Below are 103,910 nucleotides of genomic sequence, written 5' to 3'. Positions count from 1 at the left end.
TCTCTCTCTCTCTCTCTCTCTCTCTCTCTCTCTCTCTCTCTCTCTCTTTACAGCTGGTATGTCACCCATGGGTCCTGTACAAAGACTCTTGTACTCAGCTTCATTTACCCATCCTCTATGGAAATCCCTTTTGTCCAAGAACGCAGATGACTCATTGTCGGCTTCTTAAAGCCAGCGAGAGAGGTTCCAGTCCCACCAGGTCTCTTGGAATGTGTCTTGGAATATGGTGAGGCGGAGCAACATGGCAGGGGCCTGTGGTGGAACCAAGCTGTTCAGCTCATAGCTAGAAGTGAAAACAAGTAGCTAGAGCTGGATATGTCAGCGGCCCAAAGAAACATGCCCAGCCGGGAGTCTTGTTGAAGCAGGAACTCAACTTTAATGTATCAGCCTCCGCTTATATAAACTCAGAGCATAGGGAAGAGGAGTTTTGGTAGGGTGAGATGATGTAAGAGGCAGGGAAGGGAGACAGAGGGTATGAGGTGACTGACAGGGCCAATGGCAAAGCTCTACATCAGCAGCAGCTGAGCAGAGGCTGGGCCAAACAGGTTCTGTTGAGTCACACCAGTACGGAAGTGACTGAAATAGGTCTCAAACTTGGTTTGTCCACAAGGCCCAAACCAGGGTTGAAATGGGGCCCAACAACTCATAAGCCAGCCGAGCAGAGAGGAAGCTTAGGACCCTGGGGAGAGATGATGGTGTTGTGAAAGGAAAGCCTTCTATCACTCACCAGAGTGGGAAGAGAGGGATAGGGTGTAGATCTCCCCAGGACCGTATATTCTTCTTTGGTGGTGCCTCCTATCACCTCTGGGAGTCATTCTTCTACACACTCAGCTCCACAGGGCATGCCAGCAACCTCATGAAAAGCTGGCTTTGGTGCATCAACAGGTCTGGCATAGCATCTGGCATGGGCTGCTTTGTTCAAACAGCATGGGTCCCAGTCCCAATGTCACATGGTGAGCCAGTTGGAAATAAGCTATTCTTGAGAACATGCCTGGGCCTTCCTACATTACCTGCTCAGGGGCAATGTATAAGGTTTTGTTTTGCTTCTGTGTCAAATCCCTGACATCATCACTTACAAGAGGAAAAATTTCTTTTTGGCTTTGTGTTCCAGGAGCTTCAGCCCACAGTCAGCTGGTTCTACTGTAGAGTGAAAAATTATAGATACTGGGTATATAGAATCCTTTTTAGACATATAAAATATTCTTTAGGCTTTCTTTATAAAGATATAGAGAAACTGAGCCATGAATCAAGTTAGGAATGTGGAAAGACCAGTCACCATTACTGGAACTGGCCTATCTGCAAAAATAAAGAAAAGAATGCAAGTGAACTAGGTAGAACCAAGCTGGGAACCAAGCTGAGAACCGCAGTGACAGGACAAGGCCACAGTGACAGGGCAGGACCACATTCTTGAGAAAGATAAGCGTACAGAGAGTTTTCACCTGATCCTGACTCATGTAGGTTGGGTTCCTTTGGAATGTTCCGCTATTTTTATGTTATGCCACCTTAACAACCATGAGCCCCCTCCCCATTCCTTGGTTTGTGGTTTTTCCCCTTAAAAACCCCTCTCAAACTGGCTGTCGGGGTCAATTCAGCTCCTGCGTGGACATACGAATTGACCGGCAGCTAGCTGTCACGCCCTAATAAACCTCGCTATTGCTCTGGTACACGGTGTCTCAAGCAGATTACTGGGTGGTCGCGACTTTCTGAGACTTGAGTGAGGGTCTCCCCTCTGCGGAAGTCTTCACTACCACCATGAACCTCAGGAAAGGTTGAACAGCTTGATTCATGGTAGATAAAAAGAAAGAGACAGAAAAAGTCAGAGTAAAATATCCCTCAAAGGCACCACCCCTAATCCCTCCCTCTTCCAACCGGTCCTCGCCTTACACAGATCTACCCCTTCCTAAATAGTCTGTTCAGAATTCAAGTCTACTGATGGTTAACTCACTGACAAAGACAGGGACCTCATGACTCTGTCACTTCCCCCAAACTTACTTTTAAGCATTACTGGTATTGAGAACCCAAGATGGCAGTGAACGAACAGTGTGAGAGGATGCGTCATATCCAAACCATAATACTCCATGTGTCCTGGAATTGAGAGAATTCCTGCCCATCCTTGCTTTGGAATCCAGATCTGGTGGTGTGTTACTTATTCATGAACATATTCTCCATCTTTGTTGGTAGATGTGGGATGAAGAGAACAAGGAGAATGTGATAGCTTGAAACAGCTTATCAATAAATTAGCTGAGGGTTTAAGGTGCCAGGCTTTGGGGTGGCTTGGGTCCATCACAGATGTATGCTTCTTGGTGTGTGTATAACCAAGAGTTTGAACACATCTTACTGGTAGGTAGGGATGGTAAATATGAATGAGATGACTCTTTTCAAGTGTTTGGGGTTTAGAGGAACAGAGTCTCACTATATAGCCCTAGCTGACCTGGAACTCTCTGTGTGTACCACACTGACCTTAAAATGATAGCAATCCTGTGCCTCCGCCTTTCCAGTGTGCTAGGATTACTGGTATGTGCTAACATACCTGGCTTCTTTTTCCTTTTTGCAATAGACTCTTATTAAGTTGTCCAGGCTGGGCTTGAACTAACTCCATAGCCAAGACTGACCTGGAAAACGTGATCCTCCTGCTGCTTCTCCCTCTGCTGGAATTCTAGGTGTACACCACCAGGTCTGACTCTGTGATATTCTGTAGCAGCAGCCTGGGCAGAACCATACAGGTAATACCAGGCAATGAATTTGGTCTAGTTACTTTTATTCTTTGCTAATTGGAGATTCACCTTGAAACCAAATCTAAAAAGAGCATATTTTCTAGGGGCAAGTAGAACACGTCACTCAGCAGTCAGCCACCTCAGGGAGGGGCCAGGTGCTACACCTGTGTTCATTTTTACACTGCATGCTTCAACTGCTGTCTCTGTGTCCCCCAAAGGTTTCTTCTGGATCTTCTTCTAGATAATAATGAACAGGCAGGTAAAAGTCAGCCCTGTGCCTGTGATAGGACTTGTGGTGGTGGTGGTGGCGATGTATGTGTGTGGTATGCATGTGGAGTGTGTGTGTGTGTGTGTGTGTGTGTGTGTGTGTGTGTTGAGCAAGGTCACACTTGTGAATCTATGCTGCCATCTAGTGGCTCCCACCATGAGAAACATGTGAAGAGTTAAAACGCCAAAACCTTGATGCAAATCACCCAGGAAACTGGGATAACAACGTGGCCTCAGGCAGCAGTTGAAGTTTGCAGGCACTACTTCCTCAGCTCACCAGCGACAGCCTGTTATTGTACATGTTTTCCACATGAGAAAAGAACAGAAAAAACAACACATGAATGAACATGTTGGGGAGGATGCAGGCTTCCTTTATGTGTGCTTCTTTCAGAGTGGCGGGAAGTCTACACTGGGTTCAGACTCTGAGATAACAGTCACTGCCCTGGGTGAGTCTGGGAGTGGAGACATGGGCAAGCTCTTGTTTTGAGCTAGATGATAGTCTGAGCTCTTCCTACATTAACTTTCCTTGTAACAACCTGTGATGTCCACTGTCCCTTCAGATGGAGAGACTGGTAACGTAGAGCTGTTTCCCATGTGTCACACAGCTGGTGTGTGCTGGGGTTGTGACCCAGTTGAGAACAGAGGTGGCAGTCTTAGTCACTGTTGCAAACCACCCCTCCAAGAAAGAATGTCTAAGGCTCATCCCGAAGCCTCAGTCAAGACCTCAAACCTTGTATACTTGTGAACCACTTGTCCCAGATAACCTTTTGAAATAGAAACACAATGTTGTCTTTCACATTTGTAATCAAGAAACACACAATCGAGTTACCCAAAAATGCCCAAAAAAAGTCTCATAATGTTTCAAATGCACTTATGATTTTGTACTGGGTCAAATACATAGTTATTATTCTCAGCCACTGGTGGCACCTCTGATAAACCAACTTTTCTTCTGGTTTTTATACAAGTCAATATTTTAATAGGCTGGACCAACAGTCAGACCACAAGACCAGAAGTGGCAACTTTCCCTCTCAAGCTAGTAGCCATCAGTGTGCTCAAAACATATTTGAGGTATATGTGGTGTGAGCAGAACCTCAGGCTCAGGGTGTGCTGATGGCAGCACAGCCCTCATCCCTAAGATCACCCAGAGCTGGAAGGACAGGCTGACGATCCTGCCATCCACACCAGGATCGGCACAGTGCCAAGAGAGGGGATACTCAGGGTGCTAAGGGAGCTCAGAGCAGGAACGCTTAAGCTAGACTAGAGAGAAGCATCAGTGATGAGTCTAGCTAACCACTTTGTGCTCCTGGCAAGTCACCCTCACAGCCATCTGCCAGAGCCGGCTGGATTCGAGAATGAAAGCCACACACACACACACACACACACACACACACACACACACACACCAGGAGACACTTCCTGAAGGAAATGGCATCCAGCTCCTGAGAGAGAGCGAGTAGGGGTTACATTGGCACAGCTATCATGGCTTCTCTGCCTCTTTCCTTGCTCAGTGCCCTGGAATGAAGAGGGGCTTGTGTGATTCATAATTTGAGAACTGATAAATGGGGCTTACATAACCTCATGCTGACCTTCATCCGCTTTAAAGAGCCAAGTACTCACAATCAATGCACTTGGATCCCAGGTTACTCTTATAGCTCTCTAGCAGGAAAGCTGTAGAGAAGCTGGCTGCAAAGGGCAAGAGAGTTCAGCAGCAAGATGAGAGGTGAGTTCCCTGCATTCTTGCTAGGTTCTGGGCAGAGACAATTCTGAGTGAGATCATCGCTCAGAAGGGAGCATGGGACATTTTGTCTCCAAGGTCTCCTTATTTTAGGAACCAGAGACTCCTCTGCTTCAAGCAGCTACAGCCATAGATCCCTGACCATCCTCTTCCCAGCATGGATGGAGCCAGGGAAGGAGATGTTGACCCAGCCCAGGAACCTTGCAAGAAATGGCTGTAGAGCTGGGCTCTTCATCCTTTCCCTGTGTTCTAAGGACTCCTCTGTAAGTTTTCTCTAGACTACTTTCTATGGCTTGTTACCCAACACCTGCACTGTCACCCACAACGTTACTGAAGGAATACTGTGCCCAGAATAGATGAGCACGCAGCTGCATGCCATGAATTTTCCAGATTCCTATCTAATCACGTCCTCTCCAGGTAGAGTGTCCACATCGCCTTGGATGTGCTGACACCTGGTATGGATGGATGAAGGACTGGTCAACATCAGTGACTCTTTCTTTGAGGTGCCACCTATAGAGAGACAGAGCCCTGTCTGTGGGGAAAGAATTCCCCCAGCTGCCTCCCAATCACACCCATCGCCTTGTCTCTCTCGTTTGTGAGGCTGGGCTGTAGGGTTACAATGTTTCTACTTCCCTGTGTCTCAGCATCCCACCAGCTCCGAGCTCTTAGCTACCACCACTCCCTGCATCAGCAACTCAAACACTGAGGCCCATGTCCTACAAGGACTAGAAACCCCCAAGGTAGATGACTCCCACCGTGGAGCAGATTCACAGCTGTCCTATGCTATGTCACCTCTGCCCTGCCAGCAACCATCCTGTGACAGATAAGGAAGCTGACTCAAAAAGATCAACATGGCCACAGTTGCATATCTACTCTGTGATAGCACTGAAGGAAAAAGGCCAAAGTACCCTAAGACACAACAGCATCTTTGCCTGCAGCAGAACTGAAAACTTAGAGCAGTTTTTAAAGGCTCTCTCACCCCGCTGTTCCCAGAAGCCAAGTCCTACAGGTGCCAAATCCTGCCTGGTTCCATTGTTACTATGGGAGCACACAAATGATTAAAATAATGAGGCAATGAGAGATGCCCCTTACACCAGAGGACTTTGTTGCCATCAAAGGGTCACCCTATAACAGCTGGTTGCAATTCCTAGTGGGTTTCATGTTCTGTCTTGCTCAAAACAGTCAGCAGTGGTAGACAAAACCCTTGACCTCTGTGTCCAGCCTCCCGTCTCTGCCTTGCCCTTTACTTTGCTTTACTTAAAGCAGAATTTGTTAATTGGTCAGGTTGCAGGACATTCCTCCACCTGTCTTACAAGGTCTGCCACATCAGGAGTCAGTAGCAGGGTGCATTCCTTTATCTCCTGTCTATAGCTAGGAAATCCTGGGTCGGCCTGCCTTCCCTGTAGACAGGACCAGCTGCTTCTTTCAGACCTTATCCTCCTCCATAGCTGAGGGGACACATCAAGCCAGAGGAAGCAACTAGCTATATATATTCTGCTTTGAGTAAAGCAAGGTAAAGGGCAAGGCAGAGACGGGAGCCTGTACACAGAGGTCAAAGGCCTTTGTCTACCACTGCTGACTGTTTTGAGTGAGACAGAACATGAAACCCACTAGGAATATATACATGAATATATATATTTTTTTTCACTTGACCTTGATTGCACCCAAGCAGCTGCCCCTGTAGCTCAGCTACAAATAAGGCTGTGTTTTTGCTCCCCACTTAGCTGGGGGTGTACTAGTAAGTGTTTAACAACATTCTCTTGAGGGACAGGGAAGACAACCCTGCATTGGTACATGTGTCAGCTTCCACAGTGTAAATATTCGCCCTGTGCATCATTAGAATTGTGCGCTATTTCCACCCTAGAGACACAACATGGGTAAATTACCTGGTTCATAGATAATAACAAAATAATTGGGAAGTTCAGAATTGTCAACATGTGTTGTCATTTTTTTTTAAGTTTTATTTATGTGTTTTTGTGTCTGCATCTAGGCATGTGCACTATATACATGCAGTCCCTGAGGAGGCCAGAAGAGGGCATCCGACCTGCTGCCTGACCCTCCTGGGGCTGGGATTACAGAGCTGTACCACCCCTCTGTTGTAAATTGATAAAATTTAATTTTCTGGAGACTCAATCTTGCTGTGTGATTCAGATTGGCCTTTGATTTATTTATTTTTACTGATTTTGTTTATTTATGAGCGCTCTGCTGTATGTACACCTACATGCCAGAAGAGGGCATCAGATCCCTTTATGGTGAACCATCATGTGGTTGCTGGGAATTGAACTCAGGATCTCTAGAAGAGCAGCCAGTACTCTTAACTGCTGAGCCATCTCTCCAGCCCCTGACTTGGGATTTATTATGAAATTCAAACAGGGCTCAGACTCCCAACGCCCTGTCTCAGATTCCCAGAAAGTTTGTTAATGGCGACTACATTTGATAAACCACTCACAGAACTCCTGAAAAATGGACAGTTGGCTCTCCTACACCTGAAGCTGACTCTTCTACTCCTTTTCAAGCGTAAGCAGTTGCTTCCATCACAGTCTCTTTCATCTGCCAGCAGTGTTTTTCTTTGGAGAAACAGCCTCTTCCATTCTGTCTTGTCGCTGGAGAAGCAATCACGTGATCAGCAATCACGTGATCCCACAACGCTGAGGTAAGTGGGTAATACCAGAATACTGTCAGCCCTGTCCTCACTTGGGTACAAGGAAGAGTAATGAGAAGGAATCCAGCCAACCCCAGATGCATCGGTATTTACACTAAAACTCCCCAACGCATATCTCCTCCCACTGGAGTTTCCCTCCCTGCAGGGTTTCTGTGGCCCTAAATAAGGGACACATCTTTCGCCATGGGCCCTGTCTACACAGTCCTCTCTGTTCCCATTTCTTCCCTTCATACCCGAGGCCTTGAGCTGCTGGGATTTTCCCATGTGCAGCCCACAACTTCCGGAGTCTGTCCTTGTTCTCTTGGGTTACACTAAAACACTGCGTTTGGCGTAGCTCCTAAACAGCAAGTGTCGCACTTTTGGAGACAGGAAAATCCAAGATCAAGGTGGTGGATACTACATGTTGGATGAGGGCCTGGCCGATTCTTTTAACTGTGTCCTCACATTGAGGAAGAGGAGGGTGCTCTCTGGGGTTTCTTTTTTGTTGTTTGTTTATGAGATGGGGACTATGAACACGGGCATGCATATTCCACAGTGAGTGTGTAGAGGTCAAAAGAAACTTTTGGAAATCAGTTCTTTTCCTTAACCATGTGTTCCAAGGATCAAACTTGGGTCCTCAGACAGTGTGGCAAAGGCTGTTACCCAGACTCATTTTGCCAGCCCTGGGATCTCATATATAGTCACTCATATTCAAAAAGCCACCTTCAACAAATGTTTAGATCTCAACAAATGAATCTGGAAAGAAACAAAAAAATCAGTTATAGCTCAGCCCCTTAATGAGATTCAGAACCTTTGCATTAAAAGGCAGTTCCCATTGCCTGCCTTTGTAATCCCTAAAGCTTGCCGAAGCCTTCCTAGCCTAACCCAGAGCCCAGACCAATAAGACACCCTGTCTCAAAAACAAAACAAATGTGGGGTGGAGGGGGTAAAGGGGCTGGTACTTAAGAGCGCTGGCTGCTCTTCCAGGGGGCCTAGGTTCAATTCCCAGTACTTATTTGGTGGCTCACCACTGCCTGGAGCTTCAGTTCCAGAAGATCTAATACCTTCTTTCTGAAAGCACTAAGGCAGGAAAGTGTGAGTGTGTGAGTGTGTGTGTGTGTGTGTGTGTGTGTGTGTGTGTGTGCTGATACATACGTACTGAGTCTGGAGAAAGATATCAGTTTTCCTATACTATCACTGTCTTATTCCTTTGAGACAGGGTCTCTTGCTGAGCCTGGAGCTAGACTTGCTGGCCAACAATCTTCTCTGGCCTTACCCCCACTACTGGGGTTACAGGCACCGTAGCTATTCCCAGTTTTTTGTTTGGATGCTCAGAATCCAAACTCAGGTTCTCATGTGTACACAGCAAGCACTCTTACCTACCGAGCTGTCTCCCCAGCCCCTGTTCTGGTTGGTGTGTGTTGTTTTTGAAACAGTATCTTGCTGTATAGTCCTGGGTGGCCTGGTAATGTGTAGCGCAAGATGGCCTTAAACATGCTCTGATGCTTGTACCTTACCCTTCCACGCTGGGTGACAGTGTCCACTATCTCCTGCTCTTGTGGGGCTTCTGCAGCCATGCTCACTGAGGAAGAAGCATATAGGGCAGCCTTAGCCGACCTGAGTTCCGAGCTAGCTCTGCAGCCCCTTGTCTTATGCCTGTAGGGACGTGACCCAGCCTGGGAGCATAAACCTCTTGCTTAGAAAACTTGCTGAGAGACCCCCCCCCCACAATGTGGTGGAGGGGATTAAATGGGATGTTTGTCAACTGCAACCCCTGAGCATTTAGCAGGAGCCACTTGTCTGAGTACAGCCCATGAGGGGATCTGTGGACTCTGGACTCTCTGGAGGTAATGGGTCACAGCCCCTGGCCCTCCCCACCCTCACATGGAGATACTTTGTCTCCATTTGAGCTCTGAACCCAGTTTTCCCAGCTGATTCTCCCTTGCTTTCATTAAGGTAATCTAGCCCCCAGCAGTCACTGCTCTGGAAGTCCAAAGTTTTCAAGGAAAACAATGTTCTCTAGTAGCACCCAGCATGCCCAGACTCAAGTCTGTCCTCTTCCGGGCATTGGGGGAAAGGATCCAGAGTCACTGTCAGGGTGCAAGGGTCCTACTAGGTAGGACAAAGATTGTAAACTCAAGGAAATTCGTCTCTCACCCTTTTGGCCTGCATAGTGTTTTGAAACCACTGGAATGAGTTGCTAAGATTGAGAAACCAGACTTCCACCTGACCTTGTGCTCACACTCCAGCTTTGGCAATGAAGGAATGACTTGGTTACACTGGGGAGCTTTCCCCTTTAACACTGGGCTCAAGCCCTGCAGCTTGCCAGTCCCACCTAGCCCCGCAGCTCCAGGATTTCCAGCCTGGCATGCTGGAAATATTCCAGAATATGAGGCATGCTTGTAGGCATGTGAATCTGTATGCCCAGGCTGGGATTGCTGCACAAATCTTTGCACACGTGTCTACGTGTACAGCTTCCAGGATTCCCACCACCCCATTTATTCATGTCCCGACATCTATACCCACATGCCACCCAGGTAACCCCTACTACTTGAGGTGAGTCTTCTATGCCTCCCTTCAAGCCAGACTCTCTCGACTGGGTGCTACATAACCTGTGCTGTTGTGTGAATATTCCTGTCCCCTCCAAGATTCATCGTGGAAGCTTAACTTTCAGTGTAAGTGTGTATGGTTGAGAGCAGGACCTTACAGGGGTATTTAGGTCATGGGCCCACCCCTCTTTCATCAAATTAATGCCACTATAAAACCAGTTTGCAGGAATAAGTTCCCTCTCCTGTTAGGCCTCTTTACCACATAAGGGAGGACACTGTGTTCTTCGCCTCCAGATGATTCAACAGTAAATGTGCCATCTTGAAGGCAGCGACCAGGCTCCCGACCTGCCAGTGCCTTGATCTTTGGGTTTCCTGTGAGAAACAACTGCCTTTGGTTCTAGCTATTTTTCTTGTCAACCACATCCAAGGAGTGACCAGCGCCCCTGAACTCCAACTGACCTGCTCCCAGACCCTCTTAGAATTACTCTGTTCAGGCCTTGGTCCTACTGCTCAACCAAGATTGCTCTTAAAGATATCCCTAGTTCAAACTGTATGTACTAAGTCTACACGTGGACCCTTTGCTTTACCTTATTGCTGTGTCAGCACTATAATTTTTTAATTCAAAAAATGTTTTAATTTTTAAAAATTATATAATATTCATTGATAGGTTGTTTCTCCGTTGGTGAAATGAGCCAATTCAAACCAGATTAAAATTAAATGGACATATGGAATTCAGACCGATTTGAATAAAATTTTGTGGCACCCATCTTCCCAGTATTCGACAGAGATTCCAACACTATGGAATTGGCGTCCCAATTGATAGTCTGAGATCTAACAATTTATATGGAAGCGGTAACCTCAGATAAGACATCTCTGTATCAAAAGCTCCACCAAAACAAAGACTTGGTCTTTGTTCAAATGGGGCTAATGCGGGCACGGCCATGACTCTAGCAGAGACAGCCCAGAAGGTCCTGGACCCTAATAGGCTAGCTGAGGATGGGTACTCACAGAGTCCAAAAAATTTATGTATCTAGTGGAGAAGAATAAACGGACAGAAATGGACCCCATGTGGCTAGAAAGGACCAGGGCCATTGGGCTGGGGACTCAAGTTCTCCTGGGTTTGGCACCATCTGATAGGTTATTGCTCTGCCAGTGAAATGAACCAATTCAAGACAGATTAGATTATATTAAAGGAAGGTTTATTGGGAAGCTGCCCTTGGATGAGTTCACTGGTCCCAAGGATTGAGGCCAGAGGAGTCCCCATAGGAAAGAGGAGACACACACATGGGGGGTGGGGGGGGGAGAGGAAGGGAGAAAGACAAGAAGAGGAGGAAGAGAGGAAGAGGAGGAGGAGGAGTGCAAAATGTCTAGATTATATGGGGGAAGGGCAGCCCAGCTTTAGGGCTGGAAAGTTCCGGGTTGGGGGATAGGGTACGCCAGGTAGGACTGAGGTATGCTGGGAGAACCTGGAGATTGGTTCTCCTTTGATATGTAAAATATGCACCTCAGTCCCTTGCACCAGGGATCCGAAACCAATCATGTGTGCATCTGTGTGACTGGACATGTGTCATATCACATGTGTGGTAGTCAGATGACAATTTTCAGGGATAGGTCCTCTCCTTCCATCATGTGGGTCATAGGGATCCAATTCAGGCTGTCAGGCTTGTTACCTTTACCCACTGAGCCATTTTGCCAGGGCCATGACAACACTGTCAATGCGGGTCACTCAGCTCCTGCATGCTTCCCTCAGGTGATGTCACGCACAACTGATTCAGGGCTAATTGCTTTTTATTCTTCTGGGGTTTTTAGTCTTTTCCTCAACTCAAGTGCCTCCAACCTCAGAGCTAACCTATAGCAAAGATGCTGGGGACCGGAAGTATCACGGATTTGAGGTTACTCTTCTCCTCCTCGTCCCCCAGATTTTGAAAATGTGCAATGTATATTTAGATATCTCAGGGATGAGACCCAAGTTTGAGTATGAGATTCATTCATGTTTTGTTTATATCTTATACACATAACCTGGGAGTCATTTTAGGTAATATTTAAATACTTTGGTTCATAGCACAGAAGTTTCATGATGAGAACTTAGTTGATTTGATCGTGGAAGTTTTAGATTTTGGAGCATTTTGAGATTGTTGGGTCGGAAATGCTCTGAAATGTGTTCCATTTTTTTTTCCTGCATGCACTCCTGTGGAGGTTTCATGCAGTCTCCTCTCCACATCAGTAACTCCACTTCAGCACAGGCCTAGTCTGGATCTTCAGGCTCCTGTATCCCTTAGCTAGACAACTCTCCATTCTGCACACATCAGATTAAATTACTCATCTCCCCCAGAACCTGTCCCCTTGCGGCTGTGGCTCAGCCCACAGCAACTCCTGAGAGTCTCTCCACACACACACTGCCGGCAGCACTCTCTCTTCAGCTGGGTTACTGGTTGCTAACTGCTCTCTCTGCTTCCATGACTGTACAACTGCTTCCTATTGACAGCTAGAACAGTTCACGTGGGACCTGTAACACCACAAGTCAGATCCTGTTACACCTTGGTTTAAAACCTCTAAGGACTCTCCTCATGTCACAGAGACCTTGTGACCTGGTCATAGCTCTAAGACCCTACATAAACGAGTGCCTCTGCATTCACCCTGACACCCCTTCCCTCACCCCTCTACTTTGCCATTTTACCTGTCTGATAGGATTCACCAATGCTGGAATGCTCCACTGTAAGCCTTTGCGTTGGCCCTTCTGCCTGGAACATTCCCACACAGGGTGATGATCTTAAATCACTTCCCAACATTGTTTAAATGCTACCTCTTGAACATGCATGGTAGCATGCAACTGTAATCCCAGTACTTGGGAGGCAAGTACAGGAAAATCTGGAGTTCAAGGTCAGCCTGGAGTATATAGTTTTGTTCTCAAAACAGTAACGAAATATGCCATATCTTCAAAGAGACCCTATTTGAAAGCCCACTCTGTCTTCCTTAGGATATAGTCTGGCTGTCCTTACTGCACTCCCCTTTTCCTCGTTTGACATGTCATCCTCTGTGATTGGCATGTCATTCTTCAAGATGCCATCTTGTAATTCACTCGTGTTTTTCCCTATCCCCAATTCCAAGTGCTTAAGTGGGGGGTTAAGTATGTAATAAGCACTTGATAAACACCTCTTGAGTTTTGTATGTGAATTTCTTAGAAAGACTGTGTCTTTAAGACTATTACCAGAATTTTGTGGTTCAAAAGAATATTTTTTGAAGAACAAATACTTCTGAAAATGGAAATTACTGAGATGAAGAGCAACTCAAATTCTAATTTTAGTTCTAGCCTTCCAAGGCTGAGAACCAACATCAGGACCAGGATTTTTTGCCCGTGCTTTGGGTCTCTTATACATACTGGCCAGCCTGGTATCTCTGGCAGTAGTAGTGTTGGGTCCACTCCTTGAGTCACAGGAGACTGAATGGCAGGCCAGACAGCAATTCTGCATCCCACAAGGGAAATCCCCCAGCGTCAGCACAGAGGAAAGAGGCCATGAGATTTACCATGCAAGTGAGCACTGTATGTGAAGTATGTGCTGAGAGCAACAATAACAGTAGTAAGTACAGAACAGAAAATAACCATCTTTGAAATGACAACAACTAGGACACATTATCTAAGCACTAACACCTAAGGAGGTGGCTGCCCAGCTCCAGGGGGCAGCTTCTCAGGAGAAGGAGGCCGACTTTCCAGGTTGCCTGGTCGTCTTCAGTCCTTGTAATTTTTCATCTTTCAGCGCTTTCAGGAATTTATCTGTAGGAGAGGAAAACAGACTCAGCTGTAGCTGGGAAGGGTTTTAGTTCTGTTTTTTAGGATCTTCCTATGTAGCTCCAAGCTGCTCTGGAATTCTTAATGCCTCTGCCTCAGCCTCCTAAGTACTGGTATTGCAGGTGTGTTCACCTCCACTATGAGAAGGAATCTTCTAACTTCCAGAGCAAGCTTCTGAGAAGTAATTGTGCATGACCCTAAAATCTCCTAACTTGTCTAGCTCATACAACTGAAAAAGGCCAATTCTAGGGACTTTTTCTTCCTGTGGCTATGTATGTATCCTACAGGGTATAGATTAATTAGAAACCATTCCTATTGCCATGCATATCTAAGTGTATATATATACTTTACCCCACTGTGTGGCAAAGGGGACCAACTTAACTTATTGTGCAGAACAGGTGAAATTATCTTTCCAGAGCCATCTGCCTTCCTCTAATAGTCAAATCCAAGCCTTAGAACAGAGGGTGCAAAAGGATAGCCTAAGGCTACTAATTCCTGAGCAATTAGTCCTTCTGGAAATCCAGCTGGATTTAACTGCCTCACTGTCCAATAGAGAGGCATCAATTCATATATCAAAGGATTCCTGCTTACATCAGCACACTTGGTCTGTTCTGGTGTAGATCCCCAAAACCTCAGACTTAGATGTCAAAGTCCAAGATCTTGTCCGAGGGCTTGGGGCCCAGGGAAGGGCAGAGGCCAAGACTTCTCTGTAAATGACTGTGGGCCTTCCAGGTTTGGGCAATTCCTACAATCTCCTTCCACCCACAGACCCCAGCATAAGATTTGAATATTGAAGATTAATGTCTCTAGAAATAGAGAGCCTGTGGTGAGTGGATCTCCAGATTACAGAAATGTGGTATTATTGTGTAGGAAGGCTAAATTCAGGAAGAGTGTGCTTCAGGTGTCAAGAGACAGTGTCAACATTACTTCAAGGGCTAGCCCCCTAAGGGGTGGGGTTTAAAACTAAAGGGCTTGATTAGCTCAGGTGGGTGGTGAGGCAGGGGTCGGTTGAAATTCAGCACGTGGGGGTCTGAACCCCTGGAGGGCAGATTTTTGGGAATGGGACTCCTGGTGCCTGGCTCTAGGGGGCAATTAGGGCAGCAGGATTGGGCTCGTTTGGCAGTCACGCACAGCGCTGGGAGTCGAAGCCGTCCCCAGTGATTGTGAGCAGCTCCAGCTCCTTAATCCGGATCTCTAGCTCGCACAGCTCCTCGGGTTGGGAGATGGAGGCGAGCCAGGGGGTCGTGGAGCCGGGGACCAGGGCCGAAGTTGCCATCTCCGGGCCTGGAGGCGGCGAGTAGAAGAAGCGCAGAGGCTCGTAGGGAATAGAGGCCAGGCCGGATGGCCAGGGCGGAGGACACGGGCGCTCGCTGGGGGGACCCAGGCCAGGCGGCGGCGGAGGCACGGTGGCTGGGGGTGCCAGAGGCAGGGGTCGGACCCCGGCTACCCCTGCCACCCCGGCTGCCGGCGTCCCGCCCGCCTTCAGCGGCACAAAGAGCTTCTTCCAGATGTTAAAGTCGCTCAGCGGAGACGACGAGATGCCCCGGTCGTAGAGCGACGGAAAGTAGAGGGGCGGGGCCGGCCGCTGGCTCATCTTGGGGTTCTGGCTGCCGCGCCGCCCCTTCGGCATCTTTTGAATGGGAGGCTGCGTGAGAGGAACCCCGCGCCGGGAGACGCGCGCCAAGACCCCGTGTCTAGGAGTTCGGAGATTCCACAGGCCCCGCCCCGACGGAGTGCTGCCCCACCCTTCGCTCTGGCCCCGCCCCTAGAAGGCGGAGCTCTGGAGAGCAGAGGCCCCGCCCCACGAGTCAGCTATGGGCAAAGCTACGGTCCTTGACTTCTTAGGGTCCAGCTGCTGCCCTGCACTGCCGACCCTTAAATAGCCCAGGCACGCTTTCGCCTCGGCCCTAGACTCCTCCCAGCAGCCTTCAATTCTTTTCTGCTGCTCTCACACACTAATACTGCACACAGAGTTGGCCAAGGCTGAGAGAGAAATTCAGCCTTCTCCTTTTATCAGGGAGTGGAAAATATTTCCTAACAACCAGGTCCTTTTTCCTAGAGAACTTGACTCATTATTTAGGAACTGAAAAAAATGGGTGGTTGACTTTATCCTCTACAGAGGGAGAAGAGGAAATCTTTCTGGTAAATCTAGTGATGCTATGGAATATTCTAGAAATGGGAAAGCAGTCTGGATTTGTAATGACCCTGAAGCAAACAACTTTTTTTCTTTTAATGAAATGAAGTTTAATTATCTTCTGAGCTCATAAGTTATCAGGAGCTGACAGGCAGCAAAACACCAAAAGGAAATCATCGTGGGGTCCACCTCAATCACCACACCCATTCCTGAGAACTGAATGTTCTGTCCAATAGATATGTACAACTCATTTTTGTGAAATATTAGCCAATAACTAAGGAGAAGTCAATTTCCTTCAGGTGACTTACTCTTATAATAATCACCTGCAGGGATGAACAGGGAGGGTGGGGGTCATGAAAACTCAGGCTCCGGCCCCATGAGTGAATGCTATGTGTATACATATATGTGCTAAATCATGCAGTGGGGCAGCAAAGGGTGGAGTCTGATATCCAAACTGCTAGTCTTGGGCAAGTAGTTTGACTTGGGGAGAGGTTGGTTGTTTGCTTTTGGTTTTTGAGATAAGATAGCCCAAGCTGGACTAGAACTTCCTATGTGGAGCAGGTTGGCCACAAAATTACAGCAATCCTCTTTTCTGTCTTACCTGGTGGCCTTAGAGACACCACACCCACCTAGCATGTTGCTGGACTTGTAAACCAGTTTTTGTTCTTTCCTTTTTACATTTTATTTTATTTGTATGCATGAATGCATGTATGTGCTTCATGTGCACTCAGAAGCCCACAGAGGTCAGAGGAGGAGACGGGTGCTGGAAACTTTATCAGGGTCTTCTGCAAGGGCAGTAAATGCTCTTAACAAATGAACCATTTCAACAGCACTGTTAAGTCAGCAGGTTGTAAAATAGATAAGAGTTCCTCCTCTACCTCCTGCATCAAAGAGCAAAGGCTATTTTATTACTCAAACAAGAGGAACCTGAGCTAAATGATGAAAAGAAATATAAAGTATTTTTGCCCAAGAGCAGCTCCCCCATTAATGAAATATTTATATTCTCCAGCTACCCCACATCTAGGTGCTTGCAGATGGTCACTGGTGAACATGGGCACAGTCTGGCTTGTGAATCAAAGAGGGTAACTGTCCCTCTCCCCACTCTTCCTCTTCCTCCCTCAACAGCTGCATGACCTATTGTTTTCTCTTTCTAACTCTGATAAATTGCCCTCAAGTTCCACTTTGTGTCTTTTTTTTTTTTTGAAGATTCTTTCATCTGTGACATCAAGAACTTGTTTTTAAAAGAGACTCTGTATCCTACCATGGCAAGGCCACAGCTGCCTTCCTGGCCTCTGATCTTCAAGTCCCTCTTCCCGGCAGCAGACTGGCTCTTTTTGGAGGTTGTTTGTGCCATAATCTAAGGGCCATGCTATTCTAAGAAACACAAAACAGCCCTTTATTAGTAATCTGAATTAACCTTTGTGCTGGTGTGGACGTGAGGGCTTGGATATTCCCACCTCCTTCTCAGTTCCCACTATTTCAGAAAATGTTCTCAAAAATGCAGTCCAGCCTTTATGGTTTTTTTTTTTTTTCTAGGTAGATGTATTCCCATGTATTTGTGGAAGTAGCAAAAACATAATAAAATAAAACTTAACAAGTTATTGAACTTGAAGTCTGAGAGCTAGGCCAATGGAGTAGGGTGTAAAGAAGCCTGGAAGAGCAGACACCCGAGTAAACTTCACCAACAGGGACCAAGAAGTAGTGCTGACTTTGGGCGACTTCCTCCAGCTAGGCTCCACACCCCACAGTTCTCAGAAACTCCAAAAACAGCACCACCAGCTGAAGACCAAGCAGCCTAAAGCAAAGCCCGTGTGGAAACCTTAACGGAACAGAAAGCTTGAGAATTACATCTGGAAGGTTCGGAGCCCTGGAGTAGGGCAGGATCCCCTTCCAGTGCAGCCAGTGGAGAGTCTGTGCTGCTCCTTGTTCTCGTGACAATGCAATCACAGTCCTTTCCCTTTGCTTTCTTCACCCACAGAGGCTGGAGAAAGTAAATTCTGGCTTTCCCCGGTCCTCTTGCAGCTCACAGCCATTCTTGTAACACATTCTGGTTACAAGGTCCAGATCCAACCAGAATATACAAATAAGAAGACAGACAGTAGGGAGTTTTATAAGAATACTTTTAATTTCCTAGTAAGGGAAACTGAAACACGGTTTCCTCACCATCTCTTTCTGTCTTGACCTTGGATGCAGTGAAGGAAGGTCTATAGTGACTCTGTGTTTGTGAGGGAAAGTCCAAGAATGCCACCAATATAGCAGCCCAAACAGTGTTGAGCAACTGAACCAAAGCTAGCAGCTGCTTATTTCTGGATTATATGCAGCAACAAAACAATCAGATTTGATTACACTATCTGGGTTGTCTGTAGCTTGTAGCTGAATACTGGAGAGAGATGGTTTCAAGAACAATAGATTTATTTTGTTTCACTAGTCCTTGTATAACTTCACTTGGGTGACACTCCAAGAGGAAAACATGCCTGTTCTTTAGTTTGTTTGTTTGTTTGTTTGTTTGTTTTGGAGACATGGTTTCTCTATATAGCCCTAGCTGTCCTGAAACTCACTCTGTAGACCAGGCTGGCCTCGAACTCAGAAATCCTCCTGCCTCTGCCTCCTAAGTGCTGGGATTAAAGGCATATGCCACCACCGCCCGGCTATGCCTGTTCTTTATGTTTTCGTTGTGGGAGCTTTTATTAATAGTTTCCAAAGACTGAAAAGATGGATATAATTTTGCAGAAGGCAACTGAAATTTCTATTATTAGAAGGGAGGGACCAGAGACCAAGTGACAAGGAGCCAAACATCCCATAGCAGTAGCCAACGATACCCAGATGCTCTGTTCACAGCCTGCTACAAGCGCAGGGCTTTGTTCCTGTCAGCTATTCTTTCTCACCAGTAACTGTCTCAGCCAAGTCGCTTTGGTTGCAACAGATAGAAAGTTGGTCAAATAAGTTAAAAACTCAGAACATCGGAGAAGGGACGAGTAAAGGGAGGACTTACTTGAACCCCAAGGCAGAGCTGCTTAATGGCCTAGCCAGAGAAATGGGTACCATCTGTGATCTCTATTTGAAATCTGCAAATCCTTGAAGAATTTAGGTTTAGGCAATACTATCCATATTGAAAACTGAGAAGAATTACATGGGCTAGTATACTGATCATGCTTACAGTAATGCTGGGCACGAAAGAAGCCCTTGGGTTGTAGCTGAGACTTGTGACATAGGCCTGAAACTCAAGCTTACTCCAGAGGCCAAGACTGGAAGGTCAAAGTTTCAAGCCTTGCCTAGGCAGTATGACAAAAAACTATCTCAAAATACAAAAGTCTGGAGTTGTAGCTGATTCCGAGCCCTTGGTAGTGCACAAGGGCACAAAGCCCTAGGCTCAATCCCTCCCACTGTGGGAATAGAGGGGGTCTCACACAGAGCACTGCACTCCCTGTTGAAAGGTCATTCATTAATCACCAGTTAGTACTGGGTTCATAGAAGTAGAGTTTACAAATTATAATTCAAAACTCCAGGTGTGGCCCAATATGAGTCACTACCAGCCACCACACCCACACATAGGTTGCCTGACAGCCATGTTAGCTGGGATTTAAGGAGTCAAGAATACTAAGGCGGCTGGGCAGTGGTGGCACACACCTTTAATCCCAGCACTTGGGAGGCAGAGGCAGGAGGATTTCTGAGTTCGAGGCCAGCCTGGTCTACAGAATGAGTTTCAGGACAGCCGGGGCTACACAGAGAAACGTGTCTCGAAAAACAAAACAAACAAAACAAACAAAAAACAAAGAATACCAAGGCCGAGAAGAACAATGTCCCCACCCACCGTCAAGGATGCTAATCACAGAGAGTGAATGCCCACTCCATAGGAAGCTTGAGCTCCTGGCCATCCCCTGCAGGTCGTAAGCTGGCCTTCCCTTGGCCAGAGGTTCTGGACCTACCCAGTGGCTGGAGGGAAAGTAATATTCTTGTTTCTAATAGATTATTGTAGGCACTAATCTGAAAAGTAAGGCATTCAATATGGTCATTCTTAACTCCCATGTGAAATGAGTATATATGGACAGGGGCCTTAGATAGGATAAGATTATTCATCAAAGAAGTTTATTTCAGTCATGTAAGAAACCTAGGAAGGAGACCTTTGGCCTGTTCCTCTTTACATCACTCTCTATTATAAATATGGCATAATTGTCTGTAAGCCCGAGGCCTCTGTAGCCCTAACAACCCCACTCTCTGGTATGTTAGGCAGGTTTTTTTTGGCTGGGATGAAATGCCTGAGAGAAACAACTAAAAAAAGCAAGTTTATTGTGGCTTCCAGGTTCAGAGGCTCCGTGGATAGCCAACTCCATTGCTTTTTGATCAGTGACAAGGCAAAGCATCGGGGCACAGAGTTTATGGCAGAGCAAAGCTGTTTACCTCATGATATCCAGGAAACAGAGAGAGGAAGGAGCTGAGGGCTCAGCATCCTCTTCGGGAGCATGGACCTCTGTCAGGTACCACCTCCTAAAGATTCTATTACTGCCCAATCAATAACACCAAACCATACCACCCCGATAATTAAACCTTTTTATGGCTGGCATGATGCTTATTAGACCCTTACAAGTCCTTTCCCCTTCAAATCCTAAGTGCATGCAGAAATCCCAAGCTAGGTTGTTTGGGGTTTTGTTTTTCTGAACTTGACTAGTTGATAAGGTGCTTGCCTGCTGTGCTTGACCCTCTTGACTCCATCTCCAGCACTTCACAAACTGGGTTGGGTGCTACGCTTGTCATCCTAGCACTATAAGGGAGAAGCAGCAGGAAGATCGTGAGTTCGAGGTTGAGCTATATTAAAATACCTGAGGTGGACGTTTCAAAGCAGAATGTAATGGGATGGTGGTGTGATTTGCTGTAAGCCTGGGGCCTCAGTAGCCCTAACAACTCTGCTCACTGATGTGTTAGGCAGCTTTTGTGGCTGCAATCAAAATGCCTGAGAGAAACAACTAAAAAGAAGAAAGTTTATATTTCTATATATGGGCTTCTGCCTTCTGGAAAGCTGACACTGTTAGGGACCTTTTGAGTGATAAAACAGACACTTAGGTTCTCCATTGTAAACAAAGGTAGGAACTGATTTCTTCAAAGCATGGACATGTCAGTCCTATCCCATCCCAGGTTTCCTTCCAAAGCTACCCTGCAGCACATAGAAGACTGCACACAAGGAGAGTAGAGGGTGGGCGACCACAGACCTCAATGCAAATGTGTCACCGACTTTAATGGCCTTGAACAATTCAGCCAACTTTTCCAAATCATTACTTATTTTATTATTTTATGGATATAAGGGTTTGCCTGCATGTCCGTGTACCACATGTGTGTCTGGTACTTATGGAGAGTACATCTGATCCCCTACAACTGGAGTTACAAACAGTCGTGAGCTGCCAGGTGGGTTCTGGGAATTGAACCCGGGTCTTCTGGAAGAGGAGTCAATGCTCTTAACCACCGAGCCATCTCTTTTGCCCTGTAGTTCCAATTCTTATGCAAGGTGAGCTGGTGGTGCTGATGAAGACAGACCCAGAGCTGGCAAGTCCCCCACCTGCAGCTGCTCTCAGCACAATGTCAGATGAGCACCACCTTTAGACAATACTACCTTAGCACGAGCAGCTCTTAGTTAAGAGAGCCATCTAGCATTGGTTCCGATGTGTTTGCAAGCAACAGAAACCAGTATGTGCTAAAAGGCGTTGAAGACTTACCTTGAGCAAGATAAATCGCCTGGCCCTGCGAAGAAGAAAGATGTATACATCTAGACATTTGGTTCATTGGAAGTCTCAAATCCAAAACAGAGAACACACAGTCAGGCAGGCACCACATTAAATCATGGGAGTGCCTGCCAGTATACAAGAGGCATCTCCCCACACTGTAACACTTAGTGCTTCTAAGATTAAGTTGGATATTGGTCAGCATTCTCCAGGGCATATAATATGAATTCTGTTTACAAACCCACAGGATATACCTCTGAACCCATAGCCCATCTCCTAAAGACAGCCCAGCACTGAACAGTCTGACAGTTTCTATGAAACCAGATAACCTGATATCTTCTTATGTAGAAACAGCTGTCCTCTTTTTCTAGGAGGACCCAGGTTCTGTTTTCAAAATCTACCTTTTTGGTGCCAGTGAAAGGGCTTAACAGGTAAAGGAGCTTGGCTCCAAAGCTCCTGGATCTCACACAATAGCTGAGAACTGACTACCAAGTCTTCCTCTGAACTCTCCATATGTCACACACACACACATGCACACACACACACACACATGTGCAGGAAGAGAAGGGAGAAAAACACAAATCTAACTTTTTTTTTTTTTAAAAAAAAAAGAAGATTCTCTGTGTAGCCGAAGCTGTCCTAGAACTCACTCTGTAGACCATGCTGGCCTCAGATTCAGGGGTCTGCCTGTCTTTGCTTCCTGAGTGCTGGGATTGGCATGTGCCACCAGCAGCACAGTTCCTAGTTTTTTGGACTCTCAGATGCAACTTGCCCACTGTTTAAATGAGTTAAATCCAGTCACAGTTTCTCAGAACTTCTGTTGAACATCCTACTTTGCTCCACCAGTTGCTGAGGAGGTAAAAATGCTTCTGAGGAAACAGCTGTAGCTGATAATAAGACTTGGCAGCGAGAACCGAGATAAAGGTCATAGAGAGAAAATGACCCAGCAGAGGATGCTAACAACCAAGGCAACAGAAGGTGAAAGTGTCAGGGGCTGTTTTCTTTCTGTTGCTACACTGAGCACATTGTAGGAGCTGTCTGTTACATTTCTGTGCCACTCACCAAGCTCTTCCATTGGCTGAGATTTTACTTTCAGAAAAGCATCATGCCAGGCGGTGGTGGCTCACACCTTTAATCCCAGCACTTGGGAGGCAGAGGCAGGCGGATTTCTGAGTTCGAGGCCAGCCTGGTCTACAGAGTGAGTTCCAGGACAGCCAGGGCTACATGGAGAAACCCTGTCTGGAAAAACCATAAAAAAGCATCACTATTGCATAGCTGTATAAAATAATACATGATACATATGATTTGGCTAACGGATTATAGAATCAAGAGCGTTTTCATGGCCCAGAGAGATGGCTCAGTGGTTAAGGGCACTGACTGCTTACCACCATCCAAAACTGTAGGACTGCAGAATGTTCTCTCTGGTGTATAGACACACATGTGCAGACAAAATATCCATATACATAAAATTTAAAAAAGGCGGAAGGTGGGGGCTGGAGAGGTAGATCCATGATTAAGAGCACTAGTTGCTTTCCCAAAGGACCTAAGTTCAATTCCCAGCACCCAGATGGATGGCAGCTCACAACTGTCTGTGACTCCAGTTCCAGGGGATCCAAAACCCTCACACAAGCATACATGTAGGCAAAACACCAATGCACATAAAATAAAAAATAAATAAATCATTAAAGGAAAGGAAATATTTTTAACAAGTTTTCTTGTTTAATTTTTTAAAATTTAACATCTTTAAAAAAACAGTTTCTAAAATTAATAAAGAAATTCCTTCTTCTGCAAGCTTCAGGCTAGGACACTAAATACAGCCAGAGTTCTAAGATCACATGTGGTTAAGTCTATGTATCTTGTGAGATACTATCCAGCATGCACAGGAAAACAGTCTTCTCCTTAGGAGAAAGGCTTCCAAAGCCTGGGTGTTTCTCACTGTGCTGACAGCCCTGGCAAACGTATTGAATACGGACTGTGCTGAAGCATCAAGGAGCCAAAGAACTGGATACAGGCAGGTAGAACATGTTCGATGGCCTCTGCTATTCATGAAACCATTTGGGCATCTCAAATGGCAGCCTCATAGTCTGTTCCCACTACTTCTTCCTACATTCATGCACACCCGAAGGGTCTTTGTCTTATGTGGCATTTAGAATAAGCACACTTAAACATCTGTCATATAGCATAGTGTTTATTATTCCATCATGTGGCAGAGAGTCAGGATAGTCTGCTTTTTCGAGATTGAATAACTTTAGTTATTGTTGGCAATTACATTTTTCTAGTAAAAGCTTGCAAAGCCCAAGCAATATTCAGAGATGTGGGACAATTCAAGTTGTAGCTGCTGGTACTTCCATAAGAACAGACACTTTTTGCTGTGTTTCCTTTCTTTTTTTCTTTATTGTTATTATTTTGAGGGCTTTTTCTTATTTATTTATTTATAGACAGGGTTTTTCTGTATAGCCTTGGCTAGATATGCCTGTTTCTGCTTCCCAAGTGCTGGGATTAAAGGCATGCACCACCACCCGCCTTTTTTTTTTTTCTTCTCTTTTCTTTTTCTTTTTTTTTTTTTTTAATTTGAGGCAAGCTCTTACTAAATAGTTTTAGGTAGCCTGGAAACCACTATGTAGGTCAGGCTGGCCTTCAACTTCCGGCCATCCTCCTGCCTCTGCCCCCCAGTACTGAGATACTAAGCATACTAAGAAAGCATCATCACATTTGGGTCAGAGCTTGTTTCGTTTCCCAGCATTTTCTAGCTAAACACAGCTGTTCCATTCACTGCTTGAGCTGTGGCTGTGGCTTATGGGTAAAGCACCTGCCTACATGCTCAGTGATCAGGGCTTCATGGCCAGCACTGTTGTTTGTTTGTTTGTTTTTAAGCAAATGAACAATCACTGCCCCGACTGAGAGCTCACATCAGGATCATTCCCACACCAGCTCAGGACCTGTAAAGACTCTGAAAGCATTTTGAGTGTGTCAGAGTGGTGAAGAGAATCCTCCTGGCTCACTCACTCCTACAAGGTACTGTCTGATCTCACACCTCAGCTACATTCCAGGAACCAGAGAAATATCCCTGAGGGTTGCTGAAACACACTTAAGCTGAAACTGAAAGCCAGTCCTCCCAAGTGGCAAAGGAAGATTATATAACCTATTGGTGTTCTACCCATGTACTTCCCTCTGTAACTGCAAGTGGGCCTTCCCTGTGTGCATGGTGCCCTTCCACGCAGCTTACATTCCTCCCTTTTATCCAAGATGTTCAAGTTAACTTTATTGTTTCCTAAACGAATACAGCTGGAAAATAATAATGGCTTTAGAGTGCTGCAGCAGCAGAAGAAGAAAAAAAAAAAAAGGATACAAGGAGGCATCGGGAGCTTAGAGATGCCTTAGAAACAAAGGTTCAAGATGGCCGCCAGAACCGAGGTCCCCAGCAAGGCTGTCTTCCCCAATAAGGAGGTTGCTTCATTGTTTGGCTTTAATTCTTTGAGCTCATTGTTACACAAGTCCACCTGGCAGCATCTGTATTTTACGTTTGTCACTTCTAATCGGCTCATAATGAACTTGGGATCACAATCGGTAAATCTCCAACATTGTTGATACACTAGTTTTCCTGTGGAGAGACACACATAGATGCTAAGAAGCCACGAAGTGGTCAAGAAGAGACAAGCTCCTCCCCTACTTCATCCTTCTCATCTGTGGCAGGCAGGAGAGCTGGTCTGGGGTCATGAGAGTGGGAGAAGTAGCCATGTCCCTCACTTGTTGCAACACTTGGGAAAGTGGGTCCTGCACCTCGCCTGGACAACAGGGTAGATCTGGCCCTAGTTGTGGGGTTTGCTGGGGAGCCTGCCTGAGGGCATGTCAGCAGGAGAGCTGGCAGGCTGACCAGCTCAGATACCTCTCAGACACAGATCCAGGGCCTTGAACTGGCTCATCCCAACATCCAACCCATTGATAAACTGCTGGAGTGCATGAAGGGACCGATCCTACAGTTCCAAAACTAAAGGACCTCCATGACAGAGGGCAACAACAGGATATCTGAGAGGAGTTCCAGAGAGATGCCAGTATTATAGAGTAGCAGAAGCCAGAGGCTTAGTACCAGACCAAGTCATTTCAAGCAAAGAAGTGTAGACAAAAGGGTATACTGTGAGACACACTGTGGCACACTACAGTTTCCACAAGGAGATTCTTACTTTCTCTGTTAGAGGGGAAGGCTGCAAAGGTGGAAGGTGGGTTTGAGAGGAGGGGGAGATGAGTGGGACTGGGGTACACAGTGTGAAATTTACAAAGAACCATAAACAAAAAGAGGAGGAGGAGGAGAAGGATGAAGATAGAGGAGAAAGAAGAGGAGGAGGAAGAAGAGGAGAATGAGGAGGAGGAGGAAGAGGAGGAGGAGCAGCAGCAGCAGCTGCTGCCATGCAGATATAGTTCTGAACCTGCCATTCTGTGTCTTGGAGCTTAGCCTATGGGAATAGAGAGACTTGGGCAGAAGGAGGCAACCCAACTGGGGTATGAAGATAAACAAGCAAGTGACGGCACACCTTCAAATGGAGACTTTTCCATAAATCTAAAGTCTTGTTAGAGCCAGTAGAGTAGTGTGTGTGTGTGTGTGTGTGTGTGTGTGTGTGTGTGTGTGTGTAGGGAGAGTTATAGGCAGCTATACTTCTATTCAGAAGGGAAGTGTGGCAATGTCTACTAAGATTTTTAAAAGCAGGAACTTTTAATAACAAAATATCCATGAAATCTGCTTATTATACAGTGATGAAAAGATAAAGATTGTGTCTTACCTAATAAGGCGGGTTAATATCAAGAAAAAATTGAATGAATTAAAATATACTGCATGAAAAGAATTCAACAAAAAGAAAAAAGAAAAGAAAGGAAGGAAGAAAGAAAAGAAGATGGGAAAATGGCATGATCTTGGTACCCAGGGGCGGAATTACTACATTCTCTACCTAGCAGTGAATTAACATGGTCTTCAATGTGGAAGAACTGCTCTCCTCCTCTTCCCCATGGAATCCAACATTTTGAACATAAAGCCTAGATTTTCAGCTACACACCAGGAATTTACATAAAAATCAACAGATACTCCTATTTTTAAAACAAAGTACCTTTGATTGGTCCTTACTTAACTGAAAGGTTTTCTCATTTCTGAGAGAAAATACCTTGGAAGACAGTTTTTATTGTTATCTCTTAGAAAGGGTTTTATCTCATATTTCAGAGTATACTGAAATGGCCTTCACTTCTTGCTATCATTAATCCTTAACATTTATCTTAGAGCTATAACCACTAAAAACAAAGGGGATAGCTGCTGGCCTCCCAGTCAACCATTTCCTAAGTTCTTACGTAGATATTCCATAGTTCAGCCAACTTTTAAAGCAGATGATACGGACTTGTACATATTAGACCCCTTCCCTTGCTCAAAAATGCCTTGTTCTCTGGGGCCACTGTCCTAGGCATCTGCAGTGTGGCTTCTCAAATGAATAATTTTCCTTATTAGTCATGTGAGATTTAGTATCCTCTGAGCTCATTCCAGGTTGACTCAGGACTCCACGTGTACTGGATTCATAGGGTCAGACAGAAGTATAAACAGTCATTTGGGACAAGCAAACAGGCCATGGACAAAGTTTTGACAAATACCCTTTCTTCATTTTTTCATCTCTAGCTCAGACCCTGGTACACTGGAGACTCCCAGAAGTTTGGGAGGCAGGCTCATTATTACTACTAAGAAGCCTGAGTTTCAAGAGTCAGATGAATTTCCAAATTCCAAACCCTATGTTGGCTGCTTGACCTTTGCCTGTTGTGTTATCTGAGCCTCAATTTTCTCATCTGTCACACAGGAAGACTGCCCCGAGAGTTATGTGAGAGGAGTTATTTTTGTATAAAGTATATAGAAAATGCTTAGTGCCCAGTACTTTGTGACCAACTGGTGTTAACAAAGGGCAGCCATTACTTGGTGAGGACAAACTGGCTAAGGTTTGGAGAGGTCCAGGATCTCACCCCTGACCATACTCACGCAGGAAGCCCAGAGGTTCTTACCAGATTCAGCGATAAGACAGGAATCCAGGTTAGGAGAGCAAGTGCTGTTTGTTTTGCATGAATTAATCACCACCGGGTCTAAACAGTTGTAGCAGTTGAGGCTAACACCTAGAATCAGAAAGAGATTGTTGGGTTCTGTTGAAGCCAGCAGTGTCGTAGACCCTGGCAGACCTCACCACCACCAGTGAGCACAGGTCCTGGTCAGCTTTCTTATTTTTATCTTTTAATTTAAAACGTTGAAGATTTCATACAGGTACACAACATATTATAATAAGCACATTCACATTCTCTCTTTGCCCGCCCTTCTTCCCTTCCCTCCTGCTGAATCCTTTCTTTTCCCCAAACAGCCCCCTCCCTACTTTCAGACTGAGTTTCATTAGGGCAAGGGAAGCTCAGTTCTTTCCCTACAGGGCTGCCTGAGGTTCAGCCACCATTATGAGTCACACAGGAAGTTCATGACTGGTGGGGAAAAGAAGGCAGAGGAAATGGGGGTGGGGATTCATTTATCCTTCACCTTGGGAAGGAATATCTATTAAGTTTGAACTAGCAGCTAATCAGAACATGCTTCCCTGTCTTAACGGATACAGGGCTCCCTACCCCCTGTGATTCTGAGGCTCCTCAGGCATGCTCCCCACCCCCAGACTTTGGGGGAAGAAACACTAAATCCAGGAGAAACAGATGCTGCCCTTCTATCTCCAGCAGCCCTCAGTTCTAGGTTGATTCTAGGACCCCAGCTGCTCTGGGAGCGGTAGATAGCTTGTCTAAGAGTTCATGAGGCAAATGCCCTAGAGTGTGTGGATTCCAGGAGAATGACAGTTGTCAAGAACCTCGGAGGTCAAAGGGCACACTTCCCACCCATCTGGAGAATGTACCTAAGGTGCATTTCTTCCATACTTCCCGTTCACCTTCTAGATTTCTCCGCCAGTCCCTGACTCATTTCCTTCCTCAAATGGAAACAAATGTCCTTGTTTTTCCTTCTGAAGTCCCCTCTTTTCCCTTCAGATGCTGCTACACTCTCTGATGTTAAATAAATCACATTTAAGACCTTTCAACACTATGAACCAAAGCTCCTGGAAAAAAGCTAAAGCCTTAACTGAGCTTCTTTGAAGCTGATGAGCGAGCAGGGCTTCAAGGACTGTCGAGTTGGGAATGTGAAGTCCAGAACCAAATTCCTCTGAGCCATCTTTAGCCCTCTTAGCCTTTTATGGCCTGCCTCTGTACTTGACCAAATCGTTTGGAATGTACAGACTGAACACTGTTTCTAACCAACCAGAGGACACGAACACAGCCAGAGAGCGTCTGAGGTCCCTCCACTTCACTTTAACCTAACGTTTTCATTAATGTATTCCAATCGTGTCTTGATTTATGACTTTCTTGGTTCTATTACTATTTTCTATTTTTCTCATCAAACTGTTTCCATGTTGGAACATAGAATTTAGGGTAATCGAAATCTGTGTTGCTGGGCTCCAGAAGAAACTATCTCTTAACCCCTTTGAGATAAGAGTTCTGTCTTTGCTTGGATAGTAGTACAGTACCTAAAACAGAAATTCCAGGAAAAGCTAACTTAAGCAAACGCAAAGCAACAATGGGTTTACTATCTTTGCATTCAGATTGAGAATCCATTTTGGTGGCAGGAAGACAACTGACTTTGCCGTGATTTATTGAATTCATTGAATTAGCTGCAGAAAAATGAGCTCAAACACAGAATTATAAAACACAGCCTGTATGATTAATAAAACAAAACAAAACAACAACAACAACAAAAACCACTTCATTTAAAAAACAAAACAAGGAAGAGACTGAAGGAAGTCAGAGACCACAAAGGCCTGCATTGGTCCTTGGCAAGCATGTGTGTTTTGTTTTGCTTTGTTTTTGAGATAGGGTCTTTCGATATAGCTCAAGCTGTCTACTCACCATGTAGACCAGGCTGGGCTTGACCTCACAGAGTTCTCTGCCTACCTCTGCCTCTCCAGGGTTGGGAATTAAAGGTATGTGCAACCACACCTACCCAACAGGTAGATTTTTAATGAGAGGATTCATAAGCCGTAAAGCAGTTTTAAAAACAGGATGGACCCAAGTACAAAGAGAATCCCCTCACTTTTAAATCCTTCCAGATGAGCTGGACATGCTGATATGCACATGCAATCCACGCGTTTGGGAGACGGAGGAACAGAGTTGGAGGTTAAGGCCAGCATTGCTTACATAGTGATTTCAAGGGCTGCCTGGACTACATGGTATCCCCTCAAAAAAAAAAAAAAATCAAACGAAAGCTCCATTTATCTGTGCAAGTGGAAAGCTTCCTCCTAGCCTTCAGCTCAAAGGTGGTAACCTGCAATGGAACCGCCATCAAATCTACTGAGAGAATGCGCTAACAACTGCATAAGGTTTAACAAGCACAACTATACTCGGCTGTGCAGACATCAAGTAGCTCTTGATGTGAAAAGGCATGTTCAAAGGTAAAACAAAAATCTCTTCACAGGGGGCCCGAGCATAGAGCAGGTCACAGGCGGCAGCTCTGTACCCAACCCCAGAAAGCCAAGAGAAAGAGGGACTCCCTGGAGCTTGAACTCAGGCAGCACCCAGATAAAGTATCTAAAAAAAAAAAAAAAAAAAAAAAAGAGAGAGAGAGAGAGAGAGAGGGAGAGTTTACTTATTTTAAATTATTTTCAAAAGTTTCTAGGAGTTGCTAATTGGCTAAGATCCTATTTTATGCTCTCCACAAAAGAATTTAAGTCTCTGTTCAATATTCTCAAGAGAGAGGTAAATCCTAATTTTCCTCAACAATTAATTGACAAAAGAGAGGTAATCTCACAAAAAGTAGAAGAAGCTATTACTAATGATATATTATATAGTCTGATTAGTTGTCGGCGGTGCTATAACAGTCTTTTGACAAAAGATTATTAATATAGATTTATATATCCTTAAATAGGGTCTTCATGACTCTCTGAGTGTGGAAGGAGCGACTCTTGGCGCTTCTGCCCTGATTTTACAAGAACTCTGAAAAATTGGCTTTAAAAACAAAAGAGGGGGAACGGTACCCCCTCAGGAGTCCCCCTGAAATACTCTCCATCATGCCTTGTTCACTTTTATCTCTCTAAAGCTGAAAGCTCATGGAAAATCTGCTGCTGACTGCCTTTGGCACCACCGAGACCAACAAAACTTTGCCACAGATATGGGGAAGGACCCTCTTACCCTTAAAGGGAATGGCCCAGACCCAGTTCCCTTATGGGGCCGAGGATTGATATGCCTGTCTGATACCACAGAAGGCACAGCTAACTGGCTACCAAAAAGATTAATGAAAAAAAATAGATACCCCCACAAAGCCAGACCCAACCATAAATACGATGAATAACAATTTACATCCAGGGAAGAGAAATCTCCCTGAGAATCCCCTTCTTTTTCCTTTCCAGGTAAAAATGAATCACCCGTGATGCCTGCTGTTAGAAGTTCTAATCCAGATGCTGGCCTCTGAACTTATACTACTCAGACCTTTGAAGGGCCACTGACAAGAACATCAAACAGCTAGAGATTGACATCACTAATCTGAAGAAATCCCTCATTTCGCTGTCTGAAGAGACCTCCTAAAATCGCAAAGATCCTTATTGGACTTGATTTACTCTATTACAATAGAAAAGGTTGTGTACAGCTCTTGACTGTGTACAGCCCTTAAAGAACAAAGTTGCCTTTACATAGACAAGACAAGGAGGTTTAAAGAGAGCATGAAATAGTAGTGAAGGCCCTAAGAAAAATCAGAGAGAGAAGGAGACAGATGAATGCTGGTACAAGAATTGGTTTTCAGCCTCTCCAAGGTTGTTAACCCTATTTCCCCCCATCTTGGGACCATTATTTGGGTTCTTTTTGCTTTTTTGTCTGCTGGTCCCTGGCCCTCAAATAGGCAGACTAACTCTATGATACAACAGATAAATAATTTGGTAGCAAAACCTACTCAGATACATTATCATAAGTTAGCTATGGAGGACCACGAGACTCAAGATGAGGTTGTTACTTTATACAAGGTGTTTCCAAAACCCATCTCCATCCAACCTAAAAGGGGGGACTTCTGCCCCTAGACCAAGCAGAGAGGGGCCACCCAGACCCCCCTCTGATAGGTGATCTGAATTCTTGCTTAGGCTGAGAGGCTAAGCACTGCAAGGGAATATAAATAAAAGATAAAAATATCTCTCTGGGTTCCCTGAGGGACAAGCCTGACTGCATAGGGGTTGATGTCAAAAGTATCCCCTCTCCAGGAAAAAGACATCGGGACGGGTATGGCCCTCATGCCTCACTGGACAACGACAGGGGGACTGGAGCCATTACAAGGTCCCCTTCAAATACTGGAGGTCAGGCCTCTATCCCCGCCTTTGCAAGTTTAGAATTGCCACAGCCCTTCTATACTTAGAGAAGGGAGGAGATGTCAGGGGCAGCCCTGCTTATACACTGAAGGCCTAAAATCAGCCATAGGCCTAAAATTAGCAATAGGCCTGTCATACATGTATACTAACACCAAGTCTTGGGTCTCAGTGGAAAAACATTGAAACAGATGGCTATAAGCTAATGTAAACAGGCAGCTTTTGTGGAAATCTACAAGCCTGAGTAGTCATAGACCTTGTAAATAGGTAGCCTTGGCAGACAATACCAACTTAGATAAGGACAAGCGGGTCATAGGCAGAGTCATAGTGACTTGTCCCCTGAACCTTCACCCAGCCGATACCCAGTTCTGAAGATATCTGTATTCCCCCTGAACACCCACACTCCAGTGTCATTCCCTTCCCCACATCCTGCCTTTCTGTGTTTATAACCCCTGTGTGAATGAATTACGATTTGAGAAAAAATAAATAAAAAAAAAATCTCTTCACAGATTAGTACTACTAGATAAACATTTACAACTAACTAGTTCCATGCTGGGGAACACTAACCCTGAAACCCTAAGCAACACATTATCCACCTATCACATATTATTCCATCCATCAGCAGACAGACATTATACACTGATAGGCGGTTATTACAGTGTGGATTTTTGACAATCAAAATGTTGTAGAAATGTGTTTCCTCTATTTTTATTTATATGAGCCTGTTGAGTGTGCTTGTTTTTCCTGGCAGATAAAGCCGTAAGTATTGTCTATCTGGCTTATTAGAGAAAAAGTTTGAATGACCTCTGGACTAGGATATTATCATTGAACTGCTTCCTGCAAGGATAGACCAAGGGCCAGAAGTATAGACAGACAACACAAGACAACAGGTATACACTAAACTCTTGTGGATTGGGCAACCCAGTCATAAGCAGAAACATTAAGCCCTGGTTCCTAATTCAAAAACAACAACAACAAAACCCAACTAATTATGATTTACTGTTGAGAGCTAAAACTCAGGTTTTACTAACTAAAATCTTCTTCAATTTTATAACTGAAGATGAGGTGAAAATGAATTATAGTAAGTATATGTACAGAGAAGGTGAGGCCGAGTTGACTGGTGTGGGTGTGGAGGCATACCCTTCCCCATGCCAGAGATAATGATCTTCCTGCCACAGGCTTCCACTGGGACAGCAGTATCTGCTAGCACCCACCCACAGAAAAATATTTTCAAAGATAAAATATATACAGTCTCACAGAAGGATATTCTAGGTATGTCATGATTAAGCCCAGTGTGGGTTTTGAAACCCAAGCAATGACCTTTAGTTCCAAGGCCGATGACTCTGTTTATCATCAGGAGACAAAGGAGATGTTTCTAGAAGTTGAGATCATCCCTACTGAGTATGGCCAGGAAGCAAGCTTTCTGTAGTCTATCAACACTTAAGCCTTTACAGGTGCAGCATCTCATTTACTGGGGGCATTTTGATTTGGGAAGGTTCTAACTCAACATCAGTACTGAAGCATCAGTAACAACAAATCAAAACTCCCCCCAACCCCCACCCTCGTTTTGTTTGCAGATGACAAGACCAATACCTGGAGAGGTGCTTTGAACTACAGAAGGATACTCAACAATAAAGGGACAGAGTCCATCAGAACTCCCTCAGACATTTCTGCTTTATCTCCTCCAGCATCAACATGAGGATGCCATTTCTCTGCAGTCCTTTCCTTGTGCTAGGTATAGATACATACATAAGAGAAGCAAAGAATGGGGGATGAAGGGTGTTGTGTTAGCCTGGTTGTTATCACCCACAGAGTGAACTGGTCTACTAGCTACAGCCAGAATTCATGTGGCTTAGTGACAAGACTTAGCATAGAATGATCAAGGTCAATGCCAATGCTGGAGACTTCTGTAGGGCAGACATATCCCTAGCTGGCACATTCAATCAGTGTTCCAATGTGCACTTATATGCTAGGCCCTTCATACAATCGTTACAAAAAGCAGGCTCAACAAATGTCATCCTCATTTCGGAAAAGAAAACTAAGGCTAAGATACTAACAAACGTAACAAATGTTACATGACAAATGTCTCAGTGACAGAGTTGAAGCTGGAACCCAGACTATCAGTTCTAAGGCTCAAGACTGGTTTAGCCAAGATGTTTTATAACTTCATTGAGTTGGGAAAAGTAAACAATATAGATTGTAAGAGAAGTCAGGTTGGCTGGGCTGGTGGTGGTAACACAGGCCTTTAATCCCAGCACTCGGAAGGCAGAGGCAGGATGATCTCTGAGTTTGAGGCCAGCCTGGTCTACAAAGCAAGTTCCAGGGCAGCCAAGATTGCTCCATAGAAAAAACCTATCTCAAGAACCAAAGGGGGCAGGGCAGGCCTTACATCAATGGATGGTTGTTACTGGGCCAGGACAGAGGGGAAGGCTTATCTCTCTGGGCCACTTCTTACCCAAGGTCCTGGAGAGAGTTAGCTTTCTCTAACAACTGAAAAACCTGTACGACTTGATTTTTTTTTTTATTACAAAGGATCAATGTTATTTCTTTGATCAAAAGCCTTTGACACACTGGTTTGTGACCAGAAAAATTTTCATGAAGGTTTCCTAGGGTCTTAGACAATAGCAATTAAAAAGAGAGAGAGACAGTCTGCCCTCTCTTTCTCCCCTGCCTTTAGCCTCACACTCAAATTCTCTGAGGAAGAGGACTTGTCTCAGGGCAGCTGATGGTCTCCAAACCCATCAGTTCCCAAACAGGTGCAGATCACTGTGATGGGCTACAGGAAGAATTAAGGGTGAAATGTAATATGACAGAGGTGGACCCCTTACAGCCCACCATGAGGGTTACCAAAAAACAGACTGAGAAGTGAGCAAAGAATGAAGCCATGAGATAGAACACGCAGTGTGGCCCCTTGGGCAAGTGACTCTGCCTCCATCCTCTCCACTGTCAGTGGACAGTCTCCCTGACCTCCTACAGAATGGTTATCAAGGAACAAGAGATGTCAGGCATAGTCCCTGGTATATAATCAGACAGGGATGTCAGCTACTAACATCCCAACACTGCAGGAACCTTCCCTTCCTGCTTCATTGCATTGCTGTTTCTTTCTCACCCCCATCCTTCCCACCCACCTCCAAAAGCCAATAATGGCTAGGATATTGTAAGAATATGTGGTGTAAGAATAAGTGGGTGTTTCCGTTGTTACAAAAGAGTCAGAACCACTTTCTTCAGAAACCAGGGGAAGGGTGCCCCAGAAATGAATGGTCTTAGGAGAAGTAGCTAAGGGAAGAGTAGCCTGGGAATGACCTTCAGTGAGTGAAACCAGAAACTCCAGCGTCAGACTGAGGTCTGTTAAATGTTGTGACATGTTACTTCTGGGTATTACTACACGAATTCAAAATATCTTGTACTATTCATAAGTTCATAACCCCCTTGGGCTTCAATTTTTTTCATTTGTAAAATTGAGCTAGGTACAGAAGCTGCTAAGTGTGCATGAGTGTTAAATAAGCAAATGCATGTAAAATGCTTAGACTACAGATGGGCATGACAAGGGTAGCTTCAGCTTATTTAGATGCTGCTGCCACCATCACGAGCCTTATCTCAGTAGCACAGGAAAATGGGTGGGGTGGAAGGACAGACATCAGGAGGCTGACCTCACAGTGGGCCCAAAGGTGTTAAAATCCAACCCAGACTGCTGCTGCTGGTTTCTTCTGTAAATAACCATGTTCTTCACTGAGAGCCTGTATATGAATCCCTAATCCCAGGAACCTTAATTTTAACAGGATGGCAGGCTCTATTTCACTTCCTCAAGGAAGTTAAGAGATCTCAGGTTGTCAGACTCAAGAGTGGCACCATCCTCCATATCAGAGACAGCCTGGCTGCAGACACAGGCTGTGAAACCTTCCCCCTTTGAAACCTGGAAACAAGGTGCCTCTACTTTACCCTCCTCCTCATAGGCCTTGCTACTTGCTGTCTGTCTGTACACCCATGGCATTAATAACTTGAATAAACTCTTCCAAAAGGACAACCCACCCAGTGTCCCCCTTATATCCCACACCTGAGATCTTTCAGAAAGGACTTGAGTAGCATTCTAAGGATGGATGACATCTGCTGGAATCCCAAAGTAGTATATGGGGGGACAAGAGAGAAACTTGTTCTCTCCACTCCTGTTAAAACAAACAGTTCTTGTAAACCAGGATTTACAGAAGTTCAGGCAGGCACCCCAGAACTGACACACAAGCAGGACCTGGAACACGTGAAGATGAGAGATTGGAGGCCAATGGCACCAGCTCAGACTACCAGAGGCCTGAGAGAAAGTGGCATCATGGCCAGGGGCAGTTTAGGGGGTCTAGGTCACTCACCTGTGGAACAGAAGACAGCCAGAAGAAACAGGAGTAAGATGAGTCCCCCCTGAGCTCTCATTGTGCTGGTCCACCAAATCTGGAATGAACAAGAGTTGTCACTGACCAAAGACACCTTCCAGGGATTTCCAAAACCACCAGCTAGAATCCAGGGAGGTCTTGGAAAATGCACAGAAGGCTTACAGAACAGGCAAGAAACTTTCACTGGGTTAGGGTGCATAAACTAAGGGCAGTTCTTACTAGGGCTGTAATAGTCCTCTCCTCTTGCTTCAAGACCTCAGATAGTGAAGAAACATTCATCCTGAGGAGGAGAGCAGCTATGCAGAAACTCCTTCTAACTGACTTCTGGCCCTCAATATGCACGTGCCCCTTAAGAAACTTAGTCCATAGAAGCCAGTGTTCATAAACAGACGGGGAATACATCCATCCTTCCCTGGGCCAGGCATGCTTATCTTGCATGTGTGAGACCCTGGGTTTGATACACAGTACTGCAAAAAGAGAAACTACCATCTTTCCATAAGTGTCGTTTAGTCTATAAGTCTGAAATGTGAGACAATGGGTTTACATGGTATCCTCAGCTTCAGTTCTCATGGCCCTGCCCAAGCTACTGGTTGAGCAAGAGTGCCCTCTCCCTAAGCCAGGTCACTGAATAAAGGGTGTAAGCAGACCTCTGGAAGACACTGGAAGGCAGGCATGCGTGTACACAAAAGGACTGTGTGTAAACAGAAGGCTTGTGTATACACAGGCCTATGTGGGAAGAAAGTGGCTATTGGGTAAGGTGGATATAATTAGTCCTCACTGCACAAATGAAAAGGTGACTAGCAACAAGCAACAGGCAAGAAGGCAAGTATGGAAATGCCTAGAATTTTCCTATCACTAGGAAAAACAAAACAAAAAAACCCAAGGCATGGTTTCAAACCTTCCTCAATGCCAACTTTTGGGAGTAGATTTAAGAAGTGTATCCTTGGGACCCACTCTGAAACAGGGAGGTGACAAGTCATTTAAATCATCGAGCTCTACATGTTTTTCTCCTTAGACCACAGGCCGAGGCTTGGGCCTAGCAGACATAGGGAGTCGGTGGTAGGGAAAGCTACCTATGTCTTTAGTGTTAAAAAGTTTGAAGTTCGGGGTGTGCCATCAGCTTTGTGTCTTTGACAAAAGTCTGCTGGTCAGAGTCAGGAGAAGAGTGAGAAACTAAAAAAGGCAATGTCTACACTGTCCATTGAGTCATGCTGAGACACCAAGGGTACATGTTCTTCAAGGACAAACAGGGCCTGGCCATTTCCTTACAAGCAGCACCTATCCCCTCAGTATGTGTCAGCTTCCTGCTTGGTTACTCATGCTGGGAGGAATCTGACTACAAAGAATGATTTATAAACTCAAGTTAGGCAGGGCTTGGGGTTTAGAAAACTACTGCAGGGAGTGAAGAGAGGGAGAGTGTTGACTAGACATCCTCAAACAGACAGGAGGGCCTCAGACACCTTCAGAAAGTATGGACCAGATGGGTCAGGCATTGGCATTAGAGGAGGAGGGAAGATAGTTCTGCATCCCAAAAGACACTGGGAAGGTATCAGATCAGCAGGAGCTTCCAACACTAGGAAACTTCCCACGGAAAGGTACCCAGCATAAATACCACTGTGGGGATACACACAACCCCTTCCCCAGATGTTCACTGTGATGAGGCACAGTGGAAAGAACTGAAAAAGAGATCTGGTCAAAGATGGGGCTTCTGAGTCTAGTTTAGGATTCTGTGAACACAGTCTTGAATAGTCCTTGGGTTGTTTTGGCCACTTATCAGCTGTGTGCTATCTCTGACCTCTGCTCTTGATCCAGTAAATGTGGGGCCTGTTAGATGTACCGCAAGGGACATTGTGTGGCTAAAGAAGGCACCCAAAAGAGGAGGAGGAGGAGCTGTCATCACCACTGAAACTAAGAAGTCACACAGTACCCAAGAGTAGGAAAGCAGGCAGAGAGTGGGTGTTAGTGGGAAGTGTGAGGTTAGACACCTCAGCGTTGAGCTCTTTCCTTTCGCTGCTGCGTCCGCAGCCATGAGTATGCTCAGGCTACAGAAGAGGCTTGCCTCTAGTGTCCTCCGCTGTGGTAAAAAGAAGGTCTGGTTGGACCCCAATGAGACCAATGAAATCGCCAATGCCAACTCCCGTCAGCAGATCAGGAAGCTGATCAAAGATGGGCTGATCATCCGGAAGCCCGTGACTGTCCATTCCCGGGCTCGCTGCCGGAAGAACACTTTGGCCCGCCGAAAGGGCAGGCACATGGGCATAGGGAAGAGGAAGGGTACAGCCAACGCTTGGATGCCCGAGAAGGTCACTTGGATGAGAAGAATGAGGATTCTACGCCGGCTCCTCAGGAGATACCGGGAATCTAAGAAGATTGACCGCCATATGTATCACAGCCTGTACCTGAAGGTCAAAGGCAATGTATTCAAAAACAAGCGGATTCTCATGGAACATATCCACAAACTGAAGGCAGATAAGGCCTGCAAGAAGCTACTGGCTGACCAGGCTGAGGCTCGCAGGTCTAAGACCAAGGAAGCACGGAAGCGCAGGGAGGAGCGCCTGCAGGCCAAGAAGGAGGAGATCATCAAGACTCTGTCCAAGGAGGAAGAGACCAAGAAATAAGCTTCCCTCAGCCTGTACATAGTGGCCTGGCTGTGGCCTCCTGTGGATCAGTCATTAAAATAAAACAAGCCTTGAAAAAAAAAAAAAAAGACACCTCAGCGTTAGGGACCAGATGAGCAGAAGAGACCTGAGCCCTAACCTAAGGTAGTCCTCAGATTCTTAGTTTGCTTCCTATGCCTAGCTGGTTGCCTACCAGTAGTATCTTTTAATAATGATAGCAGTAGCAGCAGCAACAGCAGCAGCCAAGGCATGTTTAAAAAGAGGCGTCATTGAGCCTTCTGGACAAGTCTTGTAAATGATACTTGGTTTAGATGGATTGGCAGTACTTCCTTGATCTTCCCAACAGTTAAACTGCACAATGCTTTTTTTTATTCAGTGTTTTGGTTTGGGAGTTCTGAAATGGAGGTACTAAAATATAGATAATGACCTATGGCTATTAAAAAGGAAATGTGTAATGTGAGATTCTCCCCACGGTTTCTAATTATAAAACCAATGCTTGGTTCATTATTGAATGTACTTGGGGGTGGGAGTAGGCAAAAAGTAAAGGACTGGGAAGAAAGGATTGTTATCTTCCTTGGCTGTTACCCTCCACATTTTAAGGTATCTCCAATGTAGCTTCAAGCCCATGGGCATTCTGTCATTCCACCTCCAACTCACCACACACAAGTATTCTACTCTTCTTTTTTTTTTTTTTTTTGGTTTTTCAAGACAGGGTTTCTCTGTGTAGCCCTGGCTGTCCTAGAACTCACTCTGTAGACCAGGCTGACCTCGAACTCAGAAATCCGCCTGTCTCTGCCTCCCAAGTGCTGGGATTAAAGGTGTGCGCCACCACTGCTCGGCGCATTCTACTCTTGAAAACTTAGTCATGGCTTTGTTTTGACATCAATGCACAAGGCCATTTGATATATATGCATATGCACTTCATGTGCAGTTTCTTTTTATTTTTCTATTACCCTACCTGATTGGATGTCAAAAATATACTAGCTCTCTGAACTGGCTACTTGAGGTAAAGAATGTTTCATGTTTACATCTGTGTGTGTGTGTGTGTGTGTGTGTGTGTGTGTGTGTGTTTGATGTATATATGTCTCCTATGTCTGGTCTGAAAACAGTTATTTAATCATTCTCCCATATTTGGAACACTATATTTTAATATCAATTTGTTTCCAATTTATATAACCTCAGAACAGCCAAATCATTTATTTCAGTTTTTAATTTGTAAAGTGGTTAATAATAATTTTCTATGGGAATAAAATACAAAAGGAAGACTTCAACAGGGCCTGCCTGCTGCCACAGCCTATGATCTCAGATGCTTGGGAGGCTTAGACAAGAAGATCACAACTTTAAAGCCTGGACTATAGTTAGCTCAAGAACAATGTGTGTACCTTAGCAAGACCTTAGCTCAAAATTGTAAACAACAACCACAAAAACCAAAACAACAAACAAAACCAAAACAACAAACAAACAAAACACCACAAAAAACCCACAAACACCAAACCAAAAAAAAAATTTTTTTAAAGGCAGAGTATATATCTGTCAGTGGCGAGTGCTTGCCAGGCATATCATACATGAGACCTGAGACCGGAGACCCTGGGTTCAATCCAAAACTCACACACACACACACACACACACACACCACAGTTTAAAAATTTCAACACAGACTAGAATGTCAAGTGGCACTTTAAGAAACAAACATGAAGATTAATACACAATTCTGGAATTTACATTGTCCTGGGCTCAGACCTGACCTGGAAATTACACTTTCAATCAGGGCACTACATCTCTGAATTTCTTTCAATGTAAATAAAATAATAACAGCTGTTGAAACCAGGGGACATGCTGGAGGAACCAGGGCTGTTCTATAGACTGTTTTAAAAAATAGGAAGAGGACACAGAGAAAAGGAGAGGAGGCCACTCTCTGTACTTCCTAGGCAGGGTTCTAGGATCAATAAGGGGTGCACTTTGGATCTTCCAGGTAAGTACTGGACCAGCTGAACTACATCCCTGCATTCTAGACATTCTAAACATGACCCCTTACCTGCCTTGCCCCATGAAGGTACTCTGCAGAATGAGCTCAGCAGAAAGCAATTCCTCTAATTGTTCTCTCTGACAGTGGACGTCATAGAGTAAAGATGCTACAAGATTCCTTTAGAAGACAGTAAGAGATTAAAAACAAAACAAACAGGGCCTTCAAGAAGGCACAGCAGATTAAAGGTGCTTGCTGCCAAGCCTCATGATCTGAGTTCAATCAGGGTCCATGTGGTGGAAAAAGAGACCAACTTCACAAGTTGTCCTCTGAGCTCTACAAAGTTTCCATGGTACATTAATACCAATAAATAATGAAATAAATATAACTTTAAAAATTAAAGAGAGAAAGTCAAAAGGCTGCTATAGTAAAAAAAAAAATCATTCTATAATAAATTCAACCTGAAAATTTCTTATTTATTGCCAGCCAAGAGAAAGTCAAAAGTGACAAGCTTGACTGAGTTGCTGTAATGTTGTGGGTAGCAAATACTTTTGTCATACTGGTAGACAGAAAATGCAGTGTGACTGTAATATGGTAGTCCATTAAAAAAAGAAAGAAGAGAAGAGTCCAGCTTCCCAAATACAAGTTTTTTTTTTTTAAACACATTAACTTATTTACTTACATGGACATGTAAAAAAACCCAAAGAATCAGATGGAAAGCACCTGTCATATTACATAATGGCTTATGATGGAGCACTTAAGGCATTTTCTGAGGGCATACTTACTACTGTGACGTAGATTTGCCCTCAGCCACTAAGGCAGTCATCCCTAAGGCAGGACCTTAGCCGCCCACTGTGAGCAGATGTGTGGTGTCCTGGACTACATAAAAGAGGGCTTGAACACTAGTTCTCAATTTCTTTGACCATGATGAGTAGGACCACTGGACACCACCCTAGAGTCTGGGTAGGCTTAAACCACCAGCACAACAGTATGATGCATTGTTCACAGTTGCCAAGTGCTGCAGATGTTCCTAGAGGCCACACTAAGAACCAGTCATTTGTAGTGGCCTAGCTCAAGGAGTAAAAGTGACTCTCCCAGCTGGGCTGTAAAATGAGCTGTTGGTGTTAATTAAATAATTAGAAGTGTCTTTCTTCAGGGCCCAGGTGATTACACCACTTGATGCGGACTTGTTACCAAACAAAGCTTGATTGCTAGGTAACTTCTGTTTGGGGGTGGGGGGGCGAGTATTACAGCCCAATGCTAGTGTTAGCATTCCTGACACACCAATGTAGTTAATCCTACAACGATAACCTAAGGTAAATGTAATCTCTTGCACTTAAGCAGCTGAGAGCCAAGGAGAGCTAGTTACAAGGCAGCAGCCACAGGTAGGCAAAGTAACATCTCTTTTCCACAAACCCAGACCCGAAGTCTAAAACCTGTGACTGCAGGCAGGCTCTAGTGGTGGCTTTAAATGACTCTACGGTTATGTACATTATTTCGGATGACGTCATTGTCCCAGTGTAATCACAGGGTGCTCAGAAGGGAGAGGAAGGGAGAAGAACCTTCTTGTGTCGTGTTATCAGACACCAGGAAACAGAGCCAGAGGTGGGAGACAAGAACAATACAAACTCATCTTGATATTGCCAACTTTGAGAACAGGGAGAGCTCTATTGGCCACGGCATCTTCTGGAAGCTAGGAGTGCTCAGTAACAGACACTTCTCTGGGAAATCAGATCTGCAGTCTCCAGTCACAAAGGCTGCATCCTGCCAACACTCGAATGAGTAAGCATGAGGAACCCTCAGGGCCTCCAAGAAGAAACCAGCCTGCTTATCTCCATTTTACCTCAGTATGTGGTCTTAGTCAGACCCCAGTTAGATGTAAGAACTGTAAGATAACTTGTGTTGTAAGCTAATTTTTTATTCATTTGGCAGCAATAAAAAACTAATATAAAGCCAAGCATGTTGGCATGAGCCTATTGTCCTCAATACTTGGGTGACTGAGGAGGAAAGGTCCTCTGAACCCGGATCCATTTAGTCAATAAAGTTAGACCCTAATCCAAACAAAATCAGAACAAAACCCTCCCAAACTTGATATAACCAGAAACCTTGTTACTGGAAAATGGTGGGACAGCATTCCAGCATAGATTGATTGAGCTCAGAACCATGAATGTAAATGAAGATTATAATTCAGCTTCCAAAATAAAGGCAGCTAAGGAGAAAAACACAAACAAAAACAAACACAAAGAACCTGCATGATATTCTCCCTCCCTCCCCTCTTTTCTTCCTCTTACAATATGAAGAATGGAAGCCAGGCCACCATGCAGAACTACCATTGAGTCACATCCCCAGCCAGATTGAAGAGTTTTGTTTTGTTTTGTTTTGTTTTTTGTTTTTAGAGACAGGGTTTCTCTGTGTAGCCTTGGCTGTCCTGGAACTCTGTAGACCAGGCTGGCATCTAACTCAGAAATCTGCCTGCCTCTGCCTCCCAAGTGCTGGGATTAAAGGCATGCGCCACCACTGCCCGGCCAGACTGAAGATCTTAACACCAACAGTTTCCATAGGATTCATAGACACCTTTGACCCTGCGTTGCTACCACAGGGAGCTTGGGGCTGATGTACTTCAAGGCTGAGCATGTCATAAAAAAATAAAGCTGCAACATTATCATCCTATAAGAAGTTCTGAGAGGGCCAGAGGGATGGAATTACCTGCCCCAAGACAACAGGGCACAAAATCACAAAATCACAAAATCACTTTGGATGTATCTTGCTTTTACTTATCATGATCTGGGAACTAAGCGGCTTAATATAACCCAGTCAGCAGTCTAGCGGGCCTGCTTGTATGCCCTTATGAGCTTGGACATGCTGTAGCTAAGCATACAACAGACACCCAAAAATCATTTCTTCAGTTCAAAGCAGTAATTACATCAGCACCTAGGGACAAAGCAAAACACCATCACAATGGAAAGGACCCTCCCAGCCACCTGGTGGCTGCGATAAACACTTCAGAACTCTTGAAAGAGCACAGATCTGCCTCTTCACCTACAATGGTCTCCCTCTCTTTACAACTTATTCCAGGATCCCAAATCCCTGGCTCATCCCGGTATTCCCACATTTTTGTTTCCTTCTACTTCTTTCAACCCGCCCAGTGAAAAGGAAGGTTTTTCATTTATAGCAAAGCACATGCCAAACATTTTTCAGCATGTTTAGGGCATAATGAGGTAACTCCTTCTTAGTCTCCCCAGAATGTTAACAGCAAATGTTGTGAGCGCCCCGCGATTGTCATTCTGACGTGGTCATTCGGTGTGTCCGCTCGGGAGAACTGGAGAAAAGGTGCCCTGAGGAGAGCCTCCGGAACATCGGCTGTTTCCACATTCCGGGAGATCAACCGTGAGCTACCTTAGTGCTCACCACCGCCCTGTGAAATAAGTCCTTTCCCTTTACTGCTGAGAAAACAAGATTTAATAACTTGCTTTTGACTACCTACGAACGAAAACAAAAAGTTCTTTTCAAAGTCTGCCCTCAGACTGAAGAGTGGCCTGGCCCATGCACCAAAGATACCCGCTAGAGCAGTTACAGATTTGGACCTCGGCAAGAAGAACGGCAGTGAGTTAGTTCATCGAGGCTGAGTTACCCCTCGGCCCCCGTGAGACCGCATTCTCCTGAGAGGCCGGGGCTGCCCTGTAGTCAGGCGCCCAGGGAAGGCCGAGCTCCGGGACCGCTGAGTAGGAAGAGTCCTGGCTGCGGCACGATATCATAACAAAAAAGGCTGGCGGAGGAGGTACAAGCCTGAGAGAGGCCTCCGGAGGAGAGAAGGAGCAAGGAAACCTTACCGCACCCCCAGTCCCAGACGCATGCGCTGCCGAAGCACCCCTACCTCCCACCCTAGGCTCCGCTCCAGCGGACTCTGCGCCCTTGCTTACCTGCAACCTCGCAGTCCGCTAGAGCCTGCTCCGCTCCGACTGCGGACTGGCGTCAACACAACCAAACTCCACTGGCCACTCCCAAGAACTGACGACCACGCCCTCCCCCGTCTCCCCCCACCCCACCCCACCCCCCGCACCTATTCTGGGTTACGGCGTTTGCCTCTGTCAGTGAGCGCTTGGCGACCAGGACCAGACTCTAGAAACCTAGGATACAGGAAAGGCTTGCGTTTCCTTCTGATTTCTTACCCCTTACTAGGGCACCCTAAAAGGCTCCTGATTTTCCCTTTCTTTAAAAACAAAAAACACCAAAAAAAAAAAAAAAACTTTCCAAATTGCTTTTGTGCCCATGTTTGCTAGCACCAAGAGCTATCTCTTAACACATCGGAGATATCTTTCCAGGCCCGTACAGCGGTGACTTGCTCCTGCTCTCAGGTTCTGACAACCTCCAAATACTCTTCAGACACAGATGTCATGTATTTTGTTTGGAATCAAACAAAAGTCTGTTGTGCATTTGAAACCTTTTGTGGGCTGGTCAGGGATCAGAACTACCGCTTAGACTTTCATGTGAAGATGTGATACCAAGTTGCCTTCATCATTTGGAAAGACTCATATCCAGGAAGGAAAAAACAGGGGGGATAATAATTTTAAAAAGAATAAACATTACAAGAGGCTAGCCTCCTAAGGGAACAGGAAAAACTCTGAGCATTGGCCCTGAAAGCTGCAGGTCTCAGGCCTGCTTTGTGCCAGGTTGGAAAAGGAAGCATGAGGAAGAAAGGAAGCAATGATCCAGGTAGAGAGGAAGTGGTGATCCAGGTAGACAGGTTTATGTTGTTTTTTCCTTTCTTTCTTTTTAAAAAGTCTTTCTGTCCTCAGGAACATTTCACGGTGGGTTTGTTGTTGTTGTTATTTTGAATGTCTTTGTTTTCCCCTGTAGTATCTATCCTCCAAAACATAGCCCATATCCCCTGGCATACAGTGGTCTGTATGTGCCATATCCTACATGACAAAGGAGGCTGGGACACCCACTCTTTCCCTAGCCTATCAACAACGACAGAGTCCGAGCTTTCGAGAAGCACATAAGATACTCGTAAACCTAAACCAATAGGAAGAGTGGAGGGTCACCAGGCAGGATGCCCTAAACATATTTGTGTTGTTCTGTCCTCTCACACAGACGTTTCTTTGATTTCTAGGATGGGTTGGGCACAGAACACCCCACTGGGCTTGGTCCTGAACCATTTTAAGGACTTTTGCCTAGTCTCAGAAGACTCTGGTCCCCACAAACTATCTTTTGTGGGAACAAATGGCCCACCTATAACGTGGAGTGGCCTGAGGAGGGGACTTTCCATCTCCCCATCATTTACAGGGTGAAGGTATAGTTCTTGAACCCAGGGCCCCTGGACCAAGTTCTGTATATCACCACGTGGCAATACCTGGTCAATAAGCCCCGTTTGGATGAGACCTATTTTGTCACCAGCCTCGATGCTCCCTGCCCTTCTTCCTCTAAAGGAGGGTCAGCCTCGGCCCCCTCCCTTGCTCCCACTTCTGCTCCTGAGGAGGACCTCTGTCCCCCTCCTTTTGTTCCTGTTCCTGCCAACGCTGCCCCTGCCCAGCCAGCACAGGCAGAGGGAGGAGCAGCCCCGACCCTCCCGACTCCGTTTGGAGTCCACCTCATACTCAGGCCTATACTGCCCAGAGGACCAACTCTACCAACTTACACCTCAGGGCTACAGGGGCCCCCAGATGCTCAGGGAGACAGTTCATGACATATGTACCATTTGCCAGTAATGGTCTTTACAATTGGAAGTTGCAGAACCCCCATTTTCAGAAAGACCATCAGCTCTCACAGGTCTTCTAGATTCAATCATGCTGACTCACCTGCCCACCTGGAACAACTGTCAGCAACTGCTCCAGGTCCTCTTCATTACAGAGGAAAGATAGAGGATCATGGGAGCTGCCTAGCAATTGGTTCAGAGAGCAAATGGGCTGCCCACTTAAGTCCAGGATGATATTGATGCAGCCTTTCCTTTGAGTCCACCCAACTGGGATTTTTAACACTCCTGAAGGTAAGGAGAGGGTCTGGTTCTATCGCCAGATTCTGATGGGGGGGGGGGCTCTGAGAGGCTGCTGGATGACCCACAAACTTATCTAAGGTAAGCCAGGTGATGCAGGAAATGAATGAGAGCCCCAGGGAACATCTATAAAGGCTTTTTAAAGCCTATAGGACCTACACTCCTTTTGATCCAGAAGCCAGCAGCTATAAACATGGCTTTTGTTAACCAAACTGCCCTTGACATCTGTTGGAAGCTTCATTGTCTGGATGGTTTTGGGGTAAGCAACTGAGTGAGTTAGTAGCCATAGCTGAGAAGGCTTTCAACCACCAGGAGACCCCCAATATCGACAGGAGGACTGGTGAAAATGCTACTTGCTGCCAGGAGCTTCGGCCATCCTGAGGTGTGTGTGTGTGTGTGTGTGTGTGTGTGTGTGTGAGGGGGGGAGGGAGGGAGAGAAAGAGAGAGAGAGAAAGAGCTGAAAAAACTAGCTAGCAAAAGGGGCAAAGGTAAGCCCACCCCCACTGAAGGAAAAACCCGTCCTCCATTAGAGAGGGACCAGTGTGCCTATTGCAAGGAGAAGGCATTGGAAGCATGCGTGCTTGAAGAATCAGAGAGGCCCAAAGGCTCTGGAATTAGAAGAACTAGAGGACTGAGGCTGTCAGGGCTCCTAAAGTGGAGGGGAAGCCCATTGACTTTCTGATGGACACAGAGGCACAACATTCTGTTTTGAAACAATGCTGGGGCCATTGTCAAATCGAAAAACATGGATGCAAGGGGCAACTGGCACTCAACCCTACCTATGGACTACCTGAAGAAATGTGGACTTGGGAGTAGGATGGGTAACCCACTCATTTATTGTTAACCCTGTATCCTCATATTCCATGCTGGAAAGAGACCTCCTCACCAAAATGGGAGCCCAAATCCATGTAGGCCCAGAGGGAGTGGAAGTACTGTATAAGAATGGCCCCATCCATGTTCTGACCTTGGCCCTAAAAGAAAAATACAAATTATTCCCTCAACCAGCCACATCTCCTAGCCTGTTACTCCAGAGGTTTCTGGCAGAAGTCCCCAAGGTCTGAGTAGAAAAAAGAAATCCAATGGGACTCACCCATCATCAGGCCCCCTGGTTCTAGTCCAATTAAAGGTTGGAGCTACCCCAGCCCAATCAGGCAATATCTAATACCCAGAGAAGCCAGAACAGGGATCACCCCTCACATTAACCAGCTCTGGGAAGTAGGGATTCCAGTTCCTTGCCAATCGACATGGACCACTCCCCTCTTTAGGTCAAGAGGCCCCATTCCAATGACTATTGGCCTGTTCAACATTTAAAGTAGGTAAATGAGCTAATGGAAGACATCCACCCCACAGTTCCAAACCCATATACCCTGCTAAGCAGCCTCCCCGCCCCACCCCTGAGCACAAGCACACAATATACACTGTGCTGGACCTGAAGGATGCCTTCTTCAGTTTGGTTCTGGAATCCAAAAGCCAGCCTCTATTTGCCTTTGAATGGCAAGACTTGAAGAGAGGCTTCAACGGACAACTGACTTGGGCATGCCTGCCTCAAGGATTCAAGAACTCACTCATCATCTTTGACAAGGCACTGCATGAGGACTAGGGTGAGTACTGGCGGGCCCACCCCCAAATAACTGTGCTCCAGTATGGAGATGACATTCTAATTGTGGCCCTTGCCCCCCACCACCACTTGGAGACAGGCCAAGAGGCCACACAAGACCTGCTACAAGAGCTGAATCAACTTGGCTACCAAGTGTCTGCTAAGAAGGCCCAGCTTTGTCAACTTGAGGTCACCCATCTGGGGTACATACTCAACGGGGGACCAATGCATGCTATCAGATGCCTGGAAGCAAACCATCCTCAGCATCCCAGTTCCATTAACTCAAAAGGAAGTATGAAAATTTCTGGTGGTAAAGTGCCAGAGATCACAGATAGCCATCAGAGGCCAAGAAGATAAAATAGAATAGATCCCTGAGATGTACATGGCTTTTAAGACTAAGAAAAGCCTTATGGGAGGCACTGGCCTTGGCTTCCCAGATATTCACACACCTTTCCACCTGTATGTGGATAAAAGAAAGGGGATAGCAAAAGGGAATCTTCACTCGAACTTTGGGACCATGGAAAAGACCTGTGGCTTATTTAAGAAGCTGGACCCCGTGACCCAAGGATGGCTGGCGTGCCTCTGGATCATAGCTACCACTGCCCTGCTAGTCAGGGATTTTGACAAAATCATCATGGGGCAAGAATTTGTTATTACCACCCCTATGCTATTGAGGGGACCCTCAAAAATCCACCCATCTGTGATTGTCCAACACCAGAGCACGTTCAGGCTCTACTTTTGAATCCCCCTCCCATAAGATATAACCTATCATTTGCCCTAAACCCAGCAACCCTGCTACCTGACTTGTCCTCAGACATGCAGCATGATTGCTCTATAGTTCTGGAGCACATCCAGAACATCAGGCTGGACTTGACTGATATGCCCAGTCCAGACACGGAATGTATCTACTTCACGTATGGGAGCAGCTTCATCCAGAATGGAATCAGGTGTGCATCTGTGGCAGTAGTGAACTTGGACTCTGTTATCTGGGCAACTGTTTTGCTACCAGGAACTTCAGCCCAGAGAGCTGAACTACTGGTTCTATCCTAGGCTTTAAAATGGGCAAAAGAAGCCATAGCTAACATCTACACTGACAGCAGATATGCCTTTGCTACGGCTCATGTACATGGGTCCATATACCAAGAGATGGGATTATTGACTGCTGAAGGACAAACCATCAAAAATAAGGAAGAAATACTAGCTTTAGTGGAAGCATATGGCTTCCTCTCAAAGTGGCCATAACATTGACCGGGCATTAGAAAAGGACATCAAGGAAACAGGCTAAGGGAACAGGCTAGCTGATAAAGCCACAAGGGAGGCCACCCAAACTTCCAATGCCAACATCCTGGTAGCTTTGCTACCCTCTGCTCCCAGCCATCCCTGAATATACTGCTGAAGACAAACAACATCAGGCAAAATGCCAAGGAGTTTACAGAATAGACAGATGGCTGTTGACTTCTGAAGGCTGCACCATCCTACATAAGGATTTTGCTAAGCAACTCATGCATCTGATTCATCAAGCTTCACATCTGGGTCACCGAAAACCGAATTGCCTCAAGGGGCAAGGTACAAAATATTTGACTTAGGACACTTGGTTGATCAGGTAATCTCACACTGTCTCATATCTCAGGCTGTGAACCTCTTAGGCCCCAAACAAAGAGAATCAAGGGTCAACAGCCAGGGGCTAATTGGGAAATAAATTATACAGAAGTAAAACCAGGAACACATGGATATAAGTATTTGCTAGTGTTTATAGATAACTTTTTCAGGATGGGTAGAAGCTTATCTTACAAAGGAGACTGCCAACATAGTGGCAAAGAAGCTTCTGGAAGACATCATATCCAGGTACGGTTTGCCTACCCTGCTTGAGTCTGACAATGGTCCAGCATTTATCTCTCAGGTAACTCAATTTCTAGCATAGGTTCTCAGAACCAATTGGAAATTACATTGTGCATACAGACCCCAGAGTTCAGATGAATTGGACCCTAAAGGAGGTCTTAACCAAATTAACCCTTGAAACTGACTCAACACCTGTTCTACTTTAGGTCCTTTGAGATCCTATATGGGAGGCCTCCTTCCATGCTGACTAACCTCTAGACTGATATCTTAGCTGAAGATGACCAACGTAAGTTTTTAAGATCCTTGGATGACCTCCATAGGGTCCAGAAGTAACTCTGGCCTGCCCTCTGCCAGGTTTATGAGTCTGTTCTACCCATTGCTTTAAACCAGGTGATGAAATCTGCATTAAGAGACATAACCACAAGACTCTGGAACCTCGCTAGAAAGGACCCCACACCATAATCCTGACCACACCTACAGATGGGATCAGGATGTGGACACCACTCCCACATTAAGCCTGCCAGGAGGGAGATGACCCAGTAGTTGAGGTTCTGATAGAGGAGACTTCCAGATGAACTGCTGCAAGAGCAATGGAAGGTCACCCCACACCCTGTCTACCCACCAAAACTGCACCTCTGCACTCCCGATCCTGTTTGCTTGCTGCTTGGGCTTTGCTGCACCAGCCACTATCTCCTAAATCTAACCCGGCATTTAGTTAATGCTGCAACGGGCAAGACTGCCAACTCTACCCCCCACTTGGATCCCCTGGGCACCTGAATCCATGACCTTCATGTAGACCTGTGTGACCTAGTAGATGAGGGATGGGACTTCTCAGATCAACAGCCCTTTCCTGGTTACAGTTGCAACTCACCCAGGGCCAAAAGGGACATAGTCTCAGGCTTTTTATGTCTGCCCAGGAAACTCTTGGGATCAGAGCCAGTGAACCAAATGCAGAGGTCCAGAGTCCTTTTTTTCTGTGCGACATGGGGATGAGAATCTACTGGGTGGATAAACTGGAAGCCCCCCATCAAATATGATCTCATCATTGTAACCTGGTTTGGGGATACACAGACACTTGGAATCTGGTCCTGAATAAGAAAGGACACCCAGCCTCCTAGGAGAGAGACTTTCAGACCTTGTTTTGAGCCCCCTTACTGTCCGTGTACCCCCAAGGAACAACCTTTTCATAAATTCCTGGAAGCTGGCAGGAAGGCCGATTGGACTGCTGTAAGACATGGGGACTAAGACTTCACATCTCTGGCTATGATCCAGGACTCCTACTTACTGTCTAACTGCTCCATTGTAGCCTTGTGAGACCCATGGTCCCATTAGGCCTCAACAAGGTATTAGCAAGGCTGAACCAACACCACTCCCAACCTCTGCCTCTGCCCATCCTCACTCCCTCATCAGGATCCACCACCCTTTCACCCCAGTGAAGTCTCACTTCATCTAACCAACTGCTTCCTAGAACCGGTCCACCTCCTGCATTGCCCACTTCATCACCCGAGTCAGGAACCCTGCAACTATTAGAAGCCACTTCCCAGATTCTTAACTCCTCTCACCTGGACTTAACACAGGATTGTTGGTTATGCCTAAATGCTCAGCCCCACTGCTAAGAAGGAATAGCTATCCCTGGAATACAGACTGCAGATGCAAATAGCAGCAACCAGATAGAAGTAAACCAACCCTAAAATCAGTAATGGGACAGGCATCTGCATTGGAAATAAGATACCCTCAGCCTATTACCACCTCTGCAACCGTACTGTAACCCCTACCATTGCAGGTTACATGCTGTCCCCAGAAAATACTTGGTGAGTTTACCCCACACATTTATGGCCTGGTTGTAAATATGACTGATGGTTTACCGGCCCTTTCGTTTTGTATACATTGTCTTGTGTATCTCCTATGATCTATTCTTTCTTTTTAGAACTCAAGTTCTAAAACCCCAGATCTTTCGCTACCAATTTCTTGACTTCTGAGAGTCTTTTCCCTTACCCCCTAACAACTGAGTGTTCTCTGGTGTGCTGGCTAATTTTATGTTAACTTGACACAGGCTAGAGTCATCTGAGAGGAGGGAGCCCCAGTTGAGAAAATGCTTCTCTAAGACTGGGCTGCAGGCAAGCCTGTAGAGAATTGTCTTAGTCAGTGACTGATGAGGAAAGGCCCAGCCCATTTTGGGTGGGATCATCCCCTGGCTGGTAGTCCTGAGTTCTGTAAGACAGCAGTCTGAACAAGCTGGGTGGGAGAGCAAGCCAGTAGGCAGCACCTCTCCATGGCCTCTGCATCAGCTTCTGCCTCCAGGTTCCTGCCCTGTGTTGAGTTCCTATCCTGATTTTTTAATGATATGGAAGTGTAAGCCAAATGAAAATAAACTTTCCTCCCCAGCTTGTTTTTGGTCATGGTGTTTCATCACAGTATTGTATCCCTAACTAAGACACCTGGGTTAGACTTTACATATATTCCCTTGCACACGCAACGACACCTTCATACTCACATAGCCTACTTCTGGGCATCTCATATCCCTGAACTCAGAAGTGTACAAATCTCATCTCCAATGACAGCTCTCCTGCCATTTGAGTTTTCATAAAGCCAGAAACCTGGGAATCAACTTTTTCTTCTACTCCCTCATATCTACTAACAAACTGGGCCTACTTACCATTTAGGCACTGCAACTTTTCCCACAATTCATTCTGCTCCTATTGCTACTGCCCTAGATTTGCATTCTAGGTCCCTGTTAGAGACTCAGTTTATTTATCTCCTTAACATCTTATCTTTTGTTTAGTTTTTATCATTCTTCCCTGGATACATAGGACAGGTTGCCAATTTGGACCTATAAAGGACCTTTAGGAGTAAAGTTTAGCCAGGCATGTACCATACAGCTGTAATCTTGGCATGTGTGAGATAGAGGTAAGATCAGAAGTTTAGGTCCAGGCTGGGCTGCATGAGGTTTTTTTTAATATATAAAAAAGGTCTTGTGTTAAAAATGGAAAAAGAAATCTGGAACACATCTGGATCTGGAACATTGATGACATCATGCCAAGTCCTGAACTAATTATCTCTGAGTTTTCATTAAGAACCAAACCATTTAAGCTGTTAATTTAGGTATGTCTCCTCCCAAGTTTCAAATACATGAAAGAATGTATTCTCAAGTGGCTGTGTACCAGAAGTTTGTTTCACTAGAGTCTGCTTGGGGCAACATTGATGTCAATGGTTAAATTCCACTTATTGTGGGGCTAGAGGGATGGCTCAGCAGTTAATAGCACTGACTTCAGTTCCAGATGATGCAGTTTCAATTTTCAGAACCCACGGCATCCAATAAACACTTCTGGTCTCTATGAACACTAGGCACACAAGTGGTGCACAGATATAAATCCCATACACACTAAAAATTTTTATGAATGTTTGCAATGTAGTTTACAGAGACTTATCAACTAATCGCACCTTAGTGTGATGTGGAGGTTTATTGTATAGCTAATTCCTATTCATAGAAACAGCCTCCTGAAGAGAGAGGCTCATGAAACTCCTCAGAAGATTCAAGACTCTGAAATTTATGACCTCTTCCAGTGGTTATATAAGCAGTACAAACTTGCTAGAAGAGACTCTTCAAACATGCAGCTGCCTTGAGTTTCCTAGGAATGCCAGAGATGCTTGTGAGTCCTCCCCCAAGGCTGCTATGTTGTTCCTCAGTTGCAGCTGTCAATCATCCATGTTCCTGTTAGTAATCCTAATAAATCTGTTGGCCCACCAAGCTGGGCTTGGATGGATTTTCTTGGGTCTATTACTGTCCTCTCTCCCAGAAAATAAAACAAAGTCTGTTGAATATACCAAAAGGCAAATTTTGAAGGGAGGCTAAGCAATCTTGAAGCACTGTGACAAACATTAGACAGGGCTCAGGCACAGTTGGGTCATCATCATTACACTAGAAAAAGGGATACAAGGAATGACAAGAAGTGTGGGGTCAGCGTTGTCATGGTTTCTTAACTACTTCTTTATTGGGAAAGTCCTTTTAAAGTGGGTCGATAGTAGGGTCTGAATGTTCACCGTCTATATCCCCTTCCCGTGCATTATATTAATCCACAAAGCATCTTTATGAAAATGTAGGTCATTAGGTTGATTGTTGTTAATGACTTCAAATGTATAGCTACATTTAAAAAAAAAAAAAGGATGTTACTCTGTAGCCTAGGCTAGTCTCAAACTCACTGTAATTCTGCCTCAATCTGCCTCTCAAATTGGGATTACAGTTATGTGCCACCATGGCTTGGCTATATTTTCTACTGTATATTATGATCAAAGGTATTCTGTTATAGCAGCCTAAATTAAAACGGTTGACCATTTTCAAAAAGGGTAGTCTGAGTAGTCTGACAACTATTTGGCAGTCTGGTAACAGTCATGCTCTCACTTAACAATGGGACTATATTTTAAGAAATGAGTCATCAGGTGACTACTGTGTTGCCAGGAGATTTTATCACTGTGCAAACAGTACAGAGTGTATTTTATACAAACCTAGATGGAATAGAGGAGGGTTTGCTCTGGCAAGTAACCGCCCTTCACACCAACTTTTCTAGCTTTTAAAAGTTAGCTGCCTTCACCCACAAGTGCAAGTTTACCACTTCCTTTCAAATTCTCTAATAATTATTCAATCATTTTAGACCACCCAGAGTGCTCAGGAACTCTGACAGGTCTAGTCTTTTTCAACGTTGCAGGCAAACCCTGCTTTGGCAGCAGTCATCATGATGCTGAGGGCACATTTGTGTCAAGTCAGGTTATTATAAGGGTCTCCAGATCTGATATTGACCTTTCTTGAAATATTCATATTGCCTTCAATGAAGCAGATGCTCCAACAACTTATGTCCCATATGTTCTCGTTCTTTGAGGGTCCAGCTATGGTGGAGCGGCTGACTTAATAAGCAGTAGTCATCAGTGATTCTCCCATTTCAAAGTCCTTCATTTTAATTTCATTAATGGGTCAATCACTTGATGACAACTGTCAACCTCAGCAGTAGATTGTGTATGCTTTGGGGCCATACCAAACACAACATGAGATTTAATCAAGCACAAGAGAAAAAGTGATACATTCAACAGATGTGGTATACAGAAGATGAGGCTGCTTGTGGCTTCTGTTATTGAAACACCATGTGATTGTACTCTTTTATGAAAAATAAATAGGAAAATGACTTGGAATATTCTGATCCGTCTTCATAAAAGGGCAAGTGTGCTCACAGTCCCTGGGAGCAGGCACTTAGCCTTGAATGTGGCACACTCTTCCTAAATTTTCTCCATGACTGAACTGTTTTAGCAGAATATTGGTGGAGAACAAAAGAGCGTAATCAAAGTCAGCAGTCAACTCTGAGTGGACCTGCTACAGTCAGGCCGTAAGCCAGCGAGTACTATTGCCGTCTTCTAGCTTAAGAACAGAAGCTCAATACTAGACTACGGGAAATAGGCACTTACACAAAATTGTTTTTAAAATAGGTTTTGACACTTGAAGGATTTCATTCCAAACTCTCAATTATATAATTACAAAAAAATCCATGTTTCATGAAAACATCCTAACCCTAACATAAAATTCAGATCACTTACTACAAAGTTAGACAAATGTATAAAGAAACAAAACAGAAAGCATATTTACAAATTTAGACTACATGAGACACTGTGAAGAATCTTTAACAACACTCTACGTACTTTTACAAACTACATTTAAAATGATGAATCTGTAAATAATGTGAGAGAGGTCATAGCGTGAAAACTTTAACCTTTAAAGTCCAAAGTTATGTTGAAGACTTTAAAAGTAAAGATGAAAGTTTGCAACTCAGGTCTGTGTGATAAAGACTAATCCAAGGATAGATTGTCTAAGAAAGGGCAAACTATTCCTATTCAAGTTAGCCATCTAGTTCCCCATGAGTATAAAATATTAACAACCATGAAGTGGATTAAGCTAATTACAAATTGTGTTAGTTTCTAACAACTAAAGGGGTCTTTGCACAGGCAGCCACACAGTCTCTCTAACCCTTGTGTGGGCATTTCTGCTACATAGAAAATCCTCATCCAAAACAATTTTCCTTTCACCTCTGTGTTTTGTTTTTAAGTAGAAAATATTTTTAAACAAAGGAACATCTGTCCTTTAGCTAGAGAACTGCTCTCCCACTGACTCCTGGAAGAGAAAACATACAATTCCCATTTCTCCCTCTACCTACAACCACAAAACAAAGCAAAGCCATCCAACTCTTAATGTAGTGTCATGTAGAGCCTAGGTCTGGAACATTTCATGCTAGTTTCCTGCTATATGCTGAGTACAATTATTTACATTATTGACAAATCTATTGAACAGAATAGCGCCATCCCAGAGCTTCTTCAGCAGCAGCTAAAAAAGTCGAGAACAGCGGCGTCTGCGAATGGGAACATCAAAGACCCTTCTCCGTCTCTCCTCCCCTTCACCCTCATCTGACTCATTCTCATCCTCATCTGATTCATCTGATTCATCCATGTCTGCCGAGTCATCATTTTCTTCCTCCTCCTCCTCCTCAGCTTCCTCCTCCATCTCTTCATATTCATCAGGACCCATTTCCTTAAAAGAGAAAACCTTCTGATGAGAAAAATGTCCATCAGTTCTTATAATAATTCTATGGCCTAGAACACAAGTAACTAGACATGCTAGGCCCAAGTTTTCACAGACCTACACAACACAATCTTGTGATGCAGGATGTATCATGTTAAGTAATGCTCAATACGGTTTTAATGGTAAACACATTTCACTAAGACAGTGGTTGTTCTTCACATAGTAGTTGGTAACTCATACACAGAGGTAGGCATACTAGTAACCCAGAATAAATTTTTAATGAACGTATGGCAATATGGTTTATTAATTCTTTATAAGTCTATCTGCTTATGGACACACAGATGTGAAAATATTAATCAGATATGATCTCTAATGGTAATTTTTATGCACAGTTCCTAAAAGGTTTTTTATTGTGTTCCAAAGACACATCATCTTAATTTAAACATCAGTAGCCTCTACATTTGAAAAAGAAATATTTTTATTTTTTCAGTTGCTTATAAGGACAACAGTCAGTTATCTTCTCTTGGTTCCTGTGGTTGGATATCTGAGAAGCACTCAATGGAATACTTCTGACTTCAAGTCTCTCACGATGCTACAGCTGAATGGTGACTGGACCCAAGCTTCACCTCAAGGGCTTCTTCACTCACATGTCTGGTACCTGGACTGGGATGATCCAAATCTCTGGAGCCTGGAGTGGGCACTTCCTTCCACCTTGAAGCTGGCTCTCTACATGCCTTCCATGGCTGCTTCATGGGAACTGGACTTCTCACACTAGGTCTCAGGACACCAGAGGCAGTTCCAGGAGCAGGAAAACTAAGATAAAGGCACACTGCCCTTTCAAACAGCCTCAGCCAAGTGTCACTTTGCTGATTCCCTAGAGAGGTGCATCCCTAAGACCACTCAACACTGTAAGAAAAGGGAGACATGGAGGCTCTAGGACAGGAGAGAGGAGCAGCATGTTGCAGTGTCAGACTATCTCTTAGAATGCTATTTTGCTTAAGCAGGCATCCCCAATCAATTTAACTTGGCTGCCAATCTTCTCTTACACACATCTGAAAACTCAATGAAGAGTCTGAACAACCAGGGCTCAGCTGGCCATCTGAGTACTGAGAAGTTTAGTACATGATGTCAGCAAAAATCCCCCCACCATGTCTTTTACTGCACTAATATCATTAGACTACTCTGGTCCCTCTTTTTTAAGACAGGCTCTCATGTACTGAGAGTGGCTACTCTGACCTCATTTATGACTGTTCTCCCCTTGTTCTCTGCACTCAAGCCTCCTTAGATTAAACACATTAAGCCCACAGTTGCCTAAGAACTTTCATACCAAGTACTTCTTGGCTAAATATTATTCCACAAATCCTCTTGGCTCCCTTCATTCCTTCTACATTTCTACTTAGATATTACCAAGGCCTCTCCGGACACATCTTTAGAACAGAGCCCAACAGGGCACTCCCTTTAGCCCCTGCTTTTTCTCTACCACATTTGTTACTTGACCCAAGAGCACATATTTGTTTGTTTCTTCCAATTAGGATATAAAATCCAAGGCAGGGGTTTTGATTATATTGTTTGCTACAGTACTCAGACACTTGTTGAGAGAGCAAATGAAAATGTAGGAGAAAAGAATTGTGTCATTTAGGATTTATTATAACACAATAAGAAAATATACACAAATGTGACTTTTATGTTATTTCATTATTTTTAACTTTAGATTTTTTTGTTTTTGAAGACTTCAAAATTTTGCAGGAGGTACAAAAGGAGGGATGGGGAAGGCTTTGGAAATCCTAAAACATGGTTATCAGGTATTATTATTATTATATTAATGAAGAAAACAAGAACTATTAAAGGAATCAACTGTGGTTAGAGAGAGAAACAGTCAGATGATAGTATACTATCCAAACAGAACATAAGAGAGGAACAGAGGAGAATGAACATAAAGAAGCATCTAGAATGTTCATAGTGCTCTCAATCAAGCACAATAAATGCCCTACCTGGGGACATCATTAAACTAAACAGAATATTTACAGTGGCAAGTATAAAGGAAAAGAAATTACGAAGCCTAGCAATTAATCAGACTGGTGGAGGACAAAAAAATGCAAAACACAATTCAACTCCCATATCAAGGAAGATAATAGCAATAAGAAAGGCTAATAAATACAACCCTATTATCTTTTTTATGTTGATTAAAATAAGTCACAATTCTCATTTTTTCTAATGACTCTCCATCTTTGAGAAAACATTTTCTGAAAAACAGGTCAACTACTTTTTCTTGTAGTTGAGTAGAAACTAAAGCTTTAAATAAATAAAATACAGTTGAGAGGGTTGAACATGTAAAGGGTTTATTTATTGTAATTTTAAAAGGAACTGATACTATTATCAATGTCCTGTTTTAATTTCTAATGTTGTAAATACTGACATGACTATGTAAACGGTTCTTAGGCATCAATGGTTTTATACATCTAAGGAGGTGATGAGACCCAAAGGCTTGAGAACCACTGTCTTTAAGTAGAACCCATACGTTACATCCACTGAAACAAAGATTAAAGACAAGCAACAAAAGGATCAAACTGACCCAGCTCGACTGCCTGCCCATGCAAACCTCAATGCTCTTAACTTAGGACAAGGAATGTTATTAGAGATGAATAAGAATCAAAGAACTACTTCCATAAACAGACAACAATCCTAAACACTGGCACGCAATTATATAACTTCAAAATGCATGAGGCGAATCTGACAAGAATAAAGTGAGCCATGGACAAAGCCATTGACTAAAGATTTCAACAATAATCTCTTCAATGGCTGACGTAACAAAAGTTTAAAGAAAGAGCAATAAATATACAGATGACTTGGCAAACACTGTCAATCAGCCAGCTTGGCTTGTCATTTATAGAATAATTTCACACATGGTAGAGTATACATTCTTTTCAAAGATACAAAGATCATTTACCAAGATATAGAAAGTCTTCACATAATTTGGGGTCATAAAACATTAGAAAATATTAGCAATACAAAGTAAGTTCTCTAACCACAATAATTTTAGAAATCAATAAGCAAAAGATAACTAAAATCTTCCAAACACTTGAAAATTAACATATTTCTATGCAGTCTTAAGTCAGTTACAAGGAGAATCAGAACTAAATATTAACCAAAATATAACATATCAAAATTTGTACAATACAGCTAAAACAGTGCTTAGAAACAGGAAAGGTCTACAATCGATAATCTACACTTCTATCTTGAAAAGCTACAAGAAAAGTGAATTTAGCCCACAGTAAGTAGAAGAGGACTAAAGACAAGTCCACTAAGCGCTGAAACAGAAAAAGAAAACTACAGAAAATTATCAAAACTAAATGCTGTTCCTTTTGAATGATCAATAGAAATGTTGTGGCTAAAAAAAGGTATAAATCACGAATATTAAGAATAAAAGAAGGTTATCTGACTACAGCTCTTATAGCTATTAAAAGGATATCAACGGAATATTGTGAATAACTTTATGCTAATAAATTCAACATTTAGATGAAATGAACGAATTTCATGAAAGGCACAAATTACCAAAACTGAAACAACAAGGAATAGAAAATATACGTATTAAAGAAAATAAGTCCATATTTTAAAATTTCCCCATAAAGCAAACTCCAGTTCTAGACAGCTTCACTGATGAATATCAACCATTTAAGGATAAGATGGTACCACGCTCATATAGGTTCTGGGCTAACCAAGAATGGAAGTCTGGTCTGGTGTAGGCCAAGAATGGAAGTCTGGTCTGGTGTAGGGATGGTGCACACATCTAGCACTTGGGAGGCTGAGGCAAGAAAACAGTGAGTTTGAGGCCAGTCTGGGCTACATAATGATACACTATCTCAAGCCCTCCTCTCATCCCCTTCACCCAAGAAAGAAAATGGAAGTCTATTCCAGAGAGCAGCAAGTTCTCCATGCTGGGAACAACGTTACTCTCAAAGGTGGACTAGTACAGGTCCTTTTCACAACACTGCATACAGTGTACAACGACTCAGCATTATTCTTCTCTTTCAAACTAGAGTTGAGAATGGGTCCTCATTCAGGAAGGTTAGTGGCTTGTCCACTTTTCTACAATTATCTCAAACCTACCCATTCTAGGGGAGGGCATTGTCTAAGCATTCAATGTCCACAATTCAGGTCCATTTTGAATATATTATTCTGAAATCTAACATAGTATTTCACATAGTGCTATCATTTTACAGCCCATACATTAGGGTCTATTGTTGTACCTATCACAAAGTCACCTTAAGAATGAGATTTGTAAAATATGCCTGGTTGACTTGAAAAACAATCACAGAAGACTGCTAAAAGTATATTCTTACCCAGTAAATCCTCTATGAAAAATCTCTATAGGATACTAGTTTATTTAACTAAATTGGAAGTATTATCAAAAATACTGTAGGAAATTGTTTTCCAACTCTTAATGACAAAAGTCAATTTTAAGTGGTCTGACTGGTTCTTCACATCCTCTAATACATTCAGGCCACACAGCTACTGTTGGGAACAGTGGAAAAGAAGTTTAATCTGCAGAATGAGTAATAGTAGGAGGGATATACACACTAGTGTAATAGTAGGAGTAAAATACACACACTGTTCACCTTCCTCATATATTCATACAACCCTAAGATACGTCCTCAAAATGTCTACCTGTTTTTGGAGGGGGACATCATTATAAACTACCTATCTACCTAAACAAAGATAGTCTTTAGAATAATTCTACAAAGTCATATATCTAGCACTAGAAAAAATTTTAACTTACCAGTCGGGCTACAGACACCCTGAAGGTTGGACATGCCATATGGAATCGGGGGATGGCAACATTAAAGACCTTGTCCTTAAAGTACAGAAAATGGAAGGTATAATACCCTTCCATATAGCCTGATGTTGTAGAAAATGTGGTACAGCTTGTGTATTCGTATATCCGACCTGGGCTAATAATTGGAAATTCACCTGCAGAGAAAACAGTAACAATAAATAAAATTCACTTCTTCCTTTTAGTGAATACATTCTCCAGACGCTTTGTAAGTAGTTAGAGAGTGAACTGCACAATTAGAAAACTCAAAACCCTAAGAGGATTACCACAGAGTGCTGCCGTGGAGCATCATGACGCTCCGTCCCTCTTGACAGTTACTTTTGAATTCGATTTCTGGGGGCTGGGACTTTCTGCACGTGGAGGGCAGAGGACAACATTTGGGAATTGTCTCCCATCACATGGGTCTCAGGGATGCCTTGTCTGCTGAGACCTCACCAGCCCTTGACATTTTTTTTATTCCCCAAATTTGCTACAAGGCAGCAGGTGGGGAATAGCTAGTAAACAAAATTTAAGAGGGATACTTTTTTTTTCCTCCAAAGTTGACATAATCTTTAAAACACAAATAATAAAAAAGTGTCACAGTTGAGACAGTAGCTCAAACAAAGGTAAAGGTAATATAATTCTATAGTAGCAAGAGACTAAAACAGAAGGTTGTGAGATGCATCCCGAGTGTGCAGTCTGGATAAACATCAGTTACAGGGGAGGGTCCTCACATCAGCAATCAAATGACAAAATATACACATTTTAAATAGCATTTCTTAGCACTAGATTCTCTCTCTTTTTTGAGATTTATTTTATATTTCAGCCAGAGATGGTGATGCACACCTTTAATTCCCTCACTCAGAAGATGCAGGTAGATCTCTGTGAGCTCAAGTCCAGCCTGGTCTACATAAAGATTTCTAGGCAAGCAAAGTTACAGTAAAACCCTGAGCCCGGCCGGGCAGTGGTGGTGCACGCCTTTAATCTCAGCACTTGGGAGGCAGAGGCAGGAGGATTTCTGAGTTCGAGGCCAGCCTGGTCTACTGAGTGAGTTCCAGGACAGCCAGGGCTGCACAGAGAAACCCTGTCTTGAAACCCTCCCCCAACCCCCCCCCAAAAACAAAACAAAACAAAACAAACCCCGAGCCCAAAAATAAATACATACATAAAAATAAGAAAAATTTATATTTTAACTCTGTGTTTGTGTGTGCATATGTATACATGAGTACAGGTGCTCACAGAGACTAGATATTGGATCCACTGGAGCTGGAGCTACATGTGGTTATGAGCCACCTAATATGGGTGCTAGAAACTTAATTTGTGTCTTCTGGAAGGGCAACATCAATAATTAAGGAAAATTCAATCTGTGCTATTAATTTCAATATCACTTCTAAAATTGATAAAGATTACCAACATAAAATTTATTTTCTTAGCCGGGCGGTGGTGGCACACGCCTTTAGTCCCAGCACTTGGGAGGCAGAGGCAGGCAGATTTCAGAGTTCGAGGCCAGCCTGGTCTACAGAATGAGTTCCAGGACAGCCAGGGCTACACAGAGAAACCCTGTCTCGAAAAACCAAAAAAAAAAAAAAAAATTATTTTCTTACTGTCTTGTGCCTCCTAACTTATAGAACATAATAATTACAATCAAAAAAAATTAAGAACACAAGAATAACAATCAGGGAACCATAGATGATCCACAGAAAGGGAAATCAATCCCTAAATAACCGAGTTTGCTATGGTTTTAGACAAGCTGACATTTCAGGGACTAATAAGTAAACTTATAAACAGTCTAAATTTTAGAAACAGTTGACCAAGAAATATAAGTCTTGGGTGACATACCAACTACGCCAGGTCCCTGGACTTCTTCCACATCCCCTTTAGCGTTTGTTATCCTCCAGTAGCGACTGTCCAACTGACAGGCCTTCTCAGGGAGAGCATCTCTTGACATTTCAATCCTGGAGAAAAGAGCAGGGCATAGATGTGGTATCTGTCTTCCTTTTTTGTTTCTTTGTTTAAGTACTTCAGCATTTGAGTTAATACTATGAAAGACTTCCAAGGAAAACTAATAAATCAAACCCAAAGTCCATGTTAGCGTAAGTTCTCAAAGACACAGCTTTCATTAGGCTAATTCTCTCCCTCTTCCCCCATGAAAACGCTTTCACTTAATTTATACATCCACTATTCGGTAAGAATGCAATAGAAGGGCTAATAAATAAATGCAAAAACAGTGGTAACAACCATCTTTGGCTGCTCAAATAAATAACCATTTGGCAGACGCTTTCTAGATACAAGGCCATAAAAAACTTCTGAGGAACTCACTCACTCACTCATTCATTCATTCATTCATTCATTCATTCATTTGTTCATTCATTCATTTATTCATTCATGCCAGGCAGTGGTGGTGCATGCCTTTAATCCCAGCACTTGAGAGGCAGAGGCAGGAGGATTTCTGAGTTCGAGGCCAGCCTGGTCTACAGAGTGAGTTCCAGGACAGCCAGGGCTACACAGAGAAACCCTGTCTCAAAAAACAAAAACAAAAAAACAAAAAACAACAACAACAAAAAAAACACATTTACTCACTCATATAAACCTATGCAATGCAATTCTTTTTTTCCATTAGCTTCTAAAAAGCTCAAAGCAAAATGTCACCAATTACTGAGATTATACTTCAACTCTATTTCTACAGACTGACATTTCCTCTTTCTCTTGGAATCTGTCTCTATTTTTATGCTAAGTATCCTGTAAAGGTAGGAAGGAATTTCTATTTTAAACAAGTCTTAATTTCAAGCAGAATCTAAATAAAAACAAATATCTACACTATGCTTGGAGCAATGGGTTATCTTTCTGCCTACGCACAAAATATTTCTAACTACAGTAATTAAAGCATTTGGTTTTTATATTTAATCAAATCAACATTTAATATTATGCACAATACATATGAAACACACCATAAATACTTCTTACATTTTAAAATTAAACATAGACAGACCACATGAAATTTTAAATGCACAGTTTTCTGTTTGGCAATAGAATAGCTTCTAGATTACATCACAGATCTAAAATGAAGCTTTGACAGTTACAACCTAGTAGCTGTAATTCCTGCAGTTCGTGCAGTATCTGAAATAATAATTTACACTCAGGACACATGTCAAAAAAACCCCAAAACCTATAACTTGTCAAACTCCTTGTGAATACTGTATTGTTGATAATTTATTAACTTTTCTGCAAACTTCAGCAAGAAATTATTTTTCAAAATGTGCCTTAGCAGGATGGTGAGGCAGCTCAGTGGATAAAGGTACTTTTTGCCAGACCTAACAACCCGAGTACCATCCCAGGATCCACATAATAGAGAGAACCTATTCCCACAGGACACTACCCACACAAGCACACACAATTAATTAAAAATGTAATTTAAAACATTTAGGTGTACTTAAGAGCTAGGGAGGGGCTGGAAAGATGGCTCAGAGGTTAAGAGAACTAGCTGTTCTTCCAGAGGTCCTGAGTTCAATCCCAGCAACCACATGTTGGTTCACAACCATCTATAATGAGATCTTGTGCCCTCTTCTGGCCTGCAGGCATACATGCAGGCAGAACACTATATACATAATAAGTAAATAACTTTTTAAGATAAATAAATAAATCTTTAAAAAAAAAAAAAAAAGAGGCAGTTCAGTGTGCACAAACCTAACGAGTGATATCTGGAGCCCCAGAACCTGCTTAAATATTGGGTGGGCATGGCTGCTTGCTTATAGATTCAATGCTCAAGAAGACAGGATCCCCAAAACAAGGTAGATAGTTAGTCTAGATATATTGGCAGCTCTAGATTAACTGCAAGATCTGCTTCAGAAAGTAAGGTGGATGGTGACAGGAGGACGGATGTCAAACTCAGGCCTCCACATACCCATGCACCCACCACACATATGCAATCACACACACTAAAAAATAAATATAATGTTTGTTTGTTTTGTTTTTCCAGACAGGGTTTCTCTGTATAGTTCGGCTGTCCTAGAACTTATTCTGTGGACCAGAGCAGCCCAGCCTCAAACTCATAGAGATTCGCTTCTCTCTGCCTCCACAATTCTGGGATTGAAGGAGCGTGTCACAACCACCTGGCTTCATTATTGTTATTATTATTGATACAATTTTTAAAACAAATAAAAATAACCTTAAATGTACTTCATGGCTGGGATTGTAGCTCAGTGATAAAAGTACTTGCCAAACATGGACAAGGCTCTTGGTTTGATTTGTAGGAGCATAAAACAAAATACAAACAAAACCCATAAAACTCATTTCACAGATCGTGTCCAAATGGAAAAGAGCAACCAGCCATAGGATACTGGCACTTTAGCTGAAAGATGAGTCTGATGATTCAGATATAAAATGGTCCACAAGCACTCATGTGTTGAAGATTTGTTTGGTTCTTCTTTCTCTGCTTCCTGGCCACCATAAAACTGAACAGCTTTGCTCTGTAGCACTAGTCCACACTTCTAGGATATCCTGCCTCATCATACTTAGGCCCAGAAACGAGAAAGCCAAGTGGCCATGGGCTGAAGGCTCTGAAATCCTGGTTTACCAAAGTTGATTCCTCAGGGTTTTGTCATGAAAACATACTGACGAGCACACAGTCCCACTTACAAGCCTCACCTGATTCTATATGTGAAAAAATAATGTGGCGGGTGCACAGAGCTGAGTTCTGGCAGAAATGATGTGGACACTGAGACTGTAATATCTCCAGTTGTTGCTACACACTCTGGGTCATGAATATATCTAGCAAAGAAGAAAGTTAAACATGTTTAATTAAATCAACCAGCTTCTATTCTTACACAGTTTAAAGATATAAAGTACAATGCCTTACCTATACTTTAAAACTTTAAGTCATACTTGATAGAACCCTATTGAACTTGAACTTTATAATAGTGGAAAACCTTGGTGCCTCTGGTTCAGTATAGACAGCAATCAAAGATCCATGGTCAGTGATTCAAACCATGGATCAGTAATCAATTTAGAAACCAAACAGGGCTTCTCTGGGTTTTCAGTGCTATAAAAATTTGGGAGACTTCTGAAAACTGACTATACTATTAAATGGTGACTCTGGACTATGACAATATGTAAGAATGTAAACATATTGTACCTCTTATGACATATACTTAACCTACTATTTCTGCCATGAATCCTACTATGAACTAGTATCACCTATAACCACCTCCAATACAATATCCCATTACAGATAATAAATGTTTGCCAGGAGTTAGTTATTTACTTGTTATTCAAACTTTATTGTTTTGCAAAGAGAAATTATGTAGCTATTATCAAGCTACTAAACCATATTTAGCTTTTCTCTTGTTTTTTTCAAGACGAAAGATTTATTGGTTAATTAAATGCTTGGATGTTCTGGCTTTGATATGAGAATGAAACAGAGAGATAAAGGACAGTGAAGTTCATTTCTTAACCTTCCTTCTCATCTCATGATAGATATTTGCAATAGATAGCCTTTTCTGACTTATAGTTATTTCAATCACAAAAGCCCCAAGTGAAATACCTGAAAATCTGGTCTCTGATGATGGGGAAGCCACCTGATACAACATTGTTGACATAGGATGTAAACCAGTCAGTAAAAGTAGCACCTATAAACCAAGAAAATGAGTACATGGAAAAAAATCAATAGAGGAAGCAAACAACTATAATTTTGCTATGTTTAAGATATGATACCAAAACTAGAAATAGCTGTAGGTATAATTCTGCTAGTATTCTATTGGACAAATTTCTTTTCCCAATTCTTATTTATGACTATGGTGTATAACCACTTATGTGCATCTGTGCGCACTTGTGTATACACATGCAGAGGCTGAAAGCCATCCCATCCCTGCTATGACCCTCCACCTATTCCCTTGAGACAGGGCCTTCCTTTCTATGTGGAGCTAAGCTGGCATCCAGCAAGCCTCAGCAAGCCTCCTGTCTCTGTCCCATAAAATGCTGAGATTACAGCCATGGACACAAGCCCATGGTGGGCAAAAGCCATACCGAGCTTTTACATGGGTACTGGGACTTGAACTCAGAACCTCATGCTTGAACATTAAGTACTCTTACCCAAATGAGCCGCCTCTCCAGCCCTTCTGTTCGCAATTCAATCTACATTATTTCCTTTGTGTTCCCTACACCACCATCCCCAGCCCCTGCCTAACTCTTGTTAGGGAATTCTACAGCTATTTCCACTTATGTTGTTTTTTGTTTGTTTTATGCGCAAATTAACTGGTTTTGGTACAGTGATAAAAATATTTGCCTATTAATTTCATACAGAACAAAGGAAATAGTTACAGTTAGGAGAAAAACATTAAGAAAGGTTATCAGGCTCCTACAATCAATGATCAGGATTCATCTTAGACACATCCTGATATACACTCAAAATATTGGCACCACCCAGGCTCAGTCTAGACATCTTCCAAAGACATGACACTGTAAAATTCCCAGCATCAGGTTAACAGCAAAGTGGTCAGATGCTCATTTCTACAGATTCGGCTGCACAGCAGCTCTCCATATCTCACTGATAACACAAAGCAGAAAACAATTATCTATTATTACATCAGTCCAGTCCATACTATCTGTCCCTGATATTCTAAAAGGATCCATGACAAGTATTTAGATGAATTATGCTAAAATTTCTTTTCTTTTTATTTATTTTATTTTTTTAGTTTTTTTGAGACAGGGTTTCTCTATGTAGTCCCGGCTATGTTGAAATTTCTAGGTAGTATAAAATAACTATTAAACCTCATCATTTTATTTGATAGTACAGTTAAACACCTAGCATATATATAGTACTTAGTTGATATTGTTCAATGAATTTCTTTGTAATCTGGTTTCAATTAACCCAGGTCTTTAGTAAGTATCAGATGCTCAATTTATACCACTAATTATTATGTTTTTTAATTTTCAGACCTTAGTATTTGTTGCAATGATGGTTTATTTTCTTTCTTTTCTTTTCCTTTCTTTCTTTTCTTTTCTTTCTTTCTTTCTTTCTTTCTTTCTTTCTTTCTTTCTTTCTTTTACCGGTTTTTTTTTCGAGACAGGGTTTCTCTGTATAGCCCTGGCTGTCCTGGAACTCACTCTGTAGACCAGGCTGGCCTCGAACTCAGAAATCTGCCTGCCTCTGCCTCCCAAGTGCTGGGATTAAAGGTGTGTTTCAAAGCAGAAAAATATGAAAATGAAAGAAAGAAATTCAGAGCCTAACAGCAATTTCCTTCTTGACCAGAAAGCCTTTAAGGAAACTGACCAGCCCTGCTGGAATAAAGCTGTGATGGTCTTCTCTGAAAATAAGCTATACCAAGATGCCCATGAACATGAACAAGCATGACGCTGTGATGGCACTTAACTTAGAAAAACAAGACACTGAGTTGAATGAGTTGAGTTCAAGTCCAAATGAGTTGAAAGCCAAAGCCTAAACGGAAAAGCTTGCACAACATGTGTAACATGAAACCTTCTCAGATAAGTGAAGTCTATCACAAACTCGGACCATGTCACAGTATGAAAAAAACAGATACTCATTTTCTGCTCAAGGTTCTAATTGGAAGATACAATTAAAAGAGATATTGCTCTACTTAGTGCAAGGGATTAAATAAAACTGGGTCCGTGCACATGCCAGGCACAGAGTCAACCACTGAGTTGTCCCTTAGCATTTTGTGTATTATGAGTATATAGGGAAATGCTTGTCAGAAATCCCTTTAAAAAGCAGAATCAATATGCAGGAAGTCTCTGCTAGTGAGCAGAGAGTCTCAACAGGATGAGACTGGATCAAGAGCAAAGGTGAGCTGTATTTCCATACAAACTGAAGAGTTCCCCCAAATGTTGGTCATGGCTTCCCCTTCAATCTCGTGTGTGACTCTGATTGGCTTCCCACAATGCGGACTGTGACCTGCAAGCTGAAATGAGCCTCTTCCCTCCCAAGCTGCTCTCTATCAGGGTAGCCTGTTGCCTGAACGGTATATAGGACCATATAAGCACAACAATTCTGCATCTCACTTCTCTAAAGAAAATTAAAAACTTAAGTCTGTACAGGATATGGATTTTTTTTCTAAACAAAATACAAAGAAAGCACAACGAGAGAACATAGACAAAGGACGTTATAAACTAGGAAATATTAAAAAATGCAAGCATAAAATGGCCAGCTGTTCAAGGAAGTAAAAGTTTTCTCAATTCATTTACTTTTCTAAACCAATAAGAAGGGAAAAGTGACTTTTCTGTATTTCTCTTACCTATGATAAACATGTCAATAGCAGCAGGATTCCGAGCCATTTGGTCCTATGTGAAAAAAAATATATAAATATATTTATTCTTGTTCCTTACTTGATCTCAGGGAACAAAGCAAAATAGATAAAAATAAATTGAGTATTCTAATCAATACTCAAATATTCTTGTTGTTATGAAAAACTGTCTTCTAAGTGAAGCAACCATAATCTTGAAGAGTTCAGCTGCAGTGTCCCCAACCCCGTCCCCACACACAGAAGTTCATCCCCGCTTTTCTGGTTGATAGTTTACATCCTGTCTCCATAGAGGATCCTAGAAGGACACAAGATTCTTACCTGAGTATCCAGCTGCTCCCTACCACCTGGCATATATAGGGAAGACTAGGGCTGGGTCTCCATCTATACAGCTATGAGGAAGTCCTCATACCTGCTGGGTAAAGCTTTTGAGATGCAGCCAATTGGTAGATGGGTACCCACATGTCTATAAGTAGTCCCTCACCTATGAAATATAGTCACTGATCCCCAAAGTGAACTTGGGTGGACTCATGCCTCGGTTTGCCATTGGACTCTTTTTTGAGACAGAGTTTCTCTGTGTAGCCCTAGCTGTCCTGGAACTCACTCTGTAGACCAGGCTAGCCTCGAACTCTCGAACTCAGAAATCCACCTGCCTCTGCCTCCCAAGTGCTGGGATTAAAGGCGTGCGCCACCACCACCCGGCACCATTGGACTCTTAAGAAGACAGGTAGATAGTATTTACGGTTTTTCTTGAGGAGAAATTTTATCAACACTTCTCAGTTTCTACTGTTGTAATTTCTATGCTCAGGCTTATTCTATAAAATGTCTGAAGACACCTCTCAATAAAATGAAAACATATAGTCTATTTCTAATAAGACAAGTTATAAAACTATTTTTTGAGAACATAATTAGCAGTAGAAGTGATAAGATAAATAGCTTGTTATCCTACAAGAAAGGGCTTTGAGTTCAGAGTCAAGAGACCTGAACAATTTTAGGATGTTCAAAAAATAATTTCACATATTATATATAGTCAAGGACTTTGAAAAGAAAAAAAAGAAAGGACTTCGATACTAAGTTCCTCAATTTTCCTATCCTTAAAATGCCTTAGCATGAATAACAACTTTCCATCTATATATGTGGTAGTCTGTACTGTTTGTCCAGTGGCAAACCTATTAGTTCTCTAGCTAGTAAATTATATGATGCTCCAGCCTATTTTATATCCCTGAAAGTATCCAATGCACACATTGATATTATTATCAGAATACATATTAAAGGCATAAGCAAACATACTTCCTACTTACTGGACACTGGTAGAACACTTCGTTTTTATTCCGGCCCTCAGCAGCTTCCACAGCGATGTACTGACTCAAACCGGTATGTATGCAAAAGGTTAAAGGGAGACAGTATTTCAGGCCCTGTCTCTGCTGAAATCCTCCGGCAGCAGTATCAACATCTAATAAATCTTCAGAGCGGTAGTGATTTGACAATGCCATACTTCCCAGCAGCCTGAGAATACAGACTCAAAACCATCAAAAGCAGAACAACAAAACAGTGCCACAGAGCTACGTTTCATCTTTTTTGGACAATTTCATACTGACAAATGTATTTTTCATTTTGTTTAAAACAATCAATCAAACAAACAAACACACCAGGGTCTTGCTATGGAGTCCTAGCCGGCTTGGTACTTGCTATATAGTTGATGTTGGCCTCAAATTTGAGGTAATCCTCCTGCCTCAGCCTCCAGAGAACTGAGATTATCGGCATTAGAATTGTGTGTCACCATGCCCAGCCACACACTGGTAGCTTTCTAAGAACTGGTTAACATACAAATTCTAAACTAAGGATATCAAAATCACTAACATTTCTATATATCAAATTCACTCTTTTAGTCAGAAAGATTCTGATTTAGATTTTAAAATTAAATGTCTAAAAGTATAAACACCAGTCTTCTTAGAAGATATATAACTTTACTGTTTTTAAGGAACTTAGTGTAGTGGTTCACACTTGTAATCCCACACTTAGAAAGACTAAGGCTGCCAGGCAGTGGTGGCGCACACCTTTAATCCCAGCACTTGGGAGGCAGAGGAAGGCGATTTCTGAGTTCGAGGCCAGCCTGGTCTACAGAGTGAGTTCCAGGACAGCCAGGACTACACGGAGAAACCCTGTCTCGAAAAACCAAAAAAAAAGAAAAAAAAATAAGGCTAAAAGAACACAAATAGTGCTATATAGTGGATTCTTGGCCAGCATGGGCTAGACTAACCCTGTTTTAACACACACACACACACACACACACACACACACACACACACACAGAGCAAATGGCAAATACCTAAAATCCCAGCTGTTCAAAAGACTGAGAAAGGATAATGAGGTCAAGACCAACATAGACTGCACAGTAAGACCTTGCCTTCAAAATTTAAAAAAGTCTATTTTATTATATACTGAACTGCCAGTACTTCTGTGATTTGCTATTTATGTATACTCATAAATGTATACATATATTAACAGCTAATTTAATGGAAAAAGGAATAACTTTTCTGACATTTTATCTTGAATCAACTTTCAGCTTATCTCATGAAACCAGAAATACTGGTCACTGGTAAAGAGTCCTCTCCAGGTCTTGGGGTGTATGGATAGGTAGATAGATAAGTAACTTTTTATTTTAAGTTGTGTGTCTGTATGTGTGTGACAGATGACAGAGAGATGAGAGAGAAAGAGAGATAGAGAGAGCACCCCAGAACAGGTGCTAGAGGCAGGCATTGGGAGTCCCTGAGGTTGGAACTTCTGGCCATTGTAAGCCATCATGGGTTTTGGGACCTCAGGACCTCTGCAAGAGCAGCATTCACTCTTAGCCACTGAGCCATCTCTCCAGCCCCCTTAACTTGCCTATTTATGAACCATCACTGATACTTTATATTTGGAGTACTACACTTTGTATTATCAGTAGGAACTCATTGGAGAATCCCAAGACACACTTAACCCAGATAATTCTTCACTGTAGTGTTATTACTCTTGTGTTGCTGGCCCTTTAAAGGATCCTCAGTTGCTAGTTAACTGGCCCTTTAAGAATTTTTAGCTATTGGAACTGCTTGATCCTATGACCTTCAGTGTTAGTTGCATCTTGGATTTCTGGAAACAGGATAGAATATAAAAAAAAAAAACTGAGCTGAGGCTGAGAGAGGGGGGTTGGTAGAGTGAGAGAAGGCAGTTGGTACAGAAAATATTGTTAGGAGACAGTTGAGCCAGAAGAAGCTGAGCAGACAGGCTAGAACAGTTGTTACAGTTTGGAGCTGCTAAGGTTGAGAAAGCTGGGAGAAGAGAATGTTTACACAGACTGCTGGGGAACCGTTGGGAGAAACAGTCTAAAGGGGCTGGGCTGGGCTGGGCTGGAAACTGGGAGCAATGGTTGGGAAAGAAATTAGATTCATGGATCTCTCCCTATCTCTCCATCTCCTCTGTCCTTTATCCTTCTTTCTCTCCTATCCATAGTGGGGAGAAACCAGGGGGATAAAGGGTGGGAAAAAGAGGAACTCACAAAGTAGCAAAGGCCAGCTATACTGCACAGACAGAGCCACAGCAGGTTCCATCAAGAACAACGAAGCATTCTTTTTTTTTCTTGGTGTTTTATAAAAACAGTATCTTTGAAATAGTTTAATTCCATAAAAGTACAAAAGGAATAGACACATTCAAAGTTTATAGCTTTAAAATTGTGAATAAATTTGACGGCTACTATATGGTCTTCTTTTACCAAAAAAAAACAAAAAAAACAAAGAACATCCCAAAACAAAAAGACTACAATGAATACAACTTACAAAGTAATTTTAAAAAGGTCATTCAGGGTGGGGCGGAGGGAGCCAGGGGAGGTGGGTAGAGCCCGAGGCCCCCCAGTAGCCGACCCTGGCGCCGGGCTGTCTCCCTAGGGGGAGATAATCGAGGGCTGCCGCCTGCCCGTGCTGCGGCGCAGGCGCAACCAGGACAACGAAGATGAGTGGCCCCTGGCTGAGATCCTGAGCGTGAAGGACATCAGTGGCCGGAAGCTTTTCTATGTCCATTACATTGATTTCAACAAACGTCTGGATGAATGGGTGACTCACGAGTGGCTGGACTTAAAGAAGATCCAATTTCCCAAGAAAGAGGCCAAAACACCCACCAAGAACGGACTTCCTGGGTCCCGCCCCGGCTCTCCCGAAAGAGAGGTGAAACGGAAGGTGGAGGTGGTTTCACCAGCAACTCCAGTGCCCAGCGAGACAGCCCCAGCCTCAGTGTTCCCCCAGAATGGATCAGCCCGTAGGGCAGTGGCAGCACAGCCAGGACAGAAGCGGAAATCTAATTGCTTGGGCACTGATGAGGATTCCCAGGACAGCTCAGGTGGAATACCATCAGCACCACGCATGACTGGCAGTTTGGTGTCTGACCGGAGCCACGACGACATTGTCACCCGGATGAAGAACATTGAGTGTATTAAGCTTGGCCGGCACCGCATCAAGCCGTGGTACTTCTCCCCGTACCCACAAGAGCTTACCACGCTACCTGTCCTCTACCTGTGCGAATTTTGCTCAAATATGGCCGCAGCCTCAAGTGTCTGCAACGCCACTTTACCAAATGTGATCTTCGGCACCCTCCAGGCAATGAAATTTACCGCAAGGGCACCATCTCCTTTTTTGAGATTGATGGACGGAAAAACAAGAGTTACTCACAAAACCTGTGTCTTCTGGCCAAGTGCTTCCTGGACCACAAGACACTGTACTACGACACAGACCCCTTCCTCTTCTACGTGATGACGGAGTACGACTGCAAAGGCTTCCACATCGTGGGCTACTTCTCCAAGGAAAAGGAGTCCACAGAAGATTACAATGTGGCCTGCATCTTGACTCTGCCTCCCTATCAGCACCGGGGCTATGGCAAGCTGCTCATTGAGTTCAGTGAGTATGTACTGCCTGGCCTGGAGGCTGGGGGCCTGGCAGACCATGCCTATGTGGGTGTGCTTTACATGCAGACAAATCAGTCACCAGGAGAGCCACCAGAAATAAAGGGATACTCTGCCAAGGTCCTTTCCTCAAAAAAAAAAAAAAGTCATTCAGTTATAGGCTGTTCTTGATTATGACAAAACTCTACTCTGCTTAGTTTAGGATATACAACTCTGAACAAATCATGCTTTTTACACATATAGTAGACAGAACTTGCATCAAGTTCCTAAAACATTTTACCTAGCTTGTAACAGAGTAAACACATCACATCAAGCAGTTCAGTCAAATGTCCTCACAAATATGCACACACACACACACACACACACACACACACACACATCCCTCCTGTGTCCCACAGCTTTCTTCCCAACCAGATCAGATCTTACCTTAATCATAAAAATGTGCTGGCAGGAATAATGCTTTTATAAGACACATTTATTTTGATAAACTTTAACTTAACCTATAGACATTATATTATGGACTGCTGTAAGGAAAAGGAAGGAATTACCCCCTCTCTATACATATATAAACATACATTTCTTATTCATGTTTAGTAAAGTAAGCTAAGAAAAACTATAATTAAAATGTAATTTCATTCTAAAAAGTAATACCCATTTCTGAAAATTACTAAAATGTCAAGCACCTTACCCTGGAACCACTAACTTCTGCCCATTGTGGATCCGGTAGGAACAGCGATAATCATCGGGGAGCTTGCAGCCGATCTGAGCTTCTACAGCATCCAGGTCTTCCTCACGTGCGCCCTCTGCAAACCCACGCCAAAGACAGAGCAATAGAGTAGGTCATCCATCAACTCATGAGACCATCTTATGGCAAATGAATTCTGTTTAAAATATACTGTCAAAATACCGGACAATGAATTGGAAATTAATTTTAAACAGTAAACAAAGTGATTAGTTTCCGCTCAACATAGAAAACACTGGCACAAAGAATTGGAAAGGGGCACCAATGAAATGAACAATTAATTTATTAAACAAAAACTTCCTGACTCACTTTTCCAAACTTAATATAGTCATACTTTGTTTAATAACAACTCTGAAAATTCTCTCAGCTGTCATCATTCTAGAGTTTCAATGTGGTCTTCTATGGGAAATGGAGGACAGTAGTGAGAAGTCACTAGGTTGAATTCTCAATTGCACATTTGAAAACATGGCCTGCATTCTAGCTGTCACAAACAGAAAAACCTACAAATACCAAGAGAAGTGATGCTCTTCCAAACAACTGCCCCTCATCGTTGGGCCAAACCTCTCACTACTGAATGATTATGGGAAAAAAAAAAAAACTACTGAAGATATAAAGAAAAAAATTTAAAACAATCAACCACCACCACTACCACCACCACCAAAACACCCCACAAACTAGCCAGATGTGGTAGCACATTGCTTGTAGCCCTAGGAGTAAACTCAAAAAAGGAAAAAACAGAAACAAAACAATCAAACAAAAACACAAGAGCCAATTTAGGCATTTGGAATCACCTTGTTTTTAAGTAACTGCCAATTCTAAAACAAGAATAGGTAATATATAGGGCTGATGAATTTAAAAAAAAAAAAGGATTCAGACTCCACAAAGAGAAAAGCACTTGTTCAAATAACAAACAAACATGGGTTTGGCCAGGTTACTGAAAGCCTTTGGGAAAGTGAACTGGAAATAGCCAGTCCTCACAGACTAGAAGCCCAGGCTTTCCAATTACATCAACCCATTGACGACTTGCAGCAAAAGCAGCAGGTTACGCTGAGACCTAAACAGTGCTTTGCAATCACTCAAAAGATCTAAGCCTCAATAAACACAAGAACTAAGGAGCAGACAGAAAGCCAGGTGTAGTAACGAACACCTGTGATCCTAGCCACACGTCTCCAAGGTAAGACATACGCTAAATTAAAGTCACAAAAACTTAACACTAGGAGCTCTGATGGCTCAGTGATGGGCTACTGTGCACACACACCTGAGTGGGGGCCCAAATACCCTTCCATAAAATGGGAGGGACATGATAGGAACTCAGGCTTTTCACTGTCCAGAAAGTGGTAACATACTAAATTCTATTAGACCTGATAAGTCAAAGATGCATATTTTAATCTACAATGTGAACACTAAAGGGAAATACAAAGGGAAAGCAAAGGAATTAAACATAATTAAAAATGCAAAAATAAAGAGCAAACATATTTAAATGGCATGGTTAAGTTCAAATATGTTAGGAAATAAGTATCAATAAGCCAAATATAATGAAAGACAGAGCAGGTAAGGAATAAGAGCTGCAGGATGCAGTGCAGAGGGAGAGCTGAGGATGTGTAAGGCTTAGTCTCGGTTTTAGCACCAAAGAACTACAAAAAATTCCACTCAAGATATTCATCTTAATGTAGGCACAGAGAGAAAAGTTAGGACGGCTCTACTCAGATCACCTAAGAGTTTAAATCATAGAGCTTTATTAAAACTAATGGAGAACTGTCATAAAGACAACAGTGAAAGGTTAAAATTTTATGTACCTAGCACAGCACACACACATTTTTTTTTCTTCATAAAATTACACTGAAAAGGGACAGCAGGCTCATCAGTGAAGCACCACTTACAGTCCCAAGTATACATATTTTTAATGTCAGAGCTAAGATGGCAAAAGAATGGATGTACAAGTAGTGCATTATCTTCCACTGCTATATGCAGCTTGAAATGATCCTGACTTGTTTACCTACTTTGCAAGTAAATGTGCGGCTAGGACAGCCCAGGCCAGGCTCCTGCTGAAGCACCTCTCCCACACAGGTGCACACCTGGCCCCTCTACTCTAGGCTTAGCAGAGAGGGAGTGGAGTACACTTAGCCCAGCCCCCAGGAAACCAAGCCAGGAACTCACTTGTTGTTTGTTTCTAGAGGTTGGAAGTTCGAGTACAACTGGACCCTCTGTTTAGATCACAATGTTGGAATCATGGTATCCACTAGGCTGCTAGCTCATCTTACCTATCTGTTGCTTCAGAGCCTCTTCCAAGCTCACCGAGTATTTGCAAACTTCAGCATCCTGCAGTTTTTTCAATGAGGCCCTCAGTGCCTAGAAGCCCCTGACATTTCCTATTCTGTAGCCTTCTCCTCAACACATCGGCTTGTTTGCTTACTCAGAGTCAGTAGAAAACACATGCGATGAATCTCTCTGCCTTCTGAAAGGCTCAGGGCCTTTTAAGAATTTACTTGGTTAAGTTAGGTCCATTTAAGAAACTTTTCCTTTTAATTAACAAGTTCAAGTTCAATTCATTTGGGAACTTAACTATGATATTTATTTTAAGTAATTAGAATACATTAAATAATAGAAATCAAAATTATTTCTTATATTGCTACCAATACTCAAGAACTAATTGTATGTGAATGTATACCAAAGGCTGAAAATCTTGGTGAGCTACTTTAGAACACTGCCCAGTAGGAAATTTCACCGAATCTCTCAGTAACTAAGAGACAAAAAGAGGCCAGAGAGAAGGCTCAGTGGTCACTAGCATCGGCTCCTCTTGCAGAGGACCCGGGTTCAATTTCTAGAGTCTACATGGTGGGTGGCTCATATCCATCTGTAACTTCTTTTCCAAGGAATCTGGTGCCCGTTTATGGCCTCCAAGGACAACAGGTACAACATATGTTGCACAGATGTACATGTAGATAAAATGTCCACACACATAAAAATATACTTTTTAGATTTTTTTTAAGATTGATTTTATTTATACGAGTATACTGTCACTGTTTTCAGACACACCAGAAGAAGGCATCTAATCCCACTGGAGATAGTTGTAAGCTACCATGTGGGTGCTGGGAATTGAACTCAGGACCTCTGGAAGAGCAGTCCATCCTCTTAACAGCTGAGCCATCCATCTCTCCAGCCCTCAAATCTTTTTAAAAAATAAACAGATATTGGGAAGCAAGCAGTGGTGGTGGCAGCAGCATAAACTTTTAATCCCAGAACTTGGGCCATAGAGGCAGGTGGATCTTTGTAAGTTCTAGGCCAGCCTGGTCTACAGAGCTAGTTCTAGGATAGCCACAGCTTTATAGAGAAACCCTGTATCAAAAACCAAACCAAACAAGCAAGCAAGCAAACAAACAAACAAAATAAAACAACAAAAATCAGGGACAAGTGAGGTGGCCCAGAGGATAAAGGTGCTCACTACCAAGCCGGGGGCCAGGAGTCATCTCTGGGACCCACAGGTGGAAGGAGAGAACTGACTCCTGAAAGCTGGCCTCCAACAAGTGTCACAGAATATGTGTTACATACACTAAATAAAATGTAATCTTAAAAAATTAAGATCTGAAGAGCCAGCTCAGGTGGTAAAGGGCTTCTGCATAACCACGAGAACCTAAGAGTCCCTCGTACCCAGGTAAAAAGTGAGATGCACTGATAACATCTATAATCTAACAAGGGAGGCAGACACAGGGAAATCCTTGAGGTTTGCCGGACAGCCAGTCTACCCCAATTTGTGGGCTTCAGGTTCACTGTAACACCCAATCTCCAAAAATATTTGAACATTTGGGTTATTTCCAGGTCTGTCTGAGAGAAATAACGTAACTTTTAAGGAAAAAAAAAATTATCGTCACGTGTCTAAGTGTCTTGCCTGCATATATGTGCAGTGCCTGGAGAGGCCAGAAGAGATGGAAAGCAATTAAGGAAGACACCCACCATTGCCTCCGGCTTCTATATGTATGCACACATACACACATGCAATGTATATAATACACACACAAAATTAAAAAAAAAAACATGTAAGATAAACTAATATGATTAGAGGGAAATTTAAATTTATAGCCCTAAATATATTAGGGAGTCTAATAAAAAAAGATAGGAAAAAAAATCTATGCCCTAAGTCAGCAGAGGGTGGGGATCATAGTAAATTAAAAATCAAAAAATTAATAAAATAAAAAACAAACATACAGTAAACAAGACTGACCAAAAAGCCAGTTCTCTGCTGAAAAGATCTGATTGGACCCCACCCCACAAGAGTGGAGGGAACAAATAACTAACTCAGAAATTGAAAAGGTTGTACCACTACACATTTCCTAAGCATGAAAAGATGTGAAAACATTTGAAAACACAGATGTAGTAGGCAATTTCCTGAACAAACAATTTATCAAAACAGAAAGCCTCAAGCCTTAAATAGACATTGAATCCTTAATTTAAACTTTTCCCACAACAAACTCCAGGCTGAGCGTCTTGCTGACACATTTACCAATCATCCAAGCAAGAGTAAGAGGAAGCTTAACAAGCACTCTTCCAGGGGACAGCAGAGAGGGCTTCCTCACATACTTTACAGTCCTGTCAGCATTATTTTGATATAAAATTCTAATAAGAATATTACAAGAAAGGAAAATTAGAGGCCAAACTCTTTCATGGACATCAATGTAAAACTCCTAGTGAGGGGCTGGGAACATGGCTCCGCCATTAAGAGTGGTTGCTACTCTTGTAGAGGGCCTGGGTTCAGTACCCAGGCTAATATCTATCCCTAACTTCAGGTCTGGAGGATCAAATGCCCTCTTCTGGCCTCTGCAGACTCTGTACACATGCAGATATACATGCAAGTAAGACACTACTTACACCTAAAAATAAATCTTTTTGCTGGGCAGTGGTGGTGCACGCCTTTAGTCCCAGCACTTGGGAGGCAGAGGCAGGCGGATTTCTGAGTTCAAGGCCAACTTGGTCTACAGAGTGAGTTCCAGGACAGCCAGGACTACACAGAGAAACCCTGTCTCAAAAAACCAAAAAAAATCTTTTCTTAAAAAGTTGTTATTTCTAACAGTCAGTACTGGAAACCCACATATTCATCAGCAGTAGGGTGAACATAAACTCAATCTACTCACATACAGTATCTGTAACAAAAACTACTGAGCTTCACAATCAAAATAGAATTAACGTATCCAATACTTAACCACTTAATTTATATAAAGTCAAGAGAAAACTGCTGAATAGAAGAGCTGTTGGGACAATGTTGTCTCTGTGAAAGAGGGAGGGGCACGAGGGGCCTCTGGGCACAGAAAGGGCTCCACTACTACATCTCACTGAGTTCTACGTTGTGGTCTGTGAATATATCTACATAATTTTAACATCACTAATGATGGCAAACTTCTCAACTAAAAAGAATCTTCCTAAAAACCTACCACTCCAATCATGAAGGAAGGAAATATCAGACAAAACCAATCTGAGATATTTTCTACAAAATACCCCATGAGTACTTCTCAAAAGTGTCCAAGTCATAAAAGACAAGGAAAGACTCAGAAAGTGTCACTGCTGGTTAAAAAGAAATGACAGCTATATGTAATGTGATACTTTAAGCTGGATCCTAGAAGAACACTAAGGACATTAATGCAAAGTCTGATGAAATCTGAATCAAATGTGAAAGTAACAAAATATTAATGAATTTTTAGTTTTGATAAATGTCCTCTAGTGTGATGTAGTAGGGAAACTGAGAAGTATACAGAACTCTCTGTAAATCTAAAGTTACTTTAAATTAATATATATATTAATTATATAACATATATTTTTATAAATAATATTCATTATATTATATATTATGAAATATACAATAATTATGTAAGATAATGATTCTTGCTCTGCCAAGAATGAAGAGTTGAATTCAGATCCCTAGCAACCTTTAATGTCAGGCACTCTGCTGAGTAATCGCAATCCCAGAATGTGGAGACAGAGACATCCATACCCTAGAGGTGACTGACCAGTCTGGCTAATTAAATCAATGAGCTCCAGGTGTAGTGATAGACCCTGTCTCCAGAAATGGGGCGGCAGGTTGTGCAGAGGTGGCACACGCCTTTCATCTCAGCACTCAGGAAGCAGAGGCAGGTGGACCTTTTTGCGTTCGAGGCCAGCCTATCTACAGAGCAAGTTGCAGGAAAGCCAGAGCTTTACACAGAGGAACCTGTATCAGAAAATAAAGCAAAGCAAAACAAAAGGGTAGGAAAAAACTTAGGAAGATGTGAGGCATGCCAACCTCTGGTCTTTACATGCACACAAGTGGGCACACACAGGAACATGTACATATATGTACACTATATACACATATAAAAGAAAGCATAAAAAATAAGAGTGTGACAGAAAAGAAACCAAGCTGAACACAAGCCAGAAGTAGTGTGTTAGATAAGGAGAGAAGCTAACATTTGTATGTTATGTGCTACATGGGAGACTATTTAATATGTAAGATTAAGAAGCGAACACACCCATAGTTAACAGAAAGAGAGATATAAGGGAACATTTATTTACATTTCAGTAAAATTAAGATTGGAAGAGACACTCTACTATAGTAAGCCAAACTGCGTCTTACCTTGGCCCCGCTACTTATTGTGGATTGATCTCTCTCTCTCTCTCTCTCTCTCTCTCTCTCTCTCTCTCTCTCTCTCTGTCTCTCTCTGTCTCTGTGTGTGTCTCTCTCTCTCTGTGTCTCTCTCTGTCTCTGTGTGTCTTGTCTCTCTCTGTCTCTCTCTGTCTCTGTGTGTGTGTCTTGTCTCTCTCTCTCTGTCTCTCTCTCTCTCTGTGTGTGTGCATGTAAGATATTACATCTGTTTAACCTTGTTCTCCAAACAATGAGCTAATGCCACCCACCAGAGAGAACTGTAGAAGGACAGAAATGCCATGTGTGTGTTTATTTATATAGTGACTTACTGCTTTCAATGAATACTCACCTATTCTCTTCTTCCTTCACCTACTCAGAAAGGAAGCTGTGACAATTTATCAGAAGCCAAGACTGGAGTTTGTCTCTGCTGCTTACTAGTTATTGGTCCTCAAACAGGCCACCTAAACTCCCTTTGTATCTTGTCTTTGATGTGAAGTGAAGGTACTAGTAATTAATCAGGGTTTGGTAAATAATAGATGAGAGGCTAAATCCTTTTTATTGGAACACAGCCACCCCATTTCTTTCTGTATTGTCTAAGGCTGTTTCCAGAAAAGACAGCCTAACGGTAGGCTTAAACACAGGTCTCTGTCACAGAAACCATGGGTCAGTCCTACCAACTTTAAAATATTTACTGTTTGTTCCTTTAAAGAACTCCCACCTCTGCCAGGCGGTGGTGGCGCATGCCTTTAATCCCAGCACTTGGGAGGCAGAGGCAGGCAGATTTCTGAGTTCGAGGCCAGCCTGGTCTACAGAGTGAGTTCCAGGACAGCCGGGGCTATACAGAGAAACCCTGTCTCGAAAAACCAAAAAAAACCCCTCCCACCTCAATTCTAAGCCAACATACAAGGAAAATATGATTTGAAAATACATAATTAACAACCTCAAGATGCTCCATAACCATTACCCCAAGTCTACCGCCTATTTCCTGCTAATTTTCCATTTCAACCTGACACCTATATAACCTTAAAGTTGAATGAGGACGGTGGCTCCTGAGGTCAGCAGCCACGTTCCTAACTTGGGAATTCATACACCTGAAATTCCTAGTATCCCCAGCAATGTAAATATTCCTGGTTAACCTTAATCCAAAATTCCTGACAAGCCTGAGAACTGGCACCTCAGAGAGTAGAGCAGAAGTGGCCAAGGAATCTGACAGCTAGATACAGAACAGACACAGGAGCTAGGAATACCAAAAGACAAAAGAAAAAGGAGCTATAAGTCTATCCCAAAGAACAACCATACTGCACTCTCACACTCCAAATGCCCTAATATGGAGTGACAATTAAAAGCAACCTTAGGTACTCTAAACAAAATGGGCTCAGTCCTCTCCCTGCAACCACAACTGAAGTAAAGACTACACTTCCAAAGTGAGGCCCCTAGTCAATTCCTGACATTACTTTTCACTTTTTTATGGTAAACTTAGTCTTTTATGCCCTGTGTTAGTACTATCCCTACAAAAAGACAATAATTATCTTCCTTACAGAATTTTTGGAAAGTAAATGAGGTGATATAAAATACTTAGTTTCGTGTCTACCTTTGTATTTAGTTCCAGTTATTATAAACTATTACCTGTCTTACTTACCAACACTACAGACTTATTTTCAGATGACATCTGTCCTCCTGAAGCAGCTGCCCCCAAGCTACGTGAATGTTATTACTCATTCTTCTCAGAGGATAAGCTGTTGTGATATTAGTGGGGGACTCCCAGGTCCCATCTATTCTATCTACTAAAGCCATTTATTCTGCCTTCTAATAAACGCATCGTGGTTTGTCTGAAAGTGACATTTTCATGAGACATTACAGTGGGAATCTGAAGAGAAAGGGAACACTATTTCAGAAAGACGGGAACAGATTCCAAATCTAGCTTCACAAAACCAGAGCATGTGCAAGGCTCCACCTAGTGAGTAAGTCTGGAAAACTTCAAGTGGAAAGCAGATGAGCAGTAATAATGGATCTTTATAGGTTTTAACAAATCACACAGAAATACCTTGTTAAGATTTCTAGCCATAATTAGACGATATACTAGAGCATGGATCCTGGGGTCAGATCAACCTCGGTTCAAACCTTAGTTTCACTACTTTGGAAATACCAAACAAAAAGGATTTCTCACTCTGTTATTCTTACATGCTTAAAGACCCAGGGGCTTTTCTAACATTTGATAGACACCATACAAGAAAAGGTGTTGATACAAGTTTTAAAAAATAGTCTTGGACTGGAGAAACAGCTCAGTGGACAAAGCACTTGTCACATAAGCATGAGGACTGGAGTCTGGATCCCTAGAAGCCACATAAAAGCTGAGCGTCTGAAGCAGCCGACCTGGAATCCAGCGTTTGCAAGGTAGAGACAGGAATACCAGAGAAACTGGCTAGCTGGACTAGCTCAACCAGGAAGCTCAGGAAGAAACTCAACCTCAGTAAATAAAGGGAAGGACAATCCAGAAAGACATGTGATGTCTCTGACTTCCACACATGGCTGTGAGCACATCCATGTGAACGTGTATACACACATGCATACCACAAAAATACACACATAAAAATACTAACAATATTCATTTTTAGGACTGGGGGTATAGTTGCACTGTTGAATACTTGCCTAAAATGCATGAGGCCCTGGGCTCAATCCTCATCATTGCAAAAAAATAAAAATAAATCATAATGGTTATTCTCAAGCAATCTTAACATTGTTTTTATATAAAAATAAATATAATGGTAAAGTAGTTCAGCTTTTTATCCTAATAACCATATGGGTTCCTGGGCTAATCAAAAAAGGGCAAGGTCTTTAACAATATCAGCACTATACTTCCTTGGCTAGTAACAAAGTGGGAACGGTGACCTGGAAGAGTTTCGATTAGTCAGGTACACAGTGGGTCCGAAGTTATGTAAATACTCTTTCTTAATTAACTAAAATGTGGATGGGGGACCCTGTGTTCCCAGTACCTTTCAGAGATAAAACCATCCGAGGACACCTGGGCTCCAAGTATTTCTTGAGGTCATCCCAGGCCTTTTTAATAGCAGCATAGTGGTTAATGTATCGTCCTACATCTGAGTAAGTGTCTATGAAGATAGACTTCCAGCAGCGATTCTTCCGGGCTTTCTCTTCCCTAGGTTTAAAAAACAAGATTAAAAGAAAAACCTTTTGAAATTATATTAACATACCTTTTTTCTTTTCCTTTGTCTTTTGAGACAGGGTCATATGTAGTACAGGCTGGCCTTCAACTAGGGATGTAGGTAATGACAGCCTTGAATTTCTGATCCTCATGTCTCTAGCTGTCAGGTGATAGAATTAAAAATGTGTACCACAAACCTGGCTTAGCATGTATTTTTGATATTTACCAACACACTTTATTGGGAGTTTGTGGTAACTCTTCCTTTTTATTTTCTTAACTTATTTTTTAGCTACAAAGAGAACTTGGTAGCAAGAAGTGATACATCAAAAAAACTGAGTAGTTACTATTGTCATGGTAGGGTTACTAGTCACTTATTTTCTCACTTTCTGCTTAATTTTTTTCCAAGTTTCTCAGTTCTTAACAAAATATATGAATAGTATATACAAATTTCAACTTACACCTAAAAATGTATCAGTTGAAAATAACCTTTTTGAGACAGAGTATGTAGCTCTGGCATGAACTATGATTCCCTCCCTTTACCTCCTAAGTGCAGAGGCTACAGGTGTGTGCTACTGAACCTGGCTTCAATTATAAATATGCAAAAGGCACATGTAGCTGGCCCATTTTTGAGAATATCTACAACCTAACAGCATATTATTTCTCTAGCACATCTATACTGGATCAGTCAGAGAAGAATAAACCAAAACAAATACATGATTTAACATCTTTCATTGCTTTAATTATACAACCATTTCTTGAGTATTCACTTGGCCTCTGAGGACATTAAAAAATGTACACTTTTTTCCCCTTCAAAACGTAGTCTAATCATGAGCCTTTAAAGAATGAAATGTAGGGGGCTGGAGAGATGGCTCAGTGGTTAAGAGCACTGACTGTTCTTCCAGAGGTCCTGGGTTCAATTCCCAGCAATCACATGGTGGCTCACAACCATCTTTAATGAGATCTGATGCCCTCTTCCAGAGTGTCTGAAGACAGCTACAGTGCACTCACATACAAAAATAAATAATTCTTAAAAAAAAAAAAAGACAAAAGAATGAAATATAAACTTCACAGAGGATAAGCAACCACAAAAGGTACTTGAAAGCACTGTCAAGTGGGCTTAGACTTTTTCCTATAGAAAATGCAGGGGCACTGAAGGGCTTAAGAGGAAGCCGAAAGGGGAGAGTTAAGGAGACTATGGTTTGGGGGGTGGGAGATTTAAGCGTGAAAACTAGGACCATTACAGAAGACACAGGAGAGCTCTGAAGCAGTCCTCATGAGGGGCAATAAACTGAAGCAAGCTGAGCAGGTGAAAGGAGTGGAGACGTGCAGAAGCACTAGCCAGGAAGACTAGTGATCTTGTCAACACAGAGAAAGCCTGAGCACCAAGAGGACTCCTAGTTCTGGCTGGGGTTCAAGGATGGGTGCTACCGTGAAGACTTGGAATGTAGAATCAAAGCTTTAGATATGAAGGAAACAATAAATCAAAACAGAGGTATAGTGCTTCTTCTGAAACAGTGTATATAACTCAGGTTAGCTCAAACTCAGGATCTTCCACAGTCCTCCAAGGGTAGATGAGGTGTGTATCACCACACCGGATTCCAGGTTACATTTTATTTGTTTTGTTTGTTTTGGGGGAGAGGGCTTAAGGAGGGAAATGTGTAAGTAACTGTAGCATGCTCGCCTCGAGTGAGGTACAGATCAGGTACAAGACTCACCACTGTAAAAACTGAGATTTGATTTTTTAAAAAAAAAAAAGGCTTTAGTTCTAAGCCTTTAGAAGTATTTATGGAAGCTGTTTCTGTATTTCTATATCCTTATGCCTCTGGTCCTTGATTTACAAATTTTATATATAGCAGGTGATGCCCAAAAGTTAAAAATGAGTACTTATCAACCCTTCAAATTCCCCCTTCCTCCTTCTTCCTCCTCCCAATACTTGACAGCTGTTATTAACTTTCCCTTGGTACAATTATGACTTTCAGCTTTAAAAAATATTCCCCAACTTTACTGCCCCTGACTTCCATAATTGAACAAAACACATTAGGTGTCCTTTCCTTCCACATCTCCTAAATCTCACTGTCATCTATGTTTTTATTCTGGCAATATGGTAACTTTGACTGGACCCAGTAACAGAAACTAGGGTTGGAAAGGAAAACCAGTACAGACTAGCATTATAGTAGTCCAAGGTCAGGATTCAAAACTATCTATTCTGCACTAGGAGCTGGGAAGGGGAAAAAGGCAAGGGATTCCAAGCATCACTGGAAACAGAGCTAACTAGAGGGGAAGCATCAGTATGCGATGACTACAGTTTACTAACATTACTGTATGTTTTATAACATGTTATAAGGAACTAAAAGCAAGGTTTTGGAAAGCTCCAAATACAATGAATAATACACACTTAAGGAGATGCAAATGCAAGTTAGCCTTCTTATTATATATGTGTATGTCCACTGAATTGTACTTTAGCCCATAAACATAAACAACTATTGTTTATGTTTATTAATTAAACCTTGTTTATGTTAATTAAGCATTGTTAATTAAAAATTTTTTATGTTTATTATCAATTAAAATGCAGTCTAGTGCAGCAGTTCTCAATCTGTGGGTCATGACCCCTCTGAGGGTTGAATGACCCTTTCACAGGGGTCACCTAAGACCATCCTGCATATCAGATATTTACCTTATGATTCATAACAGTAGCAAAATTACAGTTATGAAGTAGCAATAAAAATAACTTTATGGTTGGGAGTCACAGCATGAGGAACTGTATTAAAAGGTCGGTGCATTAGGAAGGGTGAGAACCGCTGCTATAGGGCCAAGTGTGGTAGCTCACACGTGTAGTCCCAGCACAGAAGAGGCTGGAGCAAAAGGACTGCCACGAGGCCAAGGCCAGCCTGGACTAGAGAATGAGTCCCTGTCTCCAACAGTGAAAAGTTTACTCTAAAACACTACACCATGTCCACAAAGGAAGGAACGTTCACATAATACTCACTCAGATATCAGCCAGTATTTTTTGCAGTGTCTTCTCCACAGTGGATCATGAGTTGATAGCTGGCTAAGTCTTCGACTAACATAGCAACAACTGGCAGTAACCAGATTCAGTTAGTATAAAAGGGGAAAAATAAAAATCAAAGATTAAAATAGTAATTGTTGAATCTTAATTCCCTTTATTGTTCTTATTTCTATTTACTATCCATAAAGCTGCACTGCGGTGTCTTTTAAAATCTACTTAATGTGTAAGTTAGAATAATTGCCCTGTGAGTAATAAGAAGAAAACAATATGCTGAGTCAAATTAAACTCCCAATAGATTGATACAGCTCAACCAAATACAGTTAAGCAAATATGCACCAAAACAATTAGAGCTTGGCAACAGGTTGTATACTTGGCTAAGTAGGACAGACTGCAACGGGCAAGAAAGAAACTGCAGTGTGCTGGATGAGTCTGTAGACAAAAATAGGATTCAACTCTACTCACTGCCACAAACATTTACAGAGGGGTCATCTCACTCCAGCTTAAAATTCTGACTACTACCTAAAGCTTTGAACTAGGAGTCTGTTCTTACAAGAGGCTACACGATCTCACCAGCCACACTTCATGCAGCCTGTTAGTCATTTCTACCTTTAGCAAAACCAGCTTTCCAGTTTTTCTAGTTGAACAGGCCACACTATTGGTAAGAAACCCATCAGCCTCTCAATACTGTTCCTCCACCAGGGCAGAAGTGCACCCTGCCACACTTGATGTTTTTCACTGTGAGTGGGTCATCCTGTCTTCCACATTCCTTACGAGTACAATATACATATTTCTTCCCAATACTTGGCCCCTCTGGTAATTACACACTTGTTTGACTTTTCATCTTGTCTACAGTAGTCAAGCTACATATAAAAGACCATGTCTCTCTAATTCACTATTGTAATCCTACATTTAACTGGCACATGGCAGACATTCAAAGAAACAAAACAAAACAAACAACCCTGAGCAAATGAATACAAAAATAAACAATCCTTACACTCTCGAAGTACACGCTCTGTTACTACAAACTCGGTAGTTGAAGAAGACAGTGGGAGAGTAAGGTTGCTAACTGAGGAGAGTGAAGTATTCCAGACAAGGAGCAGAGCATACACAACCATGTAAGCCGTCTGAAGGACTGTGCGAATATGATAGTGGAGGAAAGGGCCTGAAAGGCCTTAGATAATAAGCTAGTGGATAAGGGCCTTAAACACTGCAGAAGTTCAGGGTCCAGTGTGTAAACAGAGCTATCATGGGCTCTTAAGAAGAATGACAGCCAGACTGGTCTTTAGAACGTAAGGAGTTCAGGGTCCAGTGTGTAAACAGAGCTATCATGGGCTCTTAAGAAGAATGACAGCCAGACTGGTCTTTAGAACGTAACTCTGGCAGCAAGCAATCGAAGAAAGGTTGTCTAAATAACAAGTTACAGCAATAGAATATTTCAGATGAAATACATTTGAGCTGGCCAGCCTTCCCTGCAGAAAAACTTTCTCTGTGTTAGTACAAGAGTAGAGGGAAGTGTGTTTTCTGGAAAGACAAATAAATGCCTTAGCAGGTATGAGTGGAGGCCACAACAGAAACCCAGAAAAATACCTCTGCCACCACTTAGCCCAACCAACAGCTACCTGTAACTCCATGAAATCTGTACCTCTTAAAGGGTCCTAAAAACCAAGGACACAATCATCAAATGCCCAGGATCCAGTAATCAATCAAAAAACAAAAGTGTCTTCCCCATATGAGAGGGGCCATTTTGCAGCCTCTACAAATATACACGGAAGCACAAGAAACCCAGGCCATGCTGTCAAGAATGTAAACAATCCTGACACAGGGGGTGAAGGTGATAAGAAAGAGGTGTACAGCAGGTCCATTTGTCCCTCCACCCTAAAACAGTACTGATTTCTGAAAGAATTCTCTCATGCCCAGTGTTTATTTTTGGAGTAAATATTGGTCAACTGGGAAACCCTGAGGTAAATGCAGTCACCTGTAAGGCCTCACCGGAAGTCGATGACAAAACACAAAATCCAACCACCCACCATAAAAACGAAAACTGACAGCCAAAAAAAAGTCGCAGATAGAAAACAAAGTGCATGTAGCCCGCGATCACGATGGCATCAGAGAGTCAGAAGGTCGCAGGCCTCCTCGCGCGTATTCTACCTGCCCACGAGGGCCCTGGTCATCCTGGACCCCAGGCCCGACAGGGATGCGCGTGGGCCGAGACAGTGGCCTTTCCACAGCGCTAGACCAGGCCCCAAAGGGCCAGCGAGGGTCCGCAGGGTGCAGCACCATGGAGCCGCCTCTCTTTTCCGCAACCCGGCCTAGCCGAGGCTTGAAGGAAAGGGCGCTAAGTTCCCGGGGGCCTAGGCCTGGACAGGAATAAGACCTGGATGCCTAGACACCTCCTCCGCGTCTCCTTCAGCCCCCGGGGTGCTCTGCGGGATAACGGCCGCCCAGCAGTCACCCTGCTGCGGAGGGAGCCCGCGTCCAGCCAGCGACCCCGGGTCTCCTTCCCCGCCTCCTTCCAAGTTCCCATCCCTGCCGAGAGCACCGCCCCATTACTTGATTAGGTCCCTGTAGTCCACGAAGGATAAGATGAGCAGCAGAGGGTCGGTGGGCAGCGACTCCAGGGTCAGCAGCCCCGTCTCGGCCTCAACGGCAGCCATCTTGCCCGGCCCGCTGCAGCCTGGCACCACCCCGGCCCCGCCCCCTCCGCCCGAACCGCTGCGCGGCCGCTTGCACAGGTTAGTTATGTAACTGTCACCCGGCCCCGCCCCCGGGATGCCCCGCCCACCCCGCGGCCTGCCCTGCGGGGGCGCCGCCGACTCTAGTCTTCAGTTTATCGTAGTTGCCGTAAAGTCCCATCTCCTAAGCGTAGCCAGGCGCCTGCCAGTTTGTTTCCGAGTCTTCAGTCTCTTCTTCTGCGCATTTTATATCTAATATCCTCAAAGCCTCTCCCTAAATCTCACACTAACTCTACCTGGCCTTTGGGTCCCAAACCCATTGCTTCATTTCCAGTCCATGGTCTCTATTGCCAGCCTCGAACTCCCATCGCCACTCTCACCCCCACCTGTACTCTGAATAGCTGCTATGAGCCTTGTCCACTTAGGAAGGAAGGGATGATGGGGAAAGAGACACAGGGGAAGACACTCCAACTTTTGAAATGATAGGGAGGTTATAATTCTTCCACGGCCCACAAAGCAAAACCGTCCTAAAAAAAAAAAACAAAAATGACCTCTGGATAAATTCCTCATCTAAGATACCAGACAAATGTTAATTGCTCAAGCCCTTACCACCAGGCTTCTAAACCTACCCAGCCCAGAGAAAGTTTCTTCCAACTACTTAGTGTAAGAAATAATCAAATACAAATATTTTCCATCAAGTACTAGAAAACTTGAATTTAGGACAAGGAATTTGATTCTTTTTAACCTTCTGAGCACACCCTCTTGATAAGCATAAATTTGTCTTGCCTAGACACAATAGTTGGAATGATGATCTCTTTATTTCTAATATCAGGACAGAGGAAGATATGATATAGCCTGCCCCTCTGATGAGTTTCTCTCAACTACTTAACTTGGTTGGCATGGCAAATTTTCAGCCTACATGTAAGTAAAAAGTAAGGAAGTTGAATTTTTTTAATTTTATTTTATAAATTCGGATTTAATACCACAAGCATGGGGGCTGAACTGAATGACACCGCTGTAGGATGGGAAGGTGCAATTCTTCAGCTTTGTAAAGATGCTATTACACCGAGTTTGGAACAGGTATGGTGGACGGTGAGCAAGGAGTGAATTCCTTTCAGTTGGTTCAGAGGGGTTGTGTGGTGAGAGAGGCCTGGGAAACCCAAAAGACGTCACAGGCCAGTCACTTACAATTCCTACCTTACCAGGGACATGCCCTGCAGCCTGGGGAGCACTGACGGGGACAGAGGACTGGCTCTGCTCTTTAGAATGTGGAAGGGTCACTGCATAACATTTGGTTGGGGAAGAGACAAACCCAAATAGCCCTAGAGAGCAATCTAGGCTGTGTCAAATTGACAATTAAAGCTAACTAGAACTCTGAACAAAATACTAAAATTTTAAATGAAAACAAGATCACACAGTTCCCTACTGAAGCTTGAGGCCAAAAGGGAGGAAATGTACCTCTAAATATGTGCTTTTATTTATTTTTAAATTATTTCTTTCCCCTCGCTTATAAGACCTACAAGGTCTTGCTTGGAGGTGGGGAGGTCAAGTTCTAAAGGGTCTTTCTATGATAGCCTACAGGTGTCCTCTCTCCACGTATAAAACACAGTCTTTTAGGAGCCATGAGAATTTTCTGGGATTTATTATATCTTCCTTTTTCCAACCTAGGGGTCCTTCTTAGTGAAAGAAGAGAGCTGGGAGCTAGGGTTGGCTTGGGAGAGTATGAAGTGGGGCAGTGCTGTCAGGTGCGCTATACTCTGTTTTTAGTCCTCAGCCCCCAATTTGTATTTTCATCAAACAGTACCAGAGCCCAGTACCGTTGGGCCATGAACTGAAGGTTGTGTACCACCTGCAACCTTGTCTCAGTGCTGGGGGATCTGGACACCCTCCTGATTGTAATGAGGTAGCTCGTGCACTTGGGAGGCCAGGAGATGGAGAGAAGGGAGGATCATAACTAGGACGGCATCACCAGAACAATCTGGGCTGAAAGGCTGCCGAGTGAATAGGGCCGAAGTGGCGCTCCTCAGCAGAGCTCAAGAAAATCCTGAAGTGTGTTTATGCTTTACGGTGGAAAGCAGGGAGAAGGAGAAAAGTACAGGGGTGAAGATTGCGATGCTGACACTGGCGCTCAAAAGGCAGCCAGCTGGATGGGTCGGGAGAAACTGTGGCCCAGATTTAGCTGCTGTTGTGAAACATGCAGACATCCATGGCTAATGAGAAGCATGGAAGGGACCTGAGACGAGTATAGGCAGAGGCACAGCAGCTTCTCACACTGAGTCCTGGAAGTTGGTTGTCTTGTCCTATCTTTGGCAGAGTCTTAAGAATTTCTGAATTCACTGAACAAATGGGGTGTTTTGATTTTTTTTGTCTGCAGCAATCCTCTTGTTTTCTTGGAATCCAAGGATATAACCTTGGCCAGGTACCTGGTTTAAGTGAAGAGTAAATAGTCTTGCCAGGTGGATACATTTTAAGTGTTTTATATTGGTTGTTTTCGATATGGTGGATGGAGAATATGTCCAAGAAAGACTTGTAATCCCAAAGCCTGCCAACACTGTATTACTGATATGGTGTCTCCTACTAGATAGAGTGGGGAAATGCAGTATTTTCATGCAAAATTCCACACTTTCCAGGATGATGAACACTGGCGCCCATCAACTCAAAAGTCCTGTAGAATTAGGATGCTCCTATGTCTGGAACCTTACTGTGTTCTATTGAGAGCTAGACAGGTAGACGGTCTGTGTCACCGAAGACACAGCTAAGCTATAACCCGTTGGGGGCCGACTCTGAGCAGAAAGTAGCTATCATCTTTGCAGCCATCTCGAGCCATATACCCTGACAAGAGACTTGTTTTCAACAGCCCACAACAGCTGAGCACAGTCTGATAATTATCTTGCTTTTCTTACATATCTTGTTTTGTTGTTTAATGCCCCCAGCTGCAGGGTGCACGTGGTAAAGTATCTTCAGCTGCGTTCCCCTGCTTGTGCTTATATATACCTATAATTTCCTTTCAATAAAGGCGAGACTTGAGGCGAGACTTGAGAAAAAGAATAGATCAGACTCTGTCTCATCTCCATTCTTCGCGTCTCTGTCCCCACTCTCTCTCTTGCTAGGCCCTGACCCGCGGACCAGAGCAGCAGAACTGGCCGTTAAAATATCCATGTCATCAGTAACACTTCTTATGCAAACTCAGATGGGCTAGATTTTATTTTACTGTCAATACTCACCAGTAAAAGTTAAGAAGTAGTCTCTGCCTTTCTCGGTGCCCAGAGGGCTGACCGCTGAGCTCCTTCACTGCTCTCTCCTCTTATCTGGTCTGCTTGAACTCAGCCAATGGGATGTGCTGGGGAGAGGGCGAGGAAAGAACATTTATTCTCCATCTGTGAGGGTCTGGCTGTGCTTTCTGGTGAAAACGTCTCCTGTTGGTACCTTTCCCAGGTCTTTAGCTCCTGGCCTCTGAATCAGATGGATCAGAAGGAATATATTTCCTTGTTAAAGCACCTGTTAAATTTCCTCACAGTCATCCCGGCTAATTCTTTACCAGGTTTTCAGGTATTTGTTCCACCTGACACAGTGCAACTGCCTAGCACTCCTGTTACAGAGCATTTTATTTTAAGAAGAATTACACTTTGGAAACATCAGCTGTTAGGATTTTAGCATTCAGAATTTTAATCTTTTGAAAATGTAATTTTGAGAATTCTAGACTGAGGATTTATATCTTTCTGAATTTCACCTCTGAGGATTACAGTGCTTGGGTTTGTATGTTTGGGGATTATGACTGGGCACCACAGAAACAGCTACTACCCTAGGGCACTGCAAACAGATGGGAAAAGGGAATTTGTGGAACCTCAGTGCTGTGAAGAGGGACCACCAGCAGCCAGTGGAGATAACACAGGGCTTCATCTTCTGATATATGAGGTGCAGACCCTAAACTTGGTGTTGTGATCTCTGGGCTTGGATATCACAGCAAGTGGCTCACAACAGATGCTCAGAGCTCTGCATGGAGAACTGGCAGATTTAAGGTACACATGCAAGTCCCCATACATACCAAAAAATAAAACTACACTGAACTAGGAAAAAACCAGCTAGAGAGCCCAGTTTAAAATGAAATCTGTCTAATCCCTCACACTTAATTGTTTACTGGGATAAAAATATTACACAAGACAGATATTAAAGAAATATTCGTTCTTTGTCTAAACTTCTAGGCACACAAATCACCTGTCTCCTTCGATAATTCTGTTTCCCTGATGGCTTGGTTCTCCTTCGTGATTCCTCATTTGCTGAATTTTCCTATAAACTGCTTGTGGAGAAAGTGTATGTTTCACAGACACTGTAATTTAGGTTTACAATAATATAGTGGTAGCGTCCAACTCGTTTTATTCTTTTGCCTGTTGAATAGTAATTCACCAGAGAGCATGTCCAACGGCAGCACTTGGAGCTGCTGTGCTACGTGCTGCCTGTCACTGGTGGGCTGTGGCAGAGTGACCAAGCCAGCTCAGTCAACAGGCTCTCCAGCACAGGAGTGAGGATTAAAAAGAAAAACGACAATTAGACAACATTGTAGCATGACCCCAGCCTGTTCTGAGGCTGAGGTGGGTTTATTTTTTCCCAACCTGCTTTTATACCATTTTAATTACATGCAAATAATAAGATCAGTTCTAGGTTGAGGAACAAGCAAGGCAATAAACAAAGTCCCGTGATCACTCCCTTGATCACTGTGTCTAAGAGCTTATCAGGATGACCAAGATAAGCCTACTTCCCTGTAGAAAAAAAATAGCTCTAGCTTCCAATATTTTAGAAATCAGTCAAAAAAAGAGCTGAATACAGGGCATTTAAGTTGTCTTAACAGAGTCAATAAACAATATACATAGTTATTCTAGAACATCCTAAACAGTAAAGACCTCTATCATTGAATTATTATCAAGCCCCAGACAGCTTATGTTAGAGGCCCCTCCAGGTAAGTACCTGAATCTTTGACTTAGGACGTCACAGCTGGCCCTTTTGATCCTGAAATTCACACTGGGACTAGGATTTGTAAAATCTAACACCTTGGAAAAGCAGCCATAGGTTGTACTCCTACAATCCCAGCACTCAATGGGGCAGAAGCAGGAGGATTGCTGCAAGTTCTAGGCCAGCCAGGGATTCAGAAGACCCTATTTAAAAAAATTTTTTTTCGCCGGGCAGTGGTGGCGCACGCCTTTAATCCCAGCACTTGGGAGGCAGAGACAGGCAGATTTCTGAGTTCGAGGCCAGCCTGGTCTACAGAGTGAGTTCCAGGACACCCAGGGCTATACAGAGAAACCCTGTCTCGAAAAACCAAACCAAACAAACAAAAAAACCCTGTCTTGAAAAAAAGGAAGAAAAAGATGAAGAAGGAGAAGGAGGAGGAAGAAGAAGAAAGGAAAAAAGAAAGGAAGAAAAAAAGAAAGAGAGAAAGAAAGAAAAACAAACTTCTCTCCAGGCAGTGGTGGTGGCCGCAGGCCTTTAATCCCAGGAGGCAGAGACAGGCAGATTTATGAGTTTGAGGCCAGCCTGGTCTACAGAGTGAGTTCCAGGAGGCCAGCCTGGTCTACAGAGTGAGTTCCAGGACAGCCAGGGCTACACAGAGAAACCCTGTTTCGAAAACAACAACAAAAAAAAAAGAAAGAAAGAAAGAAAGAAAGAAAGAAAGAAAGAAAGAAAGAAAGAAAAGAAAAAGAAAAAAAAACAGGAAAGGAAAAACAAAAAACTTCTCAAAGCCTGAAAAGCAGCTGTTCTGTGAGTATGTTAACAGTATGTAAGAGAAACTCAGGTTACAAAAACATCATAGGAATATAGTTTTTAGCATTCTGGCCCCACTACTGAACAGATTATATAAAAGTGGAACCAGGTCAAGGGAAAAGGTAATTGTTTTGCTTTTTGACATCAAAGGGACAATGGAGAGTTCTTATGCCTGGAACACTTCAGTGACTGTGGACACTGAATTTCTTTTGAATGGTTCCCACAGTGTCCAATTCCTCATTCAGTCTCTACCAGAGGTTTTGGGGGGAAAGTAGAAGTCACCATTCCTGTAGGAACATCAAGGCTTCCTTATACTGCACTGTCAGAACACAGTCCAAGAATTCAAGAATTCTGAGTGCTTGTGAGAAAACTCCAAGAAAACAACAAGAGTCTTGTGGCCTCAGTTTCTCTCCACACATGAATTGTTCTGGAATGTGTTCTGTGCTTCTCCCTCCCTGGTGTAGTGAGTAGAAGTGAGCTTCTTCAGTGTTGTTATTCATGTGCCTCTATGGAAACACGTGTGTCCTTGAGATTGTACAATGTACTCAGATCAGTCTTCTTAGCCCTTAGAGCATAGATTGTCTGATGCCCTGAATAAAATTGCCTATTGCATGAGACTTTAGTTGGCCTCCATTTTAGGGCCCACTCTTGCTGTTTCATACCGCCAACTACGGTGGTAAGCACTGCACCTTGACTCTTTCTGCTTCTCTCCATTTATTTTATATTCATTCATGCTGCCAAAATAGCTTTCTCATTACTCTCTCAATTATAAGCTTATATTTTATATTTTAAAAACTATGTATATCCCTAGCATATAATTCTTCCCAATACAATGTTTTAAGTTATATTCTTTGCTTTAAAAAAGAAAAAAAAAGAAAAATCTATTACCTTAGTGGGTTAGCAGAGCTACAAAGTGGGACTGTATATCAAAATAAACAGTTTTTAAACAACCTGTTAGAATGTTTTTTGGTGGTGGTGGGTGGTTTTTTTTTTTTTTTTTTTTGGGTTTTTTGGGTTTTTTTTTTGTTTTTTGTTTTTTTTTTTTTTTTTGGTTTTTCGAGACAGGGTTTCTCTGTGTAGCCCTGGCTGTCCTGGAACTCACTCTGTAGACCAGGCTGGCCTAGAACTCAGAAATCTGCCTGCCTCTGCCTCCCAAGTGCTGGGATTAAAGGCGTGCGCCACCACTGCCCGGCGAAAAAAATTTTTTTTAAATAGGGTCTTCTGAATCCCTGGCTGGCTCAGCAGGTACATACTTGCTGCACAAGCCTGGCTGTTTGAGATAGACGCCCAGAACCATGTAAATGTGGACGGAGAGACCAACAAACAAAGTTGTCATCTGACTTCTGAACACTTGGCATGGCATGTAGACACCCCATCCACATCCACTTAGCACGTATGTACACACACACACACACACACACACACACACACACACACACAAATTCATCATCATCATCACGGCAGAGTCATTATGTAGCCCTGGGAGACCAGGCTGGTCTCACAGGGAACTCTGCCTCCCAAATGTTGCAAAGTATCTTCTTCAAATCATACCTTAGTTGTACATTTTCTTTAGATAAACAGAATTTAGGAATTTTAAATGTCTGTTTTTTTTTAAAGAGTGGCACATTTATATTATGAGCTTTTTTTCTTTTTCTTTTTGTTTAGTTTTTTTTATTATTTGACAAGCAGCAACATCATGTTTGTCATTTTAATGTAGATACAATTATTAGGTTATCATATTACCTAATCATATTAGGTTGCCATACTACAATATTTAAGTTTTTATTTTATGTCCCTTAAGATACATTTAAAAACACACACACATCAGCTGTAAACGTGAAAGGGAGAAAGCATGGTGCCCAACCAAATTCCACATTTCAGCAATACTTCACTCATTCTTTTAATAGAGTTTTAAGAAACATCATAATGACATGAGCTTGAAATATCTCTAGGCATTTTCTCTGATGCTCATGACATGGCATTGGTGATGTCGTAAACAGCAGAAAAACAGGGGCCGCCAGATGACCAAAGTATGGAGGCACAGGCCTGCTTTCTCCTACAGGAGCTCACCAACTGGGGATGGCAATGACCTCACACCCGCACCAGGAGAAGGTGTCATGAGACGTAACTGTATTCATCTGCAGACGCTTGGCTGTGCTCGATGTATTGCTTGTCTATCAAAACTTCTATGCACTTCTTAATCATGCTGACCCTGGGATTGAACCTGGCTCTTGACTGACTGATTACCTCTTGAATGAGGGCGTTGTGCCAAAGCACTTCGTGCTTTCAAGGTGTGGACGATAGCAGCTTGAAGATACATTTTTCCAGTCCTCAGCTACAGCACTTCTAGTCTGTTCCAGTTCTTGTGGTGTATCCTGCCCTGACCTAGTAATCTTAAATTTTGTTCTCTTACTGCTGACGCTCATATTTAATGAAAATGAAGATTTTGCATCGCTACCTCCCTTTTCTGAATCATGGTTAATCATTTCCACATCAAATAACGCTTTGATGTTTTGGTCAGCTCTTCTTCATTCATCTGGGTGCTGTCTTGAAGTTCTCTGTAGCTGACAGTTTCACTGTTGTTAAAGGCAAGAAGAACTGCCATTTGGTAGGTTGTAACCATAGCTACATATGGTTTTCCCAAATAGTTCATTTTAACTTCACCTGTATAGAAATAATGTAACCACAGCAGTTTCCTTCCTCTGAAATGCTGGATATAAAACAATTCAAACATCTGTACACTTTTTTCTAACTCTTAGAGAATTGCAAATGTGGACGAAGGAGCCTGAGGGAGAGGCCATGCACCAGCCTGAAGGACATATATTTGGATAGTAATCCCCAAATCTTTGTCTTGGTTTCTGATGAAATTGTTGAACTTATTGTTGAGATCAGCGTTAACACTCATGTCTGTGTACATTCGATGCAGCTTGCTGGTAAACTCATAACCACAGGCTTGCTTTAATTTATTGATCATGGCTTCTTCAGGATCCATAGACATAGACAACCCATGAATTAGACGTTTTGCTAGCATTCGTGCATAGAACTTCTGAAAGTCCTTGTCATCGATGTACTTGAAAACTGTGATGAAGCTGGTGAGCTTGTCCTCCACTTCATTCTCCATCATCCCCTTTGCTGACATCTTTAGCAAGTTGTCACAGTGCTTAGCAAGCAGATCAGGGGCTTTGCAAACAGACTTGGGTTCTCTGTGATTTACAACAGATGTAAGGGCCTTATCTAAAGCACTCACAAAATGCTGATCACCATTCAAAACAGGGTTGATAAGTTGAACGAATTTACCAGGTATTTCCAAAACTGATTCCACAAATAGTGTTGGCATATGTTCCTGAGTAAGGTTACTGGTCACTCTAAGGCCCTCATCATGGAAGTGTTTCTCCCACCTCTCAATCATATGAAGTAAACTACTGGACACAGCCCGGAGTAAGACGTACATATTTACCGTGTCATTCTTCCTCTCTTGCCGAGTGATACTGTGGCACTCTGAATGTCAGAACTGTAAGTGGTCTGCTGCCATCCGCAGCTGACCCTCGTGAATCACTTTAGTACATGAACTTGGATCCAAATAGTTTTGACATCTAATTTCTTCATCTTTTAATCTACCTAGAACCTTTTCCATATACTGTGAACAATTTGGTTCTTGTAATAAATTTGAAGCTTCTTGATTGTAATATCCTCCCGTCAGAAAGGGAGACAAAAATATTCCCCGATAAAACTTTAAGGGAAGTTTTTTTTCTTATACTGTTCAACAGGAACAAAGGAGTTAGTAACCCCATGGATTGCTTTCCGGTTTGGGTCTACCACAATCATTTTTAATTTCTCGAGGCAGTATCTGGATGAGGATGTTCTGAGGGGGTTCAACCATTAATGTCACATACCCAATGCTAGCTCTCCTATTTCCATAAGTGGTTCATTCATATCTACTACACCGTGGTCATATTGTAAATCAGCTTCTGTCAGTTTATTCTTTTTAATATACTGTTTTTTTTTTGGTTTTTCGAGACAGGGTTTCTCTGTGTAGCCCTGGCTGTCCTGGAACTCACTCTGTAGACCAGGCTGGCCTCGAACTCAAAAATCCGCCTGCCTCTGCCTCCCAAGTGCTGGGATTAAAGGTGTGCGCCACCACCACCCGGCAATATACTGGGTATTAAGATACCTATATAAGCAGTCCATACAGTCGGCACCCTTGCTGTATTCTTCCCAGTACCTATGATACATAACAAGCACTTGTTCTTCAAACTCCAGAACTCTCTTATACAAATGCCAAATGTGATTTAAATATATATACATATACGTATACATATACATATACATCTGTTTCCGCATAAAGTCTTTCTCCAAGTGGTTCAGGATAGGCCACACATATAGCATAGATATCTGAGAAGCAGTTGTTCCATGTTGCTCACTCGACACATTCTAACATAACAACAGCTTTGAGTGTAGTTAGGAGCTTGTTTCCATGTCTCATCAAAATCCACTACTCTTGGTTTTAAAGACATTATGCACATTTAGTATTGAAACCTTCTGCAGAAGCAGGGCAAGGGCAGGGGCCCGGGGAGGAACCACAGGTGTGAAGAATGGAGCCCCCTGCTGGGGGGTGGGGGAGGCCCACAGGCGGGGAGAGGGGGAGGGGGGCAGCCATGGCTCACAGCGCTGCTGAAGCTTCCTTCTGTGAGCTTTTTTTCTTAACAAACAAATTGAGGACACTTCCTTCTTAGGAAATATCTGAGTCTTAAGGGTGATTCCACAGTTATTCCTTAATATTTACATTTATCATATTTTATTTAATCAACTGCTTGTGAGATTTTGAAAAATTCAAAGTTTTATAATAGGCAACCCTGTAATAAATATTTGTATAAATTTGCTTTCTGAATTGTTTGAATTATGTTCAATTTGTACAATTTAGATGTAGAGTTACTGGGTCAAAACCTGCAATCCTCCAAGGCTCAGGCTGTTGAGGGAAGACTCTGAGATCCAGAAATTGAGGCGATCAGGAATGACACCCTGTCCTCCGGGCATGGCGGGATTGCTGCACTCTAGAACCCTGCAGCTGTGGTTGCCTGCACAAACCTGTGCAAGATCAAGCCAGTTGGCATCCCTGCACGAAGGGAAGAAGGGCTCACAAGCTCCCACCCTGGCTACAGAGGACAGTTGAAGTTTTCTGGAGGGAGGAAATTCACTTTTCTTTAAGGATATGGCCCTGGATGACTATAGGTCACTGGGTAAACCCACACTCATGAGTATATGAGCAGCACAAGATGGATATGACGGTGGGTGATTGTCTGTCTATCTATCTATCTATCTATCTATCTATCTATCTATCTATCTGTTAGCAATCTGTTAAACTCCACCTCCAGAGTCACCTGGCAACAGCCAGGTATGCTCCGCCCCACAGTTACCTGGCAACAGGCAGGCAACCCTGCCCACTATAAAAGGGGCTGCTTGGCCCCTCCTCTCTCTCTTGCTCCTCAACCCTGAGCACCTGCAGGTTATCCTCTCCCCTCTCCCCTTCTCTTCCCCCTCTTTCTAATTTTTCTTTTTAATTAAACCAAAATGGGGGAATTACTGTGACTCTAGCGGATGTCTGCTGGTTCCACACACACTAGCCAGAACTGGTAAGCTTCCCCATCCCCCACTGGCCAGAGTAACCCTCCACATCGTCCCAGGAAAGATTCCTTGAGCTAGAGTGAACCCTGTCCTTCCCTGAACCTCTCTAGGATGGCTTCCCTTGGATGAGACATTTCCCCTTTTCCTCTCGAGACAGTTTCTCGCTGCTGAGTACCCCAGGCCAGGCCTGGACAGACTGTTCTCTCTGTCTCAGGAGCACCGGCTCCAATCATAGTCCCCAGGTGTCTCTTCCAAGGGCCAGTCTTTCGCACCCTTTTCCCTTTCCTCCTCCTTCGTCATTTGCGAGTCGACGGAACCTCAGTTCCAGCACCTTGCCTGGAAAGCTAGCTTCATTGGTGCCGAGACTCGGATACGAAGACTTCGGGGACCTCAGCTGCTGCGACCGTACAAGATGGACACAATGACCACTCAGACTTCATCTACTGCTGCTCCGAGGCCCACGTGGTCCGCCATTCCCACCGCTGCAGCCATACCGCCACTTCAGCCTCAGCTCCACCAGCCCGTGACTGCTACACCCCTGCGCAGCCCGCTGTTTTCACCGTGTCTGCTGAGACTCACCGAACTTCCACCACGTGAGCTGTGCCGTTTCGGCCCACCCCTCCCCCAGTCGGTGCTCTGCCGTGTGGCCTAGATACCCAGACAGACACACAGGTCCCCGGTTCGGTTCCACCTTCCAGGTACTGGACTGCACAATTTCATGCACACACCGGCTTTTAATCCATAGAGAGCTTCTGGTTCCTGTGAGGGGCCCTGGACTCCGGGTTTGTGTCTGGCCACCGCTTCCTGGACCACAGGGCTGGTTTTTGCCCCAACACATGTGTCTGGCCTCTAGCCGAACCACAACTGCTATTCAACTAGGACCTTGAGCTGATTGAGTGATTTCCCCTCTCGGAATAGCTCGTAACCCCTCCTCAGCTCTTGCAGCTCCACAAAAAGCTGGTACCAGCCGAGCTATCTCCTGACTGGCTAACTTCTGGTGGGTTAGCCCAGTCGAGGCCCTTATTTAATCGCGCGACGGCCCGATTATTATAAGCAGTGCCTGATTTCTGTTGCCAAAGATTAGTTTAGGACGCTAAGCTAAGTTTGGTAACTCTCACTCAATGGGTTCATCGTCTTCGTCCATACCGGCGGACACCCCGCTGGGCTGTCTACTGAAAAACCTCAAATCTTTACAATTAACGCCTGAGTTGAGGTCTTCCAATTTAATACGTCTTTGCAATAAAGTCTGGATTGGGTACCCTTTAGACAATGGGATGACCACGTGGCCACGTAATGGCACCCTAGACCCCATTATTTTATGGAGTCTTAATACATATTGCCAGCAGTCCGGTAAATGGAAGGAAATCCCCTATATCCGTGCATTTATTTACCTCCGTTACTCCCCTTCTATGTACTCCACCTGCTCCCCACCCAAGGTTCTGCCCCACACCTCTTTCTAATTTTTCTTTTTAATTAAACCAAAATGGGGGAATTAC

The 103,910-nt window shown here is 43.3% G+C and overlaps 3 protein-coding genes, 1 non-coding gene and 3 pseudogenes across 9 annotated transcripts; 2 read left to right on the top strand and 5 right to left on the bottom strand.

Moving 5' to 3' along the window:
- Positions 1 to 13,426: 13,426 nt before the first annotated feature.
- On the bottom strand, positions 13,427 to 15,380 carry CUNH11orf91 (chromosome unknown C11orf91 homolog). Its single transcript, XM_028767120.1, has 2 exons — positions 14,825 to 15,380; positions 13,427 to 13,678 (listed from the first exon to the last, which is right to left on the bottom strand). Exons 1-2 carry the CDS (start codon positions 15,321 to 15,323, stop codon positions 13,593 to 13,595), a joined length of 585 nt encoding a protein of 194 aa, XP_028622953.1. The 5' UTR covers positions 15,324 to 15,380; the 3' UTR covers positions 13,427 to 13,592.
- An 8,682-nt stretch (positions 15,381 to 24,062) lies between these two features.
- Cd59 (CD59 molecule (CD59 blood group)) lies at positions 24,063 to 44,868 on the bottom strand. 5 transcript variants are annotated; one of them, XM_028767123.1, is made up of 4 exons: positions 44,792 to 44,868; positions 36,270 to 36,348; positions 27,563 to 27,670; positions 24,063 to 25,139 (listed from the first exon to the last, which is right to left on the bottom strand). In XM_028767123.1, exons 2-4 carry the CDS (start codon positions 36,328 to 36,330, stop codon positions 24,916 to 24,918), a joined length of 393 nt encoding a protein of 130 aa, XP_028622956.1. In that variant the 5' UTR covers positions 36,331 to 36,348; positions 44,792 to 44,868; the 3' UTR covers positions 24,063 to 24,915. The 5 variants fall into 5 exon arrangements, with proteins under 5 accessions (XP_028622956.1, XP_028622957.1, XP_028622955.1 ...); XM_028767124.1 differs by lacking the exon at positions 44,792 to 44,868 and adding an exon at positions 44,702 to 44,751; XM_028767122.1 differs by lacking the exon at positions 44,792 to 44,868 and adding an exon at positions 44,503 to 44,591.
- LOC114620953 lies at positions 38,292 to 38,997 on the top strand (annotated as a pseudogene).
- A 9,404-nt stretch (positions 44,869 to 54,272) lies between the features above and the next one.
- Fbxo3 (F-box protein 3) lies at positions 54,273 to 91,068 on the bottom strand. Of its 2 annotated transcripts, none has more exons than XM_028766812.1 (11): positions 90,914 to 91,068; positions 88,343 to 88,432; positions 85,187 to 85,350; positions 75,533 to 75,647; positions 71,219 to 71,423; positions 69,912 to 69,957; positions 67,205 to 67,289; positions 66,310 to 66,432; positions 63,505 to 63,620; positions 61,633 to 61,823; positions 54,273 to 56,864 (listed from the first exon to the last, which is right to left on the bottom strand). In XM_028766812.1, exons 1-11 carry the CDS (start codon positions 91,015 to 91,017, stop codon positions 56,661 to 56,663), a joined length of 1,443 nt encoding a protein of 480 aa, XP_028622645.1. In that variant the 5' UTR covers positions 91,018 to 91,068; the 3' UTR covers positions 54,273 to 56,660. The 2 variants fall into 2 exon arrangements, with proteins under 2 accessions (XP_028622645.1, XP_028622646.1); XM_028766813.1 differs by lacking the exon at positions 54,273 to 56,864 and adding an exon at positions 57,316 to 60,657.
- LOC114620937 lies at positions 73,715 to 75,004 on the top strand (annotated as a pseudogene).
- On the bottom strand, positions 77,596 to 77,734 carry LOC114621022. Its single transcript, XR_003711377.1, has one exon.
- Positions 91,069 to 98,907: 7,839 nt separating the features above from the next.
- Positions 98,908 to 101,324, bottom strand: LOC114620967 (annotated as a pseudogene).
- Positions 101,325 to 103,910: the final 2,586 nt, after the last annotated feature.

The sequence above is a fragment of the Grammomys surdaster genome, unplaced genomic scaffold (assembly GCF_004785775.1).
Source record: "Grammomys surdaster isolate TR1022 unplaced genomic scaffold, NIH_TR_1.0 170, whole genome shotgun sequence".
In the NCBI taxonomy this organism is placed as follows: domain Eukaryota; kingdom Metazoa; phylum Chordata; class Mammalia; order Rodentia; family Muridae; genus Grammomys; species Grammomys surdaster.
Note: the sequence above shows the minus strand (reverse complement) of the source record. Positions and strands in the feature narration are given on the sequence as shown.

Excerpts from the sequence above, each read along its gene's own strand:
- Fbxo3 (XM_028766812.1), bottom strand. The coding sequence starts at position 91,017 with ATGGCTGCCGTTGAGGCCGAGACGGGGCTGCTGACCCTGGAGTCGCTG. Across the intron at positions 85,351-88,342 it reads AAATACTGGCTGATATCTGA|GGAAGAGAAAGCCCGGAAGA; the intron begins GTGAGTATTATG and ends TTTTAAACCTAG. Across the intron at positions 56,865-61,632 it reads GGGTGTCTGTAGCCCGACTG|GAAATGGGTCCTGATGAATA; the intron begins GTAAGTTAAAAT and ends TTCTCTTTTAAG.
- Cd59 (XM_028767121.1), bottom strand. The coding sequence starts at position 36,569 with ATGAATGTTTCTTCACTATCTGAGGTCTTGAAGCAAGAGGAGAGGACT. Across the intron at positions 36,349-36,509 it reads AGAGGACTATTACAGCCCTA|ATTTGGTGGACCAGCACAAT; the intron begins GTAAGAACTGCC and ends TGTTCATTCCAG. Across the intron at positions 27,671-36,269 it reads GGCTGTCTTCTGTTCCACAG|GTGTTAGCCTCAACTGCTAC; the intron begins GTGAGTGACCTA and ends TTCTGATTCTAG.
- CUNH11orf91 (XM_028767120.1), bottom strand. The coding sequence starts at position 15,323 with ATGCCGAAGGGGCGGCGCGGCAGCCAGAACCCCAAGATGAGCCAGCGG. Across the intron at positions 13,679-14,824 it reads CGGCTTCGACTCCCAGCGCT|ATAAATTCCTGAAAGCGCTG; the intron begins GTGCGTGACTGC and ends CCTCTCCTACAG.